At 41.9% G+C, this 144,179-nt stretch overlaps 2 protein-coding genes and 1 pseudogene across 4 annotated transcripts; 1 reads left to right on the plus strand and 2 right to left on the minus strand.

The window, feature by feature from the left end:
* Window positions 1–1,933: 1,933 nt before the first annotated feature.
* Window positions 1,934–95,808, plus strand: KAT2B (lysine acetyltransferase 2B). 3 transcript variants are annotated; one of them, XM_037070678.1, is made up of 18 exons: window positions 1,934–2,318; window positions 30,549–30,675; window positions 46,848–46,993; window positions 50,669–50,761; window positions 52,108–52,289; window positions 59,377–59,568; window positions 64,490–64,596; window positions 68,683–68,808; window positions 71,039–71,175; window positions 73,584–73,792; window positions 75,021–75,147; window positions 81,116–81,226; window positions 83,758–83,901; window positions 87,840–87,954; window positions 90,015–90,051; window positions 90,295–90,358; window positions 90,457–90,541; window positions 94,165–95,808. In XM_037070678.1, the coding sequence occupies exons 1-18, from the start codon at window positions 2,031–2,033 to the stop codon at window positions 94,356–94,358; spliced, it is 2,484 nt and encodes an 827-aa protein (XP_036926573.1). In that variant the 5' UTR covers window positions 1,934–2,030; the 3' UTR covers window positions 94,359–95,808. The 3 variants fall into 3 exon arrangements, with proteins under 3 accessions (XP_036926573.1, XP_036926574.1, XP_036926575.1); XM_037070679.1 differs by lacking the exon at window positions 68,683–68,808; XM_037070680.1 differs by lacking the exon at window positions 90,457–90,541 and having other exon boundaries at window positions 94,165–94,192.
* Window positions 88,159–88,242, minus strand: LOC119004123 (uncharacterized; annotated as a pseudogene).
* A 5,062-nt stretch (window positions 95,809–100,870) lies between the features above and the next one.
* SGO1 (shugoshin 1) lies at window positions 100,871–116,628 on the minus strand. Its single transcript, XM_037070770.1, has 8 exons — window positions 116,462–116,628; window positions 114,234–114,382; window positions 113,957–114,153; window positions 108,584–108,657; window positions 106,904–106,962; window positions 104,638–105,468; window positions 102,310–102,499; window positions 100,871–102,094 (listed from the first exon to the last, which is right to left on the minus strand). Exons 2-8 carry the CDS (start codon window positions 114,373–114,375, stop codon window positions 101,992–101,994), a joined length of 1,596 nt encoding a protein of 531 aa, XP_036926665.1. The 5' UTR covers window positions 114,376–114,382; window positions 116,462–116,628; the 3' UTR covers window positions 100,871–101,991.
* Between the last annotated feature and the right edge of the window lie 27,551 nt (window positions 116,629–144,179).

Consider the following 144,179-nt stretch of genomic DNA (forward strand, 5'->3'; position numbering starts at 1 on the left):
GCAGATACCAGGGTCCTGCAGAACTAAGCTTTCAGCATAAGCGCCATTAACTAGAGTTCAATATTTATGATTTTTAGCTACATTTGAAGGAAATTAATATCTCATGAAATGCACAAATCTCAGGTGGACTAGTCTATCAGTTTGATCAATGCCAGCAGGGGGAACCTAAAATCCTATCAATGCCTGCTAACTTCGTCACAGACTAGGATCAAGGGATCACAGGTTTAACGACTTTCATCCCCCTTGCGTGAGAATGGCAAAAACCCCTGGAAACAGCAGAGCCAGGAGAGGGTAAAAGTGCTAACATAAAGCACACTCAGCAAGTCGGGAGAGGATATTTCCTTTTGTTTAGATCTACAAACTTTGAACACTTTTCCATTTTTATGTATCACTTTGCTTTAGAAATTAAATGAACACAGCGAATCTAGAAAAGGGTAGAGAAAATTAACTGGAAAAAACGGGACAGGAAGGGGCATGTCTCCAGTGAAAAGCACATTCCTTAAGGCGACACTGGAGTTGCATGAGAGCTTTATGGCATGCTGAGAATTTTATAATCCTCACATTATGCCCTTACATAAAAATGATGACTCATGTTATAAAAGCGGGGCACTTGGTGAAGGGTCCTGGGGAAGAGTCCTGGGCTTTTAAAAACTGCTTTAGAAAGACTGACCAAGGGTGCACAACTTTCAAATGAAAAACTGAAATGTTTATTCCATGTAACGAAACAGCACCGTCATTGTCATAAAAAATTTAACAGTTTCAACGGTGGTTGAAAACGCTGAGTTAAGGTTTTCTTTTCTTTTCTTTTTAATTGAGGCCAAAATCAACACTCATTTTTTTTGGAGGCTTAAATTTTTTTTCTTGGTTAATATGTATGCTAGTATATACATAACAATTTTCAAGTTTTGAAAATTGGAACATCATAGAAAAGAATAGAGCAAGATTATAATCCCACCATGCAGAGATGAGCCCTATTAACAAACTTTCTGTATTCAGACTTTTCCCATTGTGCATAGATTTCATTTCGATAGTGCTTTTAGACAACTGTTCTTTTAACAACTAGCATTTTCAAAAAAAATTACAGAAAATATTGATTAATATAGTTTTTTTCTTCCTCTGGCAGACTAGATCCAGTAATTGCTACAGAAAAAGAAGCGTTCTTAATTTTTAAAAAAGTTGGACAGAAAAGTATTTAAAAAGAGAAACAGAAAACATTACGCCTTTATTTTGGGGAATTAGCAACAAAGAAAGGATTAGCATGGACGGGTACTTTTCAAAAACATTTTTTTTTCCTCTGGCTCCCGCTAGGGTGAAGGAAGTTCTCGGTTCCGAGAGAGGATGGAACAAAGTGGAAGAGCAAATGACTGGGAATCTCGCTGCTGCGCCACCGCCCCCACTCCAGCGCCTCACCCCCGGCTTGGGAGTAAGGGGTCGGGGTCGGCTTTGGGGGCTGCGGAGATAGAGGCGGCCAGCAGGTGCCAGGGCTCTAGCTCCCGATCCCCCGCCCCCCATCTCTCAACCCCACCCGACTTGGCCTCGCCCCCTGGCGGGGGAGCGCTAGGTGTAGAAGCTCCGGGGTGGGGGGCGCCAACCCCACGGGCAGCTGGAAGGAGGCCGAGGGAAGCCTCTGTGCTCCTGTATCGCTGGGAGATTGGCAGTGCCTGCCCGCACCCTCTGCTCGCAGCCCGAGGAACATGTCCGCGGCCCGGGCGCAGAGCAGAGCCCCGGGGAGGAGAGCCCGGGGAGGGCGTGTGCAGTGGCAGCGGCCCCGGGGCCGCTAGTCCCCTCCCTCCTAGGGGAGCAGCTGCCGCCGCCGCCGCCGCCGCCACCACCACCATCAGCGCGGGCCGCGGCCGGAGCGAGCCGGCGAGCGGCGCAAGGGGGAGGGCTGGGGCGGGGAGGGGGGTGGGCGCTGGGGGCGGGAGGGCGTGGGGGGAGGGTCTCGCTCTCCCTGAGACCAGAGCCTGGGAGGGAGACCCTGGCGGTGGTGGCGCCTGACACTCGGCACCTCCTGCGGTGCTGCGGGCGGCATGTCCGAGGCTGGCGGGGTCGGAGCGGGCGGCGGAGCGGGTGCTGGGCTCGGGGTGCTGCCCCCACAGCCCCCCGCGCCGCCGCCGCTGCCGCCGCAGGGCTCCCCGTGCGCAGCCGCCGCCGGGGGCTCGGGCTCCTGCGGACCGGCGACGGCAGTGGCGGCAGCGGGCACGGCCGAAGGACCGGGAGGCGGCGGCTCGGCCCGAATCGCCGTGAAGAAGGCGCAACTGCGCTCCGCTCCTCGGGCCAAGAAACTGGAGAAACTCGGAGTGTACTCCGCCTGCAAGGTACTCGCTTGCGGCTCCCTGACCGCCGAAGGGGTTAGGGCCCAGCCCGCGGGACCCCCGCCCTCTCCCCTTCCCCCGCCCGCCCCTGCCTCCCGCCTCCTGCCTCCCGCCTCCCGCCTCCCGCCTGGGGCCGCTGCACCGCGGAAGTGCTGCTGTCGCCCGCGCCCAATTAGCTTCTTCTTGGACCCGAGTGCTGTTGGGTTGGAAGAAGGGGGATCACTGAGACCGAGCCTTTCATGCCTTCGTCTTGGAAGGAGTTACCTATGTACTAGCGCTCCTGGGCTGTCCTGGGGCTTTGTTGCTCTGTAGGAGCTCGCCAGGGGCGCCTTCCAAAGAGTGGAACTTTGCTCACTGTGGCGAGCGCCCCAGGACCAAGGGAACGTCTTTGGGGGGATCTGAAAGCCCCTTCTTCTCGTGCCCTTTCCTCGTGCCCCATTGGGAGGACTTGGGGGAGGGAGTGCGGGTAGGAAAGGCTCGCGGACTCCTGCGCTTTTCCGGAGGCAGACGGGGCGGAACGCGCCCACTGGGAAGGTGGGCAAAGCCCCAGGCGAAGGTCCTGGAGCCCTAGGCACCCTCTGTTGAGGGCAGAGGCACTGTGGTGGGCAGTTACAGCCCCGTCAGTGTTGTATTATTGTTTAGTTACAGCGCTGACCTGGAGGCAGGGGGTGTAAACAGGATTTGGCGAGGTGACACCCCAGCGCGCTGGGCGCTATTGCTCAGTTTGAGGACACACGTTTCTTGCCATCGCCTCTTCATCCCAGCACTCGGCACCCCGTCGTCCCTCAGCTGCAGATCCAGCTGTGGGCGTCGTGCTCCCGCGGTGGGAGGGTTGCCCGAGGCCGCGGGGCAGCCTGGCCCAGTGCTGTCAGCAGCAGCTTTGTTTTGACAGGGTGACAGCTGAGGGGGGCGGGGACTTGGCCTTGTCAGCTCCTGCGGCCTGTGGCTGAGTCCGGGAAGAGACACCCTCACACACTCATACACACCTCCCATGTATTCCTCTTGCTTGCTGCAAACAGGGTCAAGTTCCCAGATTCCAGAGTCCCATAACCGAGCTGCAGTGGCTGGCCACTTTTGAATTTTGCAGTAAAGATTATTAACCCTGATAGAACCTCTCTACCCAGTCTGGCTGTTTTTAGTATTTTCCAGGAGCTTCTCAACCGCAGTGGAATGTCTGTGTGTACCCTTTTCCCACGCCATTCACATCCTCATGTATATGTTGACCACCTAACTGTGAACCCTATACTGGGTCACTAAGTATTTGTTGAATGAATGCAGGATCTAGCCCAGTGCTTCTGAAACTTTAATGTGCATAGGAATCACCTGGGGTGCTGGTTAAATGGTTGATTCTAATTCAGTAAGTCTGGGGTGGGGCTGAGATTTGTCAGCAACTCTCGGGTGATGCGGTGCTAGTCCACTGATCACACGCCAAGTGGCAGGACTCTAGTTCAGGCTGATACACAGGGTCTGGCAGAAGTAACACCTGCGTGTGGTTGGTAGGGTTATAATATGGATGCAATAATTTATAGTTTTAATTTGAACATTTCACCTAAAATGTCATATCGTATGAGTGTGATATTGTTAGGTTACAGAATCACTGTGCTTATGATTCTGTAAAAAAATATTTTGTAATAAAAAGGGATGTTATTTGTGCCGGACCCTGTTATTGTTTGTTTCTTTTGAAGTCAGCTAAGAAAACTGAAACTGACACAGTGATGCCGCATGGTTGGTGTTTCAGAAGAAGGAATGCAAAAAAGATAAAATGAGGAGTGTGCGTCTAAGAAAGTGAAGGGCCAGGAGCTGGTTACGAAGGGAGTTAGACTCACTGAGAGCAAGGCCAGTTACTCAGTGGACTTGTTTAGCAACCAGACTTGGCCCTTGTGGGAACTGTGTCGGTTCAGTGTTTCCATCCTGGCTTTTCATTGGGTTAGTATCATGAGCACCTTCTCTCCCTGTTGCCTATTATTGCCTTACTATCTGGAAACTTTTCCTGAAGTTTTGGTCCTAGCTGACCTTATGTACGAATACATGCACCTTTGAGATTTCCAAGAGCGAGATGTAGCACTTTTCCTAAAGTTTGTGACTTGAGTCTTTCATGTTCATATCACAATCAAACTTACAGGAAAGGAAAAACTCATTCATTCAGCCAGTATTTAAAGGGGTCCCAACTGGGTGCCAGGTGTTGTGCTAGATGCCAGGGCTCTGACACTCAGATTCTGTCCTTCTGGAGTTACTGACTCTGTGTGTGTGTATGTGTGCGCATGTGTTGGGGGCCTGGGGAGGTGGGTAGTGAACCAGTTACAATGACATTTTTAAAAAACTACTTTCTTTGAGTGGTGTTGGAACTTGTGGCAGGGCAATTCGTGGGCTGGAGCACCACTGGGGTAGGAATGGCTTCCTGGAGGAAGTGTCAGCGGGTGTTAAGGACTCTTGGCAGAGCAGGGTGGGGTGAGGCGAGGCTTCTTGTAGTGGAGAAACTGAAAGTAGTTATGAAAGCCTGGAGTTGTGCCAACAGGAGCTGGTGCTCCATCAGCCGGGGCCCCCAGGTTGGGTGTGTGTGTGTGTGTGTGTGTGTGTGTGGCCAAGAGAGCATTGGGGAACTCAGGAATCTTAACACCTCTGGAGTGACATGATCTCAGATTTGCTTTTTTTTTAATGACTCGATGGGGTATGAGGGGGTGTAAGAGAGCAGAATCAGTGGTTCTTTCTCAGCTCGTCTCTGTACTTTTGGTATTGGCCGGCCCCTTGGCGAGTTGGAGAGGGCAGAGAGGGTTAGAGAATGAGGAGGGACCTGGAAAGGCACAAGGGAGTTTGCTGGGGGCTATTGACAGAAAAACAGGTCTCAGACCTGATAAAAGATCTGCCCTTTAAACTTCACAAGTGAAACAGAAAAAGAAGGGAGCTGGTTCACAGACAGGGTGGTGTGCCACACCCTAGAGAGAAGAAAAAAAGAAAAGAAAAAAGAAACAAACAAACTTGTTTTGCAGGATCCAGTGTGGAGTTTTTGCGCTATGTTTTGGCAGAGGGTGCTTCAGAGTTACTTGGCTGGTGAGTGGCACAGAGCCAGAATGATAACTAAAAGTGTAGGTCTGACTATGTGTTGCTTCTGCTTAGGCCCCTTTTTCTCTTTACTGAGTCCCCAAGGCCCTGCATGGCCTGGTTATTGCTATCTCTGGCCCCTTTTCAAGGTCATGCTTGCATGGTTCTCTTCTTTCTTTAGGGCCTTTGCACATACTGTTCCCTGGCACTGAAGGTCTTCTCACCTTCTCAACTTTCCTTGCAAATCTCAGACTCCTTGAGTTTCCTTTTTTTTTTCAAGAGGGAGGGGAAAGGAGGGACAAAAGAGAGAGAGAGAAATGTTTCTTTCTCATCACGTGAGAAAGAAATGTTGATCCATGGTGCCTCTTGTATGTGCCCCAACCCAGGACTGAACCAAGTAACCTAGGCATGTGCCCTGACCTGGAATTGAACTGGCGACCTTTCAGTTCGTGGGATGATGCCCAACCAACTGAGTCACACCAGTCAAGGCTCCTTGCATTTCTTTTATTGCCTTGCCCAGCCTTCCAATTTTAAGTTTTTTGAACCCCTCTGCACTTACTTTTCCTTCCTGGTGCTTTTATCAGTGGTTTGAATTGTGTGATCATTTGAGATGTGTGTGTTTCTCTGAATAGATTTTTAAATGAAGTGGCTGTTGACTGAATGAAAGAACTAGAGAAGAGAAAACAGAGATGATTAGCAGTGAGGCTAGTAGTAGTGAAATTTTAATTTGACTGCTTCTCGATAATTTGTTTTGTTTCACACAGGGCACGTCTGGGCATCTCACAGGTGTCCATAGGACCATGTTTTTAGTGTTATGAAAGAAACCCTAAGTGAATGTATGAGCCCAAACCCAAATCCCCTTGAATTAAAGTGTAGTTTATCTACTAAAAAATGAAAGTCATGGATTGACTCTTCTTAGTGAAATAAGCCATTTGTACTTGAGGAGGGGCAGTAGGATTTAGGGGCCAGACCACAGAGTTAAGAGTTCAAACTGCCTATATTTGAAATGTAGGATATCCAGCTGCGAGACCTTGGACGAGGACTTCCCCTCAGCCTCCACTCCTTTGTTTGTAAAGTAGGAATGATAATGCTACCCTCGTGGTTTAACAGTGAGGATTTAAAATGGGCTAATAGGTCTGAGTCAACCAGCAGGGTGTCTGGCCCTTGTGAGCTCCTTGTAAAGCAGCTCAGATAGAATACACTTTTAACTCTGAAGTCAAAAAGAACATGGGACCTAGAGTTTGTAATTTTAGCTCTGCCTCTCGTGTGATCTTGGGCATAATCCAGTTTTTCTCTGAGCCTTGATCAGTTCATCTATAAAATGGGGGCCTTAATTTCAACCTTGAAATTAAAAGAGAGAAGGTCCCCCAAAGTTCCTGGAGCCTAAAATTGCTGGGTTAATGCTGGCTAAATTGAATTGTCTGGTGTTTGACTCATTGTCTCAGAATCAGTGGCCACGAAGCATTTAAGGAAAACACAGTTGCTTTCAGTTCTTGGCAGAGTGCCATACCTAGAGAGTCGCACAGGCACAGGGCTATACAATTAGCCTTAATTTAAAAAAACAATGCTTTATACTGGTGTCCGGCCTGCAGCCCAGAGTGGCTATGAATGCAGCCCAACACAAGAATCATACATTTACTCAAAACTTTCTTTTTTTTGCTCATCAGCTTTCATTAGTGTTTACGTATTGAATGTGTGGCCCAAGACAACCCTTCTTCTTCCAGTGTGGCCCAGAGATGCGAAAAGGGTGGTGACACTGACTGTGTAAAATGGAGAGAGTGGAGGCAGCAGTGCCACCAGGAGAGAAAAAGTGGCCTCTGTTGGGGGGGTGGGGCTGGTGGAGGAGGCACTGGGACAAGCCTTAAAGTTGGGGCGAGTCCCTGACACTTTGTCCTTGTCAGTCACTCCTCCGGAGAGCAGATTTCTTTTTCAGCTTGTCGACATCTAGAGCAGTGACTGTCTCCCAGGAGGTATTCTGCCTGCAAGGGATATTTAGTCATTGTGATGGGGGAAGAGGGAGGAAGGGGTTGCTCTTGGCCCCTAGTGATTAGAGGCCAGGGGTGTTGCTACACATCCCATGATGCAAAGGACAGCCCCAGACTCCCAAAGAATTTTCTGGCCCCAAATGATGATAATCCCACAGTTGAGAAACCCTGCTTCAGAGGAAAATTGTATTGTCCCATGATATTAACGCCATGAAATACATTGGCCGCACAGGGAAAGTCAATGCCTTTAATGTTAATTTGAGTAAGACTCAAAGTCTGAAATGCTTTGTCAATCATGGGCTGCCAGTCACCTTCACTGTGGAACATACTATAGAGCATAAAACTCACTTACGTGTGCAGTCAGTCGCTTTTGAGTAAGTGTATACAGTTGGGCATCCCCCACCAAAGCCCCGGAAGAACTCTTCTGTCTCCTGCAGAGGGTTGTTGTTTTAAGGTGATATTTTGTCTCAGTTGATTGTAGGTTTGCAAAAACAAGCAATTGAGAATAGCTTTCGGAGACTCTTCAGGTGAGTAGTGTTGCTACAGCAAAGCACCAACTATGGAGGGGGTAGATAAAATGCTTTAAAAATCTGTCTTTAGCCACGTAACGTCTATAGCATACCGTGATTTCATGTGTGGAGACTTCTCTAAAAGGAGGTATCATGGAGCCAACACACACAGGAAAAATGTTTCATTTGGCAGGCCTGATACACAAAGTCTGAGAGACATAGGACCAATTTTAATTCTGTTTGCTCATAAACTTTCAGGGAAGATGGAAATTCAAGCCTGCAAAGCCTTCAGATTGCAATTTGCAGTTTTATGTAACTGAGAAACTAGTTTATAGGGCAAAACACAAAATCTGCTGAGGACTGTTTTGTTTTAGGAAGCATATGCTTCCAAATAACATTTTGTGATGCAGTGCTGGTGGGTTTTTTGTTTCTTGTTACTGGTGTTTGTGTGTGTGTGTGTTTTTAAAGTACTAAGAAACCTATTTACCTGTCCACATGGGCAGGACTTGATTCTGTGTCTGTGAGGTAAAGCCATAGGGTTGGACCTGTCATGGGGAGTTCTGAGGGTAAAATATAGAGTTTCATGGGAGGTGCCTTGGAACAATGAGAACATCTGCTTCTCAGATGAAAGATCTGGATACTTAGTACAGTGCCAGTAAAACATGGATTTCCCAGGCTCAGTGGCTGCTGATTTAGTTCATTTGTCTCTGCGTGTAGAGAAATGTTGCTATTTAGGAACAGCAGCCAATGGTTTCCTAGCCGTAATGGTTTCCTACCCCTAATCCCTTGCAAACCCGAAGGCACCTGTGGCAGAACAGCATGCGCGCTGACGGACCTGGCTGCTTGGTGAGAACCGGAGCATCGCCCTTCTCTGGAGCGTGCTGAGTGCCCTGGGGCGCCCGCTTGGCTGCCTGTGTTTCGGTTTTCTCTTTGGTGAAGTGGGAGTCAAGGTGCCATCTCATCGACTTGCTGTGAAGATGAAATCACTTAGCAGATGCGAAAGTTCTTGGGACACAGGCATGTCACAGACACCTGTTTTATTTCAGTTTTAAAAACTCCATCGGCCTCAGCAGTTTGGGTTTTGCCAAAGTGTAGGCCTCATGTCACTTGATTGTCCTACCTGGGGTTAAGAGAAAGGTATGGAGGGTCATTTTACTAGCAGGGAACCGAGACCCAAAGAGGCGAAGCAATTTCCTCAAGCTGCAGTGGTTGCTTGAGGGAGGACTTGGCCCACCTGGCTTCTCTTTCCAGAGCAGCGTTTCACGTCTCTTCCCGAACTTTCTCGTGGGGTAGAAGGGGTGAAGTCCCTCCAAATGGTTGACAGAGGATTTCATTTGTTACAGGCGTTCTGCTGTTCTCACTGATGTTTATGGTCCCCCCATTGAGAGGTGTGTTCAAAGACTTTTCTAGGTCATTGGAGCCCTGCAGGCCATAAAACAAACAGTAAGTGCCCTTTATGGCCGGCCCAGGGCAGACAGATGCATACCTTGATTGTTTTAAAGCTGACCATCACAAATGGTAACTGTGTTGGCCCGGTAGAATTTCCTGTAGGAAGGAAGGACGATGAAAGAGACCTCTATTCAGGCTTTAGAAGGTGCACGAGTGCCAGAGAGGCAAGGAGATGACTGTCCTGGATGCTTTCGAAGTTCCCAAACTGCCCTAAACAAGGCCGCCTGCATGGCAGTGTTTCAGCCCGATCCAACGGAAAGTCACTTTTTAACTTTTCGTTTTATTATCAGACAGAAAAGGGCTGAAATGAGAAACACTGTAGCTAGCCCAGTGAATTTTTACATGTGTATGCATCCATGCAACTGCCTCCCAGAAAAAGCTATAGAACATTTCTAGCACTTGAGAGGGTCCCCTTGTGCCCCCTCCCCACCCCTGGAAACCCTCATTCTGATGTCATTACCAGAAATGAGTTTGCCTTCCTGAAACTTCCCCTCAGTGGAACCACGCGGTGTGGACTGGTTTGCATCTGGCTTCTGTCACTCAGTATGATGTCTGTGGGCTGCATCTGTGGTGTGGCGTCTAGCAGTAAAGTGTAAAGGCACGTTTTAAAACAAAAATAAGTTAAACATTGTCAACCGGTTTCAGGATGGAAGGCACTGGACGTGGACAGCTTTCTAAAATGGATTTTAGTTAGGCTTTTGAAAGAAAAGATGGGACTTCAAAATCCAGAGTCCCTGGGAAGACCCCCTGAGGGCAGGCATGTGGATAAGAAGTCAGGCAGGTGTATTTCGCCAACAGATGTAGATAAGGATTGCTGTGGAGGGTGTCGCAAAGCTGGGGAGGTGGAGGAGGCGCGGGCGGGGCAGGGCAGGGCTGGGATCCACTCACAGCCGGTGGAATGCCCAGACTGCAGAGCTCTTGTCCCTTGGTGTCTGTTTTGGTGAGTCCTCACTCTGCTGTCACCCATCCTGGTTCTGGAAGATGACTATAGTTACATCCCTTGGCCTGCGTGCCAGGCAGAACCGTACGTGTTGGGACCTGTGGCAGGGTTTCTAGAAGACTGGGCAGAACCTAGTGTATGAAGCTCCAGTGGATGTGGACACGTCTGTGAAACTGACAGCAATTCATCCTAGAACACTTGTATTAAGAGATAAGATAAACTTACTACTTCATGGAGTCACGTGGACCACCCACTTACAAGTTTTCCCCAAAGCTATATATTTAATGTGATTGGATTTTCATCTCTTTTACGTGTACATGCATGTGCACAGGGGTGTTTCTATCTATTGTCATTTGTTTATTCACTTAGCATTTATTTCTGTGGGCCACTGTAGAAGATTTCTGTTCAGGTAGCTCCTGTCTGAACTCCTATGACAATTCATCACCAACTGATAATCGAAGTAGAATTGATTCCTTTATAATGTTGACTGGCGTTCATCTCTGGCGTCTGATTGATTGTACGTGCTGGTGCTCCCTGCCCTGCACACTTTGCTTCTCCAGGTGCTGGCGTGGCTCGTTGTGTAATCTCATTTAAGGCCAGCTTCTCGCAGAAGCTTTCCTGACCAGCCCCAGGTCTAAAATAGCAGCATCTCATCACTGTATAATCTTACCTTGCTTTGCTTTTCTGTACTGCATTTATCAATACTTGAAAATCACATGTTTATTTAAAACAATTTCTGGTCTGTTTCCTGTGCGACAATGGAAACTCCGTGAAGCAGGGGCTTCGGTTTGTTCCGTATCCCAGGTCCGTGGACCGTGCCTTGTGTGTAGTGGGTACTCAACACGTATTTATTAAGTAAATGGGTCATTTCATATTCACCTGCGAGACTGGAGGGAAGAGAATCCTTACTTAGAGATGAGGACACCGAGGCTGTGGGAGGTGGGGTAACTTACCCACAGCACGTGGTCAGCGGCAGGGTGGCCCTGATAACATCTGCTGACTCGGAGCTGGGGGTGGGTCCCGTGACCCTGGTGCACCTGACGACACACAGTACTTGTCTCATGGCCTGGATTTCTGCTGTAAGATGGAGCAAGTCACATTCACTCTAAGCAGGTGACGTGACCTTCTCTGACCAGTGGGTTCCTCTTCCTCAAATGAGAAATTCTCATCAGGGTATCATGAGTGTTGTGAGATCAGAGAGTTAAAACCTATGACGTGAGAAAAAGACCCTACAGTATAGTCTAAAAGTCAACATTATGTTACTGAACTAGAAAAAAAAATAATCAAGGCCTATAAAGGCATGTTTTCTAACAATATTTTTTGTTGCTTTGCTGCCTGCTTTAACTAAGGGCTTTCATAGGTTTTCTTTAATTTGTGCTTCTGTTTGCATACAGAGACCCAGGCTCATGGCTTATCATTTTATTAATCAGAAGATGAATGTATTTATATTGGAAATAAAGTGTGAATAATATCTCTGACGATCCACTTGGAGTGATACACCACCTCGACTTAGGAGAAAGCTTTGCATAATCTCTTAAGTGACCTCAGGGGAAGACGCAGGGTGCTTCCATTAATTCCACCCTGTGCTTATCAGTTCCATTCATTGGGTGCTCTTATCCTGTGTGACCTTCTGTGAGGCTTCTGTGGTATGCAGGAGATTCCAGAAGCACAGGAACAAGACCTGAGTGCTCTCATAGTGCCCGAAGGTGGCAGCTCTAATTTGCATCAGCTCTAACAAGCTGGTGTTGAAACTGGATGGCCGGGTTCCAAGGAAGCGAAGGTCAGCAGACTTTGAAATAGTGTAGTGAGTCATATAACCCAGGATTTGCACATACCCACAGGGCTACCTGACTCACCCCACCTCCAAGGGAACGCGTTCATGAGCGTTGGTTAGGGGCCGGTGCCCAACTCTGTCCTAGGTGTGCGGTGAGCGACAAAAGGAAGTCAGTGTTACTAGGAACTCCTCATCTTGCTTGGGAGACTGATTTAGAGGGAAAGAAAAATTAAAGTGAATAATTGTGCATGAAGTCAATGGAGAGGGAAGCCGTCATGAGCAGGGGTCAGTTGAGAGGCCCGGGTAGGAGAGAGGCCCGGCGCAGGCAGAGTGAACTGTACAAAACAAAGAAGCATAGCTGATATGAGTAAAGACTTCAGAACGGTTGTGATGTGGACCTGTGCAACAGATGGCCTGGGTGCGAATTCTGATGCACTGCTTTCTCCCTACGTGGCCCTGGGGGAGATTACTTACCCTTTGTAAGCCTCAGATTTCACAGCTGTAAAATTGAGATTGTGGTGATGTCAACTTTTTCCATTCATTCAACAAATTGTTATCTAATGTGCTAGGCGTTGATTTAGGGACCGGGGATGCAGCGACAGATGGGTCCTTACTCTTGCAGAGCTTGCTTTCGGTGGCAGAAGCAGACAGTACATAAGAAAATAACAGAAAGTGGTAAGTGCCACACAGAGAATGAAAACAGGGAAGTAAATGAGAGTGCCGGGGGGTTCTTTTAGATGCGTGCCCCGAAAGTTCTCTCTGTGGAGGGTGCAGGATCTGGGGGCCTGAGTGAAGCCAAGGAGGAAGGTGACATGTAGGGAGTGCAGACACTCAGGGCCAGAAATGGCTTGTGAGTTCTCAAGCCGCCAGGCAACCTTTGTGGCTAGTTGGGGACAGGTGGGGGTGGGGTGGGGGGCAGAGTAGGAGGAGAGTTGGAAGAGGTAAGAGGTAGACGGGGGGCCAGGTTGCCGAAGTGTAATTTTCACGCCGTGAACTGATCTGATCTTCACTTCTGATCTGTTTTGACGAATGTGTATCAAGACGCAAAACGGTTCCATTGCCCTGGACAGTTCCGTCCTACTCCTGGCCATTTGCATCCCTGTCCCCCAGAGGCAACCACGGAGCTAGTCTGTGTCCCCCAGGTTGGTTTTGGTATTCTAGATTTCATATAAATGATGTCACACGGTGCAATCCATACTCTGGTTCACTCAGCGTGGTATTTTTGAGATTCACCCGCATTGTTGCATGTATCAGTAGTTATTATTATTACTATTTTTTGCTGAGGAGTATTGCATTGTATGGATGTACCACAGTTTGTTTACCCATTTACCTGCTATGGACACTTGGGCTGTGTCCGACGGTTTCAGATTAGATTTGCATTTTAAAGCATCACCTTTGGCTGGTCTGGGAAGAATTGAAGTGTTCTCATTAATAAAGAAGACCAGCCAAAGAGCAGAAAAAGTAGAGAAAGAGTAGAAAATGAGAGCCAGGTGGAGTTACTGTAGTCTGGGTGTAAGTGGGTAGTGGTGCTTGGCTGAGGGTTAGCTGTTGGAGGGGGTGAGAAGCAGATAGTTTGGGGCCGTATTATGAGTGTAGCATATTTATTCACTTGGGATTCAGTGGGATTTGGTCCATTCCATCCTCATGCATCCTGATTCATCCATGGTTGGAGGGTGTTGTGTGAATGAAATACAGAAGTGAACCTAATAATGAGTTCCTTGGCCTGAACAACTGAAAAGATGGTAGTTTAATTTGCCAAGATGGGCAAGACCGTGGGAGAAACAGGTTTGAGGTGGGTGGGAACCAAGAGTTCTTTTTGGGAGGGGTTAAATTAGATCTGTCTCTTAGTAGTCAGGTGTTTTGATAAAATGAGATAGTTTATTTAGCAGTTTGGGATAGTATCTGGAACATTGTAAGTGCTCAGGAAATGGTAGCTAATATCACACTTAAAAGCAGTGCCAAATCCTAATTATTGTGCTTACAAAAGAGACTAGCCAAATGGGAGAAGGATGAAAAAAGAGTAGACAGGAATAGTGAGAAATAGGATCCAGTGGGTAAGGGGGAAATGAATCAGGTTGGTAGAAGGTTTTGAATTTCAGGGAGAACATTTGGAATGGAATCCACTAGAGAATAATGTGTCTTTGCCCTTTAAGAAGGAGGAGTCACCCGGTATTCAGAGTGCCTCTGGGTTTTGGCTCCTGGCTCCTTGGTTAGCCGGGTGAACTCGGGCAAGCCACACCCCTTCTCCAGGCATTGAATTACTTGTCTTATGGGATTATGGGGAGGGGAACATAAGATGATGCAGGCTAAAATTGCCTTGGAAGCTATCAGACAAATGTTCAACATTATTACATGGCTTTTTGAAGTTGTATGATGTGTTAGACAGTGGGTCCTGGGAATGGGGCTGGAAGTGGGAATGACTTGCAAGTGGGGAGATGAGTGTGTCTTTTAGCTGACTTTTGAGGGCTTTCCCTGGAACCTTATGAGAACGAAGAAGGTATAAGTCTGGGAGAGACTTTGAAAGAAGAATCCGATGGCTGAGACTGAGGGCACTGAATGCAGATGAATTGAGCCTCGGGAGCTGGGAGAACATTGAGGCCAGTGAAGAGAACAGGATGTCTGAAAAGGGGGCGATGGCATTGAGGACAAGGCTTCCTGGGCAGATGTGCCAGAGGGAGGCAGTTGGGAATGTGGCTTGAGAGCTCTGTTTTGCAGGTTTGGCTGGTTCTGTGTGTTTGCAAATCATCAGGCCAGATGATGACTGATACCAAGGGATCGTGAGCTGTCCAAGGAAGCAACGTATATGGCGCTGTTTATTTTGCTCCTCCCTGTTGATTGGGTGCCAAAACAACATGCTGAAGAGTGAGAAATGCTGCCAGTCAGCTGGTTGTCTAGGCTGCTCCGTGCCAGCCAAGCAGTTTGACAAACCTTCCCGTGTGCTGAAGATGGAGCCGACTGCTTTGGCAAGTTCACTGCCGAAGTCTTGAGTTGGATGTGTGTGTATTAAAAGAGATTCCAGGAACTGTCCTGGATTTAGAATTCTGGGACACCAGGTCCTCCGCCCTCACGCAGGACCTCTCGAAGCCCTTTTGCGGGTGGTGCGTGTTTGGGTTGGGTCCTGGGGAGGTGACTCAGATGTGATGAAGGGTCTAGCCCACCCCTAGGACATTTGGTAGCGATGGAGTCGTTCAAGCACCTTCTGAAATGTTGTCTGAGTGACCTGGGTCCTTGATTCAAGCAGACCTGATTATTTAGCATAAAGAGGACAGTTCCTTGCTCACCTCCAGCACAGGCACAAGCACAGGCACTTTCTCCAGATGGGGATGTCCTGATGGTTTTCTGTTGCTCTGGTGTTAACCTTAGAGAGCATGAGAGGTAAGCTCTCAAATAGAGTGTTTATACCTGCTTTTCGAAATGGATTAATGAAGGAATTTCTATCCTCACCTAAGGACGTGCCCACTGACTAGAGGAAGAGGAAGGGAGGGAGAGAAACACTGCTTGGTTACCTTTCCCATGGGCCCCAACTGGGAACTGAACCCACAGCCCAGACATTGTTCCCTGACTGGAATCAAACCCATGACCTTTCAGTTTATGGGACGACACACCAACCAACTGAGCCACACCAGCCAGGGCTATACCTGGCTTGTTTTACCCTGGGTCATTCCTTCATGACATGGCTCCATTATCTTTCTCTGTCTTTGACTACTGTCTTCGATTTTTGTTGTTTTTGTTGTTTCTTGTGGCTTTCCAGACTAAAACTGCACTTGTAATTAAGGCGTTCAGAGCTACTTCTGCTACCAACTTAACCTCACCGGTGAACCTCTGTCCCCTTCTAGTTCTGTTTTCGCTTTCAATTCCAGGCAGATTTGATCTTCTGAGCTAAGACCTCTTCCCCCACTCCCACTTTCTTCTTTTCACTTGTGCCAAAAGTTCCCAGATTTCTAAAGTCCCAGTTTTAAGTCATAGCTTTTTGGTGTCTGTTGGCCTTCCATGTACAACTGGGTGACCCAGAAGGATCGTCCCACAGTGGAGAAAGAAAGAGGGTTTGTGCCCTGGAAAGCATTACTTCGCCATTTAAATGGCAGCTGTACATGGAAAGCCAATGTGGGGAGAGGAGAGTGGTATTCACACCACATCCCTCAGACCGTGATAGTGTTTCTTCACATGTAAACTCTTTAGAAATGGACTTTCAGGCCCCACCCTGGACCTGCTGAATCCGAACCTGCGTGTCCACAAGATTTCCTGGGTGATTCCCGAGCAGGTTCAAGGTTGAGAAGCACTGCTGCAAATCACAAGAGCAGTATTCAGACTGTGTCCAAAGCAGTGCACTGGCAAAGACAACATTTATTGGGGTCACAACTGCATGCAGCAGACTCCAGGTGGTGTGGTGCTTTGAAAATAGGATTAAAAGATTTTTTTCCCCCAAGTAATACATGCACTCCATTTAAGAGGAAAATTCAGACAGCTCACAGTGGCAGCCAGTGAAAACGTAGACCCTCTTACCCCAATTCTCCCCATCCTCAGTCTCACTCCTTACCCCCTTTTAATCATTTCCAGAAGTTGTTCGCCTCCCCTCCCTCAGCCTGCGCTGCAGCTTACATTTTATGCTGCGGTTCCGGGAGGGGAACTCGATTCACTGGACAGAAATCCGCTTTAGATTCCAATTAAGCAGTAGTGAATTCGTGAACATGCTAGAAAGTTGGATGTCAAAGGTGTTGCGTGAGGGAGGCCAAAAGGAACGGCAGCAACGCGGCCTCGTTATTAGCAAGTTTTAATTGTTTCCAACTTGCCACTAATTTTAAAAAACAGGGCAACCTACTTTATGACTCACTTATTCCTGTTATTTTGCTCTTTCTCTCTTGCTGAGACAAATTCTGTCAGTGGAGGTGGCCACCTAGACACCTTAACGCTTTCTTTTTTAGATCGGAAAAGGGCAGGTAGAGACCCCCATGTGCTGGCATTTTTTACTTTTTCTTTTTCTTTTTACCCCCAAATGTGATTAAGCTATTGAATTTGTGAGGGGAAGCTAACCCTCAATTTTGGGATGCACTTCGATGCCACTGTGCAGAAGACTTATTTGAAGGTGATTAGTTGCTTGCCGTTCCTGCCTTTAGAACAGCAGTAACTTTATTGATTTGTAATTTGTATGCCATAAAATTCTGACTTTAAGTGTATAATCTTACATACTTAAAATCTTACTGTGGTTTTTAAGAAATTGACTGAATTGTACAATTATCATAATCCAGCTTTAGAAGGTGTCTACCACCCCCCAAAGATCCTCGTGTCCATTGGTGGTCAGCCAGATTTGAATCCCCAGCCACAGTCTGCTAGTCTACTTTCTGGCTCTATAAATCTGCCTTTTCTGGACATTCATATAAATAGAATTATGCAATGTGTGGTCTTTTGCAACTGTCTTCTTACACCTAGCATACTGTTTCGGAGGTTTACCCATCGTAGCGTATATCAGCATTTCATTGTTTTTTATTGCCCAGTAATATTAATATAGGGATCTGCCACATTTTGTTTGTACAGTCACCAGTTGATAGACATTTGGGTTCTTTCCACTGTTTTGCTGATATAAATGATGTTGCTGTGGACATCGGCACAGCCTTTGTGTGGGTGTATGTTTCCACTCCTCTTGGCTTAGACACTAGGAGCAGGTTTGCTGGGTCCGTGGTAAATGTATATTTAACCTTAAAAACATTTTTTTTTTTAGTTGTGGCAAAAGATGCATCACATAAAATTTAACTATTAATTATCTTAACTATTTTTAACTGTACAGTTCCATGGCATTAAGCAATTCACATTGTTGTGTAAGCGTCACACCATCAAGCCACAGAACTGTTTCCATGTTGCAAAACTGAAACCCGGTACCCAGTCAGCAGGAACTTCCCATTTCTCTCCTCCCGACTCCTGGCAGCCGCCGTTCTCCTTTTCCTAGGATTTGACTATTTTATATAAGTGGGATCATACAGCATGTCTCCTTTTGTGGCGGGCTTATTTCACTTAGCACAATGTCTTCAAGGTTCATCTGTGTTGTAGCGTGTGTCAGAATTTCCTTTCTTTTAAGGCTGACTGGTATTCCATTGAATGCATAGCCTGCATTTTGTTTGTCCACTCCTCTGCTGATGGATACTTGGATCACTTCTGCCTCTGGCTGTTGTAAATAATGCTTCCGTGAACACGGGTGTACAAACACTCTTCAAGTTCCTGCTGTCAGCCGTTTTGGGTAGATAGCCAGTGTGGAATTTCTGGGTCATACGGTAATTCTATTCTTAATTTTTGGAGGAACAGCCATACGGTTTTCCATAGTGGACCATTTTGCATTTCCAACAATAGTGTACAAGGGTTTCGGCTTCTTCACGTGCTCGCCCACACTTGTGTTCGGGTGTTTTTTGGTAATAGCCGTCTCAGCTGGTGTGAGGTAGCATCTTATTTTGGTTCTGGCATGCGCCTCCCTAACTAACGATTAGTGACGGTGACCATCTTTTTCACGGGCCTGTTGGTCCTTTGTGTATCTCTGCAGCAATGTCTGTTTGTCCTTTGCCCATTTTCTAAAATCAGGTCATTTATTTTTGTTGTTGTAAACAAATGAGAATATTTATGTATTCTGGATCTTAACCCCACAACAGATATTTGATTTGTGAATATCATCTCCTGGTTTGTGGGTTGCCTTTTCACTCTGTTGATTGTATTCTTTGATGCACACAAGTGTTCGTTTTTGATTGTTCAGTTTGTTTATTTTTTCTTTTGTTGCCTGTGATTTTGGTGTTGTATTTCAAGATCGCCAAATCCAATGTCATGAAGCTTTCCCCCTAGGGTTTCCTTTAAGAGTTTCATAGTTTTGGGTTTTATGTTTAGGGTTTTGATCCATTCGGAGTGAATTTTTGTTTGTGGTTGTAAGGTTAGCGTCTAGCAACTGCATTCTTTGGCCTGTAATTACCCAGTTTTTCCAGCATCATTTATTGAAAATACTCCCCATTCCCCCACTGAGTGGCCTTGGCATCCTGTTAAAAATCATTTTTTCCTAGTTATCTTTTGCCCTATAAATGCCTTCTTTCAAGAGACTTTTCAGGGAAGTTCTAGCCTAAACATCTTTAGAGGGCCCAAGAAAACCAGTCGACCACATATGTGAGGGTTTATATTTGGGCCATCGATTCTGTTTCACTGGTCTATGTGCAACTTTTAAAGAAACCGCCAAACCGTTTTCTCAGGCAGCTGCACCATTGTACAACCCCTCCAACGTTGTGTGGGGATTCCCCGTCCTTCACAGCCTTGATGGCGCTGGTTATTGTCTGCCCTTTTTTGATTGCAGCTCTCCTCCTGGGTGTGAGGTCGTATCTCATTATTGTTCTGCTCCTTGACTTTTAAACACTCTGCCACTGTCCAATCTGGAGTGGAGATGTCGTATAATAGAGTGAGGACCACACACAGCCACAGGACCAGTTACCTGCAGAGCGGACTGAATACACTCAGGCACGTCTCATAGCCTCTTAGAGCCTCAGAATCTTAGATCTTATGAATAATGGGGAACAATGAATACCTTCCTCACACAAAGATTCAAGTGCTTTTCTTATTTTGGGTGCTTGGTAGATGTTGGGTTCATGCTTTTATTCCATATATTTCCTGTCACTGTGTTCTTGCTGTGGGATATCCCTGTCACTGGTTTAAATTTTCCAGCAAATAATGACTTTTAAGGATGACCGAATCTTGCCAGACAGCTTGGCTGTCTCTCTGCAGGTCTGGATGTTGCCCAGATACCTTCACACCCAGCTTACTCATCCACACGGAGTGAACTGCGCGCGCCCTCCTCCCTTGTCTGTCATCTGGGTCACGATCACTTGTTTATCCAGATCAGCTTCCTTCTCACAGTGCATCCTAGCTTCTGCATCCTATGACGACGTCTGTTGCGTTCTCCCGACCTCTAACTCTGGATCCTGTTGTGGCATAAACATTTCAGTCCCAGCCCCGTCAAAAGCAGTGTGGTGGCCTTTCCTCTTGCGGTTCTGCTCCATTTGCAGAGACTTGCTCAGGGGGAGCGGTGAAGTCACCTGAGCAGTCTTCCCCTTCTGGTGCCTGGGTTGCTGGCTGCTGCAGTAATTGGCTTGGCCGCACACTCCCTAAAACACTGCCCTTTAGCTGGTACTTGTTTGAAGCTGCAAGGCCATTTCCCCTGCGAGTTTCCTGAGACAGCAGCTGTCTTGCCTAATTAAGGAGAGACATGGGAAAGGTGTTTTGAGGGGAGCCCTCTTATCTTGAAGAACGGTGGCTGGACCTGAACATATGGGAGGGAGGGAGATAGGAAGGCCAAGGCAGAGGGCATGGTGGCAGCAACTCAGAACATTTGGCAGAAAAGGTGTTGTTGGCAGTCAAAGGGTAACATTTGAATGCCTTCTAAAGGACGGAGTATGCCCTCTTTTCGTAAACTGGGCAGTGAGTCCCACATGCACTAGAAATTTTGTACACTTAGGTTTCGAAGGGTCTTTGTCCTGTGATGCACATGCAGGAAGCCCTTTTCGTAGCCTACCCAAAAACCTTCTAAAGCAAGTGAGCGAAGCTATCACAAGGGGGTGTGGAACTGTCACCACGCAGGACCACTTAGGAACCGTTGGGACTATTCTGTGCCTAAGCTGTTAGGGTCCGTAGTGAAGCTGTTGGTTTTGGGAGTGGATTCCTTTTAAACTCCAGTCCAGCAGTGAGTGTCCAATAGGAATACCCTATTTGCTCTAAGTAACTTAACATTTTCAAGTAGCCAGGTATACTAGTTTCTTAGGACCACCATAACAAATGATCACAAATAGGGTGACTAAGCAACAGGAAGTTTCTTTATTCACAGATAATGGAGGCCAGAGGTCGGGACGTCTAGGTGGCGGCAGGGCCACGCTCCCCTGAAGGCTCTGGGAGGAACCCTTCCCTGCCTTATCGCAGCCTCCAGTGGCTGCTGGCACTGCTCCCTGTTCTTGTAGATGCACCATCCGTCACTCCAGTCTCTGCCTCTGGCTTCACGTGGCTGCCTTCCCTGTGTCCCCGTCTCCCTCTCCTTTCTCTTCTACAGACACCAGTTACTGGGTTTAGGGCCCAGTCTGAATCCAGAATAATTTCATCTCAAGAACCTCATGTAATCATATCTCTTTCCAAACAAGGTCCCATTCTGAGATTCCAGATGGACGTGAACTCTGGGAGACACTAGTCAGCCCACATTACCTAAAAAGTGAGAAAAAATGATCAGTTAAATTTCATTCAATTTACTGTCTTATTTAACCCAATTTTGAAATATCATTATACATGTTAAAGAATTTTTAATGACGTATTTAAATTTTTTTTTTGTGCCAAGTCTTTGAAATCCAGTGTATATTTTACACTCACAATGGCGGGTCAGTGTGGACCTGCCACCTTTCAGAGACTTGATACCCACGTGTGGTCAGCTGCCATGCATTGGCCAACACAACTGGAGGGCTGTGTGTCTGGTGAGGCTTTAGCACTTCTCAGTGTCTTGCCCTGTATTTCCTCCCTCACTCTCTTCCTCTCTCTCCCGCTTCATCCTCCTCTTAGTTTTTAGGGAATTTTCTACCCACTTGGAAAAAGTCTCCATTGTTCTGAACAAAACAAATGAAAATCTACTTAGTAAAAACTACTGGGATCCCAAGACTCAGGGGGAGAAGAACAAAGTTAGCCAGTTTTGAAAGCAAAGTCCTTTATTCCGTTGCATTTTTGAGCATCAGTGTTTATTGTTGGTGGAATTCATCAGGCACTTCAGTCACAAGTGGCTTAAATAATCGTGGTTACCATTTGGGATGTACCGTTTGGACACTGAGTGTGGGAAACACAAGACTTTATTATTATTACGAATCCCCCTGCCCCGAGCTTTGCGACCCACCCATGTATCTGCCCCTATGAACACTGCCATTATTCTCTGTCAAGTTCAGGCAAGAAATGGCATGCATTTCTTTCTGGGCGGATTGCTGCATGTCTGTTGTAATAATGAAATTAAACTTTATAAATCTTTAAAAATCTGTGTTGTCTCTCCAAGAATTGCGAGCTTGTTATTTTTTTTTTTGGCTTGAACCTCGGTGAGGAAGAGGGGGCTTTGTAAGCAGCCCCACGGGGAGGAAGGTTTTGGATCCTTGGATTCTTAAATGTGGTTTGGGATAAGATGTAGTTCCCACCACCCCTAGCCCAGCCGATTTATGTGGAGCCTGTGTTACTGTCCTTGGAGTTTTCCCCTCAAAGGAATCAGTGTTAAAGAAATTAGCAAACGACCTGTGAATATGAGTATCACGGAGAAGAATGCAGAGTACGATGTGAAGGGCCCTTTTCCTATCTCACTTTTGCCCCTTACACGAGTATGTATTTATCTAGTTGCTCTGTATGTCCACATACATACAGATTTAAATTGCTTATTCATGTCTTTCTACAAAACATAATCACATTATGCTAAGTATTGTTCTGTAGCTTGCTTTTCTGCCATTCACAGGGACTTAGAGAGTTTCCATGTCAGTATAAATAGCCTTATTCATTTTTTTTATCATCACAGTGAGGACATTTTTTTTTCACTGCTTTCAGAGAGAGAGGAAGGGAGAAAGAAAAACATGGATGTGAGGGAGAAACATCTTTTGCTCGCCTCCCGCGTGTGCTTGGACTGGGGATTGTATGCACCCGGACCTGGGATCGAACGGCAACCTGGGCAGGCACCCTGACCGGGAATTGAACCCGAAACCTTGTGGTTACGGGACAACGCTCTAACCAACTGAGCAACACTGGCCAGGGCCAAATAGCCTTATTTTTGATAAAGGTGGCGTAATAGTCTGTGGTATCAATCTACCTAATTTTCTTCTCTTATTGATCAAATCTTAGGGGACACTTTTTTTTGCTCTGATAAATAGTGTACATGTATCACTTGAGCATAGGTGGTGATTATTTCTGTAGGAGGGTTTCCTAGTGGTTTAGTGGGGCCAGAGGGCACGGACATTCCAGTCTGGCTTCGAAAGGCTGTGCCGTGACCAGCCTGTCCTCCCCCACGTGGCGTATGAGGGGGCCTGCGCCCTCAGATCTCGGTCAGCGTAAGGTAGCATCACTGTCAGCCTGTTAGTTTTTGCTAGTCCACTAACTCCAAGGAAATATCTCACAGGGCTTTTCGGTTTTCGTTTCTCCATTACTATTTACTTTGATCGTTTTGTATAGGTTTATTTTCCGTCAGTATTTATTTATTTCTTTTGAATCACCTGAATTTGTCCTTTTTTTCCTTTCTTACTTTCATAGATGACTTTTATGTATTCCGGTTAATACTTGGATATGTATATTGTAAGTATATGTTCTCTCAACTGATCTGACTTACAAAATTTATAGATTAACTTGAGAATTGATATCTTCACAATGTATAGTCTTCCTATGAAGAACAATGCTTATTTCTTCATTCATTCAGTCTTTAGTAGAAGTTGCAGTTTTTCCTATGTAGGTAGTACTTATTTCCTTGAAGATGTAAGTATTTTATGGCTCTTGTTATTGGGATTATTTTTTCTGTTACATTTTTAAGCGGTTATTGCCAACACGGAGGAAAGCTTCTGAGTTTTATCTGTTGGTGTTGCATCTAAATAATTTATTGACTTCTTTGTTGGTGTTGGTAATCTCTAAGAGTTGCCTGCCAATTTTTATATATTTCTTTTTCTTCTAGTACAGTGTTGAATAGTGGACAAATTGAGGGATTTCTTTTTTTGTTAACTTTAATGGGAATGATTTTTATGTCTGCACAGTGTAATGTTTGCTTTCCAGTTAAGACAATTTCCTTCTATACCAAATTTGCTATTTAAAAAAAATTCAGAAATTCATGTTGAATTTTAAGAAAATCTTTTTGTAGTCAATTGCAATGATTTTTTTTACCCTCTAATTTGTTCACATAATTAATGAATTTGTTTCAAAGGGCCTGCTTTTGCATTTCTGTGATAAACTGGGCCTTTTGAGTGACTTCTCATTCCTGTCACCTCTAGTGGGAATGGAGCTGATTTATTCTGTGAGCAGCATAACTTTTAATTTGTTTAGTAAGTGCTGTGGCTGATTTCGCAGTGGTTGGGGCCACGGGGGGCAACTTAAGCTACATGCAGTGATCGCATCATCTTCAAGTCCTTGCTTTAAAGTATGAACTCTCGCAGGTCATCATGACTTACAAAGCCCTTGGTCCCCACTGACCCTTCACCTAACAGGACACTCCTGGCATATTATCATTAATGACTCTATTATCTTTATCACAACTTCCATTCTTATAGCACCTACCCACATTAATTACTTGATGCCCCAGCAGTCTTGTGAGATGGGTGTTTTTATGCTCATTTTGTAGATTGGGAAGCTTGGAGAGGGATTTGCCCAGGGTTCCCACAGTTAGCAAATGTCAGGGTCAAGGTTTGAAACCGTGTCTGTGTGACTGTGAGGCCTATCTTCTGAACTACGTCATGGTTACTGTCAATGGCAGCCTTTCTGCCAACTTCCACCGAAGCTGAAACGGCTCGTGGACCGTGACTCTGCCTCCATTCCTTCTCCTGTTGCTGCTGTGGCTTGTTTGAGGGCAGGGTGTCGAGGGACGGTGGGAGAAGAGAACAGGCCCTCGCAGGTGTGCTCAGCAAGGACCCCTGTCCCCACGTCCCTTGCCTGTCTCTCCTGTGATGGAGGATAGCCTCCAACGTCACATCTCCCTTACCCCCTGGCCCCTTGTCTCTGTGTCTGGCTGCTTTGCTCCTCCAGAATCTGAGGAAGGCAGGGTGTTCGGAAAGAACATTCCAGTTTTGCTACAAGAAGACTCAGTCTTTTTCTACAAGGCAACCAGGCAGAATTTCCAGGAGATCTGTTTGCCAAGTGGAGCTTCTGGAGAAATAGCTGTACCTCAGCCTCCTTGATTCAGTCCCAGGGTCTTATCTTTTCTAGGTCAGTAGTTCTCAACCTTTTGTTTTTAACTTAGGTTAACTTTTTAAGACAAATACCATAACTAAGAAAAGCCAGGGTAATTTTATTTATAATATATTTGTTTATGGTGGTAATTTTAGAATTTTAGGTCACGTTTGTTTTTCTGTCCCCTTCGTGAAAATCCTAGAAAAGTCTGACATGGGGAAAGAGTTATCACCTCCCCTTACACCCCCGCCTTTCTCCTCTGTCACACTTCAGATGAGCCTCACTCGTCTCATATCACAGAAAGATGTTCTGGAGGAAGCCAGCGCCTACATATATTTAACCGTACATGAGGTGGGTGGGAAGAGGCGTGTCCCAAAGGATGCACACTATGCTCTTCTGAAATGAACTATCCCACGTGATGTTCCCCTCATCCATTTAGGTCTTCCTGGCATGCCCTGTTAGCATTCTTAAAAAAAAAAAAAAACCCTAAAGTACCGTTGGCTTAAAACTGTGTGTTCAGGCGCACATTATGGTTTGATATCTGTGTACACTATAGCGCGCCCACCACCCAAATTCTAGTTTTTATCCAGCACCATACATTTGACACCCTTTGCTCATTCATTGCTCCCCTCACCCTCTTCCCCTCTGCTAACCACCAATCTGTTGCCCATATCTATTAGTTTGCTTTTTGTATTATGCCTGAGCGAAATCATATGATTTTTGTCCTTTTTCATCTGACTTAATTTGTTTAGCATAATGCCCTCAAGGTCCATCCATGTCCTTGCAGATGACAATAACTTGTCTTTCTTTATGGCTGAGTAGTATTCCATTGTGTGTGCGTGTGTGTGTGTGTGCGTGTGTGTGTGTATCATATATCTTTATTCATCAGTCCGTGCACACTTAGGTTGTTTCTGTATCTTGGCTGTTGTAAATAATGCCGCAGTGAACATAGGGGTGCACATACCTCCTTTTGAATTAATGTTTCCATATTCTTTGGAGAACCCAGAAGTGGAAAGAACCAAAAGACAACCAACGAAATGGGAGAAGATATTTGCAAATGATATTTTTGATAAGGGCTAATAGCCAAAATACACTAAACACTCATACAACTCAACAAGAAGAACGAACAACTTGACTAAAAAATGGCAGAGGATCTAAACAGACATTTTTCTAGCGAAGACCTGCAGATGGCCAGCAGGCACAAGAAAACAGTTCAACATCTCTAATTACTAGTGAAATGCAAATCAAAACCACTTGTTAGAGTGGCTGTTAATCAAAACGACAAGAAAACACAAGTGTTGGAGGAGATGTGGAGGACAGGGAACCCCCGTACACCGTGGCTCTGATTGTAAATTGGAGCAGCCACTACGGAATATGGTATGGAGGTCCCTTGACAAGTTAAGACCAGACCTATCGTATGATCCAGCACGTTGTTTTTTAATGGATCCATTACTAGTGTCCTTTTCTTGTAGATCAGAGGTGCTCATCATTGGGTCCACATTGGACTCACTAGCTTAAAAAATACTGATGCCTGTGACCCATCCCTAGAGATTCTGATGTAATTGGTCTGGAGTCAGGTATGGGTTCTGAGCTTTAAGGAGCTCCTGAGTACTTTCACTGTTTCTCTACGTTTGAGAACCACTGGGGTAGATTTTTATTTCCGCAGAGATTGCTTGTGTACCCAGTATCCAGTCCTGTGATTGACATGTGGTAGGTGCTCCGTGTTTGGAGAGTAGCTAGATGAGGTGAGAGGTGCATGAGAGCTGAAGTTCACGTTTGGTTTACTCTCTTCCCTCTCCTCTCTGCGCTCTGCCCATTCCCCTCCACATGCAGAGAGAACACTCATCATCAGCATTGTGTTCTGAGATAATCCAGTCCCAACCCTGTCTTGTGTGAAAAGCAACGGTAAGGTCCCATAGGCATCAACCTCAAGCGTAGAACTGAGATTTCTTACCTGCGGATGCATGTCTTGGAACCAAGAAGTGGTGCTTTGTCAAGGTCGATGGCTCTTCCTGCAGAAGTAGAGTGTAGGCTGGCAAAACTTTTGAATTGATTCAGAGCAAGTTTGGCTTCTCAGGCTTCCTTGTAATGAAGTTACTTCACGCTTAACTAGCTGACTGTGTCTCTGAGACGTGGAGTCACAGTGCTGGCCATGGTTGGTTTCATTCTGATTCATACAGAGTTCCTGCCACTTTGACTTCCTGTCCATGGACACCTGCTGCAGGAGACTTAGACCATGGTTGCCAGTGTGTCTGAAGATGCAAAATCCATCACGTTTTTCAAAACTGAAATGGTTACGGAGGCACATGCAGACTGACTCCTAAATCTCATACTTCTTTGGGGTTTTGGACTTCATTCACTACCCATCTGACCCCTACCCTGAAGTAACTCTTGGGCCTTAATAAGAAACGAAACCCTTACCTAGACAACTTGGCATCTTTATGATTTAAGGATAATCCGTGTTTCCTCAGTGGGCCTGGGCTAAGGCCAAAGCCCTATGTTCACGTATGTACGTGTGTCCCTCCCGATGGCAGAGATTGTATTAGTGACTGTTGTGCTTTCCTGTGTTGTGGAATGCATGGTAGATCCTGGCAGTTTAAAAGAAAATGGAAATAGGATGTCAGTAAATCACTGACAGGAAAATGGATGGATTTTTTTTTTAAGCTTCAGTGACTGTTTTTAATGAAAAAAGAAAGTGGGGATGCTTTACTGTAATGACCGAAACAAGTAGTGAAAGAGAAACACGGGCATTTGAAGACGTCTGCCTCAGGCCCTTAATGTTCTGTCCTCATCCCTGTTTCCTCCCCGAGAGATCTATCTGAGGACAGAACAGATGAAGTAAACCAGCTAAAGTCCTTCTAATTGCCTATGAGCTTGGTCAGACTTACAGGATAGGATGCCTTCCACTCCCCACTTGCCTTAATGTCTACAACTCTTTGTTTTACTTACTATGCTCTCGCCACACTGCTCTTTGCTCTTAATGAAGCCAGGTACTCTTTGCCTTTGCACTGGCTGTTCCCTCTGCTTGGAGCACTCTTCCACCAGATAGCTAATGGTCAGCCTCCTCTGTTCCATCAAGTCTTTGCTTTAATGCCACCTTCTTGAAAATACCCCAAAATAATCGCAGTCTATCCCCCCCTTCCCCCAATTCTCCTTTCCTCATGTCTTCATCTTTCATTTCATAGCACTGTCACTTACTGATGTATTATAGAATCACTTATTTGCGTAGCCTGTTTTCTCATCTCCCAGCACCCCAGTGTCATTTCCACCAGGGCAAGATCATTGTTTCCTTACATACCTAGCAAAAGTACCCAGCACATAGTAGGCCCTTAGTATATACTCTTGAATCAATGCCTCAGTATGATTCTTTACCAATGATTCTTTGGATTAGAAAGCTGTTCTCCAAACTTAAAGGTTCTGGCTATTACAGTTTTTTTCCTTTGAGGTTTTGCCTGCCGTACTTAATTGATTTGTTGTGAGTACTTTGTCATGATTCTGTCTCTAACCAAAGAGACAGAAAGTGCAGTCTGATCAGGCCAACTGCTCAGCAAAGCCAGGGGCTTTGGGAGTTCATTAAAGTAGCTATTCCACTGTTCGGAGAGGAGCGGTCCACAAAGGGGCTGGTGTCCTGTGTTCCTACAAAGCTGGTTCTCCAGTTCCTACAATGCTGGTTCTCCAGTTCCTACAAAGCTGGTTCTCCACTTCCAAAGCTGGCACTGCCAGTTCCTACAATGCAAGTTCTCATGAGAGTCTTCCTCAAGAACACAGCGTCTGAGATCTTCCCAGTCTCAGAAGAGGTGGGTGGCTCATTGCAGAGAATTCCAAGGCCCAGTTCAGCTTAGTATCAGAGCAATGGGGTAACAGCCAGGTCCTTCCTGACACCTGGCCAAATGAAAGAGGGTCACCTGAGCTACTTATTCACGAGCACTTGTGCCTTTTGTGGTTGCTGATGGTAGGGTCCTTCTTTCGGTCCTGCCTTCTCCATATTCAGTGTGGTGAAATGTGACAAGCAGTAGGCTGGGGCTTGCCAGACTCGCAGGGCCAATGAGAAGGACTTCGCTTCAAAAGCAGATTTTCCTTCTTCCCTCTTGACCCTTCTTGCCTTGCCAATTACTTATTCTTTTTCTCCTACTCTTCTCTATGTACACACACTTTGAAAACTGTCTCTGTGTTGGAGAGTTTTCTGTATGTGGTCAAGGCAGCAGCCATTCTGTAATCTTCTACAAATCAGACATCTACTAACGCCAGCTGTCTGGTACACACAGAGAGCGGTGTGGGGAAGCCACTGCAGGGGGAGAAGGCCTCTGAGGGGACCAAGCTCTAACCCAGAGCCCAAGCACAGAAATCCATGTAGTTTGTTTCATAGGCCAGCACTGCCCAGTAGGCACATGAAGTGAGCTGTAGGTGTAATTTTAAATGTTCTGGTGGCCACATTAAAGAAGGACAAAGAAACAGGTCAAATGAATTTTAGGATCTTTTGTTCAATTCCATGTATCTGAAGTACCAGTGTTTCAGCACGCAATTAATAATGAAGATTATTGATAAGAAATTTTGCTTTATTTTTGTACCAGCCTTCTGACTCTGGTCTGTATTGGACATCTACAGTGCATTTCAATTTGGGCGCTCCTGTGCTCAGTAACCATGGGAGGCGAGTGGCTACTCTGCTGGGCCTGTACCTAGAAAGCTCCCACCCAGAGCGAATCAGCCTATGTTGCATGTTATTCTAACAGTCTCCTGGTCTCCCAGCCACAGCAAATTTGGAACATTGAATTCATGGAGTGGTAAACAACAGCAGGGAATGGGTACAAGTGGCTGGAGTCACTCATTGCAAAGATGCCAGCCTGCCAATCCTTAGGGCCCTGGGAGTGTGCAATGTGGTAGCTTGGTAGAGTAACTGAAAATAACCGACAGCTTTCCATGTTTGTCCTCCTCTTCATGACCCAAGTCACCCCCAAAAGACTAAATCACATTCCTTGTTCTCTAAGAAGGTAGGTGAGTGGGAGAGTTTGTGGAAAGAGTTATGGAAGGTTTCTATCAAGTGTTGCTAAAATCCCAATGGCCTAGTACAGGAGACGCAGGAAATAGGCACAGATAGAAATCCCAGACTGTCTGATGAGGCCCTCTCCGTGTGTCAAGCTAGGAGTCCACAAAAGACTTGGATGAGCCTGCAGGTGTGGCTTCAGCTGGGTGCGTCTCTTTTCACGTCCTGAAGATTGCTAACTTCTTCATTTCTGCATGTTTCCTTTCTGGCCCCTGGGGCGGACCTGCAGCTGGAGCCTGGGAGCCAGCAAGGCTCACCCATAGCTTGGGCCCCAGCTGTGTTCCAGGAACCTCAGGAATCTGGCTTCTCACTGTGAGAAGCTTTCTGGATGGACTGACCACTCCGTGAACATTCGCTTGGGGCAGGGGCACCAAAGCGTCGGGGATTGCAGTGTCGGCCTCAGTACTCAGAGTCCAGCCAGCAGAAAATGCGATGGCAACAAAACCCAAAATGCTCGAATCTGACACCCTCTGCCTTTTTTCCCTTTTTGTGTCTTGTGCATATTTAGAAAATTATAAAGCCAGGAGCGGAAGGGTAGCTGTCATATAACCAGTGTGTATTGTTCTTATGAAAAAAGATTCAGTCTGTTGCATAATTTTGTCTCCTTATTCCTTTTTTAGGCCGAGGAGTCTTGTAAATGCAATGGCTGGAAAAACCCCAACCCTTCTCCCACCCCCCCCAGGGCCGACCTGCAGCAGATGGTTGTCAGTCTGACGGAATCTTGCCGGAGCTGCAGCCATGCCCTCGGTGAGTCCCTAAAACTTCCAGGAAACTCAGATGATGTCATTGTTGCCAGAAAGTTCTAACCCACAGGAATTCCATGGGTTAACCAAACTTATCATGAATTATGTGGGTTAACCAAACTCTATATGAGGCAACAACAAAACAGTCTCTTTAGTCTTGTGAATTTGCTGGGGGTGGGGGGTGTTGCTTCATGGGAGAGACAAACCCTGCTCTGTCTGCACTGGTTCTTCCCCTATTTCCCGAGAGCCGCGTTCCACTGGGGGATGGCCAGGTAAGATGCACGGGACAGCCGAGCTACAATTATGTGTATAGCATGTCCTGATTTGTTCTGATGGGGACCTGCAGGTCTGTGACCCCCCGAGGTTGAAACCACAATGGAATAGTTGGTTGTCTTATTGCTGTTATTGTTTTCTGGTTCCCTCTGCTTTCTGGAAATGCTTCATTTTATCTTCCTGTTCTTTAGTTTCCCTCATCTGGTGGCTCTTTCTTCCTCAGGGTTGTGCTCAGGAAACTTTTACTCGTGTTTTCCCGTTCAGCTTTATCTGTGCCTGCGAGGTAGTCATCGCCATGCTGGCAGGACAGACTCTGCCAGAGTTACTCAACTGGACTGTGCTAATACGGTCTTGACCTCATACTAGTTTGAGGTTATTTTTTAAAGTTGTATTATGTTCGAGTAGATAAAAGGTAATGGGTAGTTTTCCCTAGATATTAAAACTCCACTTCATAAAGAGTCTTTTTTTAAAAATTAATTAATTAATTTACTTTTAGTGAGAGGGGACGGGGAAGAGAAAGAGTGGGAGAGAAACATCAGTGTGTAGTTGCCTCTCATGTGTCCCTTACTGGGGACCTGGCCTGCAACCCAGGCATGTGCCCTGACTGGCAATGGAACCAGCGACTCTTTGCTTCACAGGCCCATGCTCAATCCACTGAACTACACCAGCCAGGGCCAGTTCATAAAGGATCTTGGAAGATTATAATTACATTTTTGCCTTCAGTTATTCAGCATCCCAAAGAATGTCATTATGTCCAGTTTACTGTCCAGCGTTGCAAGGGCATACGGGAAAATATTCTCACCAAAGTAGCATTTTCCACCTGACCGTTTATAAGTGGGTGGCTTCTTTTTGACATCACTTTTCTCATAAGCTTCCAGCTGATATCAAATGGTACAGCATTGACCTTCAAGGTAGCATGGTGTTACGCCGAGTCTCGGGTTTTATTTTGTACTCAGCTGCAGAGTATCTCAATACTTACAGGGCAAAACTGTGGAGAGCATGATCTTCCCAGGCAGTTTCTGTCCTGGAGTAACCTGACAAGGGAGGTAGAGAACAGTGACCTCACAAATGAAATAAACACACTAATAGTTGCATCACCGTGTTGATTTAACTGGTGTCTAAAATAGTGTAAGTTCTGATTTTTGAAGCAGCCAGTGCAGAGGACAGATTTCAAAAGTTAGAGCAACACCTTTGCTTATCACGTACCTTTTCCACAACCGATCCCTGAGTGGCTTTTAGAGTCACCTCGGCAAAGAAGAGCCGTAGAAAGCGGGGCTCAGGCAGTCCTGTAGCCCTGGGATTGAACTGTCTTCGGCATTCATTGGGAAACGCCAGTTCTCGTTCAGGAACAGTCTTTTCCTTAGCTGAGCACAGTGTCTCCGTGTTGAGTATGTGAACACATGTGAATGCCCACTAACTAACTAACTAACTTTGTTCCCTTTCATATTTCTTAACCAGATTTGAAAACAAATACCCTTATTTGACAGTGTATAATAGAACAGGGATGGAAGGATACATTTCTTGTACCTGGCAAATTTATGCCAAAAACGTGACCTATAAGTGAGTTATGATGTGCCTTCAAATTGACCAGTAAGACAGTTATAGACTTTTAAAAATGATATTAAAAACTATAAACAACTAAAACTTCCCAATGTAGGAGATAGGTGGTTAAATTATGAAAATCTATGTTATGAAATTTACTATGGCCATTAGAAAAAGATGTATTTTCCCACATGGGAAGATATGGTTAAAGTTAAAATATTATTAACAGAAAAAAGCAGGTTGTAAAGCAGCGTAATTGGGGGGTTTATAACTTAGGAAGTATAGGATCCATCAGCCTGGGTTCACATTCTGGTTCTATGACCAGCAGCTGTGAGTTGGAGCATTTTATTTAGATCTGCCTGGATCTCAGTTTTCTTTGTTCAAAGATGGAGTTAGTAAGAGTATCTAGCCCTGGCCAGTGTGGGCTCAGTTGGAGCGTCATCCTGTAACTGAAAGGTTACGGGTTCGATTCCCAATCAGGGCACATTGCCTGGGATGCAGGTTCCGTTCCGGTCCAGGTGTGGGTGTGTGTGGCCCCTGGTCCTGTTGCCGGTCCCCAGTCGGGGCTTCTCCCTCACATTGATGTTTCTCTCTTTCCCTTTCTCTCTCTCTAAAAGCAATGTAAAAAAAAAAAAAAGTCCTGGGCTGGGGTAGTTGTGGGGGGGGGGGTAAAAATAATTAAAAATGTAGTATCTACCTCAAAGGATTGTTGTGAGGATTCAGTGAAGTAACACATGTAACGATTTTAGAACGGTGCCCAGCAAATTAATGCATTATTATGAGCTCTTCTTTCACTTCCAACAACACGGATGAATTCTGTGCAGTTTAAATAAGAAAACTTTATAAGAAGGGTACGGGTATAGGTCCTCGAAGCTGAACACAGAGGAAAACCAGGTTTCAGTAGAGGATCTCAGCTGCTGGAGTTTACAGGCCTTCCTTCTGGCCTGGACATTGCTGCCGGGTGATTCTGTTCCAGCCGCCTCCATCTCTGTGGCTCGGGATCTAAATCCCCAGAGAAGGGGATCTACTTGGTGTTGGGCCAGTCAAGTGCCCAGCTCTCAGCATGTCACCCACACAGCTACACGGAAGGTGGTCATTCCCAAATGCATGGGTATTGAAACAGCCCCATGAGAATAATGGCATTTTGTTAGTTTAGAAAATACAACATATTTTAATATATGTAAACAGGAAAATATCTGGAAGGATGTATGTTGAGTTGCTGACAGTGATTTTTTTTTTTCAGGGTATTGGTGCTTTCAAAATGTTTTCCCCTTCTTTCTTTTCTCCCCCTTTCCCCTACTGTTCCTCTGCAGTCTGCTTTCTTAAAATTAAAATGTCTACACCTTCTCAAGGACTCTTGGAATTATTTCAGAAAGCCATAGTGTCTTAGCATCAAGGCTGTAGAAAACCTTTTTTTGAGATTATGTTTCCTCCCACTTCTTCCCTTTAAGAATTTTTTTTTTAATTATGGAAAGCTTCGAACGTATATAAAGGTAGAGCAAATGGTATCAAGGCTATAGAAAAACCTCTTTCCTGAGATTGGGCCTCCTCCCTCCCTCTTAAAAAAGCCTTTTATTATGGAAAGTTTCAAACATATGTAAAGTAGAAAGAATAGTTTAATAAACTGCCTTCTTCTCATCACCTTATTTACATTTGCCATTTACCCTCCCTGTTTTTCCCCCAGAGTAGTTTAAGCAAATTCCAGACAATCTTTTCTTATTCACGCAGATCACTTTTTTCCAAATGGATACTTACTTACTTAACTTTATTTATACCCCACCTCGTGCCCCCTCACAAATTTCCAATGTCCGTCTGACGCCATACGTAGTCTGTTGTTATTATTATGTTCCCTGTGCTGTGCTTTGCATCCCCAAGACTATTTCGTATCTCCCAGTCTGTACGTCTCCATCCCTTCTCCCCCTTTTTTCACCTAGTCCCCAAGGCCCTCCCCTCTGCCAGCCGTCTGCCTGTCCTCTGTGTCTAGAGTCAGTGTCTGTTTTGTTTGTTCGTCTGTACTGTTCTGTAGGTTCCACATAGAAATGAAATCATACAGTATTTGGCTTTCTCTGACTGACTTCACTTACATGCAGATTACTTCGTGATGTTTACCAGCCAAGTGGAGGCTGTTGGGGTCCAGGGAAGTCTGCAAAGCATCACGCAAGCCTTCATTCTCCAATACCTTTCAGTTCGTGCCTGCCGTTCTGCTTTCACCGTCGCTATTCTGAGCATGGTTAGTTTAGGCACCGGTGGTCGTACACATGTGTCAATAGGTAATGCCGCTGGGCTTGTCGAAACAAAACATTCAGGCTCATCGATCGAGGTGATATCCAGTTGATTTGCTGTTGGGCATCTCTCGGCTCAGCCGTACGTGTTCTTTCGACGGTGAGCTCTGGTTTCATGTGGTGTGACAGCCCCTTCCCTGCCAGGCGTCCTGGGCCTGCCATCATTCGATACTCCTCTGTGTCTCCCGGGTAGGAAACACAGGACTGACAGCAGTCCCAGCAAGCAGAAAGAACATTCGCCTGGGAGTTGAGAAGTGAGAATTCTAAGCCTGGCTCAGCTGGTTGCCAAGTCCCGTAACCTCTTTTCACTTCAGTATGAAATGGTCAGTCTCGTCCTCCTGTCTAATAGTAGAGCCGCCCCATACGTGGGGCTCATGAGCACGTGAAATGTCGCTACTCCGGTTTCAGACGTGCTGTGAGTGTAGATAGAGGACATGTGATATTTTGAAAGCTTATTATGAAAAAAGTAAGATACCTTATTCATACTGATTTATATGCTGAAATGGTATTTTGGATGTATTGTGTTAGTAAAACTTATTAAAATTAGTTTCACCTATTTCTTAAACATAAAATATGTGGATGGCTCATGTTATATTTCTATTGCATAGTGATGGCCTAGAACATTATAGTTCATTTTCTGGGATTATCTGATTTTTGAGATTTACAAATTTATTTATAAACTTTTTTTTTTTTACAAGATTTTACTTATTTTTAGAGAGAGGGTAAGGGAGGGAGAGAAACATCAATGTGTGGTTGTCTCTCATGTGGTCCTCACTGGGGACCTGGCCTGCAACCCAGGCATACTTTCTGCCTGGGAATCGAACTGGGGACCCTTTGCTTTGCAGCCTGTGCTCAATCCACTGAAGTACACGAGTCAGGGCTATTTTATAAACATTTGATGAAGGGTGCTAACATAGTACTTCAGTTAGCCCAAACGTATCTCCTTATATTATATAGTATTAATAAAAATTCCTGATTTTGAGCCAGCTTATTTAAATAGCTACCTGCTTCCATGACCAGGAAAGGAAGAAACACCATTGTTATCAAAACACAATTGGAATTTTTGTCATTTTGGAGTCCATTGTTCTGAACGGTGCCAGAACATACTGATTATTAAACTTGACTACTAAAAAATTTCTTTGTAGTTTTACGTAGAAGGTGTTGATAATTTTTCAACACTATCAGTTTTTTCCTGATACATATTTAGTGTATATGATATAATACTTAACATAGATCCTATATATTATACATACACATATATGTTTAAACATTACAGTAATGGAAATGACAGTTGTTTATTACTATGGTTAGTTACCTCTGCCACCTGCTTATTTACAGTAGAAACTTTCAAGGAAAGTAAAGAGTTAGCATTAACAATTACGCCAGAGCTTGTTTCTTGAATAGTATGGAGTATCAAGGGACTACCAGTATTTTTTTATAGACTATTTCAGGCATTTCGATCACAGGCAAATCATGTGATCTAGTACATTTTCTTTGTCCTTCCCACATTTGCACAGACCTCTGCCACTTCAGTCGCCCCAGAGTCCCCATTTCCATGTGTGCCGTGCACATGCCAGATGACATGGTGCTCAGTGAGCACGCTGACACAGCCACCTGAGCCAGCGTATTGCCCTTGGCTGGGTGCCCTCTGTGTTTCTGATGCTGCCTTTTACACACAGGTCCCAGAGTTGTCCGGACCTGTGATTCTGGGACAGCAGGAGGAAAGGGGATAAACTGATAATAGTGTTTTTGCTTGATATGAGTTACTTTCACCTACCTTTCTCTGGTCGTGAAGCCCTGTTGCTTTGCTCTCCGTGTGCCCTCTTTGGCACTGCCGGAGTTCAGGCTTCTTCCCTCTATTCTCTGGCTGTGTCTGCACCGGCGCCTGGAGTACTTACCTCCGTTCTTATGCACCCAACTGCCCGAAAAGGTAGTGATCTACTCTGATCACATTCTCCCGCGTCCCCTCTGAGCTCCCCATTATTCTCAGAATGAAGTCCAGCTTTAGCTGGGCCTGCGGGATTGTGCAGGCCTCTACTGCCTGGCCTCCTGCCCACCACCTGTACTGCATTTTGGCCCCCAGGCCATTTCCCGTTCTCTACACTGCCTCCCACCTCTACCTTAGACAGGAAGCTCACACCACCTGCAATGCCTTTCCTTCAGTTTCTGCCAGGGGAACTCCACTCACCTTCAAGGTTTTACTACGATAGGACTCGGAAGAGAGAATAGAGGAACCTCCTCGGGGCTCGACTGTAATGCATCTTTTTGGACAACTACAGTTATTTATACCCCTGTTGGTTTTCTCTACCAGACTGAGATTAAGGACTGACTTCTGCTCTGGTTCCTAATAGATTTAGTTCCTTCATTGATAAATATTCATTAAATTCAGTAATAGTAACAAGGTGGCTGGTTGCTTTTATCTGACCAGAGGCTTTCATAGCTTATCACCTGTACCTGCTCAGGCCAACACAGCAGTCACTAGATGTGTGTCGCTGCCGAGCACCTGAAGTGTGGCAGCTTGAAATGAACTGTATCGTAAATGTTAAATGCACGCAGTTTTATTTATTTATTTTTTAAGAGATTTTATTTATTTTAGAGAGACAAATAGGAAGGGAGAAAAAGAGGGAGAGAAACGTCAATGTGTTGAGAGATACATCAGTTGGTTGAATTGTGCACACCCCCAACCGGGGACCTGGCCCACACAACCCAGGCATGTGCCCTGACTGGGAACTGAACCTGCGACCTTTCAGTCTGCAGGCTGCCGCTCCATCCACTGAGCCACACCAGCCAGGGCGAAATGCGCACAGTTTTAAAGCCTTCGTATGACAGAACCATGTAAAATATTAATACTTTTTTTATATTGGGTACATGTTGAAATGAATAATCTGGTATGTGTTAGATTAAATAAGATGTATTATTAAAATTAATTTCACCAATTTCTTTAACTCTTTTAAAGTGGCTACTAGAATATTTAAATGGACGTATGTGGCTTACATTGTATTTTTACTGGATTCAGTTCACCTAAAGGACTCTTAATCTTAAACTTTTTCTCCACTCCAGAGGTGAGATTACAAAAGATGAAACCACTTTTAAACTGTAAGCTTTTTGCACGTCATCAATTCACAAGGTTTCATTGAAGGAATTTGTTTTACCTCTTTTAGCCTTGATCTCACATTCCCATGAACCAGAAATGTATTTGAACAGCTTACAAATCCTACAGATGCCGTGCCGTTTGCTTTCTTTCCAGTGCAAGGAGCCAGAGACACATTAGCTGCTGGCCCGGCTCCTGCTGCCTGCTCACCCTGCCTGGCATGTGAGGACTGGCAGGCTGTCCTCCAGTGGTACATGGAGCCAGAGCTTAGCGAGGGTCACAGCACAGGGTGACAGTGCACTTCCTGCTCCCAGCGAGGCAACAGCTGCGCCATGATGCGTAGCAGCAGGCTTTTGGCGGTTCACTCTGTGGCACCCTGGGTATTTGCAAGTTTGACACCGCGCTGAGAGGTGCGGTGGCATACCCTCCTGGAGAGATGTAATGACAGCTAAGCCTTCCCCTGTCCTCTGACTCACACCTCTCCTCCCCCCTGCCCTCCAGGCACGACCAAGAGGAGGGAGCTCTTCCCAAGAGTCAGGGGTGTTGGCCGTTCTAGGGTAATGAGAGTTCAGGCTCTTGGAAGGCTGTTTGAAAGGAAAGCAGGGTTGTTGACATTTGATATTGAAATTCCATGTGGAGGAAAGATTTTTTAAAAACTTTTTATTTGGAAATAGTTTTAAACTTACAGAGAAGTCTTGAGAATGAAAAGGAAGAACATTCTCTATACCTTTTGTTCATATTTACCTACTGTTGTCAGACTTGGTCCAGGACCAAGGTGGGTCTGCCAACCGGTCTGGAAATAGGATTCTTGTACAGTCGTGAGAAAAAAGTTTCAGGGACTCTTGCATGGGAGCCTTTGAGGTATCGTGGAAGATGTATTGGACGTGGAGGGGCGCGCAGGGTACAGATGCCCCAGAAGATGCTACTGCACTACGGCATCCATGACCAGCTGGCTTAGCTCCCTCGTTCTGCAGGACTCCAGCCTCTGGGACCGACCGCACGAAGCCTAAGAAGAGAGCCATGGCCCAGAGATTCTGTGCCCTTACCACAGAATCAGCACCCGAAGCTTCAGAAGTCTTCAGCTTAGCCTTTGTTGTCCTTTGGCCCGCTTTCGAAGTTGTGCTTTGTCCTGCGTGGCTGCCACCCCCAGGCCTGTTTGGCAGCTACAGAGAGAACATGTATGTCTAGGGCCTTTGTTAAGCTTTGATTCTATTTACTTGGGTTTGGGAATGGCTAGGCTTTCTTTTAAACTATTCAGTCTCTTTCCTGGGGCTATGCTGGTGCCTCCCCCCCAGTCCAGTTTTTCTCCTGGACCGTTTTGGGTTCTGTGCCCTTAACCTAACTGATTATCTTGGCAGATTTTCTGAGGCTAGACTTCTTCCGTTTATGGTTGCCATGTTAGCTCCTATTGTGCATACCTCATAGTTCTGCTTCGTCATCTGTCTTCTACTGCACATGAGCCCAGCAAAGGAATTTTCCCCTTACTCTCCATGGCCCCTTTCACCCATCGGTAATCTAGCTAATGGACACTGGTTGTTCACCGAAGGGATTAGAAAGCCAGACTTTACTGCCTGGTCAGCATTAAGTCCCCTGTGGCTGTTGCCTGGGGTTCTGTGTAGCTTTCTAGTTAATCAGTCTTAGGTAGTTTAGTTCCCTTCTCTCTTTTTTAAAAGTACCTAACTAGCTACCTATGCTAAAACTACAGTAACATTTTATCCTGTTTGGTTTTTGAGTTTCTCATATATATAAATGAGTGAGCATGTGTACTGTGTGGCTGTCGCATTCAAAATGACTGAGTGAGGAGAGCAATGAATCTGCATCACATTTTGTGTTAAGCTTGAACATGGAGGAAATAGTTTCCTTTGTGGAAACTATTGAGGTGATTCAGAAGCCCACAGCTATAGGCCACTGGTGATTGGCAGCTCCATCACCACAACATGCCCGCTCATGCCTCACGTCTTGTGCAGAGTTTTTGGCAAAACATCAAATCGCTCAGGTGACTCAGGCCCGCTACAGACCAGGTTGGATGCCTTGTGACTCCTGGCTTTTCCCAAAACTAAAATCACCTTTGAAAGGGGACAGATTTCAGACTGTTGATGAGATTTAGAAAAATACGATTGGGCAGTTTATGGTGACTGGGAGAACTGTGTGAGGACCCAAAGTGCCCAATTTGAAGGGGACTGAACTGGCATTGTCCTGTGTACAGTGTTTCTCGTATCTTCTATCTTCTTCAGTAAACAGCTCCATTTTTCATACTACATGGCTGGGTACCTTTTGGACAGACTTCATGTGTATATGTGTGTGTATGTACACACACATGAGTCTGTACATATGTGTATTTGTACATGTATAGTTCTTTTTTTCCTGGATCATATGAGAATAAGTTACATATGTATCATGGCCCCATCCCCTAAATACATATTTCCTAAAAATAAGGGTATTCTTTTATATAACCTCAGTTCAGTTACCAACTTCAGTAAATTTTAACATGAATGTAATACTTTATTTAATCTACTGTTGGTATTCCAGTTTTATGAGTTGACCTAAAAATGTTCTTTACAGCATATTCTCCTCTCATTAAGTGCCTAGTCTGGAATCGCAGACATATGTAGTTGTTATATGGAGGGAAAACAGTTCGTCCACTCACAGTCAACAGTTCTGACATCTGTTGTGGGGGCTTTCCCTCACCACACAAGCCTCCCACCTCTCCAGTGCACCCAGAATGGGTGCCCTGCCATTTAACTCAGTTCTGACACTAACTGCGTGTAGGTAGCGCAGACCCCACAGGCTAAGGGCTCGGTGTCCCTCTACTCCCTCCCCACTTCCGAAGCCAATCTCAAGTCCAAGTTACTACCTGTGCTTCTGACAAACCTGCTGTAAATGAGAGGTTCCCTTGACCCCCTCTTCAAGTTTGATAATTTTCTGAAGTGACTCACAGAACTCAGGGAAGCAGTTTACTTCCTACATGACCAGTTTATTAGAAAAGGGTGCCGCTCAGGAGCAGCTGGATGGAACAGCTGCACTGGGCAAGTTACGGGGAGGAGCATGGAGCTGCTGCTGCGCCTGTCCGGGTGTGCTGCCCGCCCAGCGCCTCTGCCTGGACGTTGTTGGCCTGGACGCTCTTGACCCTGTCAGTAAGGGTTTTTATGGAGGCCTCATTAGAAGGCATGATTGATTGAGTCAATGGCTATTAGTGAGTAAGTCTACCTCCAGACCCTCTCTCCTCCTGGAGGCGGAGTGATGGCCTCAAAATTCCAACTCTTTGGTCACTTTTTTTGTTACCCTGGGAACCAGTACCCCTAACCTCATCTTTAGGGGCTTTCCAAAAGTCACTTAGTATAAAGTCAGGTTTGGTTGAAAGGAATTTGTTGTAAGACCCTCCTTTCACCTTTATTGCTCTCATTTCTTAGGAAATTCCAGCAGGTTTAGGAGTACTGTGCCAGGAAAGGGAATTAAGACCAAATATATTTACTTTTTTCTTATAAATCACAGTATCAAAGCAGGTCTCTTTAGCCTCTTTTAATCAGCAACAGTTCCTCAGCCTTTCTCTTTTGTGACTTTGACATGTTGTTAGAGGGATGTTTTAAATTGAAAAAAAAAACCTGTTAAAGAGCTGGTAGAAAATACATTTTGTTATCTTTTGTTCGCAGAGGAAAGACTTTTGCAAGCAAGACCTTAAAGAAATGCCAGCTGTAGATTTCACTTGTAAAAAATTTAAAATTCCTATACAACCAAACCAACCACCCAATTCACAACCCCAGCAAAATCCAGGAGCATTTGCATTGAACATGACAGACATAAAGCTCTTTCAAGGCAATCCCCCCCTCCCCCGCCAAAACTAAAAAGACAAAACAAAACCCCTCAAACCAAAAAACCAACACCGTTAGAAAAAAGGCAGAGGACATGAGCAGGCAGCGCACAAAGGGACAAATGCAAGTCACCAGGAACATGGAGAGCAACTCCAGGGGCATGCCCGTGAGTGCTGATCAGAACCCGGGGGGGCCTGCGTTAATACTTTGGGATGACTGATAAAATTATTGAGAAGGCGTCTCCACGGTTGGCAAGGGTGGGGAATGGTGTGTGCTCTCACACTGATGATGTAATATATGGTACATTGATGGAAAGTTTATTGGAGGGGAAGTTAGAACCTATATCAAAGGTTTAAATGATGAAGATTTAGTGTTATGAGTTCTGTGGCAGATTAACTGCTATTGATTTGTGCCCTGTACTTTACAGATTTTTATTTCACTTTATTATTTTTACTTTTAATAATGCTTCCAGACTTCTGTAGCAGAGGAAGGAACTTAACTCTCTCAGGTTCTTTTGGTTGGTTTACTTATTTAATTGGAGTGAGACGGGTTAACAGAAGAACCAAGTTTAATTACGTACGCACACATGGTAATCCTACATACATGGGAGAGTCGGAGACCTCCCCTCCCCCCCCCCCCCCCCACCCCTACACACACACAGGAGGTTCCAGGACAGAAAGTTGAAACGAGGTGTATGTGACATTCTGAGCTGAGGGAAAGGGAAGGCACTTTGGAGCTTCTGAGGGGAAGAAAGTCACTGTGGATGTTGACAGATGTTCAGTAATCAGTAGTTTGCCATGCCATATAGATTGGTCAACCAAAAGCTGTTTGTGGTGATAACTTGTGTTATGGGCGAGGCCCCTAATTTAAATTCTTTCAGGGAGAGATAAAAGTTTCTCAGGAGCCTCAGGATCTTGATTGCCTTCAACTCGAGATAATTTATATGTCAAAGTGGAACATTTTGGGAGCCCTTTTCGAAACCCCCGCAATTGTACGTAATGGAGGTATATATTTTTAAGAAAACAAAAACATGCTTTCAGATCATTGAAAGAAACCTATGTGCATCAAAAATGCTTCTTTGGAAAAAGGTGAAGAGAAGGGTTTCTTTCAATAATGAGTGACCTTTTTAAAAATTAAATACGAGTTGATTTTCAGTACAATAAGTAGTGTAATTTTACAGCCAGAGGGAAGTGTGCCCCTGGGTGTTGGCATGGGTTGGGATGGGTTGTGGGTCCCCGAGTAAGCCCTGTCTAATTCTGGTCAGGGCTTACTCAGGAGCGGTGTTCAGACTTGGGAGAGACGGGTTGTCTGAGGGAAGTGGAAGCAGAACGACAGTCTGGGGATTCTGTTGGTACTGTGGACTTGAGACCAGAGGTGGGAGTGATATTGGCTCCGAGAGAATTAGGAAGCTCCGCTGACTCTGGGGACTGGCAATATGTGGGAGGTCAAGGACAATGAACGGATGAGTGATGGGCTCCTTGCCAGAAACAGGGCTGGCAAGAGGGAGACACTATTTTGAGGAGGGCCGTGAGGCTCTACTGCTAGAGTCAGGTTTGTAGTGATGGTGGAGCACTCAAACATCATTAGGGTGGAAAGGCCGTGAGGGGGCGTTTAGTGAAGACCTGCGCTTCAGGAGAGGTTGGCTGGTGATAGGGATTTGGTGAGAGAAAAAGCAGAGTTAGGTGCTCAGAGACTGAAAAGGGGTCTCGGTCAAAAGGGGCCCCTGGTGGGAGCGCCTGGGAACATGGCAGCCAGGAGACTGGTTATTCAAAATTTGTAGTTAGTTATAACTGGCCTTATCTGGCTTTCTTAGGACGAGGAAGCTCCTCTTTCATAACAACTTGTCCAGACCTTCTGTTTTCCTTCTAAAGCAGATGGTTCACTCCCTTTACTTTCCTCTGATCTTCCCTCGCCCCTCCATTCATTGTAGGAAGTCTAACTCTTTCCATACCTGTTTACCCCCTCCCACCCGAGCCCTACCTTTCCTTCATTCTCAGAGGAACAGAAACCCATCTCTGCTATAAAGGTTGCCCTCATTAGCCCAGTAGAGCCTCACCTGCCTCTTCTGGGAAACTCGCAGCTTCCTTCCCATTTCTGCCCATCTTCAGCTCCTTATTCCTTCATGCTTTGGGTAACACTCAGAGATTTGAGGAGAGATCACAGATTCCCTCCTCAGCAGAGTCAGAAAGAAATGAACTTCCTCAGGCCTCACGTCTTAAGCATTTTATTTTATCTTATTATTCTTTTTAAAGATTTTATTTATTTGTCTTTAGAGGTGAAGGGAGGAGAGAGGGAGAGAAATATCAATGTATGGTTGCCTCTCGTGCGTCCCCTGCTGGGAACTGGCCTGCAACCCAGACATGTGCCCTGACTGGGAATCGAACTGCAGTTGTTTGGTTTGCAGGCCCGATCTCAACCCACTGAGCTACACCAGCCAGGGCACTTCTTAAGCATTTTAATTTTTATCTGATCTACTCTTCAAAATATGTGAGAAGATGTTTCTAAACTGGTTTTCAAACCATGGAGCCCCCTCAAGGGGAGGGCCTTCTAAAAATAGGACTTTCTGCCCCCATTTCAGAACATCCCTTTCTAATTCTGATTAGGAATTCCGTTGGGTAAAGTGTTTTGTGGGTTAATAAAAAGTGAGCCACTGGTTTTAACAATAAATTACGGCACGTTCTTCTGTGAGTTATATGCTAACACTCTGTGTTAGCACCTCAGAGTGTTTCATCTGCAGAAATTTATCTTACATTGTAGACTGCTTCTTTTCACAGCTTATCACTGGAAAGAAATGAAAACATGGCTAGGTAAAAATAGTCTTAAATAAAATTACCTCTGTGCATAACTGACATAAAAATCTTGCCCTAATTGTTTTTGGAATGAGGCTTATCTCCCAAAGGCTGCAGACTCAACTCAAGGGAAAGGTTTCAGTCTTCAGGAAAGAATGACCTGGCAAACATACTACTTAAAAGGAAGTCTAATTTCAGGCCCCTTTTAGAATGTGAGGAAGCCACAGCATGTATAGCCGAGTGTAAAATGATAGACTCGAAGATTCATTTTTGTGTCTACACACATAGATATTTGTAGCTTTTCTATGATGCAAATCACTTACGTTCTTAGAAACACTTGAGTCCACTTGTTCCTTTTCTATTTGATTATGTGATAACACAGTATTGGCATTTTCAAGCGTAGATGCCTCCTTAGATTTGCTCTGCAGTATGTAAGGCAGACAGGCCACCGAAATTTCCTTCCTCCGTCTTATGATTAAAAAATGCTCTCTAGGGGCGCACACACACTCGTCACCAGCGTCCTATGACCTTGGGCCCATCACTCTGCCTTTCCACTGCTCCTCTGCGTCAGATAGGAATTTCAGTTGGGTGGCCTCTGCCCCTCTAATTTTAACCCCATTTATCTGGTTTCCTCACGGACATGGAAAGTCCACTCTCGATATTTAATCCTCCTATCCCTTTGAAGTCGCTTTTGATCCGCTCTCTTAGTTTGGACTCCCTCAGAAGCAGACTGCAGACACGGATTTGAGTGCCAGTAGTTTATTTGGGGTAAAGGTCGGGAGAGGAAAAGTGTGACGAAGAGGAAGAGGTGGTCGATAAAGGGCGCGTTACTAAGCCAGCCCCCACCGTGGATGGCTGGGGCTCCAGTCTGGGGGACCATGTGGGAGCCGGTGTAGAATGCTCTCCTCGAAGTTATTCCACCTGAGGGGCGAGGGAGGGGAATTGGCGCTGTAATTTCTCCAGTCTTTGGTTGAAGGCTGCTCTTGCGTGGCAAGAGCATGGCAGAGCTTCTTACAGATTGGCAGCCAGGATGTGGGTCCTGCAGTGGTAGGAGAGGGCATGTGGGCAGGGTACCCACAGCACTTTCTGTCCCAGGCTCCTGACTGAACTTTGTGGTCTAATGTCAAGAGCACCATGGTTTCTGGAGTAGAGTGACCCACGCTGACACCTCACAGGTGTTCCTCAATAATGTTCAGTCCCATCTGCCTTTAGAAAGGCAAGGAAAAGCCTGTCACTCTACTATACGTGTTAGTCTTTCTTGAAAGATCATCCCAAGCACTTCGATGTGTAAGCAAGAGCACACCAAGAGCAATGCCCAAGAGGACTGTCCATTCCGCAGCAAGCGTGGCGACAAGTGCTGGGGATCCAGAAAGGAGAGATCTGCTCCTGACCCAGAGGAGCTCATGGGCTAGTGGGGGATTGTTGGGTGGCCTAGCACGAGAGGCCTTTTCAAGTGGAAAAGGATTTGAAGTGAATTAGCTAGTCATAAAAAATGTGTTTGTGGGTGCTTTAGAGTTTGGGTCCAACCGTCTTCGCTTTCAGGCCCTGGTTCTTCCTTGTTGGCTGAGTGACCTTGGGTGAAACAGCATGCAGTCTCTCTGAGCCTTAGTTTCCTTAGTCGTCAAATAGGATTACTGATATCTATCTTATGGGATTGTTTGAGGATTAACTAAGATAACCTTGAAAACTGGGCTGGATTCGGGTTAGAAGAGACTACAGGGATGTGGGCGAGAAGGTCCACAGGTAAGTCGCTTAACTGTAGTAGGATAGCAGGACAGAGACAGGAAGAGTGGGTTTGGCGTCTGGATCCCAGAGGATGTTCGATCTCAAGCTCCAGTGGGAACTTTGCTGCAGAGAGTAAGGTTCCGTGTGTTCAGAAAGGCTGGGGAAAGGGCCTTCATTTAGTCTTTGTACTCAGACGATATTCTTGGCTGACTGAACCGTTCACAGCCTCTAGAACGCAGCTCTCAGAGAGAGCTTGGTTTTAATGCCCCTCAAGCACAGACCTCCAAATCCCAGATCCACTTCTAGGACCACAGGATGTGGTGGAGCAGCTGCTGATAGGGAAACACATAAGAATTTAACACCATCATGGCCAGACTTGGTGCCAGCGAGTTCTGGATTTTACATATATGTTAGTATTAGACTGGTTAGCCCCTGGTTCATTTTCGAGGCAAAGACTCAGCACAAGGTGTCAGTCCCTTAATCACAAGTCACTTTTGTGAGAAAACTTAGATCTCACAGAGGTTCAGAAATTTCCTGTTTGCCATGCATTCTAGTGGGTTGGTATCCTTGAAGGTTTGTGAGAGACAACCTTCCATTTTGAAGTTATGAGTGTTTGCAGTTTCCAGCCAACTTCTAACATATGTTCCTTTGATCTTTGTCCTAAGCTGCTCACGTTTCCCACTTGGAGAACGTATCAGAGGAAGAAATGAACAGACTCCTGGGAATAGTGTTGGATGTGGAGTATCTCTTTACCTGTGTCCACAAGGAAGAGGATGCAGACACCAAACAAGTTTATTTCTACCTATTCAAGGTACGATTTTAACCTTGTAAAAGGCTTTTCCTCTTTCTCTCGTTGTTCGGATGTGCTCAGTTTCCGTACACCAGGTCATGGGCGGGAAGGCTCTCAGCTCATGGTACATTTTGCCCTTAGAGTTTGCTGGTGCGTGCATTTCTGTGTGACGCACCATACGTCGAACACCTGATTCTCCTTGAGAGCCTTCAGACTTGTATGCCAAGTTCAGTGTCCTTGTTTGCTTGTGCTTATGGATTTCTGTCCATCCCCCCCATCCATTCATCTCTGCAACAAATGTGTACTGCACTCGGGCTCTGTGCAAGGCATCATGTAGGCATGAGGGATGGATCAGTGGGCAAGGAAGTCTTTGCCCTCATGGAGTTTCTATTTTGGTAGAAGAGGCAGACAATCAACAAGTAAATAATATGTTTGGAGGTGGTGCTAAGTGCTGTGAAGAGAAACAAAGTCGGGTCAATGGAATCAGAATGGCAGGGATGGTGGTGTGGTGGGGGGGCCTGGTAGTGAGGAAGTGCAGTTGGGAAAAGCCTCTCAGAGATGACAGTTGGGCAGAAATGCAGAAGTGATAGGGGCCTTCCCTGAAAAGGGTTGGGGGAAGAGCCTTCCAGCCAGCAGAAGGAGCAGGCATCTGGGCCGTGTGCCAGGTGAGGTTGATGTGACGTGGGAATAGCAAGGAGGCCAGTGTGCGGAGCCTAGTGAGTGAAGGGAGGCTGGGAGGAGATGGGGTCAGAGGGTGGTGGTGCGAGGGCTTTGACTCTTAGGCTTCAGGGGGAGCAACCAAGAATTTCCATATTTGCTCTGGCATCTTACCACTCTTCTCTGCGTCTGTCTCGTTGTGACACAAGTCACCGATTAGTGCCACCATTCGCCATAGCTGTGTCTTCATGGCTCTACCTCAGCTCCTTTGGATCCTGTCCCTTCCCTTCTTACAGACAGATGTCCCCCCAAGCGTCTGATTTCAGCTGGACTGAGAGAGGTGGGAGGGAAACTGGTAATGGGACCAAAAGTAGATTCAGAAAGAAGGATGACAAAAGGAATAATGAAAAAAAAACACCAACCTGTATTGAAGACACTACTATGCTGTAGTTTGTAATCTTTACAAGGATCTTTTAAAAACAAAAACAAAACCCAGAACACTCCACTCAGAGCTTATAGCTAGGAAACGTTTTCTGTTTCCAGTGAATGCTGGGCTTCGTTTTATAGAATGAGGACAGATACATTTTCCCTTGAGTTCCCTCTTTTGCTTTTGCTGCTAGGAGTCTCGGTGAAAATTCTGTGCCCAATTCCTATAGCTTTTTTTTTCCTTTGGTTGTTTATTTGTTTGTTTGAATTTACTTGGTACACCATTTTCCCTTCTTTTTTTAACTAATGGGGTTTTTGGAGGTCGATAGGGGAAGGAGTGAAGACTTGTATTTTTAAATTTTGGGGTCATATGGAAATATTAACTCTAAAAAGGTTAATTGGGAGGAGAAGGAGAGAAAAGAAGGAGAGAGAAACAATGTATGAATGAATAACTGAATTCCCCACAGCCATTAGCAGGCACTGGGCTACTCCAGGTGACAATTTGTAGACATGGCTCTGAGGCCTGAGTCATCAAGATTGAGCCCTGGCAGGTTCATACGGTTTAGAACTTCTTTGGAAAAAGATCTTAGTTGAAGGAAAACAACGCTTGCATGACTGCAGGTACAATTTGTCTTGGAGCTTAGCTCCCTGGCAGTCCCCTGCCGCCCTGTTGGAAGTGAGGGTGGTGTCAAGGTTTCCATCCCGTCAGCCTCCTCTTGATTCTGTGTGTAACCCAGGCCACCAAGCACTGCTCTGCTTGGAAGTGCGTTCTCTCTCTCCCTCTCACCGCTCTCTTCTTTAACAGCACCAATATTTTTGCTTGGGGAACGATATCCAAAATACTCAGTATTCTTCCCCTACCCTCCCCCCCAAATCATTCTTTGGGCAAATTAAGTTCTCAATCACCCTTCCTTAACTTTTGAAAGGCAGCTCTTGTGTCTCATATGTTTCAATAATTCAAATGTAGTGTACATTTTAGTAGCATTAAAAAGAAACTGAAGTCTTAGATGTTGAATATAAACTCAGTTGAAAAGCTGCTTGCTAAAGCTCAGTGTCTCCCAGGGCCTGTGGATGTGGCCCTGGAGCCCAGCTCTCTGGGGTTAAATCCAGCTGCATCACTTATCAAATGTGACCTTGGGTGAGTCCTTCTCTCTCAGTTTCCTTATCTGCAAAATACAAACAGTAATAGCCCCTATGTCGACAGATTGTTTTGACTATTAGATAATATGTACACAGAACTACGAAGAGTGCCTGGCAGACGTAAGGATGCAAATGTTTGCTGCTATTCTTAAAATGTGTTGCTATGCCCATTTATCCCAGCTTTATTCTTTTGTAGAAAATAAGATTCAACAGTTCCCCAATCCAGCAGGTTATCTCCACAATGAAACCCCCAACAGGCCAAGTTCCCAAACGGTCTTATTTTTACTGGAGGGATAAAGTGGCAACCAGAATTATTTGTGTTTAAATTTTTATGATTGATTTTTTATGTATCTTTAGAATCACACACAATGGCTTATTGCACATTTGCTCTTGTAAAGATGGGCATAATACAGCGGCTGGATCAACGGCACCTGCCCTGATAATTTACGTGACACCCCTACCTACAAACCACTGAGGCCCTTGTAGCACCTACCCAGATGGGGACACCTGGGGACTTTCAACCTTATGGGGTTGTCCATGGGTGTTAACTCCTGGGAGAATGGTTGCCTTGCTTTGTTTGTATTGAAAAGGCAAGTGATTTGAGAGAGGAGGGGGAAAAAGTAACTTCAATAAAGGCAGGGTCATGAATCATCACCAGCCCACATGTGAAGGTTCGAGCAAAGGTGGAAGGTAAAGAATTTTAATATTAAGTTTATTTTCAAATTAGGTCTTGATTAGTGGCTCTCTGTTCCCTTTTCTCTCTGATATTTGCTCTCTGAGGGCTTAGAATTCCAATGGCAGGGATTAGAGCAGCGTTTTGTTTTGTGGGCATTGAGATGCCAGAACACTTGGCCTGCATCCTGCGGGCGGAGAGGAAATGAAAAAAGACCGCAACAGTGGAAGTTGCCAGTTGAGAGCCCTGCGAAATTCCTTCCGAAGAGCTTGGGCCGTGGGATTATGACGTGGATACACAGCTGCCACAGACAGTCCCTGCCTCCTCGACCCCCCCCCCTCATTTGTGCAAAATGGATCTCGGCCTTTCAGGGGCTTAAACAAGACCCTCCAGGGTGTTCTTTAGCACACCTTCAGTGTTCTGGATGGATGTGTGCAAAGTTTGCATGGTGTACACCAGACCCCTGGGTCAGTGGAAGGCCAGAAACAGAGTGGGGAGAGGGGACAGTGCGTAGGATATAGGTATCTGGTGGCCCCTGCTGCCCCGGGCTGCCCCCAGTGTGAAAGGTGTCTAGTTCCTCATGGCTCTGGTCGTGGGTGTGTGCAAACTTGGGTTACCTGGTAGTCAGCCTGTTTTATAATTTAAGGCTTTGATTACATGTAGTTGAGATAGATAGAATATGGTGACTTTCCTTCAAAGCCTCTGTGTGTGTGTGTGTGTGTGTGTGTGTGTGAGAGAGAGAGGGGGAGAGGGACAGTGAGAGAAGCTCTGATTGATTTTTAAAAATGATTTCTTTGCAGCTCTTGAGAAAGTCTATTTTACAAAGAGGAAAACCTGTGGTTGAAGGTTCTTTGGAGAAGAAACCCCCATTTGAAAAACCTAGTATTGAACAGGTAAAAAGAAAAAAGAGAAGCCCCCCACCCCCCATGTTTTAAAATTGCTTTAAGGCTGAATGAACCTTTTAATCTTCCTTTCACATCTTTTTTTCTGCCCTCCATACCCTCCTTAGAGATGCTCCTAGTCTGTAGAAATTGTCCTGGGCCCTTTGGCTCAGAAATGAATACTTAACTTAATAAATGACCTAGCTTTTGTCTTTTAGGGTTGCCGCAATATTCAGAAATCACTGTGTATTGGGGGAAGGAAAAAATTAAGTAGAACATGTAATTTGTAAAAATACATGAAATGTGCTTTTTTCTTGGTATTCATGTTTAAAAATTAAATCTTTTATTCCTTTGCTTGGAATTGTCTGAAAAAGCTTGTCGATGTGAGGGAACTCAGTAGCAATGTGAAAAAACTGTAAGCCCAGCAAGCAACGCAAAAAAGAAATGAGATTTTTGAGTCCAGAAATGGACTTCCTGCTATATTATGGTTCCTGGAAAGAAGTCAATCTACTCAGGGACTCTGTTGACATGTGCAGACTTTCTCTGTTAGGTGTCATCCATGTCTTTCAGCAGCACTTTTTAGCCTGTCGTTTGGCTGAATAAGTCTCGTACTGTTGACTGAATTTCTGGGTGAGGATGATTCTGGAACACTCGGTATCAGAGCCCTTACAAGTAAATGTATTTTTATCAGTCTGTTTGCAGTAGAAGAAATTTTATTTCCAAATGCTATTAAGTAAGAATTTGTTGTTGTTTTTTTAAAATTTGACATTAGGTTAGATGGGACTGTTCTGTAGACAGATTCAGTTAATCCACAGATTCTTGACAAAGCTCATAATTTTGAATAGGATTTGTTTTTGGAGGGTAAGCTTGATGAAACAGAGAGTGACAGTAAAGAGCTTAAAATCTAGTGGAGTTTAGGTATACTAGTGGCCTTTTCATTAAAATTTTGCTACTGTAAAAACATATTATTTATCCAACAAGCCTCATTATATGTGAGCTGTTGTGTTGATAGTACAGCGAGAATTATTCTGCAAAGTGGTCATATTTTATTGTTTAAGGGGCTTTGACCTTTTCAGTCTGTGATTTTGATTTTCTTTGTAACCTGTCAGGATTGCAGCGGGCACAGAACTGCAGCTCACAGCCTCTCTCTCCTGTCACTTTTCATTTGCTGTGATCTGAGGCACAGCGGATGCCCTCTTGGCATGCCTGGTCTCTAACAGGGAAAAGGGAGAGATTCTTGTGACTAGGGAAATGTCTGTTCCTTGGCTAAGAAGGCACCAATGCTGCTGTCTGTGTGGGTGTTCAGAATTAGTGCGATTCCAGAGCTGCATGAATAAATTGCCTTTCTTCCTTTTAAGGGCGTGAATAACTTTGTACAGTACAAGTTTAGTCACCTGCCACCCAAAGAAAGGCAGACAATAGTGGAGTTGGCCAAAATGTTCCTAAACCGTATCAACTATTGGCACCTGGAGGCTCCGTCTCAGCGAAGACTGCGATCTCCCAATGACGATATTTCTGGATACAAAGAAAACTACACGAGGTAATCAGGTGACCAGCTCTTTTCCTTTGGGCCACGTAGAGCACACCGCAGACACGAAGTTGCTACTTGTCTCTGCAAGCAAGGGTTGTCCAGGTCTCATGGTGACGTCATTGATTCCGAGAGAGAATGTCTGTGTGGTTTAAGTCTCCAGACTTCCACTTTTTATTCACATCGTGATGTTTTGGGGGGTGAGGGACACAAACTGGAGAGCTGTACTTTGTCGTATGGTAGCTGCTAGTCACAGGTGGCTCTGAGTGCTTGAAAAATGTGGCTAGGAAAAAGAATGTGAAGTATTTCATCCATAGTTTCTTCTGTTGACTACATTTTAGAATGGTGATATTTTAGATATATTGAATTAACTAAAGTATGTTAATTTTACTTGTTTCTTTTCATTCTTGGATGTGACTAGTAGAAAATTTTAAATTACATGGGGCTTGCGTTATATTTCTATTGAACATCTCTGATTTAGATAACAGTACTGTAACTTTATAATTCTTACACAAAGATCTCATTTGAAAAATGCAATGACCATAAATATAATAATTTTTAAAAGCAGTTTTATTTATTTTTTAGAGAGAGGGAAAGGGAGAGAGGAAGAGAAAGAGAGAAACATCAGTGTGGGATCAGTTGGTTGCCTCTTCCACAACCCCAACCGAGGACCTGGCCTGCAAAGCAGGCATGTGCCTTGACTGGGAATTGCACTGGCGACCAGTCTGTTTGCAGGCCAGCACTCATCCACTGAGCCACACCAGCCAGAACTAAAGAATTTTTTTTTTAAAGAAGGAAAGGTCACTCTAGTCCCAGCACCATGACAGAACTAATGTTGTTATATATACTGTCTTCCAGCCTTTACTCTTTTAAGTAAATATTTGACATTAGTTAGAATGAAAGAAAATACAGAATTTGCATCCTTTTTGTCTCTCCATTTAACATCGTATCGTTTTACTAGCTACATTACAGTTTGTTGAGTTGATATACCATAATTTACCCAACCATTTCCCTGTTGGTAGGCATCAAACTCTGAAGACTCTTGGATTGCCCATGTTTTTTTCCTAAAGTGGGAGTTTATTTTGATTGCTTAGGAACTGAAAAATTGCCTTAAAAAATCTTAAACATGGGCTGTACAAAATAGAATGACCTATATTTGTTTTCATTAAAGTTAAGAAAGTGACTTGGATTTCCTTTTTTTACTTTTCCCTGTAGATTTGGTGGGTACAACAAGCTTGCTTCAGGGAGAATTATGAGCATATACACATATTTCAGATTTAAAATACAGAGTGACTTTCGATAGTTTGTAAAGACCACTCATCCCCAGGTTATTTTTTATGATGGCGTGTAGGGATGGGAATAATGTAAGGAAGGCTTTTCCTTCCTGTTCACTGGCCTGATTTTGTGAGAACTTCCCCTTTTTCCTCTCCTCTCTCCTTTTGCAGTAGATACAGTTTGAGTTATAAAGTATTTTATCTTAATTATTGACTTTTTGAGGAATTACAGATTTCTTCAGAATCAGTTGTTAAAGTATACCTTCATTCCTACACCTCCATTTCAGAATTTTACATTAATAACAATTTCCATAGTGTTGTAATTGTTGTTTGAAGTGAGTTGAGGTAAATCTCAAAAATAAATGTCCTTTAATACCATCTGTGAACAGTGGGCAAAGCCGAATGTTTGTCAGAGCCCAGAAAGATTTGCCATTCTTAACAGGAAAAACTGTTGCATCAAGGAGAGGAATTAAATGTGAAGTAGCATGGAAGATATTACAATGTTTTAGAAAGCAGAATAAAAATACCATTAGGCCCTGGCTGGCATAGCTCAGTGGATTGAGTGCGGGCCTGCAAATCAAAGGATCGCGGTTCGATTCCCAACCTGGGCACATTCCTGGGTTGCAAGCCAGTTCCCATTGGGGGATGTACTAGAGGCAACCATATATTGATATTTCTCTCCCTCCCTCCTTCCCTTCCCCTCTAAAGGTAAATAAATAAAATCTTAAAAAAAATACTATTAGCACTTAGGACTCACCAAGAAATGGGTGGAACTTACAGATACTTAGGGAGTAGTAAAACTAGGAATAAGCTTTGGAATGAGCGATGGGTTTGAACTGTGGCCCTGTTCCTTCATCCTGGTTCTGTGCTTTAGACCAGTCCTTTCACCTCCTGGACCTTCCGTGTCTCTCTGTGCAAGTCTCACACGTGTGGTGAGTGTTCCACGAGGTGCTTTTGTGCAGAGTGTCTGGTGCCCAGAACAGGTGCTAGGCGGACATTAGTCATCATTTCCTCCCACACACATTGTCGCCTAAAGCTCAGTCACTGCCAACAGGGGACTCTTAAGCTAGAGCGTGTACCACTGAATAAGTTCACCGAGAGTGCACTTGTTGGAACATCACTTTAGAAACGAAGGTAACAGGGGGAAACGGCAGCAGAAGACTCCTCTCCAGCCCAGCAGCCTGCGCCAACCGCTGAAGGCAGAGAAGGGGAGTCAGCCAGTGATGAAGAGAAACCTGCTCGGAGGCTGAAATGAATAGGCCCCGATGAGTTCTGAAACCTGCTGATTTCTAGGTGGAATGTAGACCAAGAGCCTCTGTTAATAATACATAAGGAAATGAAGGTGGACAGCCCTTCCTCTGCTCCCCCCTCCCCCCCATCTCACTGGGGTGATGAAGAAAGGGAAGTAGGAACAACCTGTGAAAATGATGAGGATGATTGTTTCAGGGTAAAACCTCACTGTCGTGGCTCCTTGGGAATTTAAATAACCACACATTACTGGGACATGGTGTCTCACTGATACTAATCTTCTGAAAAATGGGTAATATTACAGGCTGCAGGCGCACTGGACTTTATCTTGATGTGTAAGTGAGCCTCAGGGCTGGGGATGCTGGCTCAGGATACAGTTTGCAGCCATTGTGGCGATAGAACCAAGGGGCGGAACCGGGAGCTCGCATCAGCGTGAACGTGGGGTGAGACGGGGTTCTCCGAGGACGAGGGTGGACTCAGAGAATGGTGCTCTTCACTACAGAGCTACCTCTTAAAGACTGATCCGAGAAAGAAATTGAACATAAATTGAACAGTAGAACTGCTTAAATTACTCTACTCTCTGTTTTGAGTGGAGGAAAGATATCTATATTGAAAATATTTGACATCAGCCCTGGCTGGTGTAGCTCAGTGGATTGAGCATGGGCCTGGGAACCAAACAATCACGGTTTGATTCCCAGTCAGGGCACATGCCTGGTTTGCAGGACAGTTCCCAGCAGGGGATGCACGAGAGGCAACCATACATTGATATTTCTCTCCCTCTCTCCTTCCCTTCCCCTCTAAAGATAAATTAATAAAATCTTTAAAAAAAGAAAAAGAAAATATTTGATATCAATATTAAGATATATTTAAAATTGATCATTGATACAGGTATATATGAAATATACATTGTATATATTTCCCAGAAATCACCGTCGTTTCAAAAAAAAATCTGGACAAATTTTTGAAATTCCCTGAATTTCATGATGGTGCACTAATATAATTCTATGAAGAAATAACCTGAAAATAAAGTGTTAGAGAAATATGATCTACTATAGAATACACCTGACCAACAGAATCTGCTAAAGGAAAGTAGCAAATAATTTGTCTTTGACGCTGAGATGTGCAGAACTTTTGAAAGTTAATGGCACCTCTATACTGGGGAGATGTTTTGTAAGACTGTAGGGCAAATTAGAAGTAACTAAGTTGATTTTGGTGAAACAGTTTTAGGTAAACATCGTTCTGTGAAGTGTGGCCAGCCACCATACTTCCTGGGTATTCGTAACTAGCCGTGTAAGTCTAGGATGGTCTATCCGCAAGCCCAGAAAGAACAGTGGACTAGGGGATGGGGGACCTGGCTTCTAGTCCACGCTCTAATAGTAAGTAGCCTTTAGTTTGGGTGAACTAGGAGAGGTCACTTCAGTCCTGTGAAGCCCTTAGGACTTTCAGTCCAACAAGGAAGGACGAAGACATGGTCTGTTGCCCTCAAGCTTCCCAGTTCTGTTCATGCTTTAAAGAAAGCAAGGGGGTTGTGAATGATCATGACGCTGTAAAAAATCTGAGTTATTTGAACAACGAGTAAAGAGTATGCACAGGCCATCATCACTATTAGGCATGCAAAAATGAATGAGCCAGCGCCCTCCCTTCTTTTCAGAAGACCTGAAACCAGTCACCTAGGCAGAATCTTTCTCTACAGTTAAGTCTTAGGAGGGATGTGTGTGCAGAGACGGGGCATGCAAGTTCCCATTTCCATCTCACTACATGCAGGGTCCCGTCAGTTATTAAAACAGCGCTGAAACGCCACACTTGACTCAGTCTCTTTGTCTTATCAAACTTATTTATAAAGTAAGGTTGGTCTTGGAAGTAAAAACAAAACTAAAAAGTGTCAACTGAGTCCTATAAAATAATTCTCAAGGAAATGAATGGAAACTTATTATTGGAAAAATTTTTCTAGATGATAATCTATGCTGCCTCCCTCTTATCCTGGGAAGATTAAATGAGCTTGTAAGTACTTTTGGGTAACATTTTATGGTTTTACGGTAATACTTATAACCTACCTTTGCTGCAGCAGAAATAATATCTTTCGTAAGTAGGTTGCAGACATCTGTGACCCTTCCACAGATGGAAATTAGCACTAAGAGGTTCATAATGTGAACCATACATGTAATTTAAAATTTCCTTCTTTTTTTAAAAAAATTATTTATTTATCTTTAGAGAGGTGAAGGGAGGGAGGAAGAGGGAGAGAAACATCGATGTGTGAGAGATACATCGATCGGTTGCCGCTTACACACCTCCAACTGGGGACCTGGCCTGCGACCCAGGCACGTGCTCTGACTGGTAATGAAACCAGGGACCTTTCGGTTTGCAGGCTGGTGCTCAGTCCACTGAGCCACACCAGCCAGGGCCAATTTAAATTTTTCTTGTAGCTGAATTTAAAAAAGTAAATAAACACAGGACATTCGCTTTCATGTTTTATTTTACCCATTATATAAACATATTATTTCACTGTATAATGTGAAAAATGATTAATGATATATTTTTTTCCTACTAAGTCTTCTAAATCCAGTGTGTATTTTATGCCTACAGCATATCTGAATTCATTCACTAAATTTTAGGCAGTTGAAGCTAAATGGAGACCTACCAAAACACTAAAGTAGTGGTTAATAGAAAAATATTTCATATTGTGTCCATTTAAAAGTAAATTTAAAATTGATTAAAATTAAAGAACACTAAAAGTTAAGCTCTTTGGTGTACTAACCACATTATGAGTGCTCAGTGCTTACCTGTGGCTGGTGGCTACTGTACCAGCACAGGTGGAGAACATGCCCATCATCACAGACAGCTTGACTGGACATCACTGGTCGGAATCCTCAAACTCTGAAATCTTCCATTGGAGGAGACTGGACATATTTAATATTAAGTCTTTTAAATAGCCTTGTGAGTGCCTAAGTCTCATGAAACTGAACTTCACATTATTAAAGTTTGTGAGTGTTTAACTCTAAACATTTATAGTTTCATACTATTCTTCTAACCTCATTTGGGGACCACAGACTAACATCCAGAAATGATCGGCCTTGACAGCGATGAATTCCTCTGTGAAGTGCCCTGTGGATTAACAAAACAAATGCACTTCCTAGCTTGTTTTTGCTACCAACCAAGATCACTGTTTCTGACTGGACAAGATACAACACAGCACTTAAGACCCCCATTTTGGTATTGCAATCATAAAAAGGCATTTGAGTGTAAATTATTAAGACAGAAAAGTTGAGTGAAGAGTTGAAATGATAGAGTTTTAAGGTTAATTTTGAATGGACTACCACTTTAGGGAAGTTTTCTTTCCTAAAGATGAAAAACCACACACACACACACACACACCCACACCCCCACACCCCAACACACGGGAAATACGAAGTAATACAGACTAAGAAAAAAAGCTGATAAGCACCAGTAAATCCATATTACTCCACTCTTCACTGAAGGGCTGAGAGCTCCCAGGGAGCTTCCTGTAGCTGCTCGGGCACATCAGAGCCCTTCCGGCCACTCGAAAGGAGGTGCAGAAGACACACGGCGGGGCTAGGTTTCAATTTTTAGAAAGCAGGCCTGACCTGGAAGAGGATGTTTAGATCTGCTGCCAAGGAATAAGGATCTGTGCAGTGAAGCTTCTGGCCCTGCCCGGGTCTGGCGCTGCCCTCTGTGACCCTCAGGGTACATTCCTGTTGCTCTGTCCTGGCGTAGCTCTGGGAGACCAACAGGAAAGAGGGCTGATTTTTGAAGAGCTTTCCCAGACTGAACGAGCTTTCCAAATCCCATGCCCTTCATGGCCAGTGAACCCCAGAGCTGTGGTCAGATCTCAAGAAAACCCCTGGTTTCCCTCTGGGCCTGGGCATTCCTCCAGCCTTGTGCAATGCTGGAGCATAATTTTGACTTTGCGTCTGAGTCATGAAGATGTACCTAAGCAACAGATGGTGGAAGCTTATTACTTCCTGCGTTTGGTGACTGAGTTTTAAACAGCGTTGAAGATCTTTATCTTCCCACCAAAGCTTCAGGGGTATGTTGAGTGCTGTGTAGGCATTTTAAAGAAACCTTAGATTTTTTTTTTCAGAGGACTTGATGCTGAAATTCTAATTCTTTCACAAAAGCTTCCCCTTTAATTTCTTTTTTTAAAAAAATTTAAACTACTATTTATGTGCCAGAATCTCGAATTGCTGTATGCACTTTCCTGCCCATTTTACAGGTAAGGGAATGGAGACTGAAGAGTGTACTCAAATTTCCAAAGCCCTGCAGCCAGCTAAGTGACAAAGCAGAAATTTGATCCTGGGCTCTCGGATGCAGGCCTCACTGTATCAGAGACACTAGGAAGTGGAAGGGTTTTCATAGGGTTGGACCCACATGGTTGGACAAGGGCGAGCTGGTCTAATTCACAGGCTTCACTAGCGGGTAGTGAGACTGTTGTTTGTCATTGCAGCCCCATTGCAGTTTCTCCTGCTCTGGTTAATAGTGTGAGAGAAACCGTAATTAGAGATTTCAGATGATCGGGGGGTTTAAGAGGTATTGACCGTGCTTGTCTCCTCTTGTCACAGGTGGCTGTGTTACTGCAACGTGCCCCAGTTCTGTGACAGCCTACCTCGGTATGAAACCACCCAGGTGTTTGGGAGAACACTGCTTCGCTCTGTCTTCACCGTTATGAGACGGCAGCTCCTGGAACAAGCGAGGCAGGAAAAAGACAAACTGCCACTTGAGAAACGAACTCTCATCCTCACCCATTTCCCAAAGTAAGGGAGTGGTCTTGCAAGTCTTTGTTTCATCTGGGAGCTTGAGATCGATAACTATGTGCGGAAGCCTGAATCCATAACGAGATCAGGAATGCTAGGAAAAGCATTCAGGGAAGAGGGACAAAGGGACCCCCTCCTTCTCAGCCCCCTCTGAGAGTCCTCCTGGGGACTGCACAGTCCATGTATTGTTAGCTCAAATGTGCGTTAACTGCGGTCATAGCTCCCTTAGCCCCCCTCCTCATCCCACCTGGGTGTCATTGTCTCTGAGCTTCATAGATTGGGGTGGTGCTTTGTTTTGTGTATTCAGCTGCCAGGAAGCTGGAGGGGGATGGGAGGGGGCCAGTGTGCAGAAGCAGTTTCCATCTACTCAGAAGTGGTGCAAGAGAACACAAGTGGTTGGTTTTTTCCATCCTAGACCTCCAACCCTTTCTAAGACTAGTGAGTGGCTCCTGCCTCAGCTGCAGTGGGCCTGCCCACTCACTTTTTGTAAACCAGACCCCAAGAGTGGAGCTGGACAGGAAGAGGGGCCTTCTTCACAGTGCTCTTTGTACCTCAGATGCTCGGTTTCTTGTCGGATATACATACTCTTGTGCACCTTGCTCCTTGCACCTGCCAGAGCTCCAATATAGAAATAATCATTTAACTATTTTTCAAATGGGGGCCACGTGTCAAAGAGAATAGGAAGTTGCCATCTTGCACTGTTGGCTTTGGAAATGCATTTCCCAATGTGAGAACTGAATATCTAAGCTAAGAGGCTGACTGCTGGTGATGGGGTGAGTGTGTAGTGGATGACTTGTCAGGGAGCAGTGACAGCAAAACATGAATGAGACGGTTCATTTTGTGTGTGTCGTGCTGCCTAGAGCAGTGCTGGGTAGGGGAGATAGAAGTTAAAATGTAAAAGGCTTTCTAGGCTTGCTGGTGTACAGGAAAAATAGAATTTAAGAGAGAAGGTATTATATTCTTTGACCAAAGATGATGGGAGCTCGTCGTCTTAGTTTTAGTTGTAAAACTAGGTTTTTACTATTAAGTTACTATTACTGGAGTACCTAGTTTGTATATAAGAATGACAATTTTAAGTTTTTTAAAAAATAAGCCAGGTCCACACCCTGATCAGTGTGGCTCGTTAGGTTGGGCATCTATCTTCCCACAAAGCAGAAGGTCACCAGTTTGATTCTCAGTCAGGACACAGGCCAGGGTTGCTGGTCAGTTCAGTTCAGTTCCTGGTCAGGGTGTGTATAAGAGGCAGCTGACTGATGTTGCTCTCACATCGATGTTTCTCTCCCTCTCTTTCTCCCTCCCTTTCCCTCTCTCTCAAAAAAAAAAATAAGTTAGGTCCAAAATAACAACAAAAGTGATTTTCAGGTAGAAATGGAATGAAAATTCCTTTGTTGCTGAATACAAACTGTAAGCCTTAGGTGAAGGTAAAGGATGTCACGGGTATATCTGATGAGATTTCAGTGAACATCCAATATTCACATGTAAGTCTTAGCATCCTGATTTTCAGTATTTTCGTGAGAAAACCAGCGACTGAGACAGGACGAGAACAATTTGTCTCCCTCCAGGGGGGAAGATTTAGAAGCACTTAAATGGCTGTTTGAATGTTACCCCTAAATGTGTTATGAACTCCGGGCATGCTGGTCTGTTTCAGTGGCTGCCTTTTAACTAGTCTAAGCTCCTCTCCTTAGAGATTAAAGCAATTTTCTTGCTACTGTCTCTATTGCATTTGCCACATAAGCAGCATTTTATGTTTTCAGATTATAGTCGTCATTTGGTCTCTAAGCCAAGGGACAAAGAGGAAAAGAGGACCCTCCCCACTTTTGATGGTGCTTAAAGAAAAATTTTAATTACGTTGCGTAGTGACAGTTTTTCCCCCCCATAGCGAATGTATTTCGCTTCTTGCAGATATTTGCTAATTATAGGGCGGTTTGTTCCTTCAACCCATAGTCCTGGCGTGCTTGTGCTGTTGAGCTAATCAGTGCTGCTTTTTCTTCGCTTTTACTAATGGTAGGGTAAAATTACCACCCACTTCTCTTTTTAAATCTCTTTTCATGGACTAGGACAACATTGGAGGTTGTTAGGGATTTGCACCAACAGGTTTGGCACATGCGTTGAAGCCTGAGGTTGAGTCTTGCACACTGTCGCCAAGCGGGAGCTGTGCACACCCCGCCCCCCAAACCCTCCAGGGAGGTCACTGGTTCTCAGAAGCGTTTTCAGGGCCTTCCTCCTTACCTGCCTTCTCGTCATGCATTGTCCACATGGCTTTCACTTGTGTGTCTTTCCCCCATCTACCTGCTTACCAGGTTATTATTATTATTTTTTTAATATTTTATTTATCTTTAGAGGGGAAGGGAAGGAGAGAAGGAGAGAAATTTCAATGTATGGTTGCTTCTTGTGAGTCCCCTGCTGGGAACTGGCCTGCAACCCAGGCATGTGCCCTGACTGGGAATCGAACCGCGATCGTGTGGTTCGCAGGCCTGCACTCAGTCCACTGAGCTACACCAGCCAGGGCCCAGGTTATTATTAAGAGGAGTTTAGTATCTGTATTTCATTCTAAAAGTGATACGTGTGCATGTTGCTGAACATCTGGTTAAGAAGCAGAACACCAGCCACAGCCTTACATGGAGTGCTTTCAGATATTTCTCTATATTCTACATGTATTGTGTTCTTTTATTCTTCATGCAATTTTGTATCCTGTGTTTATAAAATAAGCACACTCTCGTGTCATTATCTGAGACTGTTCTTTATTGTTATGAAATAACTACATATGTGTATACATATATAAGACACACATAATTATTTTCCTAAATTGCTAATGGCATTTTTCTTTGGCAGGTCTGTGTCCCGCTTTGTGAAGAGTGTTCTGATCGTATAATTACTAACAAAGAAGGAATCTAGAAAGGGACGGGGAATTCACTTCTGTGATGAAGGGCAGCTGGGGGAATCTTGAGGGCCGTGAGAGGGAAGGGCAGGTCTGCTTAGGAAAAGGGGGCAGTGAATGAAAAACCTCTCATCTGCACAATCGGCATGTGTGTGATCGTAGGGAGGATTTTAGCTCCTGTTGCTGTCTGTCATTCTATGTTAGGTAGGACACATGCTAACGTGCTTTAAAACATGCCTTAATGGTGGCTTGCTTAGCAAGAAGAAGCGACTCCGGTGGTATCTAGAAAGCACGAATTACTCTAGCGAGTGAGGTTAGGTATTCAGTCAAATGGATCTTGTTTTTAAATCTTCTGTGATCAGCAAGTCATAACTCCCAGAACCTTTTCCCATTGGTTTTTACTTCCAGGAAACCATCTCCTCTCTCCCCTGAAACCATCTAAAATCTCACAGATGTTGATAAATGAGAAGAATAGTAGTGTTTTTACTAATAGTGTTGTTGTTGCTGCTGCTGCTGCTGATAACAAGTCTTTGATCAGTTATCCAGAACCTCAGTACTAGATATGTTTTACAATACAAATATTTAAACATTTTCTAAAGGTAATCAGTATAATGCACGTGCCATATATTGGCTCCAGGGGTGGGGTTAATTCGCCTACATTAAATCCATTTATAATTATAAAGACTGCAAATAGGCTTATGTATGTTAAAGTCAGTTTTTGTTGCCAAATGGGTTATGGGAAGTCTTTTTTTAAGGGCTTTTGGATTTTACAATTTCAGAGAAGGAAGGAATATAGATGGCTTGTGATAGGTAACCTTTATTATATCATTACCTGTAAACTCCATGAGGGCAAGTGGTTGTTTTGTCCCTGTCCTTCTGGCACCTAACAGTGTCTGGCCCATGGTAGGTTTGCAGTCGATATATTTGTTGAATGAATGAATGAATGAATGGAGCACATGCTAGGCTTCAGGCACCATTTTAGGCATGCACATTAGCCCATCCCTCCCAACCACCCTATGCAGGAGTTATTGTTGGTACTTCCTTTTTACGAAAAAGGTTGGGGAAGAGGAAAGTTAATAACTTGTTTCAAGATCATACAAGTAAGTGGTGGTGAGCTTTGTAAATGAATTCTAGAGTCCAAGCTCTTAGCTGGTATTCTTTGTTCTTCCCTTAGAACTAATGTGTCTTAAAAGTGGCTTGCAGGAAAATATTCCAGTACCAGAGGTGTAGATTTGTGTTGGTATGTTAACCATAGTTCTTCAGTTTTGGTGTACATGAGTTGTTCAAGGCACTCACCAAAATTTAGTCCTCAAAGCCTCTTCCCGCAGACTTGGATTCAGTATGCCTACAGGAAGTTGGGTAACGGTATTTCAAACAAGGTCTCCAGGTAATTTCTTTGGGCCTCTAGAACTTGAGATCCATTGGGTTTACACTGCAATAGGCAGTGTAACTTAGTAATTAACCACTAGTTCAATCTTGGTCCTGAAGTTACCAGTTGTGGGACTTGGTCCCAGTTATTTAACCTCTCTCTGCCATAAGTTTTTTCATCTGTAAGGTTATGAAGATCAAGTAGGTTAGAGTAAGAGCTGTGTGTGTGTGTGTGTGTGTGTGTGTGTGTGTGTGAAAGAAAAATAAAATGTGTAACTCACTGGGTTGACATGAGGATTCAGTGAGTCATGAGAACAGTGCAGGCTCGTAGCAAGCACTCGGTGAAGGTTAGCAGCTTCTGTTACGGTAATGACAGCTGCCTGGAGGACTGGAGGACTGGAGGACTCTGCTGTCTGCATTTCCACTGGTGTGATGCTCCGTGTAGTCTCTTGTCAGTCTATGCAGACTCAAAAGAAAATAAATTTCTAGAATTGCATTTTTGTGAATGTTCCAGGGCTACTTGACTAAGCCATTTGAGTCATAATTGACTAGCGTGTCTCCGAGTTGAATGTGAGATGCTGACGTTCAGGTGATTGTTACAGATGTTAAGGGCTTCCATTTCTCTGGCAGTGCATTAGTTTTGGGTCTTACTATTGCTTTTGCTCTTGTGTCCAGGTTTCTGTCCATGTTAGAAGAAGAAGTATATAGTCAAAACTCGCCCATCTGGGATCAGGACTTCCTATCAGCTTCTTCCAGAACCAGCCAGCTAGGAATCCAAACAGGTAAATTTCTTTTTGCATCAACCAGAGAACAACGAGGAAGTGTTGCTTGCAGTTCACTCTGCATTTATTTGTGTTTTTCATCAAGAAATTGAAGACTGCAGCCAGCAAATTTTGCATCTGCACCTCTGTTACTGAGAAGAGCAGGTGCAAATCAGTTAAAACAATTACTGCTCCTACTCTTGGGTTTGCTTGGCTTGCACATTACAATTTCATAGGAGGTGTAAAATACCAGGCAGTTCAGCTCTGGAGTCCATTCCTGGCTGTTTTTAAAGACACTTATAGTCTTTGTCAATGGCCTGATATGCCCAGGAATCAAGGTTCAGTCTGGTTTCTGCATCCATGAGGTCTGTTTTGTGTATCAAATGACCATCATGTGTAATGATAGGATGGTGAGTGGAAGACAGCAATCTTGAGTCTCAGGACATGACGAGTTTCCCAGTAGGGCCAGGACATCCTTGCCATTGCTTTGAGTCAGCCAGTGGCATCACCTAGCAATTCTGTGAGGACGGAAGACACGCGATTCGTGGAGTAACACTGATTCCAGAGAGAGGATCTGGATTTTTGCCTTTGATACTAGGAGAATTGAGAGGTGCCAAAACAGTCATTTATATGTGGCCATTGGGAGAGACAGAATGTAGAAAACCGTTAAAAGGTTTTATTTATTTATTGATTTTTTAGAGAGAGGGGAAGGGAGGGAGAAAGATGGAGAACAACATCGATATACAAGAGAAGCATTGATTGGCTGCCGCTTTTGTGCCCCTATCTGGGGACCTGGCCTGCAACTCAGACATGTGCCCTGACCAGGAATCAAACCAGCGACCTTTCGGTTTGCAGGCACTCAGGCAACTGGTCCTCACCAGCCAGGGCAGAATGCAGAATTTGGGTCTTCGAGCTTTTAGTAGCTCTAGGTCAGTGGGTAATAGGGGGGCTGTGGGTATCACTGCCAGGAAAGGTAATTTTATTGCTATTTTTTTTTCCAAAAAGAATTTTAGATGAAATGAAAGTGGCCCTTTTTAGTATATGGTTCTGTGAATTTTGACAAACCCACTTTACTGTGTGACCACCACTGCCATTGAAATACAAACAGTTGCATCGCCCTGAGAAGTTCTGTCCCACCCTATGTGGTTCTTTTATTGCTGTGCCCCCAGCACTGGTGACCCCAGTTTGTTTTATTTCCCCTGCAGTTATTATTATTTTTTGCCTTTTCTAGAAGGTACATAGCTTTTTGAGTATGGCTCTTTTTACTCAGCATCATGCATTTGAGAAGGCATTTAAAGATTTTTTTTTTCATGTAGAGTCCAAGTCTGGGTGTAAATATAATTAAACTCCCACAAAGCAGAATACTTAAGGAATGAGGTGTTTTGTTTTGGATCAAACCATTTTTTTGTTTGCATTCTTGTTACCAAAAACATGTTTGTGGGTTTTTTCCACCTTAGGTCATAAAATATCACTACATGTTTTTCTGGCCCCAGGCCTGTCGAGCTCTGGGGTCTGTCTGTGCAACCTGCATGCTTCCTCCAAACCTGAGTTCAGTGGACGTGTTTTTTGTGGTGACTGGGCATATGCCTTTGTGTCCCTGTGCTGTTCCTTTTGCCTTTGTCCTGATCCTGCTGGCTTTCAGATGGCATCTCTCCCACACACTCCTCCCTAGCTCTTCCTGTGCCTTCCGGCCAGCACTGGATCCCCTTCTTCCACAGAACCTTGACTGTATCCTCCCCTTGGTTCTCCAACTTGGCTGCACAGGAGCATCACCCGTGGCGATTTAAAAGAACAGTAATTTCCAAGTCCCTTCCCAAGAACGTGCAATGTAATTTGCCTGGGGTGAGGCCTAGACGTTTTCAAAGCTCCCAGGTTATTCTGATGGGCAGCAGTATTTGAGACCTGCTGGGTCATACAACGCTTCCCTCAGGTTATCCTAGGCCCATTTTTTTTTATGGGCGCCTTCTCTCTCCTTTGAGTGTGACTCTTCACTGGTCAGAGACCCAATTTTGTCACAGTAATAATGATAAATGATACTTCCCTTAAGTGTTTGCCTATGAAGTGTGCTTCATGTTTTTAAGCTTTAACACAAAGCCTGGGAAGTTGCTATTTCAATCCCTCTTACTTATAGGTGGAAGTTGCCCAAGACCAGGTCTTATTAAGTGATGGAACTGGGTTTTACACTTGGGTCTGTCTAATTCTTAAACACTGTATACTGTATAGCCAGAGCTGTAGCTGCTACATGACACTGCTTTGCTGTGTATTGCAAATGTAGAGGGAATGAGCGAAGGACATAGTTTCCTCCTTCAAGCAGGGGGGCACCAAAGCTATTCAGCACTTAGTTCTTCCCCGGGAGGTCTTCTGGAGAGACCCTCCCTGTTCAAAAGTCCCCCTAACCCTTGCCTGCTCAAAATGCTTCCCAGTTTGTTCTGATTCAGCAAATTACCTGTCATGGCACGAGAGGGAGAAGGCCAAGGTTGTCACTGTCCCTCTGGGAATTGCATGTGTATTTCTGTAGCTAAGGTTGTAACCCAGTTCAGCTGGATGGTACTCTTCAGCATTACCTGGAGCCACCGGAAACAGGCTGTCTTTTCCTGTTCTACTTTAATTGCAGTGTGTTCTCTTTGGGGAAAGAAGAGTGCAATCATGGACTTAATTGGCATGTCTGCACATCTGTGTAACTGTGATAAATGACATTCATAATGATGGCTCTGCAGTTGTGCAGGATACTCAGATGTCTTCAGAGTCACCAGCGCTACCTCTTTGTGTAGACTCACTCCAGTGTGCTTTGAAATTCAGGAGGCCTGCCTGCTGGAAGGAAAACTGTGTAGCCTGGCACTGGAGTATATTCTGAGTCTTTCATGCAGACGACTATTGCTCAGTTAGGAGTGCTGTGGACTGGTATCTCTGAGGCTTGAGTTACTTATTCCATCACTTTCTTGGCTGCTGGGAATGTCTTCTGCACACTGAACATGGCTGCGTTGAAACTTAGGCGAACGTTCTCTCTGTTGCTCTACTCTGTTGTATATGTGACCAGTGTGACTGGAAGTGTCTGTATCCCTTATCCACTCTCACTTCATCAGCTACAGATCAGTGGTACCCTAGCAAAGCAACATCCTATTTCTTACAATGGCTTTAAAAAAAGGTTTTGTTTGGAAATACTCTCAAAGTTACAAAAATAGAACAAAGAAACTTTGTGTACTGTGTATACTTTCCCCGGATTGACCGACGGTTAACAGGTTGCCATACTTGCTTTCTCACCCCTCCCCTCTCTCTCTGTGTCTGTTCTTTCTCTGTCCCTCTCTCTGCTTTTTCCTAAACTCCTTGAAAGTTGCGCACATCATGCCCCTTTGCTGACTTCAGTGGGTATCTCCTAAGAACAAGGCCATTCTCTTACTTAACAGTATAGTGATCAAAGTAAGGAATTTTCATCTTGGTTTAAGGTCAAATCTTATTACTTAATCTATAAGCTCTTTTCTTTTTTTTTTTTTTTTTTTGCCTCTTATCTCAGTCATGCGGTTTCTAGCATCTTTTGCATCACACCGGGGGCCCATAATGATGGCCTGTCCTGTTTGGTTGGTGTGAAGGTTGATCGCTTGGTTGAGGTGGTATTTTACGAGGTTTCTCCACTGCAGTGGTGCCACTTTCCCACTTTCCCTTTTGTAATAAAAAAGTACTTTGGGGGGGTGATACTCGGAAATTATCTGTCTTCATCAGCATTATACTCCCTAGGTTTAGCCTGCACAGGTGATTCTCCTGAATTGATTATTATATGCCGGCCGCCAGTTGTTTTCCTAACTTCCATCATTCCTTCCTTATTTATTCATTGGCATTCTTCTGTAAGAAAGAGCTTTACCTTCTCCCTGCTTATTTATTTTTCTTTCCATTTGTGATTTTATCAGTGTGGACTGAGATATTTTTATTCTGTTCAGTAGGCTGTAATTCATTACTATCCTTATTACCATGCTCACATCGACCCCATTGCTTTTATTTTAAAGGCGACTTCTTTGAGGTATTGGGTGGGAATGGGACAGTCTCACGTACACTTGGTTCCTCATTGCCTAAGAAAAGAGTCATCTAATACCTTATTTTCCTTTCTTGGGACAGTCATCAATCCACCTCCTGTGGCTGGGACGATTTCGTACAATTCAAACTCATCTTCCCTTGAGCAGCCGAATGGAGGGAGCGCCAGTCCTTCTGGCAAAGGCTCTTCTGGGCTTGAGGCAAACCCAGGTAATCACGTAGGGGACGCTACCGAGGGCTGTGAATTGCCTTAGAGGTTCTCTTGTGATCTGAGAAGTACCAGAAGTAGACTTAGACCAATTGTTCATGTCCAGGATTTTAATGGCTAGAAATGACTTTGAGCTTTATCAGGTAGTTCCTACTGTGTAACAAACCAGCCAAAATGCAGAGCCTTAAAACTAAACCATAATCTTTTATTATCACACCTCACTTATTCTGTTTGTTACCTGGTTGGTGGCTGCTCTCAGCTGCCTCATTACGTCTTGGCCAGGCTTCCCGAGTTCTACCTGCCGACTGCGGCTCTCTGCCGGGCCCTGCAAGAATATTCAAGCTGGAGCCTCTCTGTTCCACATATTTCTCACCCTCCTGGGATCATTGGGCCTTTTTTTCCTTTTTTTTTTAGGACAGAATATGACTTTATAATAATGTCGGAAGCACCAGAGGAGGCAGAAATAGTTTCTTGAAGCCTAGGCTTAGAACTGGGGTACCGTCACTCCTGCCTCATTCTGTCAGGCAAAGCAAATCACATGGCAGAACTCAGAGTCGAGGGCTGGAGAGAGATCCTCTATTCATTTTGCAGGAAGAACAGTGAAGTCACAGGGTGGAGCGTGGATACCAGGAGGGTCCAGACCTTGGCCATTTATGTAATCTGCCACCTGGGCAAAAACATCCCTTAATCCTCAAGTTTTGATTTCACAGATATAGAATGTTTTGAAGGTTGCATTTCTGTCCTAAGGATACAACCAAATAAATGTTGGATACGACCAGAGTTTGACCTTAAAGAAGTGGCCCAAAAGAGGGAGAGAGGAGGATTTCACAGGAAGCACCGGGTTTTTAGCGTGGGTGCCACTGTGCTGTATTCTCTCTCCCGCTTTGAAGGCAGACACTCCTCGATCTAGAAACTCAGCCAGTGAGCTTGGGTGTGGCCTCAGAGTCTTCCTTATAACACTATTGGCAGTCAGTCCATCAAGCTAGGGGCTGATGAGGCATTCACCTCAGCTGACAGAATAAGTAGTTTGTAGTGTTACTTTTGGGGCCTCATGGAATTTGAGGGCTTGTTGGTTGCCTCCCATACAACAAGGAAGAGAGTTACAAAAACAGGAACTCAACAAAGTTCATTTAGTGATTAACATAATGTTTCTGGGAGCATCTTGCCTAAACAGGGTACTCCAGATTGGCCTTCTTTTGAACGCAAGTTAGTGAGATCGCTGCATGGAAGCATCCTTCGTGGGACTCATTCCCGAAGAATCAGTTAGATGGGAATATCTAAAATGTTTTACAAAATTAATTGTAAAAATGAATATGTGATATGCAGGAAAAAATTAAGCAAAATCATGCAGGATAGTAGAAAAGAAGAAAACCCAAAAGCCACCGGGCAGGCTAATGAGGAAATTGGGAGAAAGTCCTGGTATTTGCCTGGCCTTCCCCAATATGCGACGCATCAAGAGTGGCCCTGCTTTGTGACGCATCGTTTTAAGGCAGAAAAGCATTTTGAGAGATAATGAATGGGAAAAAATTTCACTAGTATATTTCAAGTGTATATAGACATATGCATAAATACATACCCACACATATATAAATATATATACGTATGTATATAAAGGGGAGAATGAACAGAACTATTAGGAAAAATAAATCAAGCAACAGTTGAACATGAAGAAACATCTCTGGGTAATTCATAGACCGATCAGACAAAACTATCAGTAATCATATAGAAGTTCTGAAAACATGATCAGCAAGCTCAAATGGTGGTATGGAGATTATTACTCCTAAAAATCAGAAAATATGCATTTATTTCAAGAAGACACCACACACTTATAAATAATTGTTCATGTTTTAGGCCGTAAAGCAAGTTTCAAAAAATTTTGACATTTTGGTAGTACCTGGACTATTTTCTCTAACCACAAAGAGACTTCATTAGAGATTAACAATGAATGATAACTGGAGTAACTCCTTGCAATTACAAGTGGACAAATTATGCTTTAATAACTAATTATCGTAGAAAATAGAAAATATTTAGAATGGATCTGTAGTTGGCAGTTACTGGGACCTCTTCCCTCCTTTTTTTCACTGTCCATTGCCACCGCTTTCCTGGGTAAATGGAGATTTGACTCTTATACCCATTAGTGTTATTGGAAAATTGGTTGGATGAGTCAACATATGTTATCTGTTTTGTGTTTAAAATAATCCATTGTTTGCTCTTTTATTTTGATCCTCACAGGAGAAAAGAGGAAAATGAATGACTGTCATGTTTTGGAGGAAGCCAAGAAACCCCGAGTTATGGGGGATATTCCAATGGAATTAATCAACGAGGTCATGTCTACCATCACGGACCCTGCGGTGATGGTTGGACCAGAGGTCAGCAGGGTGAACCTGGGCAGCCAGCTGGTAGACCCCTTTTGCTCTCCTAGCCAATCTAGTTGTCCGAAATGGGAGTGGTATCACTGAGAGCATGTCATGCTATACCCTAGTTTGCATTTAACCTAGTGGTCAGGGCAGAGAGGGCAGGAGAAGCTGGTTGGAGAGGCGATTCCCTTTGATGAATATCATATCACAGGGAAACTGACTAATAATCTCACACTGTTGAAGCTGTTTCTCTTCCTTCAACTCTTTTTCTTTTTAAATCCTCACCTGAAGATATGGTTATTGATGAGAGAGAGAGAGAGAGAAACAGAGAAACGTTTGTATGAGAGAAAAACATTGATCAGTTGCCTTTTATCCGCACCCTGACTGGGGATTGAACCTGCAACTTTTTGGTGTACAGGGGACCCTCCAACTAACTGAGCCACCTGGCCGGGACCTCCCTCAACTTTTTATCTTGAAAAATTTAAACCACCATAAATGGTGCAAAAATTCCATGATAAAGACTTTTTAGAATTACCAGTTATTAACATTATAGTACATTTGATTTGTCTCTGTGTCCCTCCCTCCCTCCTTTGAGCCTTTCAGAACCATTTCAGAATTAAATACAGATGTCATAATGTTTTGCCCTTAACTATTTTTCTGTGTCTTTTAAGACTAAACTATAATTTTACATTAACAAAATGTAGTTATCACATTCAGAGAATTTAGCTAGGTTACAGTATTGTCTAACATGTGGGTTGGCAAACTACAGCCTGCAGGCCAAATCCGACCCACTGTCTATTGTCAGTAAAGTTTTATTGAAACATATTGTCCATGTCTGCCTTGTATTACAAGAGTAGACTTGCATACTTGAGACAGAGGCCGTGTGCCTTACAAAGTCTAAAATATTTGTTATCTGACCCTTTATAGAAAAGTTTGCTGGCACCTCCGCTAATGTACAGCCTATATCCAAATTCCTCATGTATCTAAATTATGTCCTTGATGACATTTGTTGCATTTAGTTCTAATCTCTTCCGTTTCTAATCAAGAATAATTCCCAGCCCTATTTTGGTCTGTTGCGGTAGTGCCTTGTTGAAGAGTCCCGGTCACTAGTTTTGTATAACATCCCTCCATTTGGATTTTGTCTGTTGGCTGAAGGTTGGATTCAAATAAAACATTTTGGGTAGAAGTGCTGCCATTCAGGGGCAGGGCTTTTTAAGGCATTTGTGACAGCTTCCAGGAAATCAAGAAATGGCTTGGAGATTATTTTGCAAAACATGTTTTTAAACATTTTTTAAGTGCAGCTCTGCTAGATTAGAGGTATCTATTTTTTACTTGTCATGTTTCTGTAGATATTTATTTTATGGTATTAGGATAATTTAGAGAACTAGCATGTTGTAAGAGAAAGATCTCATTATGAAATCGTCCTTCCCTTTTCCTTCTAGTTACCCAAACCTGGGGACGAAGGCAGTGTGTCGTACCTTGTGTATACCTGTCTCTCAGGGGATTAGGAGTTTCACGGATTAGCTGAGCTCAGGTCTTTCAGCTCTAAAATGTAGATGCAGCCACAACTTTCAAAATTTGTTGCACGGATGTAGTAGTTGTCCCAGAGCTGGCTCCGACTGGCATGCAGAGCTGGTTGTGAAATTTTCAGGAATCTTGTGAGCTGGTTGTGAAACATGTTGGCGTTTGAAATGACTGCAGTGGTACCTGGTCACCTGTAGACCAGTGAAAGGAGCAAGTACTCCCAGGCGGGGCTTCTTTTCCCAGGGGATCTGTTTGTTGAACACTTGACCCACTTACCACCGGGTGGGTTAAATATGACTGGGAGTGTAAGTGCTGGCCCAGGTTGGGCTGCCTGCTAGGATTGAGGGTGGGTCAGCAGTGTCTCTGGAAAAAAACTGTCCTCCAGAAAAGAGGTACCGATGATGTAAATATGACTGCCACCACTGGCCCTGTAATGAGAATTTGGGACCTGTCATCTGGAGGGTCCTAAAGAGCTCAGTCTTAGGGGATTCCTCCAAACCAGGGGTTCACAAACTATAGCCCACAGGCCAAATCCAGTCTGTCTCCCTCCATTTAAATAAAGTTTTATTGGAACACTGTTACACCCTTTCATTTATGTATTGTCTGTGGCTGCTTCCACACCACAGCAATGTTGACTCGTTGCCACAGAGACCTGATCCTTCACAGAAAAGTCTGATGACTCCTAATCTGTACCGAATGTCCATGTACACGTATAATACTCTGATCTCTCAAAATGCTTTACCTACTTTTTCTATTTTGTTTTCATAATGCACGTGTTGTTTGGGACCCTGAAAATCCATAGCTTATTAGAACACAGAAGAGCACCACTGTCCACACGTCCTGTCCCCACTGTCTTAAGATCTCTCTGTAATTTTTTCCTGTCTCCTGTATCCCAGAACAATTTTTTGTCAGCACATTCGGCCAGGGATGAGGCCGCCAGGCTGGAAGAGCGCAGGGGCGTGATCGAATTTCACGTGGTCGGCAATTCCCTGAACCAGAAACCCAACAAGAAGATCCTGATGTGGCTTGTCGGTCTGCAGAACGTGTTCTCCCATCAGCTGCCCCGAATGCCCAAAGAGTACATCACACGGCTTGTCTTTGACCCGTAAGTGGTGCTTCACCCTTCCTTCTTTTTATTTTTCCTTTTTCAATGAAAGAGGAACTACTCAGAAAGTGAAAGTCAGCCATGGTCACCCACCGAATCCTGCTGCCTCTGGTCACACTGTGGATACAAAGCTACATTAAAAGAATTGCCGTGTCTAAAGCATTAAGATTAAGTTTTCAATAATTCATATAATTTTTTTGTTCATAATAATGAAGCTTTGTGTTTTAAGTTGCTGGTGACTATCCTGTGCTTCATTCATTGTAGCAATAAAAGAATGGAAACACTAAGAAGATCCACCCACTTTTTGAGTAGTCAGAGCATTCTTGATTTTGGTGTAGGTATCATGGTTGCCTGGGTCTGCAGGCGCTAGGAAAATTGTTGGGCTACCAGACGTTAACTTTGAAAATCCATTGCTTAAAGAAAGAACCCCAAAGAACAGTCATTACATTGCTCAGACTAGAGCTAAGACTGTAAAGTGTTGTACATGCATTATAATTTTAAATTAACTTTACATTCTAAGAAGCTGTCATACAAAGTTAAACTTTGTAAGTTTTTCATGTGTAATATTTACATAAATTAATGTTTTTGAATGCAGAGATGCTTTCCTGTATTTAAAAAACCTAAAACAAAAAAACTAAACTTTCCTGATTGGCTGTACTTTAACATATATAGTGTGATAGCCTGCGTGGACTGTGATTCATGTGTGTGGCCGTTGCCAGTGACATTTTGACGGAGAGGAGGTCTGACAGGATCCTGGAGTGCGGGTTCTGGCAGATTGTGTATGCGGGTTTTGTATTCTTCTCCACAATGTTTTAGTCCTATTTCCGAGTTAGAGTTATCTTCAGAAACACATGCCACTTCCGTCCATGACCTTGTGCTGTCCTGCTGACTCCCCAGCATGGGGCCCTTGGCACTGGGTGTGCCCCGATTCCAGAGCTCCAGAACACGTACCCTGTTCTTTATTTGTAACCCTCAGACCATATTTAGACGGCTGGCATTTTGTTCAGGTGGAATTCCTGATGAAGACTTGTGTGAGCAAGCTTGCTCTGAAAAGTCCACATGAAAGAATGGTCTGGTGAGATAATGGCCAGATAAAAGGAGGTTTCCATAGAAACTCAAACACCCTGCCCCCCCCTTTCCTGGTTGGTTAAGAAGTATATTTATATAACCAAAAGTATATTTATATAACCAAGATAGGTAAAACTTTGATATAATCTTATTGTTTCAGGAAACACAAAACCCTGGCTTTAATTAAAGATGGTCGTGTTATTGGTGGTATCTGTTTCCGCATGTTTCCATCTCAAGGATTCACAGAGATTGTTTTCTGTGCTGTAACCTCAAATGAGCAAGTCAAGGTAAGAGTAACCCAAGGTCTTAAGGAGAAAGAATGTGGTATTTCTCACGAATGCTACAGGGCTGGGGAAGGTCTCTGTGGGCCTCGTCCAGAGCAGGTTTGAAGTAGAGTGTAGGGCTTTCTGAGAAGGGTCCTCTCACTTAGAGCGTCTGTATCTGAGGAGCATAAATGTTCCACACATCCACAGGTGCGGTTCTGCCGAGGCTTGTTGGACCTCGGGACCAGGTGCAGGGACACTGCGCGGCCCCAGTGCTGCTCAAGTATAGTCTATGGCAAGTGAAGGATGTTTGAAAATAAGTCGAGTGGTTGCTGTTATTTTATATACATGCACACACACACACACACACACACACACACACACAAAGCTGGTGGCAGTGAACCCTCAGAAAGGGTCTGGTGTGGTGTGGATTAGGAAGATGATTTAGGCGCCTTGTACTTCAGAAAGATTTCTTAGGCCTTGGTCCCTACTTGGGGGTGGGTGGGCAGGAACTAAAGAAATTCTATAAGAAGGGAAGCTATGAAAAATTTCAATGTAAGGCTGTATTTCAGAAGCATTCATGCTGGGTTTGGAATATAATGTTTTTAGAGGGTGGGGTGTGTGTGAATAATTTACTTTCCCAATTATCCTTGGCATAGGTCCTTCCCTCCTCAGGAACTATGGCTGTTTTATGGGTGTCGCGGTTGGTACCCCTGTCTGCCTGGCATGAACTAGGCTCTCAATTGGCAGGAAGAGCTCTGATTTAGAGGAGGTTGTGTTCTACTCGGCCGCCCTTAGGAAAATGGAAGGAGGAAATGTGTCTTTAGAATATTACTCATTTGGTAGTTGGGGAGCCCTAAAGAACATCATGTGAAATGATGTGAGTGGCAGGTGGTGGAAAGGTAAACAGCTCAGGATGAGATGACTGCTGAAAAAAGCCGTGGGAAGGTCTGAGGCGGTGTTGGCCAGTGAAAAACAATGTGCCGCGTAGATGTGAGCCATGCATGTGATTCTACATATTCTTGTAGCCACATTAGAAGTAAAGCAAAATTTGTCATGTAAATGTACTTTATTTTATCCAGTATATCCAAAGTCTTGCCACTGCAAAGGTACGCAGTGTTATGAAGAATTACTAATGAGACATTCCACATTCTTTGTTTCGTACCAAGCCTCTGAAATAAAATGAATTTTACACCTACAGTTTGTCTCAACTTGGACTAGCCCCCTTTCCAGTGCCCACTGTGTGCACATGTGGCCCGTGGTTCCTGTATTGGACAGTGCAGGTTCAAGGCCATTGTTGCCTCCTGCAGTGCCGTTTACAGAAAACAAAAATAAGTCACTGGAAGGGTCTCCGCGTGAGGACCGGAACTAGTGCTGTGGGTACTTTTGCTTTCCTAACAGCTTGACTCTGGTTGTGGGGCCTATTGTAGCCACTGAGATGATTTATTCTCACAAAGCACAAATGAGGCTTTTTGCTGTTGACTCGGAGTATTGAGCATCAAAGAGGAGAACTCATTAGTCTTATATTCGTCTCTCTGACTGGAAAGGTGAGCTCCCCCGGGTTTGCTTGACACAGACCTCTGGTTCTTGTTCAAGGAATTCTGACAGTGTGTCTTTAGATGGTGCTGTTGTGTTTATCACTTTCTTTGTTTCCCTCTAGCCAAAGGGAGAAGCAATTCCAAATGCCCAGAGTTTTAGAACTTATTTCAAAGGAAAATTTTGTTTGGCTTTTCATAGGGAGAGGAGCTGGAAAATATGTCCTCGGTTTATAATTTCAGAGAAAAAATGGCATGATTTTTGTTTTCAAAGAAAGCTACACCGAGCACCTTGTTTGGAAAGGTTGATTAAGGTTGACTTGGACACTTTCAGGGATACCAGAGAGAAACTATAAAGGTATTTAATATGAATTGGACACTTTGTCTTACTACTTTCCAGAAGGGTACTTTATTTTTTTTCCCAAAGCATGTAATTTTCTAAAGACTTAAAGGAAGGTGGCCAAACATCACAAACCCAGTAGGAAGAACTAGGAAAAAAATCACTTTTTCTAAGTGACTTATAACAGTAGTTTTAGAAAATAAAAATTATCCTTTCAAAACTGAATGGAATGGATGAGTTTGTTGGAAGCAAGTGCTTGGTAACTCCTATTTGTGAAAACAGTGTTAATAAGTAGTTTTAAAATTGTATTTAATATATTAAAAATCTTGGCTACATTTAGACTTTGTATCCACTCATTTTGGAGTATCACACCTACCGCCAAATTTCTGTGAATGCTGTAAGTAGGATTTGTGTGTGAATTTAACACAAGATAATATTCCAGAATTTGCTTTAAGTTCCTCATCTGGTTTGAGAATGTCCTGTCAACTAAGAATTATTTGGATTTGATGTTATATGACTATGCCTCTTTAGAGTTGCATACCTAATACTTGCTTCCCGGAAAGAATACTTAAATAAACACTGACGTTACCAGACAGATTTGGGAGGGAGTCCTTTTGGTGGCAGCAATAAAGACATACAAAGAAGCATAGTTGTGGGGTAAAAACCTAAACATTTGCTTGTCAGCGCATCATGTCGCCAGCGCCTCTTTGACCAAAGAAATATTGAAGCTGCCACCATTGCTGTCATGGTGCTAGACGCCGTGCAGGTTCCAGTGAGAGGCCACCACCCCTCCTCACAGGCAACTTGGCGTATGGGGAGAACTTTCGGAGAGGTGGCAGATGAGTGGCCACCGATGAAAACTATCTCATGTAGGGTTTGGGTGGCTGTTTACAAAAGAACCATATTGTTGTTCTTGAGTGAATTCACTGGATTGTGGGAGCAGGGGAGGAAATTTCTGATGCTTACGGGATAGAGGTGTATGTGGCAAAGGCCCCACTCTCTTCCACCAACCAAACCTGTGTTACACAGTAAATCCCATTAGAAAACACGTTTCCCATGCATCGGTTGGATGTGACTCTTTCTCTGCATAGGCAGCTCCCTCCACGTAGCCAACCCTTCTTTTTCCTCCAGTTTTTTCATGTTTCTTTAAAGATAATTTTAAATTATCTTTGGGTCATACACAGATACAATGTCAGGTAAAACAAAAACCCCACTGTCCCTCCCAGTCCCTGCCATCCGGCTGTTGTCAGGTGGGTGTGCGTCCCGTGTGCAAGACGCGACTGTGTGCTTCACCGTCATCGTTTGCATCAGTGGAATCCATACTGTACGTACTTTAAAAAGCTTTCCATGGTTTCTAGGGATCCTTCAACTTCAGTGCTATATGTAATCATTTAAATTTATGTTCAAGTCAATTAAAATGAAATAAAATTTAAAATTACGTGTTTTCATCCCTCAAGGACTAAATAGCCCCATGTGACAGCTGGCTGCCATGCAGACCAGAACACTCCCATCACTGCAGAGCTGTCTGCTGAACGGCACTGACACGGGGCTGCTCTATTCTCTACGCGTGGTATAGAGAATTTCACAATGTAGATGCATCGTCATTTGTGTGGTCCTTTTCCTAGTCACAGCATTTATATTTCTGTCATAAATAAATGCTCTGTTTAGAAAGGTTTCTCTAGACATTGAGGGGTAAGAGGGCTGCATGAATGAACATGGCCACTCTAATAAAAAATTATTTCCAGATTCCCCTTTTCAGTGGATTTACCAATTTACATTTTCACCAGTGGTGTTGGAGAGTACCATGTCCCCGTCTCCTTACTAACACTGGGTACCATCAACCTTAAAGATATTTGCATGCTGTTGAGTACAATACTGCTTCTTCTGGTAGAGTGTTGCGATTACTGTTGAGGTCGTTTTTATATTTGTCTGTAGTAGTTACTGCTGGCTCCTTTCCTTTGAGAATTTTTTAAGGTTGTTTCTCTTTTTTCGGTATTGCTCCTATAGATATTGACACATTCCTGATATTACCTCTTTATATGTTACAACTACACCTTTCCCATTTGTCATTTGTGTTTTGTATAGGGTATCTTAAGTTGCTTAGGATAATTTAAAAAGTTGAAGTGGTCTACTGAATAATTAGTCCTTTCTCTTATGCTTTTGCATTTTATATTTTCTTGAAGAAGCCATTTTGTACCTACAGGTTATAAACCCACTTTTCTATCTTTTGTAGAGGTTTATTTTTTTTTATATTTAGATTTCCAGTCCATTTTCTTACCTTGTTGTCCATTTGACCTCCTCTTCTAATGCCTACCTTCAACATCTTTATAAACTTCTATATCCTCTTCCTTTTCTTTCTTAATTATCTTATACACTTTTCCTCTATGATAGTACAAATACATCACTCTGTATCAGTACTGTGCAATGGAAATATATTGTGAGCCTCAAATCCAAGTCACATATGTAATTTTAAAATTTCTAGTATTGCCCCGGCTGGTGTGACTCGGTGGATTGAGTGCAGGGCTGCGAGCCTGGTTCAGTTCCCAGTCAGGGCACATGCCTGGGTTGCGGGCCAGGTCATCAGTAGACGGCATGTGAGGGGCAACCACACATTGACGTTTCTCTCCCTATCTTTTTCCTACCCTTTCCCTCTGTCTAAAAATAAAAGAATTTTTTCTAGCATCCATATTTATAAAAAGTAAAATTAAACATGTGAAATTAATTTTTACATTTTATGTGCAACTTAATATGACCAAAATGTTGTCATTTCAACATATAATAAATATAAATTGTTATTAATGAGAATTTATTTCCTGATGAGTATTTTATACTCTGATACATCTCCATTTGGACCAGTCACATTTCAGTTGCTCGAAAGCCACTTGTAGCTAGTGGCTACCATGTCGAAGTGTAGCTCTGTGCTGTAATTTGAGTTTATGTCATTATCTTCCCCATTTAACTATCTTCTGAAGGAGGATTATTTCATTCATTATTTTATTCGAGTTTTATCGAGACTCACAGTGTGTCAGTATTGTGATATGTTTGGGAAAAGCTAGAACATGCTTAGGTGACATCAATAGAAGAATTCCCAGAAGAGGGAGACTTCTGGCCTCACATGCAATAGAACATGAGACTGAATGACTTCTAGAGATCGTTCTCACCTTGCGGTACTACAATTCCATGGGATCATACCTTGTAAACACCTCAGAGTTCTTCAGAAAAGTGTGTCACCGAATCTTAAAATATTTACTGTATTTTTCAGACTATCAGACACGTAGGTTTTAGAGGAAAACAACAGGAAAAAAAATTTTGGAGCAAAGAATGTGGTAAAAAAGTGCATCTCATAGTCTGAAAAATACGGCATGTGAAGGTATTTGTGTCTGGATGCTCGAATTTACTTTCACCTCTTTGTATAAGGCTCTAAAACAGTCACTTTAAATTTATAGACTTTCTCTAAGCTTTATACATCACTGCAAAACCTGGTAATTGCATTTCATTTTTCGTATTTTAATCATTAATTTACTCACGTACATTAGTTACTTCCTAATGTCTTCTGGCTCCCTCAGAAGTCTGCGCTTCTCAGACCTCATCTGGAAAGGCTGGGTAAGACCAACTTTCCAAGTTGAAAACTCCACGTATGTGATGACGCAGTTGAACTGATTTGTAGAATTACAGGGAACACTTGCGTTAGTTAGGGTTCCGGTAAAGAGATCGTACTTTTTATTCACATTGCTCCTTTCATCTCAGGTTCTCACATACTGTGAAAATAAGTAGAAATTCATAATCCATATTTACTCCAAAAACTTCTTTATCAATGGTATTCAGCATGTAATCTTTAGATTTGAACTGGCAGTTTGTAGCCTTTGTGTAGTTATTTCTCAAAGAACCAGAAACTTGTATTTGTAAGTTACTATATCTCAATTCAAGGATTTTGAATGTTTTGGCTTTTAGTTCATTTCAAAGTTCAGAAATACAAGACGGGGAATTAGTATTATATTGGTAAAATCAGTATCAAAGTACAAATTCCTAAACTTGCCAGTATTTCCTGATGAATTTATAGGACTTATTTTTTTTTCCCTTCAGAACCTAATGTATTTGTATACTAATTTCCACATAGGGCTATGGAACGCATTTGATGAATCATTTGAAAGAATTTCATATAAAACATGACATCCTGAACTTCCTCACATATGCTGATGAATATGCAATTGGATATTTCAAGAAACAGGTAAGTTTTTCACTGCGCAGCACTATCTGTTGTTTTTTAAAAAATATGCACGCAGGTAGCCTTCCTTCAGATAAGTTCCCCTAGCCTCCCCTCAGTGTTTTCTACTTACAAGAAGGACATAACATTTATCTTGTAAGCCCCAAGCCAGAAGTAAGCTCCAGACTGCGTTAGAGGGTAGGACCCGCACGCACGTAGTAAGTACTAGGTAAATGTTTGCTGAGCGAGTGAACGTCATCTACAAGTGAAGTATGATATTGCATCCTGCCATTCTAAATTATGGTATCTGCAGTCTAAGGAGCAACTTTTCTGGGTCAGCCGTGATCTCCATGTATGAGGGAAATAGATTCAGTCTGTGGGAAGGCTCTCTCTACCGCAGAGAGGAAATTCTCATGTTTAGAAGTAAGCCCCAGACAATTGTTGGTCTACACTGGTAGGGGTGGCCAACCTTTTGGTGTCTCTGGGCCACACTGGAAGAAGAAGCATCGTCTGGAGGCACGCATTAAATACATTGTGACACATAATCACAGAAAAAAATCTCATAATGTTTTAAGTAGATTTACAATTTTGTGTTGAGCCGAGTTCGCAGCCATCCTGGGCCGCAGGCAGCCTGCGGGCGGCAGGATGGGGAACCGGCTGCCATCTCAGTCCTTTCTCATCAGAAGTTTTCCGCTCGGCTTTTAAAGCACTGTTCTTTGCATGTTTATTTTTACAGTGCTTTATAGTTCCTATACATTTCCCACTTAATCTGACTACAAAAGTAATCTCTGGTTATTGTAGAAATTTTGGAAGAGGAAAATTGCTCATAATTCTATCACCCAGGGAAAGTTAATATGAATTGTTAATGTTTTGATATATACCCTTCTAATGTTTTTTTCTGTGTGTGTTTGTAAATGTATGTGTATATAAAAATTTTTATATCAATATAAAAATTTTATCAATATAAAATTGGTTAATAGTATCATTTAATTACTTGCATTTTTACTTAATGTATTCTGATTATTTTTATATGATTTTTGATAGTCCTCTGAGATTTTGTTGTATAAATAGAAAATAGTTTATTAAGCCAATAATACCTTTTGGGACATTTAGGTGTTTCTTGTGTATCAGTATGGATGTGTGTGTGTGCATTGCCCTCATCTATGGTAATTTGCTTTGAATAAATGTCTAGAAGCAGAGCTGCTTCTAGACATATTTAAGGTTTTGTTATGCATTGCCAAATACCGTAACAATTTCTATTCTTGTCAGAAATATAGGAGAGGGCTCAGGAAATTCATTGATAATTGAAAAATAGGTTTTTTACCCTGTCCTTGGTAACAAATTGTATATGTTTGCATTTATTTGGTCATTGTGAGGTTTGACTTGTTTTTCCTTGTTCATTGACCCTTGGTATTAAATATTTTTGAATTGCCAATTAATTCACTGTATTTTGTGTTTTTTTCCGATTAAAATATTTAATTTTACACTGCTTTACGAAAACTTTTTGCATGTACAGATATTAACCTTCTATCTTATGATTTCCCCCCATTTGTCATTTTTCAACTTTGTTTATGGCTTTTCTTTAAATGTACAGAATTTTAAAGATTTTTATTACATAAAGTCTATTCGCTTTTCCTTAAAAAAACATATAGGTCCTTATGGGACTAGAAAGCTTTCCCTCTTCCGGTGTTAGATAATTAGTCACCTGTATGTTTTTTCCTCATTCTATGGGACCTCCGTATGGCTTTTATCCTCATACTCACCTGACAGAACTCAGTGGCATTGTTTCATGAGCGCTTGAGCACCAGCTTTCCTAGGCTGTAGGCACATTGCAAAGTGTGGAGTTGCAGCCCTGGTGCTTGAATGACTTGCCTGTAGTCTTGTTTGAAGGAGATGGCAATGATTGCTCGGAAAGTAAGTGTTTGCTGAGAGTCGGCAGGAAACTGCTGGTGATAGTTCTGAAGTCCATGGAACTTTCTGCCAAAAACTGAAGTAGGCACTGTAAGGGAAATTATGTTTATATTATAACTATATGAATATATACCTTGTGGCATGATGTTATTACAGCTTAAAGTATGTAAATGAATCGATGGTAAAGCATTTATGTCCGAAAACAACCATGCATTGTGATGGTCTGGAAGTTTTTTTGCCTGTAAAGTTGGGGTTTCATTTTTCTCAACATCAGGGTTTTACTAGGTGTGTTTTTGGACAAGCTTTTCTTTCAGACTTTAGTTCAATGTTAATTATGGATTTGTTGAGAATCCGGGGGGGGGCCCTCTTTTCTATTTTGGGAGAATTCGTGCAATTGAATGCAAAATTAAACCTTATGTTTACTTAATAGCTGTTTCTGTTAACAAACTGCTTTTTAATAATATTGTTGTGTTTTACCATGACTAATGTTTGCACATGGTCTTGCTTCCTGTTTGCTCGTTTGATTTTTGATGTTTTTGAACGTCATGGAGCGTCTCTTGGTGCCTAGCGCCGTACCTAGCACGTAGCACTCAACAGACATTTTATACATAATACCCATATGAATGAATTTATTTGCTTCGTAGGGTTTCTCCAAAGAAATTAAAATACCTAAAACCAAATATGTCGGCTACATCAAAGATTATGAAGGAGCCACTCTGATGGGATGTGAGCTAAATCCGCAGATCCCATACACAGAATTCTCTGTCATCATCAAGAAGCAGAAGGAGGTGAGCCTGTGACTGATGCACTCCTGTTCTTCCAAGCAGGCCTGTTGTAGCTCTGTGTGTGTGGATTTACTGGGTGTCCTAATCTCAGTTTGCTATGGTGCGTCTAGATTTTTTTTCTTGGAAGCTGTCCTTGATCTGTCTCCTCAACGTCACCATTCCTGAGAGCGTCAGCACTTCTTAAATTGGTGTGAAAGTGCAAACTTGTGAAATCGGATGAGTCAACTTCACCTTCAAGGCCCTTTACATTCTGGTCTCAAGCATCTTTCCCCACCATACCTCTTTAGTTTCTCTTCTAAAGTGGTCTCCAGAGGCTATTACTGATGCTTTAACTCTCTTGCTTGGTGCGTTCATCCCTTGCCCGCCTCCCTCTCCTAACCCACACGTAGATTGAACCACTTCAGGCTGTGTTCCAGCTCCTCCTGGGAACTTCCCCAGCACTAGTTTGAGCCACCCATTGGAACGGCAATTATTCGCCATCTTACTTAGGCGCTTGGGTTAGCATGTATTAGTGTCTCCTTTTACAAGGTTGCAAGGTCTGAAGGCTACACTTCTAGGTATTAATAGATTTGTTATCTAATATTGGGGTAGAGTCTTTTGCACATCTGAACTGAAAGAGAAGCATAAAGAGAAAGCTTGATGGACTTGAGTACATAGCACTTTTACATTTCTCTAAGCCGGGGGGAAAAACACAAAAAGAGTATAGTTTGGGAGTGTGCAGAGGCCATTTAATAAATAAATAAACTTTGCGTGTTAAGCCCAGGATCACGTCGTTGCCCCTCTAGGTGGCGGGAGCTCAAAAACTTGGAGTTCGCAACTGTGTGTCATCCCACACAACTCCACTTTATACTTCTGTTACTCATTCTAGCGCACTTTTCTCCAGACGTAACTTCCACAAGTTCTTCTATCTTAAATCTTTCTTTCCTCATTTTTAGTAATGTCCTTTAATCTCAGTTCTTAGTTATTTGTCAGACATCATCGATATAACAGACATTTGTGCACAGTGTCTGGTGCATAGTAGCTGCTCAATAAGTATTTTCCTTTTTACTTAAAGTGGCTCAAATTGATGTTTTATGGTTTTTTTTTGTTTTTTTCCTTCTTATGGAGGTGAGCAAAAGGTTTTTATTTTTATTTTTTTTTTAAGTTAGAAAATAAAAACAACCTTTGCTGCTGTTTGGTGAAAATGTCAGCCTCAGAGAGAATTCCAAATAGGGTACTTGGAGAGTTAATAAAAGCACAGCAGGCGCCTGTCTCTGTCTCTCTCTGAAGAGCCAGCTTTCTTCATTGTTCTCTTTGGGGCTTAATGAGCAGGTCTGAATTCAGCAGCTCATTGTTCAGCATCAGAGGCTGCTGGCCAACGAAAGCCATCAGGGCGCTGTCAGCTGCTCATTCCTCACTCCTCCTCCCAGCAGCCCAATTCACTCCACAGTGGAAGCAGGATTCCCCTGGCAGGGTCTGCAGATTCCCATAGTCCAGATCTGTTGGCTTGTCCTCTGCGAGGAGGAAAGCCATAATAAGCACAGAGCTAACAAAAGCAGTCAGCGTTTCAAAAGACACCACTCCTTCCCCCATGTTCTTTTTCCTTTCCAGGAAAGGATCTTTTATTCCATTTCTCCTCACCTTCCCTGTCACCAGCCTTCTCTAACATATACCATTGAATGGATGATGCAAACTTAGGACTCTTAACCTAGTTCTTTGAAAAGAGATCTGAACTCACCAAAATAAAATACTTGGATTCACATAGTACCTTCTTCTACTGAATTCAAGTGATTTTTGCAAGTTATCTTTTGTTCCAACTTTGAAATCCCCCCTGAGGAAGGCAGGGACGAGTGGTGGTCAGGAACAAACTGTAAATCTATGGAGGACTTTCCTAGCCCCTGAAAGCCTAGAGAGCAGGGTCACTTGTGGTTGTGGTTAGTGGAGAGAGAGAGAAACCTAGTGCGGTTGGACAGGTGGCAGAGTGGAGAGCTGAGTACGCCTTTGTGAGTGTTGACTCCAGGGGAGTGGTAGGATCCCTAGGGGCCGAGTGTCATAAGACTCAGAGTCAAAGTAGATTCATGGGCTTGTGAATAACTAGGGCCACAGATGGGTGGATGATGAAAGCCACTGTTTGAGAAAGTGCAAGTAGGCTGTGAGCAGGCACAGGTGGCTCTGTGTGTGTGTGTGAGTGTGAGCAGGCTGGGAGGGAGGGAAACTTCTTCAGTCTCAATTTCTGTGTGAGACTACAAGGGATTGATTGGGTTTGGAGGAGCTGGGGGCAGGGTGAGGAGAAGGAATGAGATATCTTTTGTAAGAAGACATGTTAAGACTTGGTGACATATTACAAATGGGGAGGTCTTCCTCAGTTTTCCGTTTGGGAAGACTAAAACTGACAGCAAAGGAAGGAGAGATGGATTTGAGGAGAAGAAGATGAGGACATACATGGTAGAATAAGACGTTTTCTAGGGAGGTGAAGAGGCTAGAACAGAAAGTATGTCCTTTCCCCGAAGTGATTTCTGGAGGCACAGCAGGATTAGGAAGCCTCCCTTCCTGTTACCAGTCACTCACCAGGAACCCACACCTTCTAGGTGCTGTGTGAAGGGTGTGGAGACCACCTCGTAGGTCATCACGTTAGAGAATCCCTTGCTTAAGAGAAAATGCATTTCAAAGTGTATTTTCTCAAGGCATTGATCTAAGAGATTGCCATTGGGAGTCTTTTTAAAAAAGATTTGCACTTACTAATAAATGAGGGGAGAGCATCCACCCAGACCTGTGTTGTCCAAAGTGGCAGCTGCTGCCACGTGGGGCTACTGAGAACTCGATACAGGGCTAGTCCAAACTGAGATGTGCTGCGAGAGGAAATACACTCCAATTTCGAAGACCAGGCATGAGTAAAAGAAGGCAAACTATTGTGGTTTCTTCTCTTGATTATATGCTGCAACGATAATAATTTGGATATATTGGATTAAATAAAAATGTATTGTTAAAATCAACTTTACCTATTCTTTTTTTTTTTAAATATGGCTACAAAATATTTTAAGTTATATGAGTGGTTTGCATTGTGCTCTGTTGGCCAGCACCGGACCAGGTTAACAGGAGCACACTTTGACTAGTCCCAGGATTTCATGAAGTTCCTTGTATAATGGGTAGGTTTATGAATTTAGGTTGCAGCAATTACCAGTGCTAAGTCTGAAATCAGTCAGTCCGGAACTGGACATTTTTGTTTTCTCTTGTGAGTTCAGTTAATGACTGCTACTGTTTTATTTTTTTTTTCTTTTCCAAAATTCAGTTATGCTATGGTTAATATCAGACTGGCAATTTTTTTGTAATTAGAAATAATTAGCTTGACACATTAGGAATTGTTTTATAAAACAAATACCTCTCAAAATTGTCACATCATGGTTGTGATGCCTTAACAGATGACACTTTGGAGCTGCTATTTTTATGCAAAAAGCAAAGGTTGCCACTCAGGCCTTGGAAATTGGAGTAGTAAGGGGGTCCTCCCAGGCTTTTGGGCCTCTCTGCTGCCTGTTCTTCTGTTTCTTTAGCCTGGAGGGAATGGTTCCTCACTATGGGGTATGAAGAGGTTCTGACTCTGGCCTGACACAGATCGCCGCTGCTTTTCCTGTAGCTCTGACAGAGATTCTGGGACAAGCTGGGCAAAATAATTAGCTCTTAACACTAACGAGGACAGTGGGCCCTCGGGGTAGAGTGTTCTCGTAATACTGACATTTTTGCTGGCCGGGAACAAGTACTCGTAAAGATGGTCGTGTGGATGCACTAAATGGGCATGGTTTAATAGAATGTTCTCCTGATTTACCTGTTAAATCGAAGTCACCCCTTTCTCCCCTTTTGGTTCCTAAAGGCTTTATTTTGTTGGGAAACAGCTCCTTAGGCTGGCTGACTGAAGCTGTAGCTGCAGACTTCCGCCACTGAACACAGTTTCTTCCTGTGCTTTACAGATCATCAAAAAGCTGATAGAAAGAAAGCAAGCTCAGATTCGAAAAGTCTACCCTGGACTTTCATGTTTTAAAGATGGAGTTCGACAGATTCCGATCGAAAGCATTCCTGGAATTAGTATGTATATAGATCTTCTTTTTTTTAAAAAAAATATTTTATTTATTTATTTTTAGAGAGAAGGGAAGGGAAGGAGAAAGAGTGGGTAGGAAACATCAATGTGTGGTTGCCTCTCGTGTGTCCCCTACTGAGGGCCTGCCCTGCAACCCAGGCATGTGCCCTGATTGGGCATCGAACCAGCGACCCTTTGCTTCAGAGGCCTGTGCTCAATCCACTGAGCTACACCAGCCAGGGCTAGATCTTCTTTTAGTAACAAACTATAGAAATGATCCCTGAAAATATAGTCTTTATGGGTCTTCATTTAAAAGCAGAATCTTTCGGTAATGCCATCAGCTGTTTGAAACTATTACCAGAGTGCAGTACTTTAAAAAGCTTTTTGCTCAGCCCTGCTCCATCTGTGTTATTTCTAGTCTTTTAAGAAGCCAGCAAATGCTTTCCTTGGATATCCTTTCTCTACTTCCCTTTGTAAACAAACCAGAGTGCTTAGATGACCCCTTGTTGTAGCTATTCATATCCATCATTGATTGAGAGCCTGCCGTTTGTAGCACAGTGCTAGGCACTGCCCACACGTGTCCTTGCAAGTAGGGGACTTCTGCTCTTTACAAGCAGGGACATTCAGTCTCAGAATGGTTAAGTTCTCTGACCTCACGTGGCACATGGCCAGTAACCGTCAGAATGAGAAACAGGCCATTTCTTACCCCTCCGTCATCTTGCTGTTCTCACCATGTCTCATTGCTTTCAAGGGTACAGTCTGCGTAGAGCTGTGCTGGGGTCTAATCCGTTTTCCAAGTCTAGGAAGGGTGGTTGAAAATCACATAATTGGTTTCTCTATTTCACACCAGTTTTCCAGAGGGTTCTTATCTGGGAGTATGTTAGCAGTGAGTTGTGTTCAGTTAAAACATACACAGTAGCTCTTTTGGTAGATGAAAAGCTATCAAATATCAGCACTTCCGTTTGGTTCAAGTCCAAGATCTTCTGGTATACTGAAGATTTATAAAGCAAAACAAAATCAAACGAACTAAAATTCTCCAGAAGAGAACAAGACATTATTTGTGTTTTTTTTTCGTGATATGTTTCATGTATGTGTCTTCGTTACAAAATCTACTCTGTAGGATATCTTGCTTTCATTGCCAGACCAGAAGTTTTACTTCCCCATATTATCCCAATTAATGGCATAATAGCTACCATATCACTGAATGCCAGTTTGTTGTAAGCATTGTTCTGTGGGATAACATCACCTTATTTTTGGAATTCTGTTTTATAGATTGGTAAACTGAGAGTCAAAGGTTAAATAACTTATCTGGGGTAAAAACTGAAAAAAATTAGCTTTTAAAGAGAAAGCAAAAAAATCAAATTCAAGTCTACTGGACTCTGAAGTATGTTTTCTTTCTGTTACACTAAACCGTCTTGCATTATAAGCAAGGTTTTTGCCAAATAAAATAGAGACTAGGACAAAGTTTATTCTAACCTAAAATAGCAGCTTAACTCTTCACATGGTGATTGGCCAAAAAAAAAGAAAGAAAGAAAGTGATGTTGAATTTAAAAAAATACGTGTGCTGCCCTGGCTGGTGTGGCTCAGTGGATTGAACGTGGTCCTAAAGGGTCATTGGTTCGATTCCCAGTTGGGGCACATGCCTGGGTTGCATGCCAGGTCCCCAGTAGTCATTGCGTGAGTAGTACAACCACACATTGATGTTTCTCTTCCTCTCTTTCTCCCTCCTTCCCGCTCTGTCTAAAAATAAATACATAAAATCTTAAAAAACATAAACAATATATGTGCCTGCAGTACCGGACATTATTATTTTTTATGCTTTTCTCTGAAAGGTCGAAGTGCCTTCTTTAAAAAACATTAACCTATAATAGGGCAGTGGTGTCAGTCTTGGAAATGTTGTGTTCTGTTAGCTGTATTTGGACGTAACTGACTGCAGTTAATTTCAGTCCTTTCAGGAATGGACTTACTGAGTCAGGGCTGTCATTTATTGCATTTTCAATAAGTGTTAACTGCTATTCTCTTTACCCAAAACAGTTCTCACTCAATCTTTGATTTTGTTGACATATAGGAGAGACAGGCTGGAAACAGAGTGCAAAAGAGAAAAGGTGAGTGTGATGGGCCAGAGGATATGAATGGAAGTGGTCCCCCCTCCCCTCCCAGCAACTTAGAGAAAATGGACAAACTGATTGGAGTCACCAGTACAACACTTGCTGGGTGTCAGTTGTCATAAAAAATTCAGGAATGAATTCAGTTTTAGGTTTTTGTAGAAATGAGCTGAGTAGGAATCAACTGGCAAGAGGATAAAACACCAATCATTGTTCTTTGTTGTTCACTCTTTTCCTTTCAAGTAAAGAGCCCAAAGACTCTGACCAGCTCTACAGCACGCTCAAGAGCATCCTCCAGCAGGTAAAGGTAGGTGTTTCCTTTTCATTCAGCCCATGCAAATGTTTTGAAATGGTTTCCCACACAGCATTTTCATATGAGACACCTTGCTTTTTTCTTTACCCAAGAGCCACCAAAGCGCCTGGCCCTTCATGGAACCTGTGAAGAGAACAGAAGCTCCGGGATATTATGAAGTTATACGGTTCCCCATGGGTAATGCCATTCGCCTTTTCTAAGTGTAGACTTAAAACTCTCTGGATAGTGGCGTGGGGGGCAAATGGTCACTGAGGTGAATTGTACTCTTCTGTAGTAGGGGAGGGTGTGAACGATGGGCGATGAGGTTCCACGTGCCTGGGGAGGCCAGTGATGTCAGAGCAGAATGACACGGGAGAGGTGGGTGCCCGTGTTTATGAGACGCTCTGCAGCTGCCCGGGAGCCCACACGCCAATACTACTAGGTGCAGGAAGCCCAGGTGGGGACTGCAGACAGCATGAGATAGGAAATGCTGACTGTTTGGACGTAACCTTGCTTATACTCTCCCTCTTGGGTTGCAAATGGATGAGCATCACATATTGTGAGTCTGTTTAAAGATTTTTGAAGATAGTACAAAAGAAGTTAGACGAAGCTGCTTGACTGCCCCTCTTCCAGAGGGAGAAATTCTGGTTAACACAGTCCTTGATCTCTCATGCTCTTGGCGGATACTATTAATGTCACTCCTTATACTCATATTTTAAGCTTTGCCCCACACCCAAACCAACCAAACAAAAAAACACCATTGGATAGGTACTTAGTAGAATTTGCTGCTGCGCCTGCACCGGGCTAAAATGAATGAATTGAGTGAATTAAGAATCCCCAAATTAAACTGATCTGGCATGGTGCAGATGACAGACAACTAGGTGAAAAAGATTTTTTTTCAATCTGTTGTGTGACCATTTTGGGGGGAGAGCCTGTGTGAGCCTATGTCTTCTGTACCTTTTCTGCCTGTCTATTTCTGGTGCCGAAAAAAGGATTCAAGTGTGAAAGAAGGAATTAGAGAGATCTATTAGCTCCCTGACAGCAAAGTCACTTGTAGATGTTTTCTGTGGCATTCATTTTCACACGAACATTTTATATAGTCGTGGTAGTGATTTCAGTAGTCTGTACTCCTTGGAGTGGACTTACAGCCATATGCTCTTCTTTCTCTTTTATCTCTCTGTGCCTTGCGTCTGTGTATTTCAGTACGCGAAAATCAAAGTGAGGGTTGGCCGAGTCTAGAGTTCTGAAGGGAAGGGTGATTTGGGAATGAATATTTCCCTTGACATAAAAAAATCTGTTAGAATTCTTTATGTACACTTTAAACTGTCTTTCAGTTTAAAACTTAACTGACCTTTGCATCCTCACTTCCTGGACCACGTCAACTTCGTTTGTGAAATCCTCATGGGGGGTTGTATGCATTTGGAGAGAATAGTTTTCTTTGGGCAGTGGATGTGCCCTCTGAAGACCTGCAGGGGCGGGTCTAGCAGCTTGTCCATCATAGCCTGCTCACAGCCTGCTTTCTGGGGGTTTTTTGCTTGGTCCAGTCTGAGAAGGATGTGAGCTTCTCCAGTTGATGACCATTTGTGTGTGGAGCCGGATGCTTGGCAGGGGAAGACTGACCACACTGAGTAAGACCAGTGGCGGGCTGAGGTGTGTGCTGGGCACAGTCAATTAAGCCTGCAAGTGGTGCTCTGTAGTGGGGCTGTAATAATTTTGTGGGGATGCCTTTAGGTGCTGGACAAAATATGTAGTTTTGTCCCCTAAGGTGGTCGTGTTTTTAAGAAGACAAGTCAGTAATTTTACTCTTCCTCATTACTTTCTCTTGTCTCTTGACAAACACATTTCTTCTTTTTCCCCTGTGCCTTAAAAAAACTCTTTTCTTCCGTACGAATGAGGTCTAACCTGTTTTATTTAGGGAACATTGTCAGAGTAGTCTAGCTTAAATAGTCTAGCGTGTCTTCTTAACCACACGTGGGTTGCTAGGCAGGATTCCTGATTTATCTAGAATTCACAAGCTGGTGGCAGAGAGAGGAGTGAAAATAGAATAATTTAATGGTGTCTCCATATTTGGTATGACTGAGGTTTGTCAGTAATGCCAACTCCCCGTCTTTGTTAACTTTTGCTGTTTGGTCAACTGAAAGAATCTGAAAAGGCCCGAGGAAGAAAGTTGCTGTCTATCACTTTAGAATACAGAGGAAATGTGTAGAATTGGTTTCAATTTTTCAGAAAGGCCCAAACACTTCTGTGGTTCTTGTTTGGTTTCTGTTCTCTTTTAGGTTCTCCCCATCTCTTCTTACCCTCTCCCTTCCAAAAAATATATCTGAAAAGCTTCTAGATAAACGTGTTTTTTTTTTTGGTTAAGTTTCATTGTCTTCATCCCCTTTAAGTTTTGGGGTTAAACCTCTCTTCTAAAACATTATATTTGGCAGGATATCTTAGGTGCTAGGTATTTAGGTGGAGGAAAGATAAACGTCTAATTTCACTTAGAGAGGCACAGTTCACTTGCTCTGTCGTTGTTAAATAAGAAGACATCTTCATCTGTTCAGTGCCCCCTGGGGGAGACATTAGGGGGTACTTGCTGAGGCTTTGTGCGTCTTAACACTTTTTAATTTTTCTCTCTTTCCAAACTATTTTTTGTCAGAGAAGACAGAAAATTGAAAGTCAAACTCACACTTGTGATGGCCTAACTCTGAGACAGGCTTTTGTCAAAGGAAATAAGAAAAAGCAGATATTTTTCCATTTTTTCTTTGTGTTAGATTTAGGATTTTGATGCAAATTAATGTCTTTCAGTTTGGGGATGTTGCACATAAATTTATTTGTCTTATTAAATGGTTATCCCAATGTATTTGGCTATAAGTTTCTTTCCCTCTGGAAAATTTGATAATAATAGTGGGAATTTAGGTTATTGGTATTCAGAAATATTTCTTTAGTGATTTTGACTTATTTTTCTATCTACATTTAATGGAATTTTTAATTATAGAACCAGACTTAGAGACAGCTAGGGGCCTATGAGTAGACAATGTTAATAAGTAGAAGATGTTGGCACCTTCTAATTTGCAAGGAATTCTTTAAATCTGTCCTGAGACTGAGCGTTACAGTAGCCCCATTGTATTCTTTTAAGTTTAGGTGAAGCACTATTCATTTGTAAAAAGGATACAATTTAAAGCACATAGATGTACTGGGAAATTCTTATTTTTTTAATAATAGCCTCAGAAGGCTTATTTGCTTTAGAAAATAGATGATTAAATAAAGTTTGTCATCATTCTTAAGTCATTTATGGAACATGAGAGGACATCCGTTTGTACCATTTTACCTGCCAGGTCGCTGGTGTGTTAACTAACACTTGCAGGTGTGTTTATGATCAGTGTCTCTACCTTAGTTCTCTACCACAACAAAACAGCTGTGACTGTGATTAAAGAAACTCAGTCCGGTTGTTTTAAGTAACGAAATGATTCCATACGAGTGTCCGCCTGATTTACTCTGTGCAGATAAAGCCTCTTCTGTATAAATCGGAGTGAATAGCTAACAGTACTTAATTCATATGTATCACTGCTAATCTACTACTTATCTTCTTGTGCTGAATAAGGGATTGGGCCAGATGATTCATAATGGTCCCTTCAGTGTTGAAATGCTGTCAGTGTACACGAGCGAGAACATAAGATTTCAGAACCGTTTTCTCGGATCGTATGAATTTCTCTTACACAAAGGCACTGGGGTGGTAGAAATGTAATTAAACCAATGACGCAGGTTTTCCAATCTCACTTTTGTCAACTAACATTCAAAAGGAGTCACGGTTGCTAATACATTTTTTTCCTGTGCAGATCTGAAAACCATGAGTGAACGCCTCAAGAATAGGTACTATGTGTCGAAGAAACTATTCATGGCAGACTTGCAGCGAGTCTTCACCAACTGCAAAGAGTACAACCCCCCTGAGAGTGAATACTACAAATGTGCCAACGTCCTGGAGAAGTTCTTCTTCAGTAAAATTAAGGAAGCTGGATTAATTGACAAGTGATTTCCACCCCACCCCCCACCCACCGCCCCTTAGAAACTCATCAAGCAGTGTGCCTAAAGCAAGGTGGTTTAGTTTTACAAAGAATTGGACGTCACGTGTTGAAGATACTTGTAAATGTAATAATTAGCACTTTTGGAAAACAAACAGAAACCTCCTCGTAGCTTTTCCAATACGTATTTAAATTTGAGTCATAGGACATTTTTATTTTATGAAATAGATTTTAATCTATTTACTACTATCAGTGTAAATTTTCTATGGCATGTCCATTAGGTGAATATTCAATAATAGATGATCAGGGGTTTCCTCAAAACCTGTATATGAGGAAATTGCACATCATACCAAGATTTGTGGGAATCCAGAAAATTTCAGACCATGAATGTTTCCATTTTTTCTAATGGAATGTGAGAATTTATTTTTATTTTTTTCTGAAGGATTTTAAGGAAGGGATACATGATTAAAAGCCCGTAAAAGGTGAACTATGTGATGTTTGAAGTCTCTTTGTAGACTTTCTATATATATATTTTAAAAACACTCATCTAGATGAGGTGCTTTGAGCAGTTCTGAAAAATGCAGTTTCATAAAAGTAACTGCTTTGATTTCTAAGGAAGAAATTCTAAATAATGCAAACTTTTTTATAAGCATTGGGTTTTTGATAATTCTGTCTACCTACAAAAACTTGTGAGTGTATAACCACTATTTTAATAATTATTTTCTCTACACAAATGTGTAATATTATATTTGACTTCGCTTATGCAGGCCATAAGTTTCCAAAAAGCAATTCCCTGGGCCACAAAGGCACACATTTGAAAACACTTGAAATTGAATCAATGTGCTTTAATAGGAAAAGAAGTATCATCTATATATGTACCAAATATGGTGAATACTTGTTCTAATAAATAAGAATTTTTTTCCTTTTCTATGATATACAACAACCCACTGATAACGTACATGTGGACATTTTTCCTTTTGCATCTTCAGATTGTGTATATTCATTGTCTAAGTGGAATGAAATGACCACCAAGATTTGCTGTCAGTATTTCAACGCCTACAGTGGTTTGTAGACCCAGGGTAATGTCCCACTAAAATCCATCATACAACCTGATTAACCAGTCTTGGGATTCCAGTTCAGTGCTTGGATTTAGTTGCTGATTAACACTACATACATGAGCGGAACATCTGCCACCCCAGCTCTGGGAGAACCAACTAATATGAAACAATTGAAGGCCATCCTGATGGTCTTGACACTAATTTTTGTGACACAAATTTATAAACTGATTTTTGTAAAGAGCTAGGTTTTAAAAGTGTATTTAACATGATGTTTTCTATCAGCATAAATGAAGTAAGACGATCACTTAAAGTCATTAAAAAAGAGTTGCCAGAGATAATCTGCATTAAGGAAAAAACTTTAAGTTGGAAGTATTGTTTTTAATATGTAAGAGATATTCAGAATGCTCACAATGAAAAATGCCTCAGCTTTTTTAAGGATAGGAAACCACCTTGAGTGGCATCTAGATTTCTAATGAAGAATGATGACACAGTTTGGATTAAGTATCCTGGACTGGTTTGACACAGTGCTTTGTACCGGATCTGCCGAAGCACCTGTCCAGCTTGGTACCCTGTGAAAGTTTGTTATTTTCTGGGTAGACATTCTTATAGAGTATTGTCTTTAAAATCAGATTGTCTCTTCTATATTGAAAGCATTTTTATGTTTTCTAATTTAAAAATTAATATTTTCTTATAGATAATTGTGCAATAAAGCTGAAGTAGGATGTGTGGTTTTTGCAAATGCTTTAACAGCTGATGAAATTTTACATTTGTAAAATTAATATATTGTACTGGTACAAAATAGTTTTAAATTATATTTTAAAAAGCTCTTGAATCTGGTGGTGTGTTTTCTTCTTCTGGTGGATTGATTTTTAACAGGGAACACGTACGATCGGATGGATGACCATTGATTGTATCCTTAATTCTTAGTTCTTAAGCATTTTGTCCACCATGTTTAGAACTGCTGCACTAGTGGGAATTTTCATAAAAATCTATAGCCCATCAGTGAGAAATTTTCAAGAGGAGAGTCACTTAACTCTGTGTCTCTTGAGTTGTCCACTGCATTTTGTCCACTGTCACTCATTAAACAGGGGAAAAAATCCAGCTAAAAGAGGGCTGTGGGTTTAGAAATTAAATTTTCCCCCCGTTTGTCTACTTTGCTCTTGTGAAATAGATGAATGAGCAGAGAGAGAAAAACACAGCTGATTTCTGAGTGCCTTCCGTATGAGCTGCTAATGTTACTAAAAAATCTGCCTATAGGAAATATTACTATAATATCCTGTTGGGGTATGAGAGGACCCACCAAGGAGCACCCCTCTTCTCTTCTGAATTCTGAACTGAGAGGTCAAGACCCAAAGGCATATACGATTGCCAAAAATATCTTTATTAATGAAAAAATGGGTATTGGAGAATATGGTTTATATATCTGTGGAATATGGGGTAATAGTGAACCCCAGAATGTAAGAGATATTCCGCATGATCACAATGAAAAATGCCTCAACTTTTTAAAGGGTAAGAAACTGTCTTGAACGGCATTTAGATTTCTAATGAACAAGGATGATACAGTGTAGATTAAGTATCTGGGACTGGTTTTAAACAGTGCTTTGTACTGGGTTTGCCAAAGCACCTGTCCAGCTTGGTACCCTGTGAAAGTTTATTTTCTGGGTAGACATGCCTACAGAGTATCACCAGCAGTTCTACCACTGCCAACTTCCCCGTCCAAGGGCATGGCCTTGACCATTAGGCCCAATGCCCTGTGCTGTGTGAGGGCAGGCCAACTCCAAAGAGGCACGGGTGAGTGAGAACTAAAACAATCCAGTCTGGTTCCTCACTCTGGCTCACCAGTTAGGTAAGTCCTTCCCAGAAGAGGAATGAATCAGGGGCAGAGGGAAGCCAGGGGGGTGATGGATGTCCTTCTACTGGAAAGTAAATGTCTGGAATGCAGGTAAGTTTCTGTCGTCCCACCCCCATATATTCATAGTAAGAAAAACCTGTGTCATTATTTTGATTATTCAACACAACTAAAAACTGTATTAGAAAAAGTGAAAAGACTGAGGTTTTCACATTTATAGTTCTGGACTCTAAGAAGTAAAACAGGATCACACAGAGGCACTGTGGAGAGGTTAGTAATGGGTCATCCCCTTGAATACTCTTCAGACCAGCCCTCAGTGCTTATTGCAGGGAGCCTAAGAGCTGCACGGGGAAAGGTTACTGGGGGCAGCTCTGGGCCTTTTCCATATTGTTCTGAGCTGTTCTGCTCTGCCCCTTCACTAGCATTCTCCTTTTAGCAAAGTGAAAAACCCAAAGAAAAAAGAGCAAGCTACTATGGAATTTCAAAAGTCAAAATGACTGCAAGAGGCAGTAATTAAGTTGACTTTTTTTTCTCTTTCAAGATGCTTGCAACATATGTTTAGATTTCTTAACTATTCAAACATTTATTTTTTTTTTCCTGGCAGAAAAAAAGTGAGTGTGTAGAGGGTGGTGGTTGGGGCCAGGGAAAGGGGTGGCAGGGACTGAAATCAATGCCTCTTTGAGTCTTAAGGCTTTCGGTGGGGTGGTGCTATTTATCCTCTCCTTTGGGTGCTCTGTTGGGTACCAGTGCTATTAATATAAGGTGGAAATTGGCAGGGCAAAAGAGTGTTAGTAATGAATGCTACAGTTAGGGAAAGAGATGAAAAGTGAACTTCAAGAGAAAAAATAAGTAGAAGAAGGTTTCCAGGTATATTTGGAGGAAGAGCTTAAATAAAGTAAAAAGAAGATGGTGAGGCAGTGAGAAGGCTCCTGTGTCCTGAGAAGACCTCTGCGGTATGCTGTGTATATTTATGCTTTGGATTCTCCATGGGAACGTCTTTGTGTGTGTGTGTGTGTGTGTATAAAAGGGAAGCTGTTGGACAATAATAACAAAGCTGGAGATTTTCTTTAGGTTTATTAAGAAGCAGTATAATTTCAACAAGCAGAGAAAAGCAAGGAACACAAGTTAACTTTCCTGCTCTATTATTGGGAAGTCTGATGATACTTGAACCTTGGCAGTTTCAATCTATGAGAAACAAATGTGTGTGTGTGCGTGCCTTGCCACTCTGCCAATTTAATATAACTAAAACTAAATAATGAAAACTTTTTATCAAAGAAAACTCAAGGCACATATTGCTTCACTAGTCTGTTGAATATTTTAAGGAAAAAGTAATATCCTACATAAACTCAGAAGTATTTTTTCAGAAAACATTTTATGAGGCTATTTTATTACTTGAATCTAAAGCCAGGAAACAACAAAAACAAAACCAGTAACTGAGGAAAGATAGCTGTAACCCATGAAAATAGAGACAAGGAATAGTATTTGGAATATATAAAGAATCTGTATTAGAAAAATATGTTCTAGTAGAAAAGTGGGCAGAAGATGTAACCATAGAAAGAATGAGAATGACCAATAAACATGTGAATTCTCACAGCTAACGAATAAATCTTTTAAGTAACTAAAACAGAAACTATTCCACACTCATTGGCTTGGCTAATTTTAATGTTCAATAACCCAAGGGGTAGTGGTGGGGAAACACAAACTTGAATGGCTCTTAGGAGAGCGCTGGTACTGCCTGTGTCAGGAGAATGGGCACGGCCCCTTAGGGAGCCATCCCACGCCTCAGCATCAACTGCATGGAAACTCACGTGTGTGCAAGGATGTAGAACATTCACTGCAGCAATAATTTACAGTAATGAAAAAGGGGAAGCAAACTACCTGTCAAAAGAGTGTCTTATTTGTATATCAAAATACTGTACAACAGTGAAAATAACCTACATTTGCCAACAGGGATAAATTCTCAAAAACGTCAAGCTACCAGTTCCAAAAAAAGATATGTACAATATTCATGTGAAATGTTAAAACACAAACCAATTCTTAAACAGTCTACGGATAAGTGCTACAGTGAGAATAGAGAAATATTGATAGAGCAAAAACACCAAATTTAGAATAATGATTTTGAAGACAAAGGGAAGGGTTAAAGCTAGATCAGAAGCTGTCAGCAGAGAAAGATCTACAAAAGTAAAGGCAGCAAATGGTTTGGAGCTGGAGTTGGCACAGTTTCCCAGTAAAAGGCTGGAGAAAAGATATTTTAGGTTGCAGGCCAAAGAGGTGAAATCAAAGATTTTACATACGTACTTGATTAGGGTTCAAATTTGGTGTTTTTTAATCACCAAAATTGATGGCCATGATTTCCCGGCCCCCCCAACCGTTTAAAAAAAACCCAACAACAAAACCACCCTGGCTGGGTGGCTCAGTTGATTGGAGTATATAGTTCCATACACCAAAAGGTTGCAGGTTTGATTCTAGGTCAGGACGCCTAACTAGGTTGTAGGTTCAGTCCCTAGTTGGGGCATGTACAGGAGGCAACGGGTTGATGTTCCTCCCCCTTTCTTTCTCACTAAAATCAATGAACATTATCCTTGGGTGTGGATTCAAAAATAAATAAAAACAAAAACTCTATTTGGCTTGCAGATTATACAAAAGCAGGCAGGGGGCTATGTTTGGCCCAAAGGCTGTAGTTTGCCCCTGCTGGCCCAGAACGGCATTTTCCAATACAACTCTCTCCGGTGGTGGTGGAAATACTCCTCTATCTGCATCATCCCCAGTGTGGTCATCGCGAGTCACATGTGGCTGTTGAGCATTTGAAATGTGGCTACTACAACGAAGAAATTGAATTTTAAGTTGTATTTCATCTTAAAGTAGCCATTCAAGAGTTTTTATGAATGTAAAGAACAGGTGTACAGGGAGTGGTTGAATAAATCGTGGAAATAAAGAGGCTGTGATAGTAGAGTAAGACACGAATCAGTGAGGACTGATATTTGAGAACAGGGACATATCAATTTAATAGTAGAGAAAAGCGCATGGCTTTGGAGGTCAGGAATAAAAAATTGGGGCTAATGACAAGGATTTTTTAAAAAAATATTTATTTATTTATCTTTAGAAGGGAACGGAAGGAGAGAGGAAGAGAAACATCAATGTATGGTTGCTTTTCGTGCATCCCCTGCTGGGAACTGGCCCCTGCCAGGAACTGGCCTGCAACCCAGGCATGTGCCCTGACTGGGAATTGAACCGCGATCGTCTGGTTCGCAGGCCCGCGCTCAATCCACTGAGCTACACCAGCCAGGGCCTAATGACAAGGATTTAGAGGGTGACTGGTACAGAATGCAGAAAGATACGAAGATACAGTCAAGAAAATTTGAGGCTGGGATTGGAGGAGCTCCCTCAGTAAAACAATTGGTTGATCATGGACCTGGAGGTCCCACAGGGGAGAGCTGAGAGAAGCCTGAGGTTGAGTTTGGTGGGAGAGTGCAGAGCTTCATGGCGATGACTACAGAGAAAACCAAAGTGTGGGGAGAGAAGTGTTCAGGAAGGATGAGAACAGTGAAGGCGAGAGTGTAATATGACTAGATACATGTTCTTTGATGTTTAAAGACCAGAAGAAAAACACAAGCACTACATTATGCAAATTTTATTGCTCTTTAAAAATGGATAATTTACAGCCCTTTCAAGAGGTGTAGACAAGCAGTGGCTTCCAACTTGCAGAACTGAACTAATTCCCTCTCACTGGCTGATCAAAAATACAAAAAACAATCCTTGGCATTCATACATTTAACTTTTAGTTTTATGATTAAATAAGTAACTATCCTGAAAGTCCATGACATAATTTGTGATTTTGCTTAAGTATCACTTTGAGCAATATACACCCAGAGCTTGGGGTAGAGTTCCTTACCTGATCCCTCAGCCTAAGCAACCATCAAATCTCTGGTCATGAGCTAATACATATTTTATCTGAAAAATTAAATACAATAATGGTATAAGGGAACCACAAACAATAGGTATAGCCTGCAGTGAATGTCAAGAATTTATTTTATTTTTAAACCCTCACTGAGGACAATCTTAATGATTTTAGAGAGAGGAAGGGATGGGGGGAGAGGGGAGAAACATCGATGTGAGAGAAAAACATCGACTGGTTGTCTTGTATGTGCCCCAACTGGGTACTGAACCTGCAACCCAGGCATTTGCTCCAACACGAATCAAACCTGTGACCCTTCGGTTTACGGGATGACTCTCCAACCAACTGAGCCACTGTGGCCAGGACAAGAATTCATTCTATTCAAATATTATATAAGGTGTTTCAAAAGACCCTCAGCCTATTTTCAAAAATCATTCTAGTATTCCCCACTTAAGGGAAAAATAAAAGTACCAGGAGCTTATAATTAGAATATCTTGTTTGAGTAATTATTAATTTCCAAAATGTTGGTATAAGATACATTTTGATTAAAATTAAGGGTTTTAGGCAGTATAAGAAATATAACTATAATTGTGCTTAAGTCCAGTTATTTACATTTAAATGAAAAAAAAACCCCCACCAAATCTATTAAAGGTTTAAGAAAAAGATCACATTTGAAGTACAGTCTTTAAGAAACATTCACGATCTAGAGTCCCGTCAAGAGAATATCCAAGGGCAAGAGTTCAACCCACTTGTGTGCTATCTTGCAGATTCTCTGCTGGAGAAATAGAAGGGGGTGTGGGATGATTCAAACAGCATCCAACAAATGTTTCATTGTATTTTCTTCATACTTTTTTTTTAGAACTGCGCCTGCAATCCTTTTTTTGCTTGAAAACAGGCGAATTTAAGAAACATAAATCTGTAAAAGGGTCTCCTCTTCTTAGTTTCCTATAAAGGTAAAAAGAGTTCTTTAGCGCCCCAATCAATACTAACTTACTCTTCAGTATAAAGTTATTGTAAAATATGCTAGTGTTAATATTCCCACTTCAGCTTTTTATAAATTCTTTTTATTTCAAATAAGACTCACTCTTGAACAAAGCTCCTTAACCTTACCCTCCCAAAATGTTCCATTGAAAGTGAGTTGCCACAAATTAAATACTTACGAAGCAAGCGTGGGTTCCTTATAGTTCACACTGACTGTGCACCGACGCTTAGGCAGAGACACTGCTGGGCTTTCTTTGCTCTTTCTTGGAGAAAGAGAAAGTTTTCTCGTTTTCACTTCAGGATGCAAGGGGACATTGGTGATATCCTTCAGGCCAAAATGAGGTGACTGGTGAGTTTCGGGTAGTGCGCCTACAAAGACAACTATTACTGAATATGGTTCAAAAAAAAAACCTTACAAGAAATTATATTTTATTAAATATTCTAAATATATACAAAACCAAGAATTTTAGATAGTTTTTTAAACTACTGTTTTTCATCCCAGATGACATGGGAATATTAATTATTGTAGATGTGAAGAATGGATACCATAGTTTACTAAAAGTTAAAATTCTTGGAAATTAAAATACTTAAAATTCTTCTAGGATAGCTTGGGCATAATGAATTAGTTTAAACTATGGAATTTCACTGTGGTCACACCTTGCTCTTTAGAATCTCTTTCAATACCAAATGTTATCATCATGGTTCCTATAGTCGTAAATCCATCCAAACTCACTCTATTAGATAAATGATAACTCTAAACCACAGCCTCTTGTGTAAACCAGGAGAAACAGGGTTCCCTCTAGTAAAGCTAGGAGGGTAAGAGTTACCCAGTATTTTTCCTATCATAAGCATTAAAATTATTTTACTTTGAAACTACATCTATGTTGGGAGACAGGTACCCAGCATACAGCAAAGACACTGCAAGACAATCTCTTCAAAGAGCTTTAAAAAAAAATCCTTCCCCAAGAAAAACTAAATTGTAACTTAAAATGACTTTATATTTAGTAACCCTGTTCTCTGGGGTTATCTGGGTTTTAAACATTCTTTTTTGTCCCCACGTAAACATATTGTACTATACTACTTATTCTAATAATTTTCAGTTTAGAAAATATGGTTAAGCAATAACATTAGATCAGTTGCCATGTCCTAGAAAGTTTAATGTATATACATGTCCCCCAGGGAACCTGTTAAAAAGGTACAGATTCTGATTCAAGAGTAAGGGGTATAACCTGGGATTCTGCAACTGTAAGACCATTCCAGGTAATGCTGATCCTGAGTGTCCAGAGACCATACCCTGAGTAACACTATTTAGAATGTAGTTTATTTTCTTTCAAAAACTTATGGAAATTTTCCAATGTACACAAAGATGGAGACAATAGTACAATGAACCCAGTTACTCAGCTTCAACAATTACCAACATTTTTCCAGTCTTGTTTGACTTATTCTAATATCATTACAGCTTATTTTTTAAAAAGATACTTGCGTGTTATCACCACCTAACTGCCTGACCTTGGAAAGTCACTTAACATTTAAGCTTTAGTTTCCTTATAAACAAAACAAACATGATAACACCTTGACTTTACAGATGTTCTTAGGATCAAATGAAATAGCACGGCAAAAAATTGAGAATGCTACAATCTGACTCTATGTTATTTTTACCAAACTAACTAAAATCTCCACGTGAGAATCTTCGTGGGCAGGTGTAGGATTATATGCTCAACCTGTGAATCATGCTGACTTTCGATCTACCAAAGGCTTTTAGATGTTTTACAAATGTCTTACAAAAGATTACTAAGAATACTAAGCCATCAATTGAGATTTTGGTCTTATTAGGCCACGGTCCGTCACTATCTAGAAAATTATTTAAAATCCTGGTTCCCGTCAAATTGAATATAAAGTCAAGTCATTATATGACAGATCACTGGATTTAAGTTTGAATTCATTTTCAAGGTAATGTTTCAGGTGAGTGTATAAAAGCTATTTTAATTCAACCTAACTCCACAAAAAAAGTTTTGCCCTTGCCTTGGAAGGCTTCATTGACTTGAAAGTAAAAATGCTTCCTCCTGAACAAATAGTATTTGTTCTTTAAAAAAATTTTTAATTCAATTTATTGGGGTGATATTAGTTAATAAAACCATATAGTTTTCAAGTGTATAATTCTATAATAGATCATCTGTATACTCTGGTGAGTTCACCACAACTCTGATGTGTTCACCACCCAGAGTTCAGTCCCCTTTGGTCACCATTTATTCTCTGCTTTATCTTCTACCTCCCTCCACATTTGTTCTTAAAGAGGATTTGAATGAACTTAAAGCAGTTGAGAGCAACACGACTGTGATTTCCACCCCCAGCCCCCCACTATTTAATCAGACTGCTACTTCTCCCAAAGAGCAGATGGCAAGTCTCTAACCTTCCCTGAGGGACAGATGGTAAATGTAGTATATGAGATCAGGAGTGATCATTTATCATAAACATTAAAAATGCAGGCAAACAAGTAGATCACTTACTGGTAGGAGTTTTTGTTGGCTGAGAACTGTCCGACTCTTTTTCATCCGTGTGTCTCAGTGCCCTCTTAGGTCGAGGCCTGGTGACTGGGCTCCTACATGAGTCACTGCTGAGACTTGGACTGTACTTGCAATTGGGCAAATAGAGGTCATCAGACTCGTCTCCAGAGTCGTCTCCAGAACCGCTTGATTCACAGCTGCTCACTTCAGATACATTGCTGTTTTCTTCTGTTTTAGAATCATTGCTCATTTTTTGTCGAAACGGAGTGAGATGAACACCTTCTTCTGAATTAAAATTGTAAGCATCATCGGAAGTGATAAAATCATCCAACTTTGTTTTGGAAACAGGTTTTTTAATTTTATTTTTGCTGCCTTTATATTTAGACACAAATTTTGCTTTTCTCCTTCTGTTGTTAGCTTTTCTCTTCTCTTCTCTTTTTCTCCTTTGTGCATCTCTATGCTTATTTTTAGTTTGCTCAGACTTATTCTCTAAAATGTCTTCCTTTATTTTAGCAGATCTTTCTGGGTGAATCAGCTTTGGTGATGAGAAAATTTGGTCCTGGTTCCACTGACAAACATTTTGTTCCACATTTTGAGATAGGTGCACGTTTACTAGTGCATCTACAGATCTAATTGTTTCCAATCCAAAAGACTGCTCCAACATAGGACTGATTTCAAAATTATCCAAGGTGTTGACTGGGCATAGATTGTTAAACTGCTTCTTTAAGTTGCGACGGAGAGATACCGTTCTCGGTAAGATATTATCAGCAGACTTATCTTCACCTGAATCCAAATCAAATCCCAGTCTGTCTTGAGGAATAGTTGGTATTTGCTCTGAGAATTAAAAAAAAAGAAAGAAAAAAAATAGTTTTACTTAATAAAAATTTTAATTTCAAGGCTCTTAGAATTCAAAGTTAAAAATAGGATAAATGAAAAGACATTCTATGGTTTCCTGATTTATTGTATATAAATAAAAATCTGGGGCACTTAACATTACCGTTGATTCATTTGGCAATGATCAACTGAGAGCTTGTATCTGACCTATGGAAGAATCGTATATAATGAAGCGGCAGTCAAGGCAGAAGCCACATGTATTTCTCCCACACTGGTTCAGTGAATGATCTACTATCTCATGCTATTTTTCTAAGCTCAACCCTTAGAACTGGCTCAATTTGAGGTCACTGTCATGCTTTACATATGGAAATAAAAGAATCTGGATAGTAAAAAAAAAAAAGAATCTTATATAATCTTCAAAAATATTCTAATTGGGGTTTTATGTGTCTCTCATTTAAAAACTAACTAGTAGTTTACCTATTAAATCCTATGTAGTTTACCTATTAAATCTCAATCCTATGTGTGTAGGATTGAGGGGGAAAGAACCTCATATTCCACAGTAGAACAAGTACACTAAGGAAGTAGGAGCTAAGTTGTCTTGAAAAATGAGTAAAACTGGGATAATTGGAAAGCCTTTCAGGTAAGAAATACAATTTTAAAAAAGATTTTATTTATATATTTTTAGACAGAGAAGATGGAAGAGAGAAAGAGAGGGAATAAAACATCAATGTGTGGTTGCCTCTTGCATGTCCCTTACTGGGGACCTGGCCCACCACACAGGCATGTGCCCTGACTGGGAATCAAACCCACAACCTTTTGGTTCACAAGCGGGCACTCAATCTACTGAGCCACACCAGCCAGGGCTAATTTTCTTTTCTTTTTTTAAAGAAAAGTGAGGATATTTGGTGCTGCTTTATTCAAATGCATTACTTTCTTCAAAGCTTAGTTCTAATACAGTATTGATTGATATTTGAGAACAGAGACACGTTTTAAAAGTAGAAAGAAAGGTATGGTTTTGGAGGTCACCTAAGAGTTTAAACCTTCACTCTCACTGTCTCATAATGTCTTAGGAGATACTTTTCTTCTTTGAGTCTATATAAAATGGGATTGACTGTGCCTATGTAGCAAGGTTGTTGTGAGGGTTAAGTGAGACAATATATATAAAATGCCTGACACAGGGTTTGACACATTGTAGGACTCAGTAAACTGCAGTCGTAGTTACAGAGGAGGTTTCTAATTAGAGATTTGGCAAAATAAATGAATGGATTTTAAAACTGTTATGGCTCTGTGTAAAATAAATAGATTTGCTTTGAGCAGAAGAATACCAGGCAAGATTTTAAAAGTGAAGGGAAGTCTGAGAAATTTAATTATGTTACGTATTCTCAAAGACCTCACCTAGCCCTTGATCCTATTTTCCGATTTTTATCTGAGTTACCTTCTGTTTGGCATGATTCTCCTTCTTCCGGAGGGTGAGCTTCCCGAGGAGGGGCTTGCCTTAGAAAAAGCCATTGAAACCGACGTTTAATTAATAATGATATAATAAAAATCAATTCAAGATTTTCCTAACACTTTAATTGTCTTTAGCATTATTTCGTAATTCCATTCTAAATCAGGACATCTATTTTACGTCGAAAGGAAACCCGAAGCATTTACAGTGATTACATGGAGGCTGACTGGTTACGACTGATACTCAACTCCTACTGGAATAATTAGCATATCCGACTGGACAGTTCCTCCCGAAACATGCCATAACTCGTAATTTCATTTAACTGGAGAAACAGCCAATCAGAATTGACTTATAAAATATATTAAAGAAATGCAATTTGATTACTTGACTCTTTAGGAGCCTGCTTTATCATTAGCTGAGTTGTGCATTTTTTGGGTAGTACCTGCTTAACTACTAACGTCAACACTGTTCATTTTTTCTTAAAAAAACCTTGTCCCTCTTTGGTGCATGGACAAAGAAAATTTTTTATTCTCTAATACTGTTACTAGCTGTTTTGTTCTAATTATAACTTTACTCTTTATTTTCTGTAGCGTACTTTCACTTCTAGACATAAAATTTAAATACAGGTTTAGGCAACAGAGTTATGGTAACAAATTAAACAAAAAACCATTTTAGAAATTTTTATAAAGACTACTCAACTATCTCATCTTACTTTTTGCCTGCTACATAAATATTCTGTCAGGTGTTAAAGTTGAACAGTCTTAGAATTAATTATTAAAAGTAATATGGGGATACAAATCTTAGTGATTACTTCAGTAAGGAAAGGAGGCATAGGCTCGAATGGGACATGAAGGGGTGGTGTGTGGCAGTAGTTCTACTTGAGGGCAATTATGGCCCCCTGGGCGATGTTTGGCAATGTCTGTAGACATTTTTGGTTCCCGTAAGTAGGGGAGAGGAGTGCTACCGGCATTTAGTGGGGAGAGGCCAAGGATGATGCTAAATGTGCCTTAGACAGCTCTCCACAACAAAGAATGATCTGGCCCAAAATGTCACAGTGTTAAAACTGAGAAACCCTAAGCTGGGGTGCTGGCAATGCTCTCTACCTTCATTGAGGTTTTGGTTTGACTACGTATTAGTCGAACTCATTGAACGTGTAATTAACATCTGTGCATTTTCCTATATGTAATTACATCTCAATAATTCATAAGCAGACAAATAAAGTACTCTTGATCCAAGAGACGGACAAGAGGGTACATGGGATCTGACTGTACAGAGTAAATTAGTTTGGCGAGACAGTGTCACAGTGCTGTTAAATGTAGTGTTTCTTCTCTACAACCGACTATTTGTGGTACCAGCAAAGTACCATCATTTGACTAACCAATCTTGCTTAGAATAAAAATGTGGTATAAGAAATATATAACTGAATAAAATAATTTAAAAGCTTTTATTCTTAGACATCAGAAAAGTAATTATAAGAAAAATTTGGTTTGGTTATACGTTGTATAACAGAATCTCAACACATCAAACTTTCTTAACTACATTCTCAGTAGTAAGAACATCAGACTGAAAATATAACAGTCAATGTGATGCAAATTTCCTTTCATAAATGGATCATGGAATTACACCTCTTTTGGTATTAGTGAGCATAATGAGGAATTCGATACTAACCGTAAATCCTTTGTGGAGAAATCCCCGGCACTGTCACTATTGGAGTCTATTCCAGAGGAGCTCACTTCATGATTCTATAATGTATTAAAAGAAAGAAACCACTAGTAAAACTGAAATACTCATAACAAATCATTCATTTATTCAAAAATAAACACTTACTGATAGTCTATCAGGGTGCCAGGCACTGCTATAGGATACTAAAAACAAAAATTTAGTCCTACCCTCTTAAAACTTACATTCTTGTGTAGGGAGAGAAAAAAAATTTTGAAGACAGATATATACATAATTTCAGATACTGTTAAGTATTGAGAAAATACTCAGGGTGATGTGACAGAGTAATTGAGGCTCTTATAAATAGGGTGACTTTTCATCGGAAATCTGAATATAAAAGAGCCAGACATTGAAACAACACGAGAAGAGGAAGCCGTGGAAACAGCAAATACATGATGTAGGAAAAGCCCTGCTGTGTTTAGAAAAGGCCACTGTGGCTGGGGTTTAGTCACTGAGGAGACCAATAAATGTGCACACAGAGGGCAGATAATGTACAGCTCTGAGAGGTGTGAGTTTGGATTTCAGCCTAAGTCCAGACTGAAGATCAGTCTGGTCACTGTGCGAAACATGGACTGAAACGAGCCAAGGGCAGAAGGCGTTAAGTAGTCACTACAGTAAATGAAACAAGACATGGTACTAGCTAGGACTGGAATTCTGTGGCTACGGAGGTGACACCAGGTGGAAGGTCTTGAGATAATAAAGTGTGCTCAGACTGAATAGGGGTGGAGGTGAGGACAGTGAGGAAGAGCACGGCTTCTTATGATTTTGAGTAGGACAAAAGGGTAAGGCTGTTTTACTGAGATGGCTAAGACTTATAGAGGGAGATAGAAGTATACAATATCTTTGTTAGGGAGGGAGTTTTCCTTTGTACAAAATACATTTGAGATCCTTTATAAATGTTTAAGTGGATATATCATGTGTGTGTAGGTCCTGAGCTATAAATTTGGAAGTTATTAGCAGGAAGTCAGTATTTAAAGCTAAGGGAGTGGGTAAGATGGGTCTAGGACAATTCACATTTAAAAGAAGCCAGCAAAAGAGACTGACATGGAACAGTTAGAGAGGCAGATCAAACACTAGGAGTTAAAATGGTAAGAAAGCTAAGAGATCAAAGTATTTCTAGCAAAGTGAAACTCTTGTATATTATTTCAAGGTCAAGAAGAAAGAGAAGTGACCACTGAATTTGGCAACATGGAGGTTTGGATGATCTCGACACACAGTGATGATAGAATGACACTGATAAAGGCCAGATAAGAGTGAGATCAGAAGTGAATGGAAGCTGAGGAAGTGAAGACATTAAGTGCTCTGTTCTCTTTGGAAAAGTTCTACTGTGAATGGGAGCAGAGAAATAAGCAGATAGAGATGAATTCAGAGAGGTTTCATTTATTTTCTTTTCCTCTGAAAGGGAGATTCTAAAACACATTGGTATGGCAGCTAGAATGATCCAGAAGAGGGAGTAAGTGGTGGAGAGAGGGCAAACTTCCAGGGGCAAAGTCCTAGGGGAAACGAGAGGAAGGAAAGTCGTGCACTAGGGGAGGGCTTGGCCCGTGGTGAGAGCAGCGCCCCTTCCGTCACTGCAACAAGAGGAAAGATGGAGAACATAAGTACCGATACAGGCAGGCTGCAGACTTGTGTTAGGAGGGTGAGAGTTCAGTACGATTCCTTGGAAGTCACTCTAATTTAGTTTAGTTTTTTTTTGGAGGGGGGGGGGATTTAATGCACATGTAATATGCTAATGTTATGAGGAGGTTAAAACTTCATTAGAAACAAAACAACTAGAAATTTAATCCCATTAAGAGTTTTAAATTTATTATCAGTATAGTTAATGTTCTAAACTAGTATTATTACTGGGTAAATAAAGGAGATACACCTACAGAGTGATATAATTAAAAAACAGGTTATTAAGGTGATCCTTTATCAAATGTAGGGAACAAATGGCTATTAGAAATTAGTTTCTTATTGATTAAAATATCTCCCTACTAAAGCCTTTTAAGCTTCTCTCTGACTGCTGAAATGACTCGCTGAGCATGGAGGCACAGTGTAGACTAATGGTTGAGAATGAAACATAAGCAACATATGGCAGAAAACAAACTGATGTTTGAAATGCTAAGAATACTTTTGCCTAGCCACTGACAATAGGTTTTAATTAAGTACTCAAAAATTATTGATAAATGTCATAAGGCCTGCAATAACCAGGGTTTTGCCCCTAGTGGTTTGTAATTATCTCATGAGATAGTTACTTTATGTTATTCTATGTGTGATTTTAGCAAAAACTTTGGAAAGGGAAGAGGGAGATTCAAATGTCTTTGGAAGAATGTTTTTCCCACTAGTTGACAGAAAAAGGAAAATAAAAAAATTAGGAAAGATTATATTCTGAAGAAAAAATATTATCAAATAATCTACTGCATGAAGGTAAAGAAATCATATTTAATCATTATAAAGATAATTCTCTACTACACTATATGAATATAAGGTATATGTGTGTGTACATCTGTGGGTATATATACATATGCACATACAAACACACACACACATTCTCTCTATCACACAGAAGAAATGTGGAATCACCTTAGTTGCAGTTGCAGGGACACAACTCTCACTGACTCTTGTCAACAGAGAGGTGACTTTAATTCTTCTCTCATGTCCATATCCCTACCCTAATGCCTATGGGTCTGGCTTTCTTCTCTCACTTCCTGCTTACATAGCTATCTTCATTGACACAGCAAACAAATGTCCCCTGGGAAGAAAGGAAACTGTTCTGTTAACACCTGACACTCAGCTGCTGAACACTGCTTTTCTCTTTCTCTGCCCTGTGAGTTTCCCTGGTAGTGGCTTCTGGGAGAAGGAATGACGAAACAGGCTCATAATTACTCTTCTTGGGATTAATATGCAATGAGACACAAAGAATATCCTAAACCAGGACTTCCGGCCAAGATGGAGGCGTAGGTAGACACACTGTGCTTCCTCCCACAACCAAAATGAGGACAATTTAAAAACAAAAAATAACCATAGCTGACAGAAAACTGAACTGCATGGAAGTCCAACAACCAAGGAGTTAAAACAGACACATTCATTCAGACTGGTAGGAGGGGTGAGTTGGGCAGCCAAGTGGAGAGGGTTGTGGTGGGGAGGGGGGATGGTGGCAGCGGGCATACAAGTTGGCAGTGGGTGGACCCTAGGCATGGGGTGGCAACAGGCAGACCCAGCAAGGTGGCGATTGTGAAGCCAGGCACGGCCCGCAAGGCGGCTGGAAGGCCGGGCAGTCTCACATTCTTGCTCAGATAAACCAGGTGAAACTGGGGAGTGACACAGATTGCGCAACCCAGGGTCCCAGCGTCGGGAAATAAAGCCTCAAAACACTAACTGAAAACACCTGGGGGAGGGGGGTGGAGGTGCTGGGAGAGACCTCAACCCAGGTCTGTTGCCACGGTTGACAGTTTGTTGGACAGAGTTCGGTGGAGAGACCCACAGGGTCCCAGGATGTTCACAAGCCCACCCACAGGGGAATCAGCACCAGAAGGGCCTGGTTTGCTTGGGGAAAGCTGTGGAAGGGACTGAAATCCGACAGAGAGCAGAGCAAGCACCACTGTTCCCTCTCAGACCCCGCCCCCACATACAGCATCACAACCCACAGACTTGGGTGGCCCCACCCTGATGAACACCTAAGGCTCTGCCCCTCATATGTAACAGGTGCCAGAATACAAAAAGAAAAAAGAAAAAGAAAAGGCCCAAATGGAAGAACAGATCAAAGCTCCACAGCAAATACAACTAAGCTATGAAGAGATAGCCAACTTATCATATGCACAGTTCAAAGCACTGGTAATCAGGATGCTTACAGAATTGGATGAATTTGGTCACAAATTAGATGAAACAATGAGGGCTACACTACTAAGTGAAATGAAGGAAAATGCATAGGGAACCAATAGTGATGGGAAGAAAAGTGGGACTCAGATCAATGGAGTGGACCAGAAGGAAGAAAGAAACAACCAACCAAACAGAAAAGAATGAAGAAACAAGAATTCAAAAAAATGAGGAGAGGCTTAGGAGCCTCCAGGACATCTTTAAACGTTCCAACATCTGAATTATAGGGGTACCAGAAGGGGAAGAGGAACAGCAACAAGTGGAAAACTTATTTGAACAAATAATAAAGGAGAACTTCCCCAATCTGGCAAAGGAAATAGACTTCCAGGAAGTCCAGGAAGCTCAGAGAGTCCCAAAGAAGGTGGACCCAAGGAGGAACACACCAAGGCACATTATAATTACATTACCCAAGATTAAAATGAAGGAGAGAATCCTAGAAGCAGCAAGAGATAAGGAGATAGTAACCTGCAAAGGAGTTCCAATCAGACTGTAGCTGATTTCTCAAAAGAGACCTTATAGGCAAGAAGGGGCTGGAAAGAAGTATTCCAAGTCATGAAAGGCAAGGACCTACATCCAAGATTGCTCTATCCAGCAAAGCTTTCCTTTAGAATGGAAGGGCAGACAAAGAGCTTCTCAGATAAGGTCAAGTTGAAGGAGTCCATCATCACCAAGCCCTTATTATATGAAATGTTAAAGGGACTTATCTAAGAAAAAGAACATGTATGGTAAAATGAAAGCAAACTCATAATTATTAACAACCACACCTAAAAAAAAAAAAACTAAGCAAACAACTAGAATAGGAACAGAACCACAGGAATGGAGATCACATGGAGGGTTAGCAACAGGGGAGTGGGAAGAGGAGAGAGGGAGAAAAGGTACAGAGAATAAGTAGCACAGATGGTAGGTAGAAAATAAGACGGGGAAGGCACGAGTAGTATGGGAAATGTAGATGCCAAAGAACTTATGACACATGGACATGAACTAAAGTGGGGGAATGTGGGTGGGAGAGTGTATGCAGGGTGGAGGTGAATGAAGGGAGAAAAATGGGACAACTGTCATAGCATAATCAATAAAATATATTTTAAAAAAAGAATATCCTAAACCAAGCTTTCTCCATGTCTGTTATATTGTGGCTGGCTCCTCTCTATAACCTTGGACACAAACAGAATAAAATTGAAAACATGGACAGAAAAGTGTTCAGGATATTTCTTGCTTGAGAATTAATGTGTAATCTATCTTTAACCAACTAGTAGGTAAAAATGATTCTCTACAAGCACTTAAATACATCCCAGCCCCTAATTAAGGTACTTCATATAAAACCCCACTGGATGTAACAAAACTATAGAGAGAAGCTAAGATTTAAAGCACCGATCAACAGTTACCAGTAATTAACATACTTGACATAAACTAATTCATAGCTTTACCATTATTTCCTAAGAAATTGAGCCTTTGTAATGAAAATACCTGAGCAGGTTCTTCTGTTTGTTGTGAAGCGAGTTTCTCTTTCAATGCATATAACTGATATGTGAGGTAGTAACATTCTTTTCTCAGCTGTAGGATGATATCTTGGGCTTCTCTCACTTTGGATTTTTCATTTTCCAGAGCTAAGACTAACATTTTGTTGTTGTCTTGGTAGTTTTTTAGCAGTGTAGAAGTGTTGGCTAAAAGAGGATCAAATTTTTCATTAGTTATTAAATCTAAACTTAAAAAGTGATGCAAAAGGATAACAAGGAAATCTTACTGATTATTTGGCATGGTGGAGCTATAAAAGACTTTCGTTTGCCAATCTCGGCCAAGTTTTTATTCCTTTTCTCTTTCATCCGTTTCTTTATGTCTTCAAGACTATCTTGAAAGGACTTTTTGAGATTCCTTTCCTTGGCCATCTTCTGCCTAGGAATTAAAAAAAATAAACAATATGTAATTTTTTTAAAAGATAATATCTGATACAAAACAAACTTGAAAACACAAGCTGTTCATAAAAAAAGATTAAATAGAGACTTAGTAACTGAAGAATTAGCTCAAAGTACGTAGCTAACCTGGTAATAACCTAGATTGTGCAGCTTTTAAATCTTGTTAATATTTTGGGCATAGTATTATCCTTCTTGGTACTTTATAGAGAAGGTTTTAATAAATATGGATTCCCAACCCAAAGATTGTACTATACCACTTATTTATTCTTTAACAAATACTGATGGGAGGCTTACCATATAGTAAGCACTATGGGAATGCTTAATGTTGTATTTTGATGTTATTATTATTTATGTTTCCTATGGGCAATGTGTAGGACCAACACTTAATGTTAATTTGGCTTATCACATTAGTTCAGATAGCAATCATGTATCTGGCCTTCATGTTCCAGTTTTTCTCTACATTATTAATTTATCATATTAGATCATGTGATTACTTCTCTCTCTTCCACAATTTTTTAACCCAATATTAAAGATATGAACACACTCTCAAGAAAGTCAAAGTGATCTACAGAGGTTTAGTTAAATTATGCAACACTATATACAATTTTAATAGGCTATTATTACAATGATAGAGCCAGAACCAGCAGGAACTGGGGCACAGGAACATGTCAGTTTTCTCAAAATTATTCTAAAACTCAGGGCTGCTAACTCCCAGTGCATTGTGAATATAGCAAATCAGACATCAAACACTGACTGTTTCATAATACAGTTAAAGTAGCAAAACATGCGTCGACAGTGGAATATACTACTGAGTATAATTAATACATAAGTATACTTAAATCTTTCAATGCGGTAAATCAGATAGGCTTCAGTATTCTGCTACTAAGCATGTGAAACTACTTTTCATAAACATTTACCCTGCATCGCACTTTTGCATATCTTAATATTACAAAAAATTGTTTCCTACCAACAATCTATGCATACAATTTTCACTAGAGAGGTAGTGAAAATTGAAGGTATAGCACATTCATCTCCTCTTGGTCAAAAAATTCCTGAAATTTACATATTCTTGAGAATTTTCTCCAGGCCTTGTTTTCTTCTATGCAGTGTCCGGGGTCTTAAATTTAGATATCACAGGTCTCACTTAAATATTCCCTTTCTGCCAACATCAATAGATGATACACTGAGATGTTCCCAGCGGAGAAAGCACAGCTATTTTTAAAGCACTTGATGTTAAGTGAGTTGTGTAAGACAATGTACCACAATGCAGTTTTTGAAGTTCCAACTGGAGATGTTTGAGAGTCGGGTGGATTAAATATAAGATCAAGTTAGTTTAGTTGTGGTATTTAAAAACCAAGTGTTATTTTAAAAAACTTATTAAATTTAATCAGTAGCATAAAAATTGCCGTAACAAGTTTTCCTGTTGAGGCCGATGATGGTACTGACGGGGGGTGTGGCGGAGAGAGCACGAATGAAAACAGGTTACAGTGCGAGACGACAGTCTCGATCTGTATTGGTAAGGGATCTGGATTAAAAGAAAACGTAGAACATTTGATCTCCATCACATGCTTTCATTTACTTCTGTTGCTGAGGATCCCCGGAGGGGCACAGGTCAGGCCCGCTTCTCCAGGGCAACCGACCAAGCAAAAGCGAAGGGATGCACAATAAACCGCTGCCGGTTTGAGTGCCCTTATGCGGAGCCTGCCTTTTAACTACTGTAAACGCTTTATCTGCACATCACTTAATTCACATCATTCACAAGGCAGGAAGTTCGGCTCTCCATTTATTAAAGAGAGAAGGAAACTGGATCATTGGGCAGCGCGGGTAGGGGAGCAGGGCAGAGAAAGACACTCGGTCAGGCCGACTCCACAAACTGAGGTTTTGGCAGCTAGACCCTGGTCGGAGAGGAACAGGGGTTACGACCCCTCTGATCCACAGTAGAAAACCCTGAGGTCGCCTCTTTGTCCGAGAGGCTTCGGGAAAGCCGGCGGGCGGGGGTGCGTGCGTTGCTGGAAAAGGCCAGGAGACCCGCCTCCCGCAGGAACGTCCACTACGATACCTTGGCCACCACTTCTGCCGCAGCTGCTTCCCTCCTCACATTCCAAGGTTCAGCGAAATTGTCCCGCGGACAGCGCTCCGAGCTCCAGGACCTCCACGTCTAAAGCACCGTCTCCCGTCAACATCCGACTACCGTGACCACATTCGAAATTCGCATCCACGCTCACTCATTGGCTGGCGGGAAGGCAGTCACGTGAGGAGACCGCGCTACCACGCACGCAGGCAGAGCCCCGCCCCCCGGGCGTCCTAGGATGACGCACTCCGGGCCTGCAACCGCATCCGGGCATCCACAGTCCCAGCTCCGGGAGGGCGGAGCCTGCTGTCACACTCCGTCAACCTGCCTGCTCTTTTCGGCTCTGGGTTGTTGGCTTCTAGGGGTGGCGCCCGGACCTTTGTGGGTTTGGTCTTTTAAGGCGTCCAGAAGCTTCCTGTTTCTTTAGTTTTGCAGTATCTCCTCTTCGAGGTTGTGCTCTAGGGTTCCCTCTTGTGAGAAGAGTCTCCTTGGTTGGTTGTCCGCCCAAGCAGTCGAACTGCAGCGCCTAGGCAGTTTTTAGGGAGCAACGGTAGGGAGCAAATTTTGGATTAACGGGATATTATTGGGAAAGTGGCGGATATCTTAAATGTTCAGATCCAGGTTCTTTCTCTTGCCCGGCTACCTCTGGCTCTTTAACCCTCAGGAAATGGCACCAGCATCCATGCAGTTCCCGACCTCGAAGTCCGGGGAATCTTTCTTATTAATTTCTTATTCTCTTTTAGTCTTTCATTGTCCAGTCCAGCCAGTTATGTCAAATCTACTTTCTACGTATTTTTCACGCCCAAACCTCACTATTCTCTATCCTTTAATCCAGCCAACTTTCTGGGTTGCTCAAGTACCTACTCTGACTGCTGACTCCACTCCCTTACGTTATTCATAGAGTGGCATTTTGACAAAGCAAATATGATTAACTATGAAACTTGTATTATGGCTGCCCAAGGCATTTAAGAACTCCTAGGTGTTTGGTATTTTAAAGAGCCTCATGGTTCCTGGTTCCACCTCTTCTTAATTTACTTTCATTTACTTGTAATTCTTCCTGCTTTTGCCCATGCTGTTCTATTTGTCAAGAAGATTCTTTCCTTCCCCTGAGCCCCACTTACTTTTATGCATGCTGCAGGTGTCACTGCGCAGCTAAATTCTTCCAGAGCCTTATCTGTCCCCAAAGCTCCATTCATAGCCTGCTTTGTGCTTCCTTAGTGTCATGCATGCTCCCCCTGGTATTTCTTGTGACACTGAATTGTCATTCATTGCCTATTTATTCAAGTTGCAAAAGGGTAGGAACTGTAGCTTCCTGTTCACAGTTAGATCTTTAGCATCTGTTTAGCAATTTGAAGCTGGTAAATAGTCACCGGGAAAATAAAACAATGGATAAATAAAACCTAAACAAGAGCTTTGAATTTAGGTATTCAATTTATTATAAAGTTGTTTTCTAAAAGATAACATTTAATTAGTAGGGTAATCACATTGTAAGGTATGCAAATGTTGAACCACTGTATCGCACACCTGAAACTAATACAGCTAATATAAGATTGTATACCAACTCTACTTACATAAAAATAAATTTGAAAAAAGATAACTAACATTTACCCCTTCACCCTAGTCTAAGCCTCACCTCAAACCTTTCTGGTTTAAGTGGAAGAGATTAGAACTTCCTTCTCTAGACAACAACTTGTTCTACAAGGGTCATCAGCTTCCTACACCTGGGCAGTGTGGGTCATATGCAGAAGAATCAAGGAGGAAGGAGCACAGAGGTTTTTTAATCACTTGAGGCTAGAGGGTACGAAGAAGGTGAGAGCAGGGCTGGGTTCATGGGCATGAGACCTGTTCTCAAAAAGGCCCTGCATTTGCTTCAGTGCTCTGCTCTTGCCATTTTGAAATGCTTGATAATTTGCTTTCAAACTTATGACTTGGAAATGAAGTCTGATGAGACAATGGAGCACACACATGAATATAAGAGATGTGTGTAATGTGTGTGTCCATCCCTGCCTTTTGCTGTCTCATTGCTATACCGTGTCCAGGATGACAACTAAGTGGCTTCCATGACACACTTACTTGGGGCAAGGAGTTCAGAAGGGCTTCGCACTTGGTTTAATGGTCTGCAGCCTTCTTAAAATTCTTAACAGTTTTATCTTTGAACTGTACTCACTTGGAATCTCATTGAACTTTCATGCTTTTTCGCCTAAAGAGACTATTAAAATCTAATCTGAGATTCTTTATTACTAGATAATTTTTAAAAACTAAAATTAAAGCTCACTTTATGGAGTCAATAAAACCCCTTGGATATTAGTAAAAGTTAAACTGAAATATGATATCTAAAAATGTGCATAACTAGTCTTGTTATATGTATTTTAAAAACTAGGCCAAATTGAACAAGAATAGACATATTTTACAAATAAATTAGTTAGAATATCTATGATAAAAATGGGGTGCCTAGAGAAAAAATGTTTTTCAGTAGAAAACTATTGTGCACCCATTTTCAGATTCTAGTCTTCTTTATTGTGTTTGAGGTTTTGTTATCCACCTTCAAACTGGACTGGATCCTGAATTCTTCTAGTTTCCTCTAATATCTGGCTACCAATCTCCAAACTAACATTTCTAACTTTCTCCCACCCGGTTTTAGTGACTTGGAATCACTAAATACTAACCCTTTCCTTTTCCCTCACATTCTAACTAGTTAAATGGGGACAACTCACAACAAACTTCAGAGCCATCACCACAATAAATCATGAATGTGCCATCTTCATGCCTACCTCTGTGTGGGCCACTCAGAGAATTCCCCAGAGCACCCCCACATGACCAGATATTCAAATTCCAAGCAGAAAAATCCATCAGATTGAAACTGTCATCCTTATTCTGCCATCTAAAGATGTTTTGAACTCAAAGCTAGAAAATTTAGACTCAGAAACTAAGTTTCTAAATTGCTCCAGTGACTAACCTTTTTTCTTTTGTTTTCATAGATATACCTCTTATTAAATACCTGATTACTCAAACCATATAGTTCTACTTAGATGGAAGTTCATCTGTAATATCACCTCTTGAATGTATGTATGTATAGAAAAAAATTAGTATACACAGGGTTTGGTACTATTTGTGGTTTCAGGCATCCACTGGGGGACTTAGAACATATCTCCCTCCCCCTGGCCATTTCAGGGGGACAAGTGTGCTTTAAAACTCCATAGTGGAAGCAATTTGAAACAGGTAGTAATGAATCATCACATTAGAAAGTGGTTATTCCCCTTATCTCTTTTCAAACATTACATTATTCTCTTCAAACATTGGGAATTACTTATTGTTATGGTTTGACCGTTTTCCCCCAAATTCACATTTTTGAAATCCTAATGCTCGGTGGGATTGTATTAAGAGGTAGGGGGTCTTTGGGAGGTGCCAGGTCATGAGGGCAGAGTCCTTACTCATGGGATGAATGCTCTTATAAAAGACCCCACAGAGCTTTCTAGCCCCTTGTGCCATGTGAGGACACAGCAAGACGTGACCGTCTATGAACCAGAAAGCCCTCACTAAACAGTGAATCTGCCAATGCCATGGTCTTGGAATTCTCAGCCTCCAGAACTGTGAGAAATAAATTTCTGTTGTTTATAAGTCACCCAGACGTGGTATTTTGTTATAGCAGCCTGAATGAACAAGCACACTTATTAAGAGAACTAATTCATAGCTCATTGATAGTATCCTGTGAATAAAGAGGAAAGGGTGTGCATAGGGCTTAATCTAGTTGAGAAAACAAGGCCCAGACCTATGGAAAGTTGTATAACAATCATTTAATATTGAGAAAGCTAATGACCTAAGATAATAAGAAAATGAATACTGCCGAGTGAGAATTAGAAACTGAATGTTGCTAGTTAGGAAATGAAAGTGATGGAGTGACTTTAATGAAGATTTTATTCATTCAGAGAACAAATGTATTTTTAAACCCTAAAGTAGACACTGCTCTTGCCTACCTGATACTCCTTTTTGTCTTTTTAATAGAATTTCTATATTGTTAGGGTAGCCATGTGCTCAGTGATAATAAACATTTGAAACCTCTCACAGGAATAGCTAATGTGAATGGAAGAACTTGTATAGGGAACTATGTAAATTCTGGGACGTAGTTTCTCAAGCTTGGAGTTTAAGAAGAGTCTAATTCCTAAATCAACTGAGGCAAACAAAGTTTAATTTTTCAAGACACAATTTCTCACGCGGAAATTTCTTGTTTCAATGTCTGTCTTTCTTAAAATGCATAAGCTGTTTGAGGATAGGGGTTGTGTCTATTTTGTTTTATACTATATCCCAGAAGAGGCACAAAATAAATATTTGTTGCATGAATGAATGAATGAATGAATGAGGGAAACAATGACCAAACTTTGTGTTGAGAAGGATTCTGAGTTAGTGCTATACTCTGGGGAAATGACATCCTTGTCAATTTATTGTGACAGTCATAGGTACATCATAGGGGAGAAGACACAAATATGCCAGAGATCTGTCATTTTTATTAAAGCTTTGTTATTAACACAGAACATAATGTTATGCTATTTTACTGTTGTTAGATTTTGTTATGCATTGATGTAATGAACTAGTGATCACTTATATATCAGTGGAACAGTCATAGCATTAAAGAAATAAATTAGAATGTTAGAGTTGGAATAAAATTAGTTGGCTTTGTTCAATCTGTTTCACATTATATGTTTTGGAGGTTAAGTGATTTATTGAAGGTCTTACAGTTTCTCGAAGTGATTTCTTGTGTTTTTCCCCCACAACATGTTCTTGCCTCATCTCATTAACCACCTCACCTCACCTAATTTAACTATCTATTACAGAGCTATATGGCTGATTATTCTAGTAAAGGGAGAGGTAGAGACAGTATTTTCTGATGTTTCCGTTGCTTTCTTCTTCCAATATCCTCTCACATCATTTTTATTAAGTGAAGTTAATAATATGCACACAAAGATGGAAACTCTGATATAGCTGTTCTTTTCATTAAAAAAAAAAAACTTTCTGGCCCTGGCTGGTGTAGCTCAGTGGATTGAGCACCGCCTGCGAACCACATGATCGTGGTTCGAATCCCAGTCAGGGCACATGCCTGGGTTGCAGGCCAGTTCCCAGCAGGGGACTCACGGAAGGCAACCATACATTGATATTTCTATTCCTCTCTCCTTCCCTTCTGCTCTAAAGATAAATAAATAAATCTTTAAAAAAACTTTCTGACTCATACACACTCAACTATACATTTTGATTAGAAACATACTTATTCTACATTCATTTCTATTATGCAAAAATATGCCCAAGTATCTGCATTGTGGTTTTCCTTGGAAATTTTCATTGCACTTGATATTATTTTCTAATTTCTTTTGTGAATAACTTGCTTCAAGTAAACAGGATTTTTCCTAGCCCCACAACTGCTGAAAGACTGGAATGGAAATGTGTGCTGAGAAGGTAATTTTTGCCTTAAGATGGCACTGTGTGTCAGAGTAAGAGAGGGGCTGACAACTGATTGGCAAAGGAGGTGTGACAACTAGAATGTGACTTCTAGAGTTCTCAAGAGATGCCCACCGACTTGCAAAACCCCAGACTAATTTCTTCTTAGATTTCCAACGGCTGTGCTGGTATACTAGCATGGCTGGTCCCGTACGCAATGAGCCAGCTTCGTGTGCAATGTGTGACAATAGGAAAAATAAGAGTTTATTATTTTCCAGAATTTTTGTGTTTTAATATTATTTTGCTGAAATAGAAATGCAATGTTTATTAATAGCATCTGATTTCGGTCACAATTTAGTGTGGAGTTATGATAAAAATAACATATGGTCATCTCTAGATGTAGATCACGTTATTCAATTGCCCTAGGCGCAGAGCATTAAGTTGTGAGTTATTCCTAGTGGTTGGCAAAGTGTCAGATTGGGAGGGTGGACGTGTGCCTGGAGAGAAGGTGAGTTTTGCCTTACTGGTGAGACAGTGGGATGCTCAGATAGTAAAAGTTTTTCTCTGGGAGACTTGGTAAAGACACAGAGGCACAGGTCTTGGCTTACCGCATCAAACCTTGGTCTCACCTCTTTATTAGTTCTCCAGATGACTCTGATATTTAGCAGATCCTTATGTGCATAGAAATCACCTGGGGGTCTTGCCGAACTGCAGATTCTGACTCAGTAGATTTGGGGACAAGCCTGAGATTCTGCATTTCTAACCAGCTTCCCAGTGTTGCCAAAGCTGCTTGTCTAAGACAGTGATTCTCAGACTAGGTGCACATTGGAATCACCTGGGACTTTAGACATTTCTATTTAGTACCACCCCCAGGTATCTTGATTTGGTGAGTAGATAGATGGAGTGAAGCCTAGACACTAGGGATTTTTAAAGGCTTCCAGGTGACTCTGACATACAGTTAAGTCTGAGAACCACTGCAGTAGGTGACCAATTCGAGGACACCCAGTCTTTGGCCACTCAACCTCTTGACCATTTAGGTTCTAACCCCCCTCTTGGAGACTGATCTACTTTCCTGTCTCCAGCTGGGAACAGATTTATTCCGTATCTAATTCAAATCGGGCTAAGGCGAACATTCTAAGATTTCCTTCCTGAAGCAGGTTTTTCCAGCTGAATACCTTGCACGGGAAAGACAGGAAACTCATAGGTTCTTTCTGAGTCTTTTGTTTCTTAATAACAAGCTTAAAATCAATATTGCAAAAGGCAAAACATTTGGTCCCCTTCATCAGGGGAAAAGGATGTTCTCATACACAGCCTCAGCACAGTGATTAAAATGAGAAAATTTTACATGGATACAACACTGTTACCTAATGTGCAATCTATATTTGGATTTCAAATTAAAATTAATCATAATGCTGTCAAGTGAAATGTAGGAAGGTGAAAATAGGTGAGTAGAAATAATTTTAGGTGGGCCAGTACTTTTTAAAAAGTATAAACACATTAGAAAATATTATACTTAACACATTATCAGTGAATAACACATTATAACACATTATAATTGCACAGGTTATCTTCCTTTTGAGCTTTAAAAATCAGATCTTGCCTGAACACTTTTATTTTTACTAAGTGTTAATCTTTCTTATGAGGACAGCTGTTATTAATAAGTAAGAAGCTCCTTTCTTGAATATATTGAGGAAAATCATCACTACCATACTAAAGCAAGTTATTATAATAAATATAAGGCAAAAGGCATAGTAATAATTTGTGGTTTTACTTTTTGGAAGAGGTCAGAAGAATATTAGCTTGAATTCTGTCATCTATCTACTTCCTTTACTGTGTTCCTAAAATATTTGTTCGTGAACCTTCTTAGGCAACAATTTAAGTTGAACATAAAATAGAATGTTAATGGCAAATTATTTGTAAATGTCTATCAGTTTTCTTTAATGAATTGGAACTTACTGTGGAATGTCTGTTTTTCAAGTATTTTTAAAATTTTTCTTTAATACTAGTTTCTGACTTGATAAAACTTTGCTTTTTGCCCTTTGAAATTTTCTAAATATAAACTGAATTAAAACCATGTTCCAAAATCTACTGCTTCATCAAAGGCATTAAAACATTTCTTACAGCAGGAAAGAAGCCGACTTGTCTTTTAGTTGCCCCTCGGCAGGTGTGTGGTGTGCACCACAGTCTGGCTCCAGTGATCTAGTCATTATACCTGCCTTCTCCGTCTTCAAGGTAGAGGGGATTATGCTGCCGATTGAAACATTGCCAATGAGATCAGTAAAAAAAAAAAAAAAAAGGTCTTCTGTTACATTGGAGCTCAGTAGCCTGAGTGCCAGCAGGTGGATAAGAGGTCTTCCAAGTAGGTTTTCTGAAATAGAAAGATCTAAATCCAATATCTAAAATCTGGTTTGTGCTGGTCAATCTGGATGATTGGTCTAAAGAGAACTATAGCTTTAAGGTATGCATATTCTTAGCTCTCTGTATACAGCTTGGCCTGCTGTTATAGAACTCCTGCAGCTTCCAGACGTGCTCCATGACTTATTTTATCCAGTTGCCAGAACGTTTATCTTCCTGGAGGCTGTTCTGTAAGTGGTTGACGACGGCCATCAGGATAGTGGAGAGAACCGTGACCTGGACACACTGGGTCAGACCAAGGGTGAAGAGCTGGTGCCAGCAGGCCTGCACCTGGTTGGTATAGCCGTGCTGCCCCTGTGCCCGAATGACTGGGACTGACCCGGCCCAGTGCAGGGGAAGGAAAAGCGGCAGAAGGCACACTTGCAGATGAAGTGAATGTGGAGATACTCTGGAACTGGGCTGAGTGTTGTGAGACTAAATGTGATGTGATTATCTGAAGGGAGAAGGCCTTTGACTGGTCTCTGCTGATGACATGGCTGTACCCTCCCCCGCAGCCGAAATTATCTTGTTGTTCCTGGAGATTCTGGCTTCTGCGTATGCAGTACTTCAGCCTCTTGCTGTGTCCCCACTCTGTATTGAACCAGCACCTCCATATCTGTAGCCATGGGGAAGCAAGATCATCAGAGAACCTCAGGATTTGGCACCAAAGTGGCCTGGAAGCAGGTTGTGTCTGCGATGACCCCAGGGGGGAGGGCAAGGTGTGGGGAGGCCTTGCCCCCAGGAATGGTGGATGGCTGGAGCCCCAGGGGCACCAGCTCACAGGAGGGTGGGGAGGGGTGGGGGTGGGGAGACAACACAGCAAGCTGGGATTGAAGTCGATGTGGGTGCTGAAAGGCGAGTGTTACTGTCATTGTCAGTGTAAGGTCAGAATTCATAACCCTGCTTTCACCAAAGCCATCTTTGCATTTTTTTAAAGATGGAAAAATTACTTTATGAAGGCTTAAGAAGCACTGAGTATAATTAAATTGTGGTTCAGAGTTAGCTGCAAGTTAATAATAGTTTAATTCTCAAATAAGAGTTTTAGGTGAGACCATGGAATTTCCTAACACTTGATTTTAATACATTGCACTAATTTTCTGAAACAACTCAGAGGAACCAATCTCTTACAGTAGATGGAGTACTTATGAAAAATAGGGCATCGGGTGTATTGTGTAAGTAGATATATAAGTATATTCCTCCCAAGATGATATGAATTAGGGAGCAGGTGTGGCATATCTCAACAGCAGCTCTTGAGGGCAGACTTTGAGACTTGGATTTTATAAACACTTGTCAACGCATGGGGTTTTTGGAAAAGGAGCAGACAGCTTGTTTTCAAAATCTGAAGTTTTTCTCAGAACCGAAATAAAGATGACAACTGTCTCAGAGGAGGAAAAAAGGGAATGTGAACTTGGTGCAGATCAACCCGGCCCTGCTCCTTTACCTGGTGAAGGCGCCAGTGGATAACCCTGCCCTGTATGTAGGAACATCGGTGCCTGAGTTGGTTCCAGCTGTGACGCCTCTGCGTTGTAGGCAGACAGCGGTGTCTGCAGCCAGGTGTGGACAGTGAGGACCGAGCCACAAAAATAACCAAACATCCTTCATATCCTGCTGATATGAATGGTGGTGCTTCTCTACCAGTGACAGCTTTAGCCTCACTCTATTCTCACCTTCTAGATAAGAATTATTCAGCTACCCAATCATAGAATTATCCTGTTTCCTGATAACATCCAGTCCAGAGCAAAGCCCTGCTTTCTTGAACTGTCCTCTAAATCACCTCACACAATCCCACAGCCTATACTAAGTCCCTTCTAATACCTCTCAGTGAAATGCCCCCTGTTTCCACACATGTGTGTTCTCTATTGTTGCAGCAAGTCCAGAAACCCAACTGGGTTCCGCTGCAGGTGTGTTCCCACTAGTCTTTGGCTGGAGAACACTGGCGAGCATAAGGAACGTTCTGTGGGTTTTGTTTCTTTCCCCACCCCTTTGCCATTAGAATAAAAAGTTTAAGTTTTTGTGTCCTGTTATATCTGATAGCTGAAGTCTTGAGACTTGTAAGATCACAACATTCTGGCCAGGTTCTTTGTTAACATTGTAACCTGCTTCTTTGTCTTTTTGTATCACCAGATTTTTGTAACCATTGACAAAAAACTTTGTCTTGTTAATTATGGGGTCTTTCTATTTGTAGCAAAAGTGGCTTTTTAAAGTGTGTTCAAGATTCGTAGTTGGTGCACATCTGTGAGGGAATCCCCAAAGGAACTTAGATCTTGTATATCCACGGGTGAGGGTTCCTGGGTGATGTTCAGAGTTCATTACCTTCATGTGGATGAACTGCCGAAGAGGGACTTTTTTGCACACAGCTTCTTTTTCAGTTAATTCTACCTGTAGAACACAATACTCAGCCATATTGTGTACCCAGTAGATTTATGACATTTTTTGTAGGTACCTACTTTCAGTGGCTCTCAGTATTTGAAGGCTGTTGCTGAGGTGAGGCGTGCTGCAATGTTATCCAAGAATCTTTTTTCAGAATTACACAAGCCTTCATAAGTTGAGTTACATGCTGGTGTAATACACATTTTGAGTAAAACGAGAATCTTTGTTTGCATGCATTTTGTGGTCTGTTTGCATAATTAAACCAATTGTGTATTCATTCTTCTCATGCTTTTCTTGAATTAGTGCACCATTCTCCCACCCTTCTAAATTTCTGGATGGAAGTCTCTCCTTTTGCTAGTCAGCCAGTCTGGGAGGTCAGAAGAGCTGAAGAGGGCCCAGGGGATTATTGTATGAAATGAGCTGCTAAATGATAACTGTGATGTATTGTTTTATCATTCTTTGGGGAACAGAATTAAGGTGGAGTAAAGGAGAAGGTATAAGGAAGAAAAAAATTGCAGCTAAAACTGTTATCACTTCATTCTACATAATATTTCAAATATTGAATACTCTAAAGTCACCCCATTTTGATACTAAAAGGGAAGAGAAAGAACCAGCAATGTGAGAAACAATAAGAACAAGATTTTGAGTGTCTTACAGAAAATCGATTCTGTTTTATTTCATGAGAAAATACAAATGTTATCTTAAAATAATTTAACCTTTTTGAACCACCATAAATAGATATTAAATGTAAAAAAAATTAGTCTTAAATCATTAAGTCTCGTGTTTTAAAAGAGGGATTGGCTTTACAGTCTGGAAATTTTTTAAAATGTTAGTGAGATCACTACTGTCTCCAGTGGCTCATACACTAAAATTGGAGCAAGACAGAGAAGATTAGCTCCTGCATGAGGGTGACACCCAAACTCGTATATATAGTTCAAAAAAATAGTGAGATCANATGCATTTTGTGGTCTGTTTGCATAATTAAACCAATTGTGTATTCATTCTTCTCATGCTTTTCTTGAATTAGTGCACCATTCTCCCACCCTTCTAAATTTCTGGATGGAAGTCTCTCCTTTTGCTAGTCAGCCAGTCTGGGAGGTCAGAAGAGCTGAAGAGGGCCCAGGGGATTATTGTATGAAATGAGCTGCTAAATGATAACTGTGATGTATTGTTTTATCATTCTTTGGGGACCAGAATTAAGGTGGGGTAAAGGAGAAGGTATAAGGAAGAAAAAAATTGCAGCTAAAACTGTTATCACTTCATTCTACATAATATTTCAAATATTGAATACTCTAAAGTCACCCCATTTTGATACTAAAAGGGAAGAGAGAACCAGCAATGTGAGAAACAATAAGAACAAGATTTTGAGTGTCTTACAGAAAATCAATTCTGTTTTATTTCATGAGAAAATACAAATGTTATCTTAAAATAATTTAACCTTTTTGAACCACCATAAATAGATATTAAATGTAAAAAAATTAGTCTTAAATCATTAAGTCTCGTGTTTTAAGAGAGGGATTGGCTTTACAGTCTGGAAATTTTTAAAAATGTTAGCGAGATCACTACTGTCTCCAGTGGCTCATACACTAAAATTGGAGCAAGACAGAGAAGATTAGCTCCTGCGTGAGGGTGACACCCAAATTCGTATATAGTTCAAAAAAATAGTGAGATCACTGGAGGTGTTCCTCTAAACAACTTTATAGAGAAGAGGACAAGGCAAATATCTATGGTTTTTAATATTCTTATGTTAAATGTTATTAATACTTCAATCAGTACATTATTATGAGTAAATGGGACACTTTAAAACTAGTATTTTCTTTTGTCTCATCTGTTTAAAGGACTTTTTGTTGTTTTGACTATATCAAATTTTTAACGTTACTTCTTTTCAAACAATTTCAGATTTACAGAAAACTTACAAAAGTAGTGAAAAGATCGAAAGTTCTGTATATAGATTTTCCAGTTTTTAGCGCTGTCTGTTTTTGCATTTTTAAATCTTTATCTCTCTCTTTCTACATACATACATACATACATGCATACATATTACTGTGGGTTTTGTTTTTTCCTAAACTGCTGCAAATAAGTTGTATATATGATGCCTTATAATGTCTTAATTTTTAAGTGTATTTACAATGTAAAAGTCAAAATTATGAAATTGACATTTATCTAACATTACCATTTAACACATAAATTCCACTCAAAGTAAATTTTCCTTCATGGGTCCAAGATACAGCGCCAGGACCATGCATTACATTTAGTTGTCACTCCAACTTGGAATAGTTCTAAATCTTTGTCTGTTATGACCTCGATGTTTTTGATGAGTAAATGTCACATTGTAGGTTCTCTTTTCATTTGAAGTTGCCTGATGTTTCCTCATAATTTGTGCATTTTGGGCAAGAACTATGTTATGTTTAAAATTTCTATTTTGTATATGGTGTATAATATAGATAATTTATCAGAAGAGTAGAACATGTGGGAATTTTAAACACATAAATGTAGGTACTTGCTCAATTTTTTAAAATTGATGAAGATAAAGAGTTGGAGGCCACTGAGCTAAGTGATAAATGAGGGTAACCAGCCGTAATCTGGGAGCTGGGTCCTAGAAAGAGAAGAAGGAACATTTCAGCTTGGAACCTGGGGGAGCCTAGGCACCTTGAGCCACTGAATCATCCTGGTTCTGGATAAGAACATAATTCCAAGGATGTTTCCATATATCATCAGATGCTTTGTTCTAATTCAAAAACTTGGTTTAACATTTTTGTTATGTAAAAATTCTAAAACCTGTGTTTTCAGGTTTTAGATGCTTGGTTTTAATAGCTGTCATAGTCGAAAAAGTTCTTCCAACAATATGTAAACCCAATATATGTAAGTGGAAAAACTTTATCTTTGACTATGCTTTCCAAATTGTACTACTCATCTTTCAAAAATAATCAAAAATTATGTAAATATTTTTGTTAAAAATAACTAGGAAATTTTCATCTGTTAGAGGTTTATTACTTAAAAAACTTTAACATATAGGTTTCACATCCACTGAAATTATTGAAAGCTTATAACAAGTTAAAACAATTTCTTAGGTTACTTAAGTGTGTTCTTAAGTGTGCACTTTAATAAGTGTGCACTTATTAAAGTTTTTATTGGCTATATAATTTTTTGAAACAACAGCATGTAATAATGGAAATACTTTCAAATTTCTGTTTTCCAAAAGCTCTCTCCATATCATAAATATCTTTCAAGAAATAGTCATTTTCACATTTATTTTTAGATTAAGTTTTTTTTGGTGTATCATATTCTCATGTTCCCTAATTGTCATTGTAGCACAGGGCAGCACATGTGGGTCAGTTAATTTCATTTTGTGAGAAAAGTGAACAGCTCATCTTTGAGTCTACCAGCTCTTTTAAAGGCCAGTCTCACCTGCAACGGCTCTGTGTCGTTGCTTTAGTGGATGCTGTGGGGCACTGCTCACAGTCCTTCATAATATGTTGGTGGCTGACAGGTCATTCTCTAGGTGTTGCACTCAGCAGAAGAAAGATGTCTCACCCAAGGTCACCTCCTTCCTACCCCAGGGCAGCTCTCACTCCATAACTGGTCGGTGCTGGATATAAAGGAGGCCTGGTCAGTTTGCTGAAAGGTGGGACAACATGGAAGGACCACCCAGCTCCAGAGCTTCTCATGGGAATGATTGATTGTGGTATCACAGTTCAATTTTCCCCTCTGCCTAATCCCGCCTACCTCACTTCCCAGATAGTTGCACTCTCCAATAAAATGTCTGTGTGCAACTCTCCTTAGAATCTGCTTCCCAAGGAACCTGATCTAAAACATTACCCTCTGCAAAGAGTGTGAAGAGTTCCCTATATGTTTAAATGTTTTGTTTTTACTTGTTTATTATTTATTTATTTATATTTTATTAATTATGCTATTATAGTTGTCCCATTTTTTCCTCTCCTGTATTCCCCTCTACCCTGGAACCACCTCCCACCAGCATTCCCCCCAACATAGTTCATGTCCATGGGTCGTACATATAAGTTCTTTGGCTTCTCCATTTTCTATATTATTCTTAACCTCCCCCTATTTTGTACCTACCATTTGTGCTTCCTGTTCCCTGTACTTTTCCTCGCATTCTCCCTCTTACCCCTTGCTCATAACCCTCCATGTGATGTCCATTTCTCTGATTCTGTTCCTGTTCTAGCTGTTTACATAGTTTGTTTTTGGTTTTGATTTTTTAGGTTCAGTTTTTGATAGTTGTGAGTTTATTGTCATTTCACCATTCGTATTTTTGATCATCTTTTTCTTAGATAAGTCTTTTTAACTAAGTGTCTTATTTTTAGAAAGCCAACCTCACCTGTGATATTCTGTAACACATCGCTCTCTCACTGGCTTCACCATCTTGCTGCAGTAGCTTGCCTGTAAATAACAGGAGGAATGCTTTTCTTGTGGGTGGACTTGCCTGTACCCTTGCTGGGGATTTTTAAAATTCTAATTCAAATAGTTGCTCACAATTTTCTATAGGTCATAGTGTTTTTCTTAAAGAAGTTATTTATTATTATTTAAGATTTTATTTATCTATTTTTAGAGAGAGGGGGAGGGAAGGAGAAAGAGAAGGAGTGAAACATCAATGTATGGTTGCCTCTTGTGTACCCGCAACTGGATACCTGACCCGAAACCCAGGCATGTGCCCTGACTGGGAATCGAACCAGTGACCCTTTGGTTCACAGACCCGTGCTCAATCTACTGAGCTACACCATCCAGGGCCAGAAATTATTGATTATTGAGGGAAATATTATTTGGTCCTTTTTTAGTGGCTCCCCCCAAATCTTCCTTTTTAATGTATTTTGTCATTGGAAACAGAATCCAGACGAGACCATAAGCTGAAATGTGTAAGAAACATCAGTGCTTCATTCAGACACATAGCAAACCTTCAACACTGTAACTTGTTCCAATGTTTGTTTCTGCATTCTTCTATAATGCTTTCCATATATCATCCAACAATATTTGCTGACAAAGATACATTTTAGGTTTCACCACATGCTTTCTGGGGGGAATTATTTCAGCCATTTTAACTGTGACAGAACAGGCACTTCCCCAATGGATGTGGCTGTGCTTTTTACCTCGGTGCAAAAGAAGCTTCTAAATATTTATCACTACATTTTATGACACTTTGTAAAATTCTGTATTTAGTGTCGCATGACTTTATCAATCCCTGAAAAACTGTAGTGGGCTGTCTTCAGGTTTGAGATGCTGAGGCTTAACATATTCCACGAATATTTATGGCAACATGCTAACATTTGCTACTGCTATTTCTGGCAGTGTGGCAAACTAGATTACCCAGAAATCTTGCTATAAAACACTCACACAAGCTAGATAAAAATATAAAAATATGACTTTAAAATGTGTAGCTGAGCTAGAAGGCACTTAAGGAAATTCCCAAATGGGCTAAAAATGAAGTACAAACTGCAAACCAGAGCCAAACCATAGTGCATGGTGCTTTGACAGCAGGGGAGTGGGACCGGGAGCCGGTGATGGAACCCTGGGCTCAGGCACATGGAAGTTCAGCTCTCAGTACCTGCACAAGATTAGGGGATAATGCCTTGGGGTTCCATGAGTTTAAAGAATGCATTTGAGACTCCCAGAGGAGGCTGGGACCTTTGAAGATTCATCCTAGAAAAACTATCTACTCACGGGTACAGAATAGTGTCTGAAGGATACTTGTATGTCTGTTAAGATTTTAGATAGAAAAAATCTTTCTTGAAAATTCATAACTATATTCCTATCTTTAGCCAGAGTTAGGATTAAGACATTTCTGTCTGTATGGTTCTGGATACTTTAAGCCAATAAATTAACATAAAAGTGTCGTGAGCTTGTGAAAACTCTAGGCATTTGGTGAGTAAATGTAAAATCTCCCCAGAGGAACTCCCTCAATCCAGATAGTATAAGATCCCCACCAATGGAACTTTGAAGAATTCACAATACAAGATTACGAAGCACAAAGAAAACCATATGGCATCACTGAGAGTTAGCACACACAATAAGCAGCAGTCATATGCTATGAAAAACTTCAGATAAAAGAGCCGAATGGTAAAGATAAAATAAGTGTGCTTAAAGTAGTAAGGATATAACTGGGGTCAAAACCATGGGGAAGAAGCAGACACCGTGAAAAAGACCAAGAAAACATTAAAACAAAAGAAACAAATACAAGCAAATGGAACATTTGGAAATATATTTTAGTTGTTAAAAACTTAGTGGACAGATTGAAGTTGATCTGACCCACCTGAAGACAGAATTAATATACTGGAAAATAGCTCTAATTGGGAATGGTGATGCAGTTACTTTCATTTTGCCTTTGGACATTACATTTTGCCCATCTGGCTGCTTTTTTGAAGTGAAAGCTTGTTTTGAGTTATTCCCCCATTCTTTGTTCTGCTTTAGTGCACAAATCTTACACATTTCTGGCTCCTTCCTCTCTCAGTATGTGTTGCTATGAGTGAACCAATTTGCCAGAGGCATTCCTACATATAGCAAGCTCTAAAGTCCTACATGAATCTGCTTTCTTATTGATAATGGATAATTTTTCATAATATTGAATGAAGCTGCAGTTTAGATGACTGAGTGGATATTGGTCATCCTGGAGGGAAATAAGAAAACTAGAAATAGGCAAATTAGTCCTGGTTTTATAAAAACGGGTAAAGCAGGTTCTATAAAATAGATAATCTCAATTTGCTCGCTATCCTGAAAAGATTCTAAGCAAAATAATTAAAATAATTTAAACCAATTATAAACAATTATATACATTTTATAAACAATTATAAACAATTAAAACAATTAGCCCTGGCTGGTGTAGCTCAGTGGATTGAGCTCGGGCTGCGAACCACACGATCGCGGTTCGAGTCCCAGTCAGGGCACATGCCTGGGTTGCAGGCCAGTTCCCGGCAGGGGACTCACGAGAGGCAACCATACATTGATATTTTTCTCCTTCTCTCCTTCTCTTCCTCTCTCAAAATAAATAAATAAAATATTAAAAAAACAATTATATTAAGAAGAACTGTAGTGACAATTACATTAAGAAGGACTTAGGAATAAACCCTGTTCCAGAAGAGTGACTTATCCTGCCTACCTGCCAATCTTGTCCATCTGTCTGTCTATCTAATTTACTGATAGAGCAATAGGATATTGTAGATAGAATACACAAAAATTCTTCCAGACGAGCTAGATAAATGTGTATTAGGTTAATCAAGGTCTAGGAAATAGAAACTATTTTAGGTATTTTAAGGGGAAAAGAACTTACCACATTTCATCAAAACTTTTCCAACTGTCAATGCCTTATTACTTCTAAGAAATCCAAAGTGCTGTCAAGCTATGCCAAAACGCCTTACTGAATCCTGAGCAAATTGCTTACTTCAGCCTTTTATTGTTTTGAAGTCATTTCATCTATTTTGAGTGATTTCATTATTTCTACTGCTTTTGGTTTCATTGCTTGGTATGAGATAGGCAGCTCTTTTGCACTAATCTCAGTAAACAAAACTGGGAAGCTCTCCTGCAAGGTGGGGCTGGCCCACTACAGCCTGTGGGTTAAATCTGTGAAGTTTCCCTGGAGCACAATTGTGCTAATCCATGGTGCACAGCTCCTTTTGTGTTGTAAAGGTAGAGTCGAGTAGTTATCACAGTGATTGTATGACTCCCAAGAAGTGGCTGGCCCTTTAGAGAAAAATATCTGCCAACTCCTGCTACAAGGAAATACATAAGAACTACCATTTATGCCTATTGTGGCACACTACACCAAGTGTACTATATGTGGAGAAGTCTCTTATCCAGCATGGCCAGGATGAACGTTAGCTGATTGACTCATCCAGCCAATCAGTAAATAAATATAGAGCAACTAACATCCACCAGACAGCATGTTTAAGGGGCTTGGAATCAGTTAGTGAACAAGACAAATAACCATTGTTTTCACGGAGCTTACATTCTAGCTGGCTATGATAAGGCGGGGAGGGTAGAAGGCAATACAGAGGAGATAGAAAAATAACCGAATTAGTATGTAAAACAGATATTATGTCAATTCATGATAAGTGTGTGTTTGGAATAAAGCAGGGAAGAAGTGCTGGAGCCAGGCTTTAAATTGACCGTGGGGAAGTGTGGGAAGCTTCCCAGGGTAATGGCATTGGAGTGCGGACCTGAAGGAGGTGAGGACCGGGTTTGCAAGCAAAGGCAATAAAGAGGGGATGTGCCTCATGTTTTGAAGAAAAAGTAAGAAGGTTATGTGTTTACAAGGGAGAAAATACGGTGAAAGAGGTAAGAAGAAATGGGGATGGGGTTGGTGCTGATTATGGGCCGTGATGAAGTCTTTGGTTTTTCCTGTGAGAAGACAAGTTGTTGGAGCGTTTTGAGCAGAGGAATAATATGAACCTACTTATCTGTGCTGTTTTGTTGAGAATAGATGAAAATAGGGCAAGACTAGAAGCCCATTACATAGGGCTTTGAAGGCAATTAAAGAGCATTTATAATAATCCCCATGAGAGGTGGTGGTTGCACCGAGGTGTGATGAAGGTGGTGAAAAGATACATGGAAACTTTTCATGGTGGGAAGCTTTGAATATATTAAAAATGGAGAGAATATAATGAATCCCTCCAACTTCAAACAATGATTAACTTGGGACCCACTTGATTCTCCTCCTACCATTTTATTTTGAAGAAATCCTATTTTGAAGGTAAAACCAACAGAATTTGCTGCCAGCTTGGATGTGGTGTATGCAATTCAAGGGAGATTCTTAGGGCGCCAGGAAGGATGGAGCAGAGACTGCCTGAGATGGGAAAGACTAAAGAAGGAAGTGAGATTGTTTTGGTGGGGGTGGGAGTGGAATTCAGGAGTTTGGATTTCTACAGAGGGGTTTGAGATACCTATTAGCTATTCAAGACAAGCAGCTGGTCTATCTATCTATCTATCTATCTATTTATCTATCTACCTATCTATCATCTCTTTCNAGGTAAGAAGAAATGGGGATGGGGTTGGTGCTGATTATGGGCCGTGATGAAGTCTTTGGTTTTTCCTGTGAGAAGACAAGTTGTTGGAGCGTTTTGAGCAGAGGAATAATATGAACCTACTTATCTGTGCTGTTTTGTTGAGAATAGATGAAAATAGGGCAAGACTAGAAGCCCATTACATAGGGCTTTGAAGGCAATTAAAGAGCATTTATAATAATCCCCATGAGAGGTGGTGGTTGCACCGAGGTGTGATGAAGGTGGTGAAAAGATACATGGAAACTTTTCATGGTGGGAAGCTTTGAATATATTAAAAATGGAGAGAATATAATGAATCCCTCCAACTTCAAACAATGATTAACTTGGGACCCACTTGATTCTCCTCCTACCATTTTATTTTGAAGAAATCCTATTTTGAAGGTAAAACCAACAGAATTTGCTGCCAGCTTGGATGTGGCGTATGCAATTCAAGGGAGATTCTTAGGGCGCCAGGAAGGATGGAGCAGAGACTGCCTGAGATGGGAAAGACTAAAGAAGGAAGTGAGATTGTTTTAGTGGGGGTGGGAGTGGAATTCAGGAGTTTGGATTTCTACAGAGGGGTTTGAGATACCTATTAGCTATTCAAGACAAGCAGCTGGTCTATCTATCTATCTATTTATCTATCTATTTATCTATCTACCTATCTATCATCTCTTTCTGTATCTATTCATCTATATCTAATGTGTATCCAGACTTTTTAGTGTGAAAATTCAGAGGGGAGTTGGGGGGAGGTTCTGCATCATTGGCATCGGCTGACCTCTCCCATTACATTTCCCTCAAATTCTCCCTCTTTTGGTACTTCGGAAGTGAATTCCAAACCTTGGACGTTAGGACCACGTGGGGGAGATTTAAAAAATCCTGGTACCCAGGTTGCATCCCATACCCACCCTCTCAGCGATGTCCTGGGGTGGCACCAAGCATCAAGTGCTGTTTTAGAGTCTCCAGGTGATTCCAGCACTCAGCAGAGTTCGGAAGTGGACTGCTGCAGCCCCTGGCTACCCGAAGTGGGGATCTCCATCCAGCAAGTGTCCCCACCAGCAGCATTGGCCTCACCTGAGAGCCTGTTGGAAATGTAGAATCTCAGGCCTCACGCTGACCCCCTGAATCAGAACCTGCATTTTCACAAGCTCTTCCAGGGATTTCTGTTCACATTACTGTCTGAGAAGCACCATGGTTGTCTCTTGGTTTTATGCCTTCTCAGCAGCCATCCTATCTGTGAAGTGTCGCCCCGTCCATCCTGCTGCCTCATTCTCACTAATCCGTTAAGACCGACCTTGGGTATAACCCTCCCGGAAGACTTCCTCATCCTTCCACACACTCAGGCTGTTCTTCTGGGGACACCCTCCATTTACCTTGATGATGTCCCTATTACAGTTACTGTAATTGTTTGGCCAATGGTCTCCTAGATTATGAACTAACAGTGGCAGCGATTATACCACTGGCAGTAGGTGCTCAGTTGGTGTTTGTTGAAACAGTGGCTAAGGCAGAAATCAGTCACTAGGGACTCACAGGTGTAGATGGCAAAGGGCCTGGATCTGCCCGATCAAATCACGGGAGAGACTGGTGCTAACAAAGAGCAGGCCCTGACGTCTGTGAGCTCTGATCTCGGGGCTGCGTGAAGCTGTTAATTATCTTTTATCTTCCTGGATGTGGGGAGGGAGACTGGGGTTTGCAAGGTGTGTGCTCATAGCTAGAAGGGAAATCTGGATTCTTAAGGTGTAATTCGTTCATAGCTCTGGTGGAGAATGAGGCGTTAAGATAGCTTAGATTTCTTTTAAGGCTTCATTAAAATTTTCCTATGATGACTGCTTTTCCTGATTGGGAAATCAGTACACAGAAAATACATGTATGTCAAACCATTATGCTGCACCCTAAACTTATACAGTGATGTATATCAATTTTATCGTAATAAAACTGTCAAAAAAAGCACAAAGAAAATATAAATTATTTGTAATCCCGTCACGCCAAAAAAATTAATCTTTTTGGCTTACCCTTTTCTAGTGTTTATATGGAGAAAATAATACTACACAGTGTCTTGTAAGGGTTTAGATCTTTGGTCGCACTCGGCACCTCTCGGACCTGCCTTTCTTTTGCCTGTTCCTGCCACGTGAGCCACACTCCTCCCATTGTTGTTACTTAGGCCCATCGGGCACACTCTCCGTTCAGGTTTTTCCCTGGCTCATTTCCAAGTGGGACCATCTCTCCAAATATCCCTCACCTTCTAACATGCACTCAAACCTCACATTCTCAAAATAGCCTTGCCTAATAATCCTGTTTAAAGCTGGAACCCACCCTGACATTTCCTCCAACCCACTACTTCTAGTTCCCCTTAGCCTTTTCTATTCTGCTTTTCTTAACAGAATGTAGGATTTTCTTACATAGTATAGAACAGGTGTATTTTATTACATCTACTGTTTATTGCCAGACTTGCTTCCCCTCTTTGCCCCACCCCCTTTCGCTTCTAGAATGTGAGTTCTTCAGAGGAGAACTAACAGTTCTCCTATTTTTGAGTAGAATAGTGATTGACATATAGTAGATGGTTAATATGTATTTGTTGAAGCGATGAGTGCATATATATAACTAACTAAAATAGTAACATACTGTGACATGCTGTTTTGTAGACTTAGTGATAAACTATTGTTTTTAACTCAGCAATATTCTCTGTCCATCTTCTTATATTAATAAATATTCTTTGACATAGCTATATCCCTGAAAGCTTTTATGATTTCAAACAGTTTTTGTAAGTATTATTAAGCTCAAACCTCAGTAGACATTTGAAGTAAGATAAAGAAGAGCTGACCACACCCCATTCATTATATTTATTCATGTATATTGTTGAATAAATGAATATATATATTATGATATAAATATATGTTTGTGAAATATGTGAAAATATATTTATAAAATAGGATATACATATTTTCATTATATTATATATTCATGTGTATATACAGGTGACTTGAAGTACAGGGGTTTGAACTGTAGGGGTCCACTTACATGTGGATGTTTTTCAGTGAATGCTTGTAAATGTATTTTCTCTTCCTTATAATTTTTTAAAACCATTTTACTGTTAAAGTATAGTTTTCTGCATTTCCCCTCCACCACTCCCCCCACCCCAGCCATCCCCACCTCCCACCCCTGATTCCACTCCCTCTTGGTTTTTTCTTTGTGTCCTTTGTAGTTGTTCCTGAAATCCCTTCCCCCCTTTTCCCATTATCCCCTCCCACCTCCCCTCTGGTTACTGTCAGTTTATTCCTAATTTCAATGCCTCTGGTTATATTTTGCTTGCTTTTTTGTTTTGTTGATTAGATTCCACTTAAAGTTGAGATCATATGGTATTTGTCTTTCACTGCCTGGCTTATTCACTTAGCATAATGCTTTCCAGTTCCATCCATGCTGTTGCAAAGAGTAGGAGCTCCTTCTCTCTCTCTCTCTGCTGATTAGAATTCTATTGTGTAAATGTACCATAGTTTTTTATCCACTCATTTGCTGATGGGCACTTAGGTTGCTTCCAGCACCTGGCTATTATAAATTGAGCTGCTATGAACACTGGGGTGCATAGGTTATTATGGATTGTTGTTTCAGGGTTCTTAGGATACAGTCCCAGTAGTGGAATTGCTGGGTCAAAAGGCAGATCCATTTTTAGTTTTCTGAGTAAATTCCATACTGTTTTCTATAGTGGTTGTACCGGTCTGCATTTCCATCAACAGTGCACTAGGGTTCTTTTTTCTCCACAACCTCACCAGCACTTGTTAATTTGTTTATGATGGCCATTCTGACTGGTGTGAGGTGGTGTCTCATTGTGGTTTTAATTTGCATCTCTCTGATGGCTAGTGATGCTGAGCATCTTTTCATATGTCTCTGGGCCCTCTGTATGTCCTCCTTGGAGAAGTGTCTGCTATGAACAGGTCTTTTGTCCATTTTATAATTGGGTTGTTTTTCTTTCTGGAGTGGACTCATGTGAGTTCTTTATATATTTTGGAGATCAAACCCCTGTTCAAGGTATCATTGGCAAATGTGTTTTTCCATACAGTTTGTTCTCTTTTCATTTTAATGTTGTTTTTTTAGCCACGCAGAAGCTTTTTATGTCGATGAGATCCCGTTTGTTTATTTTTTCTTCACATCCCTTGCTCTAGGGGACATATAAGTGAAAATATTACTTTGTAGAATATTCGAGATTTTCCTGCCTATGTTTTCTTCTAGGACTTTTATGGTGTCACAACTTATATTTAAGTCTTTTGTCAACCTTGAATTTATTTTTGTGTATGGTGTAAGTTGATGATCAAGTTTCATTTTTTTTTGCATGTAGCTGTCCAGATCTCCCAACACCATTTGTCAAAGACGCTATCTTTACTCCATTTTATGCTCCTTGCCCCTTTGTCAAATATTAATTGACCATAGAGACTTGGGTTTGTTTTGGGGCATTCTGTTCTGTTCCATCGACCTGTGGGTCTGTTCTTATGCCAGTACCAGGCTGTTTTGATTACAGTGGCTTTGCAATATAGTTTGATATTAGGTATTGTGATCCCTCCTACTTTGTTTTTTTCTCAGAATTGCTGAGGCCATTTGGGGCCCTTTATTGTTCCATATACATTTTTGAAATATTTATTCTCTATCTGTGAAATATGTCATTGGTACTTTAATAGATATTTCATTGAATCTATAAATTGCTTTGGGTAGCATGGACATTTTGATGCTGTTGATTCTTCCAATCCATGAGCATGGTACATGCTTCCACTTGTTTGTGTCTTCCTTAATTTCTTTCTTCAGTTTTTTGTAGTTTTCTGAGTACAGGTCTTTTACATCCTTGGTTAGGTCTATTCCTAGGTACTATATTTTTGTAGCTCTCTTCCTTATGATTTTCTTAATAACATTTTCTTCTGTCTAGCTTACTTTATTGTAAGACTAAAGTATATAATACATATAACATGCAACATATGTGTTAATAAATGGTATATGTTATCTGTAAAGCTGCCAATAAACAAGTAGAGTAAAAGTATCATATTTATATGTGTATAATGCACACCCAGGTTTTTGGCCCAAACTTTTAGGAAAAAAATCTTTCATTCTAATTTTTTAATTCAATTCTTTACTTATTTATATTTAGAAACAAAACCGATGATCATATTCCAGGGTAGTATTTTGCATATGGATATTGTTATTGCTTTCTAGAGATACATTTCTAATGCATAAGTATATATAAAAGAATTAAAAACATTTATATAGATATAGAACTAGTACTACCCATGTATAATGTCCATCCTTATTATTCCCTCAAAAATTTGGGCAAAAAGTGCGCATTATACATGGCAAAATATGATAGTTAAGTTTTTGTGGAGTCAGCAGTTATACATGGGAGGTCAGCACACCTACCTCTCACACTATGCAAGGGTCAACTTCCATGACAAAGTGGTGATAGAGAAGCTGACAAAATAAAAATCCAAATCATATATTGAAATAGTATCCTCACAGGCAGGAGCCATATGTAACTTACATTTTTTTCTCCCCAGTCATTGGTATATTGTAGAATCTCTCTCCAGCTCTGTTTGGGGTCAGAGTTGCAATGCAGTGGGGTCAGACCTTCTCAATGCAGTGGCTGCTACTGGCCTTGGAGATGTGTGTGACAGCAGCTGTCCCTCCCCCTATAAAAGAACAAAACATGGCAACCTCTCTTCCTCCCAGTCTTTGGCCCTGTTCCCATGGGTGCCTGGTCTTCTGGTTGATGACAAGATTACTCCAGACTAAAATGCACTTTTTATTCTTAGATATCATTTTCAGGTATGGTGGGGCATTGTGTGTCATGGGGAAGAAAGAAGCAAAGGCTCTTGTGATTAATGCAAAGAAAGAAGTCCATTTTGCCTCTAGTCCCTTACTTTGTCCCTTGGTCTGGCTCACTCTCCCTTGTCCATTCATTGCCCTGCCAGCTGACCATTGTGATTGTGTGGCCACCTATAGCTTTTTCATCTATTTACCAGCAGGGTTCACACATTCCAAACCACAGCAGAGACAGTAGGAACTATAACTTAAAAGGGGGAAATGGCCCGTCATTCTTGTGGCTCTGTGGCATTTGGGTTGTTTTTAATTACTTTTTCTTGCTAATTAATTCTGCAAGACAGTGAGTGTGAGGGGTCTTACGTTAGACTACAAACGAAGTCAGAGAAGCCTGGTACCTTCTACTTTCAGAAAGGCATTTTTAAAAAGTAAGTGTTCCGAAGTATACATTACTCTTTTCATTAGAATGAGGAAAAGTTCCATGGAGGATGGCACGCTGAAAGCCTAAAAGAAAAACTTCAATTGAGATGCCAGATGAAAGTGTAACAGGACTTTCTTAAGGCTTATATAACTGTAGAGTAACAGACGTTTGTTGTTACCGGCCTGCCCATGTTTTCTCTTTATATTTTCTATAGTATATATTTGTCATCTTTGAAAAAAAAAACTGTATTTTAAAACTGTTCACATCTTTCAGTCCAAAGAGATTTATGAGAAATCCTGTTCGCAATGGAAATATGGACTTATATAAGAAAGTGTAATTTATAAAGATAATTTGAACATAAAGTGGACCAGAAGATTATCTTTTCTAGAGTTGGAAGACCAGTTTTGTAAGTCTGACATGTATGTATAAAATTATATAACACATATTTATGAGAAAAGAGAGTAGATATAAACACTCTTTTTGAGTAGTCCAGATAATTAGAAAAGAAGTAAAGGGGGGAAATCCACTAGCAATAAAAAGATTTAATTTTATGCATAATCAGAGGAAATGTGCCAAGTAATTCATTACTGATTCAAATAGTCAAGAAAAACCTAGGAAAAGCCCTAGGAAGCACAATTAGCTATGCACAAGGCTGAAACATTTGCAAAATGTCACAATTATAAATTGCCATTTTCCCCCATGAGACCTGGGCAATGCTTTGTCAACAAATCCCAAAAGACTTTTCAGCAGGTCTCAACAAAAATACTTGTACGTGATGCAGTTTTCACCTAGAGAGAGAAGTGGCTGACTTTGGAAGGCTCGCTTCTTTATTTAAAATTAAATTTATTGGTGTGACATTGGTGAATAAAATTGTATAGGCTTAAGTGGTACAAGTCTATAATACATCATCTGTCTATTGTACTGTGTGTTCACTACCCCGTCAAGTCTTCTTCCTTGCTTCTTACTTCTTTGAAAGCTCTCTGGAAGCCTGCCACTTAAACTTTCTGGGCTTCATTTCCTCTTCATGAAAAATGTGATGACCTTTGTCTGTCACCCATTTGTCTCCCAAGGGTGTGGTAGAGCATCTATAGGAAACTCATTTATCCACAGTGCTATGCTGTCACTGACAGGCCAATGGGCCTCTCTGGCTCAATAACGTGTTCTTGGTTTCTTCTCTTTTGGAGAAGGGAATGTGTTATTATCCCCTAACCTCTTATTGATAATATTTATTTGCCACAGTTCAGACAGCCCTTGATTGAATAGGGAACTCAGAAACTTACCATAGGCAGGAACTCTGACCAGAAGACTCATTTCTAGGCCTGGCTGCCATGCATCCTTTTTACAAAGCTTGCTGGGAACGAGTCAAAGGTTCGGATTGCTGCGGCTTTGGGCATGCTCAGGAATCCTCCGTGCTGTCACTGGTTATGTCAGAGACTGCCTAGCTGGAGATTTAGTTGGGGTAGAGGGTGGAGGAGGTCTAGGAGGGTGGATGAATTTTTATTTCTTAGATTTCCCTCCTGGTGCTTATAGAGCCATAGGAATCTCATCCCTGTGACTTTGGATAACAGGTGGGGTTGGGAGCTCAGGGGAATTTACCTTCCCATTCCTAGGGCAACATTAAAAAGAAACATGTACTATGGTGTTTGGGATAGAAGTTGGAATGAGACCTCTTTGGAGGGACTCTGGGGAGGTCAGTGTCAGACGCTGCCTATGACTGGTCCTGGGCAACCTATTTGGAGCTACAAAGCAATTCACAGTTTGTGGCTGCCTCTGCAGGGCCTGCTTGTATGTGGGAAGGACTAAGCTGTGCACCAAGTATGGCTTCCACCAACACTGAGTCTGGGGGAAGGTTAGCAAAAGGCCTAAGGCAACACCTTTTTGTTCTGTCAGTTTTTGCTTTTAAATATAAAGCTATAGTTTTAGATGTGTACAAATTTAAAATCTTTATATTGTTTTGGTAAAATGACCTTTATAATTATGAAGTAGTCATTATTTTTCCTAATGTTTGTTTAAAGATTATTTTATAGGATATGTATATATCTATGTATAACTACATAGATCTATCTATCTATATATCTATATATCTACATATCTATCTATCTATATATCTATGTATAACTACACTTCGCTACATTTTATATTACAGTTGTCTTTTACAGAGAAAAATTGACAGCAACAAAAATGTTTAACATGGCTATACATAGGGTAATATCTTCACATTTGGAACAGTATATAACATAATATTGTATCTTGTAATCACCATTAAGAGAAAAGAAAACTAGAAAATAAACTGTATTATAATAATACTATTTTTGTA

The sequence above is a fragment of the Sturnira hondurensis genome, unplaced genomic scaffold, assembly GCF_014824575.4.
Source record: "Sturnira hondurensis isolate 20B ecotype Veracruz unplaced genomic scaffold, ASM1482457v3 Scaffold0019006, whole genome shotgun sequence".
Taxonomy (NCBI): Eukaryota; Metazoa; Chordata; class Mammalia; order Chiroptera; family Phyllostomidae; genus Sturnira; species Sturnira hondurensis.

What these genes read in the sequence shown, in the direction of transcription:
- KAT2B (XM_037070678.1), top strand. Translation starts at nt 2,031, where the DNA reads ATGTCCGAGGCTGGCGGGGTCGGAGCGGGCGGCGGAGCGGGTGCTGGG. An exon ending in GAGCTGCAGCCATGCCCTCG is followed by an intron (nt 30,676 to 46,847) that starts GTGAGTCCCTAA and finishes CTTTGTCCTAAG; the next exon opens with CTGCTCACGTTTCCCACTTG. An exon ending in TTTATTTCTACCTATTCAAG is followed by an intron (nt 46,994 to 50,668) that starts GTACGATTTTAA and finishes ATTTCTTTGCAG; the next exon opens with CTCTTGAGAAAGTCTATTTT.
- SGO1 (XM_037070770.1), bottom strand. Translation starts at nt 114,375, where the DNA reads ATGGCCAAGGAAAGGAATCTCAAAAAGTCCTTTCAAGATAGTCTTGAA. An exon ending in AAACAGAAGAACCTGCTCAG is followed by an intron (nt 108,658 to 113,956) that starts GTATTTTCATTA and finishes AATACATTATAG; the next exon opens with AATCATGAAGTGAGCTCCTC. An exon ending in AAGGAACCCACGCTTGCTTC is followed by an intron (nt 102,095 to 102,309) that starts GTAAGTATTTAA and finishes TTACCTTTATAG; the next exon opens with GAAACTAAGAAGAGGAGACC.